Source organism: Balaenoptera physalus (genome assembly GCF_965194825.1).
Source record: "Balaenoptera physalus genome assembly, chromosome: 1".
Taxonomy (NCBI): Eukaryota; Metazoa; Chordata; class Mammalia; order Artiodactyla; family Balaenopteridae; genus Balaenoptera; species Balaenoptera physalus.
In genome coordinates this window covers 17925419-18069597 of record NC_138882.1, presented here as the reverse complement: position 1 = coordinate 18069597, position 144179 = coordinate 17925419, and the positions used below count along the sequence as shown (strand labels likewise).

At 42.0% G+C, this 144179-nt stretch overlaps 1 protein-coding gene and 1 long non-coding RNA gene across 4 annotated transcripts; one reads left to right on the top strand and one right to left on the bottom strand.

Moving 5' to 3' along the window:
- Positions 1-46349: 46349 nt before the first annotated feature.
- Positions 46350-131043, bottom strand: TGFB2 (transforming growth factor beta 2). Of its 3 annotated transcripts, none has more exons than XM_082427361.1 (8): positions 129289-131043; positions 114740-114823; positions 77843-78006; positions 55702-55834; positions 55468-55578; positions 53764-53826; positions 52246-52399; positions 46350-49184 (listed from the first exon to the last, which is right to left on the bottom strand). In XM_082427361.1, exons 1-8 carry the CDS (start codon positions 129632-129634, stop codon positions 49160-49162), a joined length of 1080 nt encoding a protein of 359 aa, XP_082283487.1. In that variant the 5' UTR covers positions 129635-131043; the 3' UTR covers positions 46350-49159. The 3 variants fall into 3 exon arrangements, with proteins under 3 accessions (XP_082283487.1, XP_082283485.1, XP_082283486.1); XM_082427359.1 differs by having other exon boundaries at positions 53764-53941; positions 129289-131041; XM_082427360.1 differs by lacking the exon at positions 114740-114823 and having other exon boundaries at positions 53764-53941; positions 129289-131038.
- Positions 131044-131261: 218 nt separating this feature from the next.
- On the top strand, positions 131262-143654 carry LOC309644702. Its single transcript, XR_014254564.1, has 2 exons — positions 131262-134762; positions 135259-143654. It is a non-coding gene; the product is annotated as an uncharacterized lncRNA (long non-coding RNA).
- Positions 143655-144179: the final 525 nt, after the last annotated feature.

Below are 144179 nucleotides of genomic sequence, written 5' to 3'. Positions count from 1 at the left end.
CCTTTATTTATTCAACAAATCTGAGGCCGTACTCTGTGCTAGGCACTTTTTTAGATACTAAAGAGACATGAGTGAACCAGATAGTTTCTGTTCTCCTGGAGCTACATTCTGGTGGAAGAGACAGAAGGCAATAAACAATAGAGATATGCTAGATGTCTAATAGAATATCAGAAAAACAAAGCAGGACATGGGGATAAAGACAGACAGTGGCTGGTACTGCAGAGAGCATGGTCAGGGAAAGTCTCTCTGATGGGCAGATGTGTGTAGAAGTGGTGCTTGAAGTCTAGGGGCTGGGGGAGATCACCCAGGAAGTATGTACAGTTTGAGAAGATAAGAGGTCCAAGGACTGAGCCCTGCAGTATTCCAACATTTTGAAGCTAATAGGTGAAGTTTCCAGCAAATACTGAGAAGCGGCGGCCAGTAGGGTAGGGGGAGCATGAGACAGTGATGTCAGGAAGCCAAGTTAGGGAGCGTTTCGAGAAAGAGAGTGAAACCAGCTGTGACAAATGCTGCTAACGCTTACATGCAAGAGGTCTAAGAGGTGCCCATCAGTTTGGGGGTGAGCATGTCCTTCGTGATTGACAAGAGCGTTTTCAGAAGAGGGAAGAAAACCTGACTGGTGAAACTTCAAGAGCTAATGAAGGAAGGAAAGGAAGACTGTGAGTGGAAAAACTCCTGCTGGGAATTTTGCTCTAAGGAAAAGAACTAGAACGGGTGGATAACAGATAGTGTGGCATAGAGGAATGATGTTTATTTCTTAAGTAAGAAGACATAACACAATATGATTTCATACTAATAGAAATAATATAGTAGAGAAGGAAAAATTGATGAAGTGAGGCAAAGAATAAATATACCATGTTTGAAATTGATATCCATCTGTAGAAGGGGCATTAGTACACTTTAGGTGTTCTTTATAATGTTGATCTCCACCTGGACAAGGTACATTAGGTACAATTTAGGTATCATTCCCATGTAACAGCTCAGTGAATGAAACATAGGAGCAGGATTAATATCCAACCAATACCTCCCAGTCCAAACATAGAAGTTGTCTGTGGTCACTATCTCTTCCGATTGTTAGATGCAATTCCAGTTGGTAAATATTTTGATGATCATCCTTACTCAGAATTCTTCATGAGAGTCATAACTTTTACACATAATCATTGTATACATAATCAAAATTTCCTAAGAATCTTTGCTGTTCTATAGACATCAACAGCAAAACCATAAAAAACGTATTAGATTCAGAACACTAGGCATAGCTTAGTGATGTTCTGATTCTTGGTTGCTTTTAGCTAAAACACATCCCTTTCTCACTCTACTACATTGTGGGTAGTCATTCAAAACGGCTGGGTGTGAGCATTTTTAGAAATCTTAGGTCACTCCAAGTAGGATGATATCTCATACCCAAACCGCTGTGTTTGTGGGTTTGCTTAACTAATCTCTGGGTGATGTAGGCGCAGAGCAAATAAGCTTTTGCCCATGAAAGGACTGACTGAGAGCCTGAACGTGCCTAGCCACAGTGAGGATTTCTGCAGAGTTCATGATATTGGACCTGCTGGAAGAGCAGCTGTCACTCGCTGCATTCCTGAGATGCGCAAATGCCTTTGGAGGAAAGGTAACTTGTTTGAAGGAAATTCCAGAATCATTTTCAAATTCCCAGGTCTAGAGACAAAAATCAAAAATTAATTAGACAGCATCCTCATAATCCTGTGAAGAGCACATAGGAATAATGCCAAACTTCCTTTAAGATGTTTTCCATTCAGCATTTTCTCATTTCATTTTATGCAACAGAACATATACAGATTTAGTGTAAGAAGGGGGGACATTGGAGTAGATCCCTGAGCTCTGTAAAGGCAGTCACCCTGACATTTGTGTATCCCACCAGATGGCACCAGGCAGGTGTTTGATGAATGGATGGATGAATGAATGAATGAATGAATGAGAAAACATACCTGAGGAATCATATGTGATCTCTCACACACTGATTCTGTGGTTTCTACCCCATGATTTATTCATCTTTCCCTTGTTTCTCAGACCTAAGTAATTGAAGTCCAATTTCTCAGGCCAGATTTAGTGAACAAAGCCTATAATTATATCTGAAATGTTTATAACCTACTACCAGAGATGTATTTGGGGTATTCTTATTGTGCTGCTGATTTTTTGTTTTGTTTCTTTTCCTTCTTTTTTAAAATAACAGATCTATACTTGCTTAGCCATCAGACCATTCATTCATTCAACACACTGCTGTGATCTAGACAAGTATCCTAAATGCAGGAGATACCAAGTGAAGGAAAGTGCCAGACATCTCTGAACACATGGACTGGAGAATGAGGCCATGACAAAGAATAGGGTTATTTTAGTAACAGTTCACTTCTTCATCACCACCCTCTTTGATGTCGCTAACATTCATCTTTGAATCATCCAGGTCAAGTCATTGTCTGAATCCTGACTCCTACTTGTTCAACCTTGGAAATATCTCCTCTGTGCTCATCAGCAAAAGAACTGACCAGTAGCTGTAGCATCATTGTACAACCCTCATGAGGGCAAGACCCAAGGCTCCTTCATTTTCTCCAGGCTTTACACTAAGACGATAACTGCATGCTGTCTTGGAAAGATTTCTGGTCCTGGTTGCTCATAAAGTCAGGACATCTCAAAAGTTCAATTTCCTTGAATATAAAATAAGGTCATTGGAGCTAATCCTCTTAAGATCTCTTCTAAGATCCAATGACTGGGATTATTTAATACTAAAGAAATGTTCATTACTCAGCTAGAAGGAATCTGGCACCTAAAAGTATATTCTGAAGGAAGTGTAGTTTAATAGTGAAATTTGACCTCTGAAGTACCCTGAAGAATCAGGGACAGGCTTTTAGATACAAATATCCACTTTAACACAATGACATAAATTTAAGAGCTCTTAAAGAGTAGCAACTAAATCAAAAGGAAGCTTGCACCCAATTTCCCAAGCCAGATACAAACAAGTACTTAAATCTGGTCAGAGACTTTTTGTTTTCATCTGATCTTCCTGTTCTGGGAAAGTCAAGGCAGAACGTTGTAGCCAATGAGGCCTGGACTCCTCAGAGCATAAAAACTTGCCCTCCTGGTCCTGCTCTAACAGAAAGGGCTGGTGACATCAGGCACCTCCCTGGCCCTCTTTTCTTCTCCATGAAATTAAAAGGTCAAACCCAGTGACTGCAAAAATCCCACACAATTCTATCGTAACATGGTTTCATGAAGCCTGTAACATTAACATGTCTATGTACTTCAGAAAATATCCTACTATTTCAGAAGTCCTATACGGCATCAGTTTAGCAACATTAGACACTCCATACCCAGAAACCTGTCATTCTAATCAGCCTAAATGACAACAAACTCATAGTTTCCTGTACTCAAGGAAAATAAGGAGGCACAGATCAATTCATTTGGTAATTAAGCACCTATGTATGCATGGAATTTGCTAGACACTATATGGGACACAGATAAATATATCACAGACTCCGTGCTCAGGAAACACGGGAGATATATACAAGATACACACAATTCATTCATTCCTTTACAATTCTTTGGGCCTAACAGTAACAGTGCCAGACACTTTCTGTTCCAGGCTAAAAAACTGAAACTGATTTTGACAGACAGTGTTGTGGATATGCATCAGAGCAAGGCATGCCTTTGAGGAAAATTGTTTGGCCTCTGCTATCACTATGGTGTAAGTCGGAAAAGACAGATAAGAGACAGAGATAAGAGGTTGTTGCCAGAGAATCCTTGAGGCATAAAGATGTTTGTTACATAATTATACTAAGTAGAAAGTAAGAAATCACTGCAAGGACTAATCATAGAGGTAGGTTGGAATATTCCATAATCATTCAAATACATTTGACAGTGAAACTGCTGTGTTTGACACTACAGTGGTAGATATATATCATTATAAATTTGTCCAAACCCATAGAATGTACGATACTAGCATTGAACCCCAATATAAACTATGGACTTCGTGTGATTATAATATGTCAAAGTAGGAGCATCAAATGTACCCAGTGTACCAGTCTGGCGGCAGATGTTGATAATAGGGGTGGCCGTGCATGTGTGGGTACAGGGGATCTACAGGAAACCTCTGTACCTTCGGCTCAGTTTTGATATGAACCTAAAACTGCTCTAAAAATAATAAAGTCTATTAAAAAATACATTTGCCAGGAGTTTGTAATAACTTGAGGAAAATGCTTATTTTATTAAGTTAAATGAAAAACGTTATAAGATAAAAAAAGATATAAGTATACATATATACCCATATATGTATGGATGGATATGAATATATGTATACCTCTAAAATACACATGGAACAGTAGCTAAAATAAAGCATATATCTACTTCTAATTAGGGACATTATAGGTGATATTCTTTCTGCTGTTCTCTTTATTTTCCATAATTTCTACAATGAGTATATAATGATATTATAATTAGCAAGAGATAATATTTTTCAAAGATGTTCAGGTAAGAGGTGATGGTGACTTGTGCTCTAGTATCAGCAATGGGAATGGAAAAGCAGGAACTCGGTGACATTATGTGGAAGATTCACTTTGGAATCCAAAGACTCTTCAACTTCTTTCTCCATTTTGACCAATAACATCGATCGTCTCTGACACCAAACCTTTCAAATTCCATATGTGAGGAGCTATGTAGAATCGTGTTCAAGAGCACCAGTCCTGGAGTCAGAGAGCTCGGGTTTGAGTTCTGTTCTGCCACTGACTAGCTTGGTGATCTTGGGCAAGCCGCTCTCTAAGCCTCAGTTTCCCCATCTTTAAAATGGAATTAATAATACCAAGTTCCTAAGACTGGTGAAAGGATTCAATGAGGTCATACATTTAACCATTTAGTGAACTGCTTTACACGTAGCAAGGACTCAGTAGAGGCTAATTACTATTTTTATGGTTATTATTTGTCTTGTCCGCCCTCTCAGTAAAGATCAAGAGGAAAGGGGAGCTAAGAAGTGAGTTTCCTCAGCCTCTGGATCTCTGGAGATACGGAGGCAGCAACAGGCACATGGAACCAGAAAAAAACACTCCCCGGCAGAGTTGCATTTATGGGCACACCCCACAACTGAAGCCTTTCCCCAACACAGATCCAATTACCCTCTTCTCTTCTTGGCCGGAGTCTTGACTGGACTTTGACTCTATCACGCCTCCTGAAACACGGTGATCGTGCTGCTGCCCACCTCACCAAACCATCCTTCTCCATTATAAACTAACTGTGATTTCCGTGTCCATATACATAGTACTGGCCCGCGACCCTTGGACCCTGTTACCACTCAGCCTGATTCCACAAGGTATTACTAGCATGTGTGATGCTTACCATGAAATGGCAGAGCTGCATCATTGCTTTAGAGAACTTCCAGAAGATGCCAAAAGGAAGCACAATGCCTTCCTCTTGGGACCATCTTGCGTGACAACATGTGCTTCAGGAATTAAAATAGCAGCTTTGTTTATTGTAGACTAAAAACTCGCCAAAAGGAAGTAGTGCCTTTGTACTGTGACTTTCTGTGACTTTTCTGGATCATGAAATGTTCTTCATAACTCATGACTACAAAACAGAGGCATTTCTGTGGTTAGTGTTGAAGAGTTATGCAGCTATCATCCAAAATATATTATTGACCTTCATTTTCCCTAAGGAGCAAGTCCACTACTTTTCATCTGCTGTTTCAAATTCTTCTCTTCCACTATCTTATCCGTCCACCCTTGCTCCTCTCCACGTTAACATATATTGTAGAGACAGAAATATCACATACCCTATCAAATAGGATATCAAATAAGAACATAAATTCATGGAAAAGTGTCTAAATAAACTCTCATATTTGTATATAAACCCATGTAGGCAAATATTCAGACTTCATATAGCTTTATGGCTAAATGCTGATTCTCTAAGTCAATAGATAAAGAAACTTATAGATAGAGAAAACAGAAAACCTATTGTTACTGTATCAATGGTACAGTAGCAGAGAGGCAGTTGTAGAGCCAAGAACAGAGTACAGGAGCCCTCTCTGCTTATTCTATTTAATTATATCTCCACATTATCCCTTTCAAAGCAAAGACAACACCCAACCTTTCTTGGAAATCATCACATTTTTCAGGCTATGTTTCTTTTGAAGTTGTTCGGAGACAATAACATCATTAAAATTTGAGGCAAGGGACAGACACAATGTCTATCTGGTTGCTATTAGTGTATTGGAGACGCCAAATGAAATGCTTCTTTCCATTTAGCAATGAGAGATGTTGATCAAACAATACCCAGCCAACCTCAAAATTGGATGTACCCAGACGACTGCACTCAAGCATTAGAATTTGAGGGTCTGTGGGTAAAACTTGACTAAGTGTGGTATTGACCTTAGGATAGCCATAGAGGACTTACTGTGCTAAGTAGCCCTACATATGTATGACAGAAAATTCGTACATTGTGTTTATGGCATGCTAGAGACAGCACTCCACATGACATTACCAAACTCAGGATCTAAAGCAACTTTGAGCCAATGCCCTAAAGCTTCAGAGTTCGTGGTCATCTTTTTATTTTATTTTTTATTTTTTAAAATTTTTATTGGAGGATAGTTGATTTACAATGTTGAGTTAGTTTCATATATACATACATATATTCACTCTCTTTTAGATTCCTTTCCCACATAGGCCATTACAGAGTATTGAGTAGAGTTCCCTGTGCTATGCAGTAGGTCCTTATTAGTTATCAGAGTTCGTGGTAATCTATTGAATAATTCATCTCACAGCCACTCTTGTGCTCCATTTTGTAAACTGGAGAATATACTCCAGGCACGAAAATATGGGAAAACATTCAGATATGAATTACTGAAATAACTACAAGGAAATCTCACTGCACACACACAAGTTATGTTGACATGGAAGAATATCTCCCCATCAGTCTGAGTAAACTATTACATAACAGCTAAGCTATAATAAAATCCTGATTCCAAATCAAATAAGTCTCCCAGACTTCTAAAATGAGTCACCAACAGCTTTATAAACATACAAAATACTTGACAAGGAAGTCTCTGATAATTTTTTAGTAATTATGTCTGCAAATTGTTCTTTGCTGACATCACCATCAGAAATGGTTTCCCATAAGTTTGCATTGCCTCTTCACATCTGTTCATCAATCATTAATGCTTTGAATATTTCTATCATTATTAGGTAATTCACAGGGTTTACAGGATTCCACAGCACTCTTCTTGGTGGAATTTTTAATTAGTGGAATCAGTATGATCAAAGCTGGTATAATCATGGTCTCATGTTCCTTGCAGTGTTTTTTAGGGCAGCTTCACAATATTGACATACTTTTATCCTAAGATCAGATTTCACAAACAAAGATGACACAGCTTCTAAACATCTCAAAAAAATGCAAGGAAGAAAGAAAAGGGCAGGGTTGGAGGGGGGTCACTGAATTGACATATTTTGTGTTAAAAGACATTTCAAAACACTGGCGTCATCTCTCTTTGTGTTGGACGTGAGATTTAAAGCTCTGCTCTGACATGTGATTCACAAACCAGCCCTGAGCCAAATATGAGTGTCAGATACTGGGTTCCGCATACTGTATTGTCTGGCAGTGAAAACAGGAGAGAATCAGAGCTATGAAAAACAACACTGCTGCTTTAGAATAAAGAAAAAGCAGTCACAGCCTGGGTACATGGATTTATCCTGGGAAGGAGGGCAACGTGGCAGAAAATTTCAGTCTAAGACCCAGGAAAGTACTTGGGAACAAGAGGACTCCTTGGTCTAAACTAGGCCATTATAATGGATGTGACCCAGAATAAACTAAGTCCTTGATCTCTCTGTAACTGTACTCATCCAGTGATAAACACTGGCTCCCTGGAAGCCTGAGAAAGTACAATATTTAGAGGAGTTCAAAATGTGTCTAAATGGAATTTGGATTTCTCCCTAGATGACCTGTGTGGCTGGCATGCCAGAAACTTGCCACTGGAATGCCACTGGAATGAAGATGGTTGAACAAGCAAAGGAATAAGCACAGTACTTCCTGTTGAAAACAAAATTGCTATCTTCATCAGGCCTGAAACCTTCAGTTTAATATTTAGAATAAACACATGGGAAAGATGTTTTCTATGGGAAAATGGAAGTTCTGAGGATAGGTTTTAGCTTAATACCAAAGAAAAGCTTTTTGTCATTAAAGTTATCCAACATAGTAATGGATTGACTAGCAAAGCAGTATTTCAGAACAAGAAGCGCTCCAGGAGAAGTTGCATGTAAGTGTCATATAAGTGATTCATTCATTAACTGATTCATTTATGGCACAGTATTTATGGAGTGTCCATGAAGCATAAAGTGCTGATAATGCAGAGATTAATAAGATGTAGCCCCTGGCATCCAGGAGTTCACAGAAGAGTGGGTGAGCCACTCCCCAAAACAGAAAATTAAAACACAATATAGTCAGTGATGAGCTGATAATATGGCCCTGCTTTGGACCACACATAGGACCTCACTTTAGAAGGAGCTGGACAAATATATATCCTTCCACTGGGCCTCTGATGGGTTGTTTTTCTGTGCTTCCAAACAAACAAACCTTTTGATCCATTGATCGTGTTACTGGGGAAAAAAAAAAAAAATGATGTCTAGAGGGAAGAGATATGGGAACATATGTATATGTATAACTGATTCACTTTGTTATAAAGCAGAAACTAACACACCATTGTAAAGCAATTATACTTCAATAAAGATGTTAAAAAAAAAAATGTTGCCTAGCCCTTTAATTTAAAGAGAAGCAACAAGTTGGAATAATAGGAGAAGAGTAGAACAAGCCGTGCTGCCAAAAAAAGTGAATCAGTAGGGGGAAAAGATAAAGGAAAAAGAAAGTAACATTAGCAGACCCTTGGAAATCCTGCTTTCTACGCAAAAAGCTTGTTCTCTCTCTTCCTCTGATCCAAGAAGTAAATATTTTCTCATCACTCTAATAACAAGATCCTTTTGACTTCAGAAACGTGCACTGATAGGAAAATTCACACACACACACACATACACACACACACACACTCACACATGCATACGAGCCTGTTTCAATAAGCTAACCGTAACAACGATTTAAAAATTGAGTCATGTAACCTATGCCAAGAATGTCTGAAACGAATTTTCAGATCTAAAGAATAGAAAAAATATTAACAGGAAAGAATTAATGCTGAAAAAGAATGAAGACCAACTACTTAATTTATACAAGATCCCTGGGATGAGGAAACCAAAAGATGAGAGCCATGAAGCATTGCCAATTATTTTGGAGAGCTATGAGGGACAGGAAAGGTGACAGAAGCCTGGAGAGAGAGAAATGTAGCTCTGCATCAGGCTCGCCGTGGGTTCGCTGAATTAAGCAAGAAGTATTAACTTATTTCCTGTTCTGACAGCTGAGAACTTGACTGTCTGGGAAGGACATTGGGCAAGGTGAATCATGATGTCCTGGTGGGGATGACGAAGAAATGTGGACTGAAATGACCAGTTAGTTGGTGACTTTATAACTGTTCAAATGACTGTGACATATATGGGGTGACTACGGACAGCACTTAGCCTGGGAGGATGATTCTCACAGCAAGCCATAAATGCCCGGTCCAAGTTAACGCATTTATCACCAAATTAAATGACAATGCTGATAGTCAGCTGATGCCATAATTAGGTAACATGAAGCTGAGAGGGATACCTGATTAGTTAGTTGCGAGAATTCTGTTCCAAAAGAAACTGGGTCGATCTGAAACGATGAGTCAACTAGCAAGGGCCATAATAACTCTAAATAGAAAATTCTGTACCTGATCTAAAAAAATCCAGTTTCAAAAATGGAGAAATGTGGTTTAAGAAGAGAAAACTTGAGCATAACCAGGGTTACATCATGATAATACTGTCACTACTGAAAGTCAATGTGAAATTTCAGTAGTATTCAAAGTAGGATTGAGACAGTAGAACCAGGACTAAGGGGAGAAATTGAAAATATGCAGACATCAGTGCAACACAAAGAAGAACTTTCTGATCCCTAGGTCTGTTAAAAAGTGTAATGGGTTTCTAGAGGAGGGTCAGAGGGTATTGAAGATAATTTTCCTTTGTGACTACATACATCTGTGCTGTTCAATACAGTAGCCACGAACGACATGTGACTATTGAGTACTTGAAGTGTGGCTAGTCCAAATTAAGATGTGCTTTAATTGTAAAATACCCTGAATTTTCAAGACTTGGTATGAAAAAAAAAATGAATGTAAAATATCTCATTAATAACTTTATAATGATTACATGTTGAAGGCATAATGTTTTGGACCTATTGAGTTAAAACAATGTTAAAATTAATTTCACCTGTTTCTTTTTACTGTTTTAGTGTGATCATTAGAAAATTTAAAATTACATATGTGGCTTTATTTTTAGCTCACAGTCTATTGCTAGCAGACAGCACTGATGTATTAACAGTGGCTGGACAACCACGTAGAGGGTGGAGGGAGTTTACACACTACATAAGGACTGGTCCCCATCTCTAAGTCCTTCAGACTCTGAATTTTATGCTGTAGGTTAAAGAACCACCAATAGAAACTGAAAAGTAGTTAAAACTTCACTGTTAAATTGCAAACGCTTTTTCTAGCAACAACCATTTGTTGACTTAAGAGTCCTGCTTAGGTTAAGACCATTTGTGGAAGAAGCTAAATGGCAGTGACTCATCACACAAGTGTCTTTGAATTCTTGGCATTTTCTAATGGGGCCATCACGTTGATCAACCATCATGTTGATAACTGTAGTCATAGAATCTTAGACTAACAAATCATGATCTTTTAAAATGGGCCTTTATAATCATCATAGTCAAGAATGTTCTAATTTTTATTTCCTACAGCATCTTATAGATAGGATGTTTAGGAGTTTAAGTACATAAATGAAATAAAGAACTTCAGAAAAGAGCAAAACAACTCAGGCTGGAGTCTTTACTCTGTGCATTAAAGAAAAGTGAGGGCAGTGAGTACAATCTATATTCATAAACTGCTGTATAATGGGTGCTTTTTGCGTTTCAAGCTTGAACTCTTTGTCTCCTTAACTAGACTATTATGACTTTGAAATCTGTATGCAAGTCCCTTCTATGAAGTGTGAGCTTTGTACAAGAGATCTGGGAGGCACTAGCTAGATGCTTGCTGCATGTAGAGATTACAGTAAGCTCACTATCTTGGAGAGACTAGTTCATTTTCAGACAGGAGTGGAATTTCCCGATAAGCCCAGGAAGCAATATAGAAACTGATTTGATTTCAGATCAGTATACATTCTAACTGCCAACTTCCTCCTTCCAGAATCAATAAGCCCTTCAAGGAGTTTTGAATCTAGCCAAGGAACTCATCATCATGGATTACAGGATATTAGAGCTGGAAGAGCTGACCCTGAAACCTACAACTCCTGACTCCAGTCCTGACTTCTTAAAGTTCACCTGTATCTTACTACCTAGGCATCATGTATGATTGTAAGGCCTTAGCATTTTAAGGTAGGAGAGTAGTGCTGGTTAGTTTCAGTGATAAACCTAGACTTGAAATGCTCTGCTCTTCAGTGACCTTAATCACTGATGATCTAAAAATTCTGACAAAATTTTAGGATCCCAAAGCTCTGCAGAGACTGCTTATGTAATTGCTATTCATCTTGTTTTATAGGTACTTGGCTTAATAGGAAGCTAACGATGGGCATTTAAAAGTCAAATGACAAGAGTCATTAAGAATAACCAAGAAGGATGATGTAAAGGCATCTCCATTTCAGGCTGGAGAGAGCACAGGAATTTTCTACCTCCTGGATCATAGATAAAAATAGCTGCTGTCTACTGGTGCCAGGTACTTTACATGATTCTCTCATTGACTCCTCACGGCCACTATATGAGATGGGTGCCATGTTATTCCATGTAATGCGTGAGGAATCCAAGGCAAGGAGAGGTTTTGTTACTTGTCAGATGTTACAGTCGGTCATGGGGGCTGGCACCACGTCCTACAGCTGACCTGATACCCAAGCCTGCTGTCTGTGCTGACTGGGGTTAGAGACTGCCCCTCCCACCAAGGAGCTGAGATCATCTCAGATGAGCCCCTGCTTGGATCTTAGTAAACTGTAAAGAGTTGTTTCCGCTGAGAGCACAGGAACGAGGGAAGGGGAGCTGTCAAGACACAGCTTGGACCCTCGGGGAACGCTATGCCTAGAAAGTCCTCAATGATAGAAGATCTTGCTCCGAAGAATCGCAGAGACCTCATGGCTCTAGCCCTCACTCAGTAAGGCAACTTAAAACAAACAGACAATCAACCTAAAATTAAGGCTAAGAAATATTAGCAGCACAATATCAGTAACGGTTTATACCCTAAACCCCAAAGGAAAGAGCTGAACCAATATCTCATTTTTCCCATTGAAATTTGTCTCTTCTGTACCCTTAATCATTACATTGCTCCAGTGGAACCTTGTACAGATTAAAACCCCTTATGGACTTGCTACCCTTGTTTTCTGATCCAAATTCAGCCATAAAACAATGGACTCTGGTCACAATCAGAGGGAAACAAAAATGCCTGTAAACTCATTACCAATAAACTATCAAGTCCTTATCCTGTAACAATGTTGGGTCAGAAATGTTATCTTTGGGTAAGAGAAACCAAGCAAAACACGATGGAGGCATTTCTCTCAGAGACCAGCAGGAAGTATTCCAGGAAGGTGGGATGACCCCTCGTGGTGTAAACAGGATGAAGGAGGACAGAGGAAGAAGACAGGGCAAACACTGAGTCCTCTCAGAAGAAAGTTTGAGAAAGAATGTGACATAGCTAAAGGGACCAAAGAACAACAGGAGCTGGGCTAAGGAAAGGTCAGGAGCAGAGAATCTCAGCCGTGCACTTCCCCTCGCTTCAATATCTGACCACATGTAGAAGTAAACAACAGCTGGGAAAGAAGGGAAAGAAAAAAAAGAAGAGACACATTATTCAGGTGCTATGAAGTGTGAGGGCAAGTCGGATACGCAGGAAAGTGGCATCTGATGTCAACGAGAGGACAGCACGTCAGTGGGAAGCCCTTCAAGCAAGAGGACAGCCAAGTGTCATGTTAGAAAACATCTGTAGACAGTTACAAAGCCAAAAGGATGTTGACTATTTTGTGTGGAACCCAGTTGTAGGCACCACGATGGGAAAAGTGCCAGGAAAAGAAGCAGAAGGGAAGGAAGGAAAGTCCAGGAGGATAAATGGCAGAAAGGCTGAATGATCAGATGGTAGGAAGCAAAGAAAACATACACCCTGACTTTGAAGAGTTTATCTTTGCCCAGCCTTCATGACCTGGCTTATGGGCAACCAGCGGATAACTGGAGTTGTAAGAAATGCGAAGTTGTCTCCCATGGCTAAATCAGCCATTGGTTGAAAAGAGAGAAGGTGAGAGTGTGTGTTAGTCCACTCAAATTCATCTTCAGCAGTAAAATATTAACGCAAATCACAGGGTCTAGAAGAGGACAATTTGGATAAGAATAGAAACTTGCTTGAAAAGCAGGGCAGTCAATGACAAGTACAATGCAAGTGACAGATATTAATTATCTAATTCAACTGAGTTAAATGTTGTGTTTGCCCTCACCATTAAGGAAGAGCAATCGACCAATGAAGCCAGTTGGTAAAAAAAAGTACAACTTGGAAAAAGAAAACAACATATTTAATACTGTGTAAAAGGGAATGGCCTCATTAAGTGTGCATCAAAATGATGCATAATCAGTACCGTTATTATTTATTAATAACAGTGGTATGGAACCCAATTTCACAGTGGCTGAGGTCAGCCTCAAATGGGTGACTCACACACATGGCTGATCTACATAAATAGCATGTGCTAAGATTACCATCTGGTATAACAATCTACATCACAAGACTCCACATTTCCTGTTACCCAGGGTAAGTAAATTTCAAGCATGAGGGAAAATTTTAGCAAGTTTCTCCAAGTACCTTTACTGAGAGACTAATGTGGCTTACACAGGGAGGAGGGGAAGGGAAATTATGAGGTAAAGGTTATTCTCTCTTTCATCTGCCCCCAACTTCCCCTTCCCAGGAGAAGAGAGACGCCACCTTTGCTCTTCTGGCTCCTATCATTTAGAAAATCAAATTTGCCTAATTAATCTCTAACAAAGGCACTCCAGACATACCTTGAGACAAATATTTGAAATGTTAAAAACGGGCAGTGCATATTTGAAAAATCTTTTTCCCTTCCTTTCTTTTCCTATTCTTTTTTCTTTTTTTTTTCTTTTTTCTTGAATGAAGATATTAACGTGTATCATGGACCTGTGCAAGGGAAGCTGTAGCCCCCAAAGATGACTTTGGTATTTTGTATTTCCGATAAAGATATCCACATCTGAAATTGTGCTCAGATGAAACAAATTTTGATTCATTTTAAAGATTTTCCTACTCGTAAAGATGTTATTACTGCTATAGCTAGAACTGCGTTGTTTTCTATCAGAGGCAAGTGAAGAAGCTCCTACTTTCACACCTACACACATGATGCCTCCTGGTGCATTATTATAATACCCATCTCTTTTTCTGAGAACCACCCCCAGGGTCTACCAGTCACAGAAGCCCTCAGAGGGACTTTTAGAGCTTGGGATAAGCCAGCATCTCTACTCCTGGTTTGATTCTTCAGATTCTCTTTTATTATTTAATTTTCTTTTTTTTTTCTTCAAATTTTCACAAATTTGGAACTTTGCAATTCAGATTATAAAATTCAGATTATAATTCATCTCGGTAACAGAATTCTCTCCCTCGCTTTTTGCCATCTGTAAGAGACATTGTGTTATACAAATTAAAAGTATAAACAGAGATTTAATATAACCGTGAGGAAAAGCAAACAAATAGTTTACAGCAACCTTTGCTTGAGAACAAGGACTATGCTTGTTATCAATAATAGAAATCCCTTTGCACAATACTTTATAGCAGGGATCAACAAGCTTTTTCTGTGCAAATCAGATAGTAAATATTTTAAGCCTTTGTGGGCCAAGAGGCAAAAGAGAGGATATTATGCTGGTATTTATATAACCAAAGAGAAGACAAATTTCCATAAAATCTTTATTGATGAAATTCAAAATGTAATAATAATAATTGGGTGCAATTCTATTGTAATACAGACCTACTAACAAGAAAAAAGGAATTCTTGGGTGTGGAGAGTGGTAACATTTTTCATAGCTGGGGTTCACAGTTAGCGGTCCCTATTAACAAATTGATACACACATTCATTGACACCATTCTTTGCTCACTGGCTCTGCAGAAACAGGCAACAGACTGAATCCGACCTATAGTGTGCCAACCTCAGCTTGTATTCTTGGGTGCTTTTCAAGCAAAGTGCTCTCACATCTACTATCGCATTTGTGCTTCAAAATAATTCTATGAGAAATCTAGTTTGGTACATTATCCCCATATTATGGATGAAGTTCCCAAAACTTCCACAAGTAAAGTGGCTTCCTGAGGGAATACAGCTGGTAAATGCTGGAACCAGGACTTAAGCTTGTACCTCCTAACCTCTTACACATTCCAATTTAAGGCATATGCTAATTCTTTGCTTCCTCTGATTTACCAAGGAAAATAGTCAAATTAAACTCTAATAATATTCCAAGATAACATTGATATTACCCAAAAGATTTTTGTAATTCCATTTTTGAGGTGTCTATCAGAATATCTTCAATGGTGGTCCATCTCTTTCCTTAGACAATAGATTTGGCTTTTGCGAAGAGCCCCAAATCATTTGATGCCAAGTCTCATAACATGAGCTCCATTCGAGACACAAAGTTTGGATATAATGTAATGAGACTTTTTCTCTGGATTGACCTCATAAAGCCAATTCTGAAGATAATGTCCAAGCAGAAACACCTACCTCTGCCTGAAAAAAGCAAAGGAATCTTCATTGGGTAAATGAATAGCCTCCCAGTTGACCAATCTTCATACAATTTTAGAATTAGAAGAGACTTTTGTGATAATTTTTTCTAATTTTTCTTATTTACAGAAGATGAAGAAGGAAACAGACTCAGAAAGATTTATTTGAAGAATAGCATTTATTTGAATTGTAAAATCTAATATTTGGTTTTAAAACCCCTCTCTCAGAAGTAATGACAGTTGAATGAATTTCTCTCCAGTATACATCTTATAAATAAAACTAGATATTACAGTTTAGTGACATTAAACTAGCAAGAATAAGATATCTACCCTAAAATGACTTGGAGTTTTGGCCTTTTTAGGTCAAGTTACTGGTTCAGATAACTTCTCAAAATCTCTGCCAGTCCTCAAACCCCATAATACTATGGAAAATTATATTGAGTCAAAGTCAAGTTTTGTAGGTAGTAGTAACCATTAATTGAATACTTCCTGTATGCCTTGCAGAGTACTGAGCTCTTGGCTCATATAATCTTCACAACACTCCTATATCGTAGTTAGTATTATTCCCATTTTATAGATGAAGAAATTTGCTTAGAGAGATTTGCCTACTATTGTATTTATAGCTAGAGAAAGATATTGGATTCTAACGTAATCAGTTAGTTGGGGCTCAATCAGAAAAGCAAAATCACCAGGAGCCGTATATACTTGACCTTACATGATTATAGGAACTGACTGAACCGTTTACATACAGTTGGGCCTGAAGTCAGGGGCAGGCTTTCAGGAAAGAAAAGATGGACATGGAGTAAGGGAGAGCAAGGCCAAACTACATCCATGAGAATAAGCTGGAATCTATTCAGAGGAACTGGAGCCAATGCTAGCCTCTCACTGCCTCCAAGACTCCAACTCCAATGATGCATATAACCTGCACAAGAGCCGGTGCATTTTGCCACAAAACTGCATGCAAACCTGTCAGGTTCTCACTTCCAGCTTAATGAAACCATTGCTATATCCACTCTCTTGGGGACTAAGACCTCTAGACCAGCAGAGCAGGGACGGGTAGCAAAAATTCCACTAGTTTATCACTAAGGATGATAATAAGAGAAACCATTTGCATTTCCACCTCTTTGATTCCTAGAATGTAAATCCTACCTATGGGAGAGAGAGTACCATGTATTACTCACTGATTTAGAGAAGATAATGCATCTTGGAGGCTATTCCTTCAGTCTTCCATGCTGTGTACATCCGGTTGGCACTGAAACCAGTCTCAAAAGGTCATTCTACTCTTACTATCAGGCCACCTTCTTCAGAGTGGTAGGGAACCTAGTAAGACCAGTGAGTTACATGAGTGTGAGCCCACTGCTGCACTTAATTTCTTGTGAAATGAGGTCTTCTGTCAAAAACAATGTCGTATGGTGATCATGGCATCTGTAAGTCTGTAGAAGGTAGTATTGGCAGAAGCACTGAAGGAAGTTAAGGTAAATCTACTTCTAGAGTAAACATCTATTCCAATGAGAACAAAGTGCTGGTGCTGTCCCTGAAGTGATAGAATTGGCCCAATGGAATCAACCTGCCACCAGGTGCCTGGTTAAGCCCATCAGGGAGTGGTGCCATATTGGGAGCTAATTGTCATTCTCTGCTGTTGGTAGGGCATATCTTCAGCAGTGGCTGAAGCCAAATCAGCCTTAGTGAAGAGGAGTTTGTGTTGTTGAGCCCATTCATAACCTCCATCCATACTTCTCTGCCCACTTTGTTCATAGAGCCAACTGGGCAAGGATAGGGGTATCCACTGGTATCCATAAGACAGGCTATTTGTACACCCGATAATTGAGCCTTTTCTGTTTAGGTTGCCCTTTGATGCATATTCACAGAGGTCCACCCACAATCAGAGGATGCCTGATTGACACTCTTGGAGATAATGATCTGTGACCAGTAACTTCCCAAGACCTCTTTGTCACTAATTTTCCAATTGAGCTCCTTCCAAGTTCCTGACCATCTAGGCAAACCAATAGCCACAGCCCATGAATTGTTGTATAACCATATCTCTTACCTTCTCTCTTTCTAAGCAAGTGTACTTGAACAACCAAGTACACTGCTAGAAGTTCTTTCCCTTACCACTGCCTTTAGGGCCACCCCAGAGTAGGGCTATAGGGGTAGCACCAGCATATTGCCAAAAACTATCCATAAACCAGACCTAAATGATTCCTTCCTCAGTCAACTGATAATAGGGAACCCCCATGGGACTATATGTTTGTTCGAGAAGGAAAAAGGCATATAGCAGAAAGATGTCCCATGAGCATCAGTACATTTGCACATGCATCTTACATTTGCCTTCAGGACCTGCTTTAACCTAATCTCATTTATACTGCTTCCATCTAACAATGGAATGCTTCCATGCACAATCAACGTTATGACCCAAATATGTGTGTCTCCGTAACCCATGACCTTAACTACTATATGTACTGCTGTTGGAGTTCATAACAAACAAGAACCATTATATTTGGTACAGAAAGAAACGTCAGGTAACGATCGTTATTTACAACATCACCACAGACATTTATTATGTTAACACTGATGATTTCCGATATAAAGCAGATATAATGGAAGAGCTAAACCCAAGCAACCCTGAGAAAATGATAATGGAGGATGCCTGATTTACACTCCTGGAGATAATGATCTGTGACCAGTAACTATACAGGAGAAAAGATCTCCAAAATTATATATAATTTAAATCTTAAATATCTTTTTAAGTAAATAGGTGCTTCTCAAACTTTTTCTGTTAATGATGCATTCCCATTGCAAAGGAACAAAGAATCCAACCTCTTCTTAACTCTTTAGTTTTCTTCTCAGGCTTTCTAAAATACAACATTATACAAACTACGGTAATTACTCAAAAATATAACATTTTTCCACCATCAACCTTAAAATATTTTGCATCATATTTTGACAAATGTAATCAACCATACCTATCTGATATGCTTGATTGCCCTTTTAAGAGGTTCTAATTTGATTCAGACCGATCTGATTCCTGAATCTCTGAAGAAGGAGAAAGTAAAAGCAAAGAGAAGCATTTCCTTTGTAAAGCATGAGGGAAAAGAAGAACTTATCTGAGGAAACAGAGTGCAAACAGGACATTGTAAAAGCACAGTTTTGATGTTAACGTTACTACTTCACCCATCATGGACCAAAGGAAGATTCCATATAAGCTAAAACATGGCGCACCTATGAATAAAGGGATGTTAGGTATGTCGACATTTCACAAAGATGGAGTGATTTTCTTCCAAAGAGCTCTCCATGTATTGCATTTACAGAGATTACAATATGAAAAGTAGAATGAGACACCCTTAGAAATTTGAGCAAGGATTTTCCTTCTAGTCTCTGGGTGACTTTGACTCTCCAGGCTTCACAATGGTGGCTGAGGCCAGCAACTCTTAGCACGACTACTTTGCTTTTGGCACCCTGGGAATTCTCTAGTTTTTCCTGGGGTCATTGTCCCACCCTGGTAACTCTTTGACATAAACGAGCAATGAAGTTGCAAATGCAGTCATTGTCAAGGCTTTAAAAAATAAGGGAAGTGGTGACAAGGATAATCCAAGAACTACAGTTACTGTCAAATGCAAGGATAATCTAAGAATTGCAGTTAAGCCAAAGAGCATTAATGCTTGGCTTTGGAACTGATCGTGAAATTTAGGAAGCCTTCTTGTTGAACTCTAACAAATACTAAAATGAGTCTATGCCCTGGGGATATCCACCAACTCCTAGTTCTGGGAGGCCGGCCTGCACTTAACATTTTTCTTCAGTTGAGATCCAAAGTGGACAGTCCACACAGATTAATGGAGAATTGATTTTAAACGCTGGGTGATGAGGAATGCCAGTGGGGTAAGGAGAGGGAAAAAGAGATGGGGCAAGAAGGAGACATAAAGCACATATAGGCAGGTGCACGGTGCCTCCGATCAGATCTGTAATTCTATCCCCCATACTGAAGAAGATGCTTACAACAGTCATGGGTCACAACACAAGCTCCTTTATTCCCACGGCAAATAGCATTTGAAAATGATGCTTCGTGCAATTAAGGTTTGTTGGGAACTTCTTTTTTTCTTTTCACATATGGCAATATTTATCTTCAAAGTTTTCCTCTTTGGCTCACAAGCTCCTTTGTGAAGCAGCTGGTCTTGTGTAGCCTAATTGTGAGATGATATGTTGTGTGATTCAGTAGCATTGTTTATTTGTACAGTGGTTTGGTGGAATTTATAAACTGCATAATATTGTTCTAGACTGTTTTCTTTTTATTAAGAAGCCACATTTTCTCCAGCATTCATGACCGGGTCTGTAATTAGGTGGAGCGTTCAAGATATTTTCATCCCAACTTCCTCTGTTAATTAATGACATTAAACCAGAAACTCTTGCATTTAAATGAAAAGATGGGAGCAGAACATGGAAAGAGAACTCAAGTGATGAATCAAGTTGAAATCCATCTTTGTTTTGCATACAAGAGCTTGTTAACAATTACTCAGATGTAACTAATACAAGCTGTAAGTTGTGTCTAATTAGTCCTAGCTGTTCTCAGGAAAATCAAGACAAATCACGGAGTCTTTTAGAAAAGCTCCCTTTTGCTATTCTTTGTCTGTCCCTGAGAAACCCTCAGTAAATTGTCCCAGTGACTTGTCACACGTTCTTTAATGATGAAATATTTCCAGTACTGCCAGGCCTATAAAAAGTTCTAAGAGCAATTTTACTTTCCCATCTCGTTTCCTTCATTAAAAAGAAGCTGCATGTGGGTTTGTCTGTTTGTTTGTTTGTTTTTCCAATAAGAATATTTCTAAATAAAGTATGAATGGAATTTTCAAGGGACTTTGGAAGTGAAAAAAGGATAATTCCAGGATCTGACATGGGCTGTGAAACCTGACAATGGTAAGATATGTTCAAGCTGAACAGAAAGGCTTGAGGCAGAATAGGGTGTCACAGGGGAAAACGGGGTTAGATGATCAGTCAAGCAGTTTCCAACATGGCATTGCTTTGGTAAATGAGTCACAGACCAGAGTCTGGCCCTTTGCCTTGTCAGTCCTATAACTGGAATTAATCGAGAATCTCAGATGTAGTCAGAATCTTGAGGAGAGATTCACACACTAAGTTCACAAGAGAGTAATGTGTAAAGGCAAAGGTCAATTTACCAATTTCTTATGGGGGAGATCTATGTCAGGGTGCTGAATGCTTGCCCCTCCCATCTAAGACATCCCTTTCCATGTACTGAGTAGCCAGGAAGATGGGTTATTCATCTGAATGTTGCTTGGTTGGCGTGGAACTGAAACCCATGGGTGGGGAATGCCTTGAGGATCATGTCATCTAAGCAAAGATAAGGTTCAATGAAATTCCCATCATCTCACAGGGAACAACACTCTACAGAGATCTATGTGTCCCAAATGCGGTCACTTCAGTCCACTCAATAAGACTTAACATAAATCATTAATTCTTTTGCCCCTTTTCTTCTGTGCTGCATGTCTTTAAAGGTATTAAGATTGTTAACCAGTTATTGAATGGCTGTTTCTGTGGATGCCAGAAGATACGCTGTCCACTTCCATTATATGCTTACTTAATTTCTTTGAATCTCTAAGAGCATCCTTTTTTACCCCACCGCTAAGTTTCTTGGGGAACCCTTGCTTTCACTCCAATGTATCATCTTCAAACTTCAGGATTCAATCGTTCACGGAAGATATATTTATTTATCAGGAGCGTACTGAATAAAAGCTAAGTCCAGAGTGTTAAGTTGGGTACAGTTGAAGGCACAAAAAGAAGAGGAGATAAACCCTGCCATCGGGGAAACCTCAAATCCAATTAGGGAGATAAGCTATAGATAAATTCAGAAGAGCAACGCCATGCAGAACACAGCTTAGTACCAAACACACAGCGGAGTTCAAAGAAGGGAGAAAATAGGATGGTCCAGAGAAAGTTTAATGGAAGAAGTGGAATTGCGGAGGAAAATACATAAATTCCATCCTAGGTTAAGACGGGCTTTCTCAGTCTAGGCACTAATGACATTGTTGTGGAGGCCTTTTCCATGCATTGTAGGGCGCCCAGCAGCATCCGTGGCCTCTATCCAACACACCAGTAATGTCCCCCTCTAAATGTGACAACCAAAGAAATCTCCAGACATTGTCATATATCCCCTGCGGGGAGGCGGGGCAAAATCACCCCTGTTGGAACCCCTGGGTAGCCAGTCATCTAAGTGAATTATTCAATTGACCCTTAGAGATGGGGGACCAGTGCCCAGGAGAGAAGTTAGGGCTAAAGGTTCAGAGCGGAGAGCTAGCATCACAAAGATGTGAATCTATAATATCGGGGAGGCAGGAAGAGTGGGGAGAATCTAAGAGAAGAGGTGGGCCTGAGACTGGATCGAGCATAAAACACAACAGGAGTTAGGAAATTTACTTTTTGCACTTAAACTGATGTTTTGAAAACGCTTAAAACGTTCCTGCCATTATTCTGAATTGGTGAGTTTTTTTTTTTTTTTTGATATACGATTCTCCTTCGAAAAGACTCCAGGACTTCCCTGGTGGTGCAGTGGTTAAGAATTCACCTGGCAATGCAGGGGACACGGGTTCGAGCCCTGGTCCGGGAAGGTCCCACATGCCGCGGAGCAACTAAGCCCGTGCGCCACAACTACTGAGCCTGCGCTCTAGAGCCCCACGAGCCACAACTACTGAGCCCGCGTGCCACAGCTACTGAAGCCTGCGCACCTAGAGCCCGTGCTCCTCAAGAAGAGAAGCCACCGCAGGGAGAAGCCCAGGTACCGCAGCAGAGTAGACCGCAACTAGAGAAAGCCTGCACGCAGCAACGCAGACCCAACACAGCCAAAAATAAATATATAAAATAAATAAGTTTATTAAAAATAAAAAGAAAAGACCCCATATAAAGGGAGAGGTTGGCTACGTACAACTAATTATCTCAGAAGACATCTAAATACCCTATAGGAACAAATATGATTATAGGCCTGACACCAGAACAAGATGTTTTTCAGGGCAGAGAGCTCCCTTTTTACTATATACGACTTTGCTTGAGAACTTGGCACCTAAACTGAGTGCCAAAATATATAATTAGGACAGAACACATTTCAAAATGACACTCAGCATAAACAATGTCATCACAATCCATCCTATAATCTCTTTCCAGGGCACTTTTTTCCAGGGCTGCACATGAGCAGAAGTCTTCAGCATCATGAATAACCACTAGTTTTCCCAAAATGCCTGATGTCACAAGCCAACTTGGAGTAAGAAATTGTTATCTCGGACCAATTTGTGACTTTGCTGGGGACCCTGGAGGGGAATCAAGGAAAGACCCACTGGCAAAGGGGCATGTGATACTCTAGTAGACCCGCCAATATTCCATGTCGCTTTCAGCAGGTTCATTGTCTCCCGGGTTCATTTCGTAATCATTCTAGCAGGAAGTAAGAAGGCCCAGTGAGTCATGCAGAAATACATCCTTAAAAAAAAAAAAGAAATATCCAACTTGTTCAGATGTACACCGTTTTAAAATTGTGCTTGTTTTGAATTCACCAAAAAGCAGGTACTGTGGGGAAATACGGTTGGGTGTTGGGCAGAAGGGATCCATTAGCCTAGAAGGTGGTGAACAGGAGAATAAAGGGACATGGGAGAGAGCAGTCCCTTCAGAGAGGAACCTGGGATCTACCAGAGACCTTTACCAGCCTCGATGAGTTCGTTTCAATTCTTTTTATTTCACTCTTCGCCTGGACTCCAGCGCGTCAGGAGCAGCGGTGCAGAAACAATGCTGATTCAGAAAGGCTGTTTGCCAGAAACAGAAAGACGGAAAGGATGCAGTGTGGAGAGGGCAACCTGGACATGGCAAAGCCTGTTATCCCTGCACGCAGGGGAAATCATCAGAATCTCCTGAATCAAAAAAATCAGAGTGGAAAGCAGCCTTAAAAAAAAAAAAATTTTTTTTTTTTTTTGAAGGGCTGACTTTCCTCTGATATCCAGAGTTTTCTGGTTAGGCTTCAACTGGAAATGCCACAGTGGGGTGATGGGGAGGAGGGCAGGGGAACTGTTCTCACACAATTCCTCTTTCCCCTCCACTCTCAGATAAAACCGTTTCGAGGCAATGATTCTCTTAAGCTATACGCAAATGTTAAGGATAATTTTTATTTTGTCAAAATGCATTCATTCGTCTCTTCCTTTGAATCCTCTCCTTGCCCAGCCATTGCTATGAGTTTCCTTTCAAAAAAAGAAGAAATCACTCACGTTATGACATACACTAGAATAGCTCCAAGTCCTATTCTTAGATTGATATATAAGGAATTTACTCACCACTCCCTTCAGGATTAAGGAGCATTAACCTTTGGAACACAGTCTCCATATGCATGTCAGGGTATTTTTAAGAATGGGAAAACCCAGGATACAGATAAACAACAAGGGTTCCAAAGGGGATTATTTTTAGACCTGAGATTCCGAAGTATATAAAGCTACAGATACCAAAATGGTTCTCATCCTAGTGGACGTGCCCCTCCCATCACCTCCACAGACCACTGTCCCCTTGCTCTGTTGCATTTGTGCGCGCGCACACACACACACACACACACACACACACACACACACACGAGCACACACACACACCTCAGACCCCTTCATAAAATCCTACTGCCACAATCCCTAATTTTGATCATAACCCAAACCATGATGAGGAGTAGAAATATTTAACTGTTTGCTGCAGATAAAAGACCATTCTTGCTGAGGCTTCCCCCTCAAAACTGTAATTAAAAAAATGCCTGGGTTGTGGTAAGTGTGTCTATAAGCATTTGAATATTAGTGATTTCTCCAAACCACTCTTGAACTCTGTGGCTGTCATGGGAAAATGCTGTGGATGTTACCCTTCTTGCAGTTACTACCAACCACCAGTCTCTGAAAAATGGAAAAGGATGAAAAAAAGCCTCCTCACATGATACAGCATATCGAATCTGCAATGGAAAAGAGAGTAATAACACTTGAGAGTTTACCACACTTGGGCTGATCTAGAGCAGTCTTTTGGGGTTCCGCACAGGGCATGCAGAATTGCACGCTTATTCCCGAGCTGTGACTCTATCTGAAATATGGAGTACCCTTGAACGGATCTTTGGTTTTCCACTAATCCAGAACACGTGGCATCCCCTAAAGGACGAGTGGGATCTGAGGGTAATGGAACTGTTTGCTCTTATCCTTTTGGAAAGAGCAGCAGCCGTATGGTTCTCGCACCTGGAGAGAATCAATTTCTCTAGCTGGTTTTACCCAAATTGTCTGAGTCTGTCTATGTTCCAGAGGAGTATCATTACGCTAATGATTTGTAAACTCTTAGTCAACAGATACAATGTCTGAGATTTGTTTCAAAATAATCCAGTGACAGGAAGAGGGAAATGAGAAGAGATGTAGATAAAACAGAGCTGAATAAAGGGTACAGGAGGGGGTTTATTCTACTATTCTTGCTAGTTTTGTGCGTGTTTGACATTTTCTATAATAAAAAGCTTTTTAAAGTTTTATGCAGTCATTCATTTATTTTCCATCTCAACTCTTTGCGTGACTCTTTCAAAAAAAGCACAGTTTCCCAGTTTAATTCACACAGTTAAAGCATACATTCGGTAACCTAGTTGGGGGGGGGCATTATAAAACAATGTAAACAATAAGACAGTGAGGGCCCCAAATCCTGATTTCACTACTTACTAACAGAGAGACTTCAGGGAAAATGTCCTAACGTCCCTGAACTCCGTAATTTTACTTTTAAAATTGAGGGCAATAATACCTACTTTATCAGAATTGTTGTGAAGTTCAAAAAAGTTAATATATCCAAAAGGGTCCTGACACTATAGGTGATTAATACATGTTAGTTTTATTTTTCAACAAAACCACTGATGGACTATCAAATGCTGAGTTTATTTCAAACTCCAAAGAAATAGGCCAAGTATTCGTTTAGGCATGTATTCGACCTACATATACCAAGCAACTTTTGTGTGATTTGAACTGTGCTGGGCACAGTACAGAATTAATACATGATCATTGCTTTAGAGGATTCTGTAGCCTAGTGGTAGGCAAAGGTATAAATTTCTATCACCAGTTGGGGAAAAGCCACAACAGGGGTATCTATGCAGAACTCTTGGAACCCTGGACAGGACACTAAGGACTCAGCCCAGAAGGGGTCATGGAGTGGTTAATCAAGCACTCAAATAGGGCATGCTACTGACCACTAAGCCCTGTTCCCCGGCCTCCCAGGGAATCCATCCAAGCTCCCAGCCAATCCATTGCCTCTCCTGGCGATATCCTAGGTAACCAACCGACAGCCACGGAAACGGAGCATACACAGTGGAAGGAAACCAGAACAAATAACCTCTGGCATTTCCACTCATTTCAGGACAGTCCATCTGAATTGTTAATAAACAGAGAACCGAACTGCTGGAAGGAATAGAGCAGATTGGAGGGTCCAGCTTGTGGGACTGGGACGAGGGTTTGATAGTGGGAGATATAATGGGAACACGAGTATTTGAGAGGTTGTGAGGGGTCAGTGGTGGAGCCCCAAGGCCATCAGAAGGCAGTCTCACACGCAGGCTTTGCCTTTGGTCAGGGGACAAAGAAGACTTGAAAACTGAAAAAGAGAGAAATAGCTGGGGTGGTGGTGCATAGAAAGTGGCAATGTCCAAATAACTTGCCCCCTCCTATTTTCTATTGGCACTATAAATACCATTCTAAAATGTTACCGTAACTTAATGAGTCTCTTTTAGGAAGCGTTGGGTAGTGAGTCATCTCAAAACTATGCATGAGGCTGAACACCCTGCTGGGATTCTGTGAAGCTTCTCAACTGGCAATTACTGGGTCTGGTTTGGAATCCCATTTCTGTGGCGAGGAAGGAGCTGAGCTACGTACAGACAAGGTCACCTTGGCTGCCAAGGTCTCAGCAACTACATTTATTCCCATCTTGCCCGGGGGACTTCCAGGAGAAGGGGAGCTCATCAGAAAGCTGGATGGCAGGGATGTGCTTTTAAAGGAGAAGGTGGGGCTAATTTTAATGAATAAAATGTTTTCAGAACAAGACCCTTTGCAGATGACAGGAAATAGACAAAAGGGAAATAGACTGAAAGCTCAAAGCAAGGGACTCAGGGCGACTGGACCAAATCTCTTGGGTCCCCTTTCCTCTGGGGTCAGTGCTGCCGGGCTGGCCGAGCCGCCATTTTGGCCACCTGCCTAAGGACACCCCACAGATGTCCCTTTAGGCCCGGTCCCCTCCGTCTCATGGCTCTTCAGAAAGTCAGCAGCCAAAACCAAGGCCCACATCAGACAACAATCCTAGCAAAATCGTTGCATTACCTTATCAAGTGAGGGCCTGAGTTTGTATTTCATCCTCACCGAACTCTGTAAAGTAGGCAACGTTTACTAGCGTTGTTGTTAATATTATTTAATGATTTTGCCTTTTGAATAAAAATTATTTGTACCATAGTAATACATGTTTACTACATGATGATTATAAGGCAAAAATAAAAAATAACTCAGAGAAATAAGAACTATGATCCACCCCTTGGACATAAGAACTGCTAGCATTTGGATACATTTCTCTGCTGAATTACATGGAGCTTAAAGGAAGAGACTTGGAGAGAGTTGTCTGCTTTTATATTAGTTCCTCCATTTGAGACCTATATGACTTTCTTTTTATTGAAGTATAGTTGCTGTATAATATTATATAAATTACAGGTGTACAATATAGTGATTCACAATTTTTAAAGGCTATACACTATTTATAGTTATTGTAAAATATTGGCTATATTCCCCATGTTGTACAATATGTCCTTGTAGTTTATTTTATACCTAATAGTTTGTACCTCTTAACCCCCTACCCCTGTATTGCCCCTCCCCCCTTCCCTCTCCCCACGGGTAACCACTAGTTTGTTCTCTAGATCTGTGAGTCTGATCTTTTTTTGTTATATTCACTAGTTTTTGTATTTTTAAAATCCCACATATAAGTGATATCAAACAGTATTTGTCTTTCTCTGTCTGACTTATTTCACTTAGCATAATGCCCTCCAAGTCCATCCACATTGCTGCAAATGGCAAAATTTCATTCTTTTTTATGGCTGAGTAGTATTCCATTTTATACACATACCGCATCTTCTTTATCCGTTCATCTGTGGACGGACACTTAGGTTGCTTCCATATTTGGCTATTGTGAATAATGCTGCTATGAACCTTGGGATGCGTGTATCTTCGAATTAGTGTTTTTGGTTTTTTTTTGAATATATACCCAGGAGTGGAATTGCTGGGTCACACAGTGACCTATGTGACTTTGGCCAATCGATTTAACCTCACATCAACCCACGTGCCTTATCTGGAAGATGTGGACTATAACAAAACCAATCTCATGATTGGTCAGGGGACAAAGAACCAATCTCATGAGGTCATTGTAAAAACAAATCTTCAGAAAGGATGTGTCACAGCAAAAAGAGAGATAACAGAGGGATCTCAGCAGCAGAGAGCAGGAGAGCACAAGGAGGGGGAATTATACCTGGCAACTTAAGCTAAGGAAGCTCCTATGATTGATTATAAAATTTAGCTCTGAGTTCACTGGCAGCCAGAATAAAAATGGTCATTGATACATTGTATTCTCTCGCAACCTCATGAAAGAAAGCTTCCTATTACATCAGGAAAGACATATTCTATTAGCAGTTGACTCTAAGAGGAATTATCGTATGGTCTTTTCTATACGGGACTATAAAGAACATATTAGGGGCTATATTTTGAATATTTTCTAAAAACACAGATATTTCTCAGGCAACCACCTCTCCTCTTCTCGTGAGGCTCTCCAATTGCATGATCATTTGCTTTTAAAACTGGATAATATTTGTAAAAACAAACATAAATCACCCCACATACAACAGATTGCCCTTAATTTAGTAGCTTCTACTTGCTCTATCTTAATTCCATGTGGCTTAATGTCGTATTTCACTTTACAGCTATAGATAATTCCTACTTACACTCTTTCTTGATAGAGATGTGAAAGAACAAAATTCAACCAAGTAAATGTTAAAGATCTTAATTGGCCTTATGCAGTGATTCATAAATCATACAGCATCCAATTGGGCAGCAGATAGAAAGGAGCTCGGAAGAGTTGTACAATTTGAGAGGGTTTTATAAACCACAGTGAGCAGGAACAAGGAAGTTATTTTGGGCAGAAGCAGACTGGTTACTGAAAGGTTACTTTCCTCATATGGAGTGAAGGGAAATCTTGGCGCTCTGTCAGGTAACTTGTGCTGAGCAAGCAAACACTGATGGGTTGACCTACACCTTCATATACTGGGAGAGCTGAGTATAGAAACTTAGCTAAGTTTTAGTTTGTTGACGTGGAGCTTAGCATGAGAGATTTCATCTTGAGCCCAGTAGAGATAGTACATGAATTCATTCTCCTTGAGAAGAAAACATGAATTAAAAGTAAGTGCCAGCATAGTATGTTGATTATGGTATCAAAAAACAATATGTTTTTACAAAGCTTGAGAAAATGAATGAGAAAGACAAGATGGTACCGAGTTTATTAAACATACTTGAGAATCATTGAAAGCTCCTCATAAGCTGTTTACATACCTCAAACTGACAACAGCTAAAAAGAGCTCTTCTGTGTCTTATCTATTCATCCTTGTCTCCCAAAGTCTCTATTACATAGCACTTTCTTTATCCTAGAATCAGTGCTCTTTGACCTCTTGAAAACATTAATATTGCATTTATTTATTTATTTATTTATGGCTGTGTTGGGTCTTCGTTTCTGTGTGAGGGCTTTCTCTAGTTGTGGCAAGCGGGGGCCACTCTTCATCGCGGTGCGCGGGCCTCTCACTATTGCAGCCTCTCTTGTTGCGGAGCACAGGCTCCAGACGTGCAGGCTCAGTAGTTGTGGCTCACAGGCCCAGTTGCTCCGCGGCATGTGGGATCTTCCCAGACCAGGGCTCGAACCCGTGTCCCCTGCATTGGCAGGCAGATTCTCAACCACTGCGCCACCAGGGAAGCCCTAATATTGCATTTTTAAGTGATTTCTCATATTTCGATTTTCTATGAACTCAGATGGCTCAATTAATACATTCCTACAATTTAAAGCAGCATGATTAACCATAAAAATAGGTCAGTGATCAGAACCAGTCCCCTAGAGCTGTAGACATTTCCAAAACCAACAGGCGTCCTTTTTGAACAGCTAGTTTATTTTGCAAAAGATCGCAGAAACCTCAAGATAGCATTTTCTTTGTGTGAAAGAAAGATTTGAGTAAGAGTTGACAAGATTTGTATTTAGGAATTGACGTCACAACTTTACCAAGAGTGACGTTGGTTTACTTCATCATTTGTGCACTTCCCAGCTTTTCTGATGGTGATCGGTGGTCCTGGGGTGGGGAAGGAGATTCTTTTCATACCACCTGCAGTGTACCTCCATGGGGTGAGGGCCACTTTCAGGCTGACTGTGACGGCATCGGAGATGACCAAGTGTAAAACTACTCTACTCATCTGAAAGGGTCACGGAGCTTTGCATGTCTCAGGTGGGACATGTCCAAGCATTGCCTATCACTTTAGCAATATCCCCCTAACTATCCCCAACACACCTAGCCTTGGGGATATTTAGGCAGGAGAAAGGGTGAAATAGCAGAAAAGCCCAGCATACAAACTGAGGAAGAAATTTCTGCTCTAAGGTTCCATGGCTGACTCCAACTGGTTTCCTTTATTGGTAAAGTTTTTCTTTGTGGGTTTTCCTTCTGGTCTACTGAGGGCTTGACCAATAGCCCATGGAATGTGTCAGCTCTAATTGCCTGTGTGGATTGGCACAAGTCATGCTTCAAAATTGGAATGTTGTCACATATAGTCCTCCGAAGGGATAAATGTGGCCTGGAAAATGTTTCACCCAAACATTCATTAAAAGCAATTGCATTCTGCTATGGTGAGGAGCAGACAACCTTCACAGAACCGCTGAGCCAATTCCCAGGATGCCGAAGGGGCTCAACACATGTCAGGGCAGTGCTACCTCACCCGGCCCCTACAGAACAGATTTCCTCCTCCCTCCAAGGACAGGGACGACGACCAGTTGCTCCCGGGGGGATACCCTGGCACTGGAGTCAGGGCAGCTTTCCAAAAGAAGTGGGTAATTGGAGAGTTGTGAAGACAGACAGGGGATCTACAGACCTGGGCTCGCTTTGGGGGTGAGCCTCCTAATTGATGATCTCTTTACACGAGTGTTGCCTGATGGGCAGCTAATAGCTGTCAAGCGAGCCTCGTTGGAACAGGTTTGAAGAAAGCAAGGAAGCGGTCTTCGAGGGAGTTTTGCCATGAAGAAAGATGCCATGAGGTAAGGACATAATGTGATTAGGGAGACAAAGAAAGGACACCAAAATCTTGAGCACCTATTATGTGCCAGGCCCCGTGAGTTGGCATTTTTATCAATTTTATCTCAGGACTCTTAAGGTCAAGCACTCACATTCTCCTGCAGGGTCTGCTTTCTTTAGAAATAAATTGTGTCAACCTGGTTCCTGTGAACCAGTTAAGTAGTAAATATTGGGTCACACAGACAAATCATTTCTTTGCTTCTCCACTCCATTTCCCTCTGCACCTGGCAGACAGGTGCTAGCAGAGGAAAACAGAGGCTTGAACCAAATACTATAATATAGTTGGGAAAGCATTCATTATATGCCAGAAGTCCAGATAATGTTCCTCTTGCCTCAGAAACAATCCTCATTAAAGGCACATAGGCAGACACCAAAGCATTGTTGGAAAACAAAACAAAACACAAACCAAAAACTAGTTATGTTAGCTACCTATGATGAATCAACTAGTTGACTGATTTAATTTTTGGAAAAATTAGCAAAACTGAGTTGCACTTTTTATCATGAGAGATTGAGTTGATTGGAGACCAATAGCAAAGCCGGAACTCTGTATCAGTTGGGGAGACCCAATCAAGAGCTGCCATCAAGGAAGGACTCTCTACCAGAGACACTCTCAAGAAAGTTCCCATAGAAAAACTCAGGCCCACAGGAAATGTCTAGTTGAGGTGATGGATCACAGACCGCCCCACTTGCCAAACTTCCATTTCAACCTCCTGCAGCACCATCATGTGAAGAAACAATTCTCCTTTTTGTCCTGGGAAATGACAAACTGTGGTCTTCTAAACATTTCACGTTTGATATTTGACATTTTCCCGAGACCCAACCCTATCCTCACCACGCAATGGACTGGAGATAAAGATGCTTCTTTTTTTTAGAGACAGGCAACACTGCTTTTGGAGAGCTAGACAGAACCACAAGCATCTCCTAACAGAGAATGGAGCCGAGACAATCAGATCCCTGGAGACGTGAGTGGGAATCAATTACCACATGACATTATCAATACTCATCTTCTGACTGATAGCTTTTCAAATAGTTATAGTGTCTGGAAACTCTCTCATTGAACTGGTCCTATTTTTATGAACATTTTCTCATAAGTTTATACCCATTTGTTTAGGCAGTACTGTTGATGATTGAACAATGCAGGAGTTAAGGGCGTCAACTCTCCCCACAACTGAAAATCCCCGTATAATATATATGGTTGATATATAAAATAAACAACCAACCAGGACTGTATAGCACTGGGAACTATAGTCACTATTTTGTAATAACCTGTAAGGGAAAAGAATCTGAAAAAGAATAGATATATATGTGTGTATAACTGAATCACTTTACTGTACACCTGAAACTAACAAAACATTGTAAATTAACTGTACTTCGATAAAACAAACAAAAAACTTTACATTTGGCCCTCCCCTATCCATGGATTCAGCCGACAGCAAATCGAATGGTACTGTAGTATTTACTAGTGAAAAAAAATCCACGTATAAGCCCCTGTTGTTCAAGGGTCAACTGTAATTGACAAATGCTAGCTTGGGACTGCATCAGATTTCCTTAGAAGAGATTTCCTTTTTTTGCTACAAAATCCCCTTGTCATCTCAAAAATGACCCGATTTAGTAGGCCTGGGAAGGAGATAGGAATCTCTAATTTTTAAATCCCTCCAGATGACTCTGCTGTGTACCCCGGTTTGGGACCACTGAGGGTAGACAGAGAGCCCATCCATAAGAGAATGTGAACTTTTCTCCACCCTGCAACTGTAGACTTTTTGAAATGTTTCACAAAGGAGACTGGGTAACAGAGTTTGGTCTAAATTGGCCCAAATCTTTCTCTATTATTGGCAGAAATATCTAGCCATTAGCTGATGGGTGAAGCCCACTTTTTATACAATTTATTATTTCCTTTAACTTCCCCAGGGATAATTATTCATTCTCCTTTGCACTTCTGATTTAAACTGTCAAGGGTTAAATTGTGTTCCTCCCAAAAGAAATATCGGAGTCTTAACTCCCAGAACCTCAGAATGTGACCTTATTTGGAGACAGGGTTTTTACATCAGTAATTAAGTTAAAATGAAGCAATTAGGGTGGGCCCTAATCCAATATGACTGGTATCCTTGTTAAAAGGGGAAGTTTGGATGCAGAGATAGACATATCTCTGAGGAAAGATGATGTGAGGAAGCACAGGGAGAAGACAGCCATCCATAAACAAAAGAGAGAGGCCTGGAATAGATTCTTCCATTGCAATCTTCAGAAAGAACCAACCCTGCGGACACCTTGACTTTGAACTTCTAGCCTCCAGAACTGTGAGACAATAAATTTACGTTGTGACGCCACCCAGTTTGTGATGCTTTGCTTCAGCAGCCCTACTAAACTGATACATAAACATTAGTCAGTATTTAGTGGTCCAGCCTCCATCTACCTTCCTAATAAACCTGCCTTTTCCCCTGTGTAATGATGTTTCCCCAGTGTAAGCAGCCGTGCTGGAAGGATAACTTCCTGTTGCTGCACCCACCATGGAAGCCAAGGGAACCAGATTCCGCCTCTATAAACCCATGTTCTAAGCATAGGAATTGGCACATGACCTAAGCTCAGACAACTGGATGCTTTCTTCTGGAACTTTCCATCTTGAGTGAGGGAGGCACAGATGGAGGAAGCATCAGGCCATTCTCACAGCCTCCACAGCAGCGGTGGTGGCTGGCTCAGCAGTGCCCCAATGGCAATTCCTGCAATAGGAGGTTTGTTCCTCCTCCCTGTCTCTGGTCCCTCCAGGGTTTCCTTGATCCCCGCTAATCCTCAAGTCTGGTCTCCCTGAATCCTATTGATTCTGTGAGCGTCATATAAATGTATCAATAGACAATCTTTTTTTTTTTAATTTTTTTAAAAATTGTATTATTTATTTAGTTAGTTTTGGCCGTGTTGGGTCCTCGTTGCTGCGCACGGGCTTTCTCCAGCTGAGGTGAGCAGGGGCTACTCTTTGTTGTGGTGCGTGGGCTTCTCACTGTCATGGCTTCTCTTGTTGCGGAGCCCAGGCTCTAGGCATGCAGGCTTCAGTAGTTGTGACACGCGGGCTCAGTAGTTGTGGCTCGTGGTCTCTAGAGCGCAGGCTCAGTAGTTGGGTGCACAGGCTGAGTTGCTCCGCGGCATGTGGGATGTTCCCAGACCAGGGCTTGAACACGTGCCTCCTGCATTGGCAGGCGGATTCTTAACCACTGCGCCACCAGGGAAGTCTTAGACAATCTTTTTTGACCTACAATAAACCAATTTCATATGGTCTGACCTAATAATTTTACTAGACTTATTTTCTGTTGTTTGTTACTAAGAACCTTGGTACATTTCCAATGTGCTTCACACATGTATTATTATAACCCATTAGTATCATTTCCATGTGTTTGTCTTCTCAAAACCACAATATTCCCAATACCTGTAGAGTGCCTATCACATCACGGGTGCTCAATAAATATTTGATAAATTCATTGCTTTTGACTTCCAGATTGTATTTTACATATTTATATATCTGGCTCTTTCAGAAGACTGTGAAAACTTTGTGGCCAGAGACTGTGGATTTCTTATCTCTGCATCTCCAGAAATTTATGCAGGTCCTTGTAATATTAAAAGTTGCTGAGTGACTGAACACACAAAGTTATTTTTTGAGAGAAAGGAGTCCATGCAGACCATCTAATTAAATTTTCTTATTTCACAGGGGCTCTTAGTTTAATTAGTAAAAGTCATGCAGTTAACTTCTTAATTACAAAGTCAAAAATAACCATGGTTTCAGTTATCATTGCTGTATAACCAATCACCCCAAATCAGTGACTTAAAATAGCAATAATTATTCTTACTATTATGGTTCTGGGCATTAATTGGACTTAGCTAAGAAATTCTCCTTTTTTTAAGTTTATTTATTTATTTATTTATTTTGGCTGTGCCAGGATGTGGGATCTAGTTCCCTGACCAGGGATCGAACCCGGTCGATCCCTTACCCACTGGACCACCAGGGAAGTCCCTTACCTAAGCAATTCTTGCTTGAGGTTCTTTGTGAAGAATGTCAGTGGCTGCAACTAGGGCCCTTTGATGCCTTCTTAATCCACAAGTTGGACAGTTGATATATTGACTGTCAGCTGGGATCTTGGCTGAGGCTGTTGGCCAGAAACTTTTAATGTGGTCTCTCCATGTTGCTTGGGTTTCCTCACAGCATGGCAGCTGGTTTCCAAGAACAAGTATCCCAAGAGAACAAGGCAAAAGCTCTGCCTTTTGTGACCTATCCTTGGATATCAAATAACAGCACTCCCACTGTAGTCCCAAACCCAGGCAGATCCAAGGGGACAAGACATAGACCCCACAAGTAATGGAAGGAGTATAAGTTTCATGCTGTAAGATGGGCGTGTGGGATGGGATACACTGTGGCAGTCACTTTTGAAAAATATTATATAATTTGCCAGAGTCCGCCCTCTGACTACAATAGATCATATCCTTCCCACATGCCACATGCACTTAACTCCTCCTTCCAAACCTCAATGTCCCATGCCATAAACTCAAAGTCCAGGATCTTGTCATCTGAATAAGATCTAGATATCGTGAGGCTTAGGTGAAATTCCTCAGGTGCACCACCCCAAGTACTGCTTCCCTTGATCTGGAGACAAATGAACTAAGTGTTTGCCCCTTCCATATGCCCAATATGGAACAGAAAGAATGTTTTATTTCCTCAAAGAAAATAAGAGTTTCACAAGTAAATAAGAAAGCGGAGGTTGGAGGCAACTTGATTAGGGTTTAGAAGATGAGAAGGGGACCAAAGTCCCATAACCTTGATCATGTTTGAGGAACATCCATGTCCCAGTTCCCTAGACAGCAAGCCTCATAGGGCAGTCGAACATGGGACCTGAGCTGTGGAAAACAATGAGTGAAGGAGGTGTTTGAAAGGATGAACCTAAGGCAGCTTCAGAGAGCTTTATGAACTCAGCTAAAATCAAGAAAAACAGGCAAGAGTACCCAACCTCGCTGAGAAAGGCTCAGAAGTGAGAGGCTCAATCAACCAGAGGAGACATGGGCATTAGGATGAGGCGAACGTAAAGCACATCTTCCTGACAAGAGGGCGGCTACAGCAAGTCCTCCGACATTAATAGCACATGAAGCAAGCACACATGGTGTGTTGGCCATGACATCAATCCTCACCGTCCCCCGGCCCTGTCCTGCAACATAGGAAGGCTAACTCTTGCATGTCACGACTCCTAGGCTCCCATCTCACCTGGCTTCCCACTGGGTTTACCCAGTGAAGACCTGGGCTGAACACTGAGGACAACAGGAAGAAAGAAACTTGGGAACTTCTCTCTTTCTTCGCCTCAGGCAACATTTCCAGCAAAGGTCATGTGTCCTTCAAGGTGCCAGCTCCCTACAGACAGGGCCCCTCTGACACCAGCCCCTGGGCTCTGGAAACAACTGCTTCTTCTCTCCTCCCTCTGGCTTGGGTGTGGTTACCAGCTCCTTGTTGTTACTAATCTTAGGGTTGCCTTGAAGTCCTCTATTTGGTTTCTCAGCCCTTCCATCACCTGGGTAACCAGTTCTGTACATAAAATTCCTGTTTCAAACACTAGTGGTTTTTATTTTCCTGCTTAGACCCCATCTGATATGAAGCAAAGCCCAAGATTTGACCCCCAAGGCCAGTGAAGAGAGAAAAGTACCACAGGCCAAATATATACCTCCTTGACTACTGTATGTAAAATAGATAACTAATAAGGACCTACTGTATTGCACAGGGAACTCTTCTCAATACTCTGTAATGACCTATATGGGAAAAGAATTTTTAAAAGTGTGGATATATGTATACATACAACTGATTCACTTTGCTGTACAGCAGAAGCTAACACAACATTTTAAATCAACTATACTCAAATAAAAATTAATATATATATATATATATATATACACATGTAAATATATATATACCTCCTTGTAGTCCCCATAGGGTAAGGAAGACTCTCCTAGGGCCCACATGCTACCCAAGCAACAGAGAAAAGGAAAAGGAGTGGGCAGAACAAATCCAAAACTGACTGAGCGGTTAGCCAAAAGAGACAGCTTTTAAACTGAAGTGACATAGTTATCTTGGCTTGGCAGGCTTAATTGTTCTGCTACCCAAATGAAACTAGAGGTTCAGAAGTTAAGTGGATTCAGTCATAGAAACATAAAAGTCCTTTCTGCATATCGAAATACCCAGTGTTAAAATGCCTATCCACCATGTGAAGGGTTTTAAATTTGTCTTCTATGCAATGGGAATGCTCTGAAGGGATTCACACAGGGACTGACATATTTATCATTGCTGGAGAAAGGTTCTCTTGCTAAACTGCGGAGATGTTATTGGAGGGAACAAGGTAAGAGGGAGAGAGATCTGTTAGTCTTTTCAGAACAGCCTAAATTTAGGAGTCCAGAAGTGACCTTCCTTAAATGTTTGAGCAATATCTGGTTGATATTGCTCGTTAAAGTTGAGGAGGACAACTTTATATACCCTCCAATAGAGTTTCCTATTGTCACCAGAAGTCAAGTTCAGCTTCTCCTCACTTGAAAACCAATACTTGAGAGACAGTGTTGATTGGAAAGGAAAGGATGCCTTATTCAGGAGGCTGGCAACCTGGGGAGAAGCCAGACCCGTGTCCAAAAGCCAACTCCGAAGATTCTGCTTGACCATGGACGTTTTTGAAGGGAGAATCATTTGGGGAGGGGGTCTGTTATCTTCCACTGTGTGCAGATTTTCTCTTGATTGGCCGGTAGTGAGGTAAGAGGGTGGTGTTCCAGGAATCATGTGTTCAGCCTGAAGTTACCATCCTCCCCCCATTCCTCACCCCCCGGGGTGGAGGAGGGCCTTAGTTCCTGCAGAAGAACTCAAATATATTGTTATGCATATCCCTTGAGGAGGAACCAGGACCCTGCCCCAAGGCTGCACTATGATTTCTTGACTGCTCCACCTTTGTTTCTGCATCCCCTCTCTTCCCTGATAAGCAGCTGTTTGAATCCGCCCTTTGGAACCCAGGTAAGGTCAAGGAGGCTGAACGAAGCCCATTTCCTGCAAACAAGAAACGGGGGACCCAGAAAAGATTTGTACCTGGGAGAGCCCCACAGGGTCCTGCTCTGTTTCACTAGAAGCCTACTCTCTCCAGAGACCTAAGATTCCTAAGCACACTGAGGGTGAAATGACCTTCCAATATATGCAGTCATGATTGGAGCCTTAGAATAGACACAAATTAATGCAGAACTTGCTTTAAGAGACTCTCAGGTTGAGGTGATGAGTGCTTTTGGAGATATCCTCACTTCTGCTACTGTGTTACTTCAGAAACCCATTACAGTTACTCACACTACATTTCTGCAAATGTGTTCATCATGGTTTACTGTCTTGTGAAATACTTGATAACTACCAAATGCTGCAGAAGTTTTGATCTAGATCAGAGTTTTTTAATCTCCGCAGCACTGACATTTTTTGGCTAGATAATTCTTTACAGAAGGAGACTGTCCTGTGCATTGTGGGATGTTTAGCTGCATCCCCGGCCTCTACCTCCTAGATGCCAACAGCACTTCCTGAGCTGTGACAACCAGAAACGTCTCCAGACTTTGTCAAATATGTCCCACAGGGGAAGAGGGATGAGGCAAAATAGCTCCTGGTTCAGAATTGTTGGTTTAGATGGAACAAGTTAGCCATGGGAGATAAACCAAGATACACACACTTAGTAAGTTGTAGTGATGATTTTGTTGATGATGATATTGCTAGCAACAAAACGAAGGATAAGTATAATTGGGTCCACTGTTTCTTTCACTCTAAACTGTGAGCCCCTGGGGTGCAGAACTAGTTACTGTTCACTGGTAAGAAGGATTATAGGTGGTGGAATATGCATCTGAAGCCCTCTTTGCTGAGCCTCCACTTGCAGAAGCAACATGGTTCCGGTCTTTCTCCATCATGAAGAGCAGTTCAACAATTCCTTTGTGTGAACTTCAGAGTTGGTCTCTCTCTCGCAAGGGGGCTATAGACCAGCCACCTCTCGGATTGGCAAACGAAAGGCTTTGCTCTAGTGGAGAAAGTATTGGGGGAAGCAGGGCTTCTTCCTTTTCCATTACCTCTAAAATCAGCCAAAGAAGTGCCTGCTGATTCTGCCTCCACCAGTGATGGTCAACCAAGTCTCAGCGCCCACAGCAAGGAAGGTGCAGCGAAAGAATGGGTTACAGCATCTTCTTTAGGGTTTCACTGGGGTGAAATCCCCCCCACACCCACCCAGAGCATCACTTCCCGAAGGCAGAGACTGAGGCTGTTTTGTTCACTTTTGTGAACCTAGAACCTAAAACCTGAAACAAAATCTGTTACATAGGATATGTTCAGTAATTATTTGTTGAATGAATTATAGTGGAGAGATGTTTTATGCTCACAGGTGCAATCATAGAAAAACACACGAGGGCATCCGATCAATCAGAAAAAAGGAATTTACAAAGGACTTTGTAGATCACTTAATCTAACCCTTTTGTTTTATTGAAGGAGACACTGAAAATGATTTCTCTGCGTCCCAGATAGTGTCAGTGGCAGAGTTGGGACTATAATCCCATCTCATGCCTTTCTTTGATTTTTGCCATGAGCTGAGCTGTATAGTAGGGGCTGAGAATACAAGATAAACGAGGATGGGTAGAGAATAGGAAACATAGGATTGGGATAGCTCACGGTTCTGAGGGAGACCCCTGGGGGTCGATGTGACCATCCTAAACACCCATCACGGTGGGGCAGGGACAGAGCACAAAGAACCACTTCTTCCAGTCACATCATTTATGCAACCAGCTCCTTGGTTTTCCAAGATGCCTGTTGAAAGACAATGGCACAGTGGGACTCTTCCTTTGAATCTTTTGCTTGAGCTTAAGCCGGTTGACCAGTTGTTTTATATTTCTCACTATATTTGTTTAGTTGCTTTGGTGTTTTATGCAAACATCATGCTCTTGACTCAGTGGGCGATGCACATAAAGTTGGTGCTCAGAATAACCCACTCCCTTTCCTGTCCCCCTCCTTGTGTCCCCTCCCCACTTCCCCTTCCATTGTGTCCTGAGTGTTCATTGGTCTCACTGTTCTAAATCCTGGAACAAGAGGAAATAATAAAAATTGATCCTAGCACCCTTGGTTGGAATTGTTTCCTGCACTACACCCCTGAGGATATTAAAATAAAAATTTTAAAAATCTATCTATCTACCTATCTATCTCATCTCTTCGGGTAAAATTCTACAGGAATAATTCCTTATGGTTGACTGTACTCAGGGGTTTGCCAGACGTCCCTGGACCTCCTCTAGGTCGCCATGCCACCTTCTCTCTGTGTTTCACCTTTGTAGGAATCTGAATGTAGCCAGTGGCTTTTGGGGACACCAGGATGTGAGCAAGGGGAAGATGTACACGTATGGTGATGTGAAATCTGATATTTCATGAAATGAAAAACGACCACTTGATTGAAAGTTCTCCTCAGTTTTCTGTACTGTTTAACTTAATTTTGTTTCAAAGGAAGAAATTAATGTTACACCCATGTTTGAGGACAAGCCAAGCTACATGACTTCACATTGCCTTCAGAGCTGGATGGGATTGCATAAGTTCTTTACTTGTTTGCTCCCAACATCCTGAGATTGGGGATTTTCTATATGAATCAGAATGGAGATTTGGGCCTGAGGAGAGTGTTTCCATCTCTAGAGTTGGCTAGACCTTTCTGATGTCACCTGAGTCATACATCTGTGTTCTTTCAGTTGGGTTGGCATCTACGGGAGATAAAATCCCACTTTGGGGGAAAAGCCTGAGAGATTGTACTGGGCCTTTTTGGGGACCACTAATTTCTTGCTTTGCTGTTTAATTATGTCTCTTCTCTTAGGCTGAATGATTTTCCTAGTTTTGATCACAGAGCACTGTCTCCCTCAGTACATTCTGTTCTTTTTACTAGGTCTCTGCCCAATTACAGGAATACACTCATCTCTTCTCCAAATAGCCTTTACTTGCTGAAATAAAGAAACCAACTACAAAGTGTTTCAGGGAAATAAAGACAAAATCACAATCATCACAACTGGGGAGGAGGGGCAGGGGACCAGAGAAATACTTTCCTTTAAAAAAAGTAATTGAAAAGCATTCTTTCTGCAACTTCAGGTGAAGTTATTCATATTTACTGACACAATTGCCTAATATTTATATTAACAATGTCTCCAGTCTCATAGGGTGTTTCAAAAGAGGTATAAAAATAACATCGCCTCTACTGCCTCTGACTCTGAATGTTAGAAAAACCAAGGTCATTTTTTCCTTTGTTCAGCACATAAGATGTGATTTAGAAGATTATCAATAAAGAGATGGGCTATAGTTTTTGCTAGAATTACAAGCTGACCATCTGATAGTAACAAAGGTATGTGTTAGCTTAAGCCCAGAGGCCAGTTTGCAGTGAAGCTCTTTTTTTTTTTTTTTATTGATTGATTTCAAGTGGCACTAATATTACTGGGGTCCTATGCTATTCAACTCCAATCCACATTACATAGAAATTCAGAAAGGCTCTAGGTTTCCGGGTTGGGAGAAAGTGGGGCTTTATTTTATTTATTTATTTATGTATTTATTTATGGCTGTGTTGGGTCTTCGTTTCTGTGCGAGGGCTTTCTCTAGTTGCGGCAAGCGGGGGCCACTCTTCATCGCGGTGCGCGGGCCTCTCACTATCGCGGCCTCTTTTGTTGCGGAGCACAGGCTCCAGACGCGCAGGCTCAGTAATTGTGGCTCACGGGCCCAGTTGCTCCGCGGCACGTGGAATCTTCCCAGACCAGGGCTCGAACCCGTGTCCCCTGCATTAGCAGGCAGATTCTCAACCACTGCGCCACCAGGGAAGCCCTGCAGTAAAGCTCTTAAAGCTCAAAATATCCCACCTTCTCACTTTTATGGGCCCTCTCTAAGGCTCTGAATCTAATTTTGTATTTGTAATTTTGATTCTTTAAAACAAAAAACAAAACCTCCCTTATATAAGCTTCCGGAACACAAAGCCTGGATCCACCCTTCTAAGACCTGTTAGTAAAGAGAGCACAGCTTATTTACAGATAGAAAAGCAGTGTCTTCTCAGGACCAGTGACTTGAAAGAGCACAGTGAGTATTCTGGCTTTTTTCCCCCCTTCAACACAGTAGAAAATGTTGTCACAGGTGCGTAAATGAAGATTTCTATGGACTGAAAAGATTTGTACGATAGTCCAGCTACCCTAGAAATAGGTTGTACTGTCTCAGTAGTGCTTTGCTGGTAAGTAACCATAAATTTTATCAAGAGCTTTGCCAGTGGAGCTTGTAGAATGTATGTATTTTCATTACCACATCTGTCAATCAGCTCCAACTGTTAGGATGAACCCTAAAGAATTGGCAACTTTCAACAAATCACGACCTACAAGAACAATTTCGTAGAGTTTGACTCAATATTGTTCAATCATAGGTTAATTACAAAAACAAAAGCTGGTAATACAAACAAAACAAAACAAAAGCTGGAATCTAGGACTTCCTGCAGGGGGCGGGCTAAGGGAATAGTTTAGCCCTTAAAGAGAACTGCTTTCGTATTCTACACCAGAGCTGTCTAACAGAAGTAGAAAGAACTTCTGGCTCCACATGTAAGGAGCTTAGGAGTCACCACTCTGTCCTAACAACTAGTAACAAGCTGAAAAGACTGGAAAAATATCAACAAATCTTCCTGGATCCACAGAGAGGGGAGGACACAAGGCAAACCACTGTCCCCAAGGTTGAAGAGACGGATGGGTAAATAGAGGTCATCACCACTTATCAGAGCAGGGACTTATAAGCAGAAACTGCTGTGTGTGATATGATTTACATAAAATTCAAGAACAAATTAATATATTATTTGTGAATACATACATATTAAAATATAAGCAATAGATATAAAGATAAAATCCAACTTCAAGATGGTCATCTGCACATGTAGTTTTGTAACTTACTTTTTTCACTCAACATCATATTTTTGAGATGTATATATGTTGATACATTTAAATCTAATTCATTTTCTTTTAATTACTAGACAACATTTCATTGTATGAATGGACTATGCTTTATCCATCACATTATTGATAGACAAAAAAAAAGAAAGAAACCACTGCAGGAACTAGTGCCGGGACAGGAAAAGCTGAATGGTAATTTACGAATTGCTGGAGGCTCAGTGTGAACACCTCTGAGAGTTAAAAACTCTGGGGGACCCACCCATAGCCTCCTCCCAACCCCTACATACACACACAATATTGTGAGATTCACCTCCAGGAGATCCACCAGATTCCCACAGTAAATACCAGAGAAAAATCTAGGACTTTCTGCAGGGGGTGGGGCAAAGGAATCATTCTGCAATACACCAGAGCATTCTGTTCTTATCAAGCCCTCTGGGGAAACCAGTTAAGCAGAGGCCAACCTGCTGGAGTATTATCAGAGACTAACGAACTGCTGACCTTGAGGAAGGGAAATATCCAACTCTGCAACATACTAGCCATCCTGCCCCAGCTAAGGAGGGAGAAGAAATCTGAGCACCGCCTGTGAATGTCACAATCCAGAGGCCCAGGTTCACTGGAAGACTGAGACCTTATCATAGACCTATAGACTGCTTCCCCTCCCACTTCACCACCATGTTTCTAAGGCCTATTCGCAGCAGTTCCTTTTACCCAGAACATCATGTCCAGCTATAAGAAAAACTTACAAGGCATACCAATAGGCAAAAAACACAATTTGAAAGGACAGAGCAAGCACCAGAACCACACATGGCAGGGATGTTGGAATTACCAGACCTGGAATTGAAAACAACTGTGATTAATATGCTAAGGGTTCTAATAGACAAAGTAGACAGCACACAAGAATAGATGGGCAATGTAATCAGAGAGATGGGGAAATTCTAAGAAAGTACTGAAAAAACAATTCTAGAGAAATAGAATAGGGTAGGAATACGAGCCCCATATGTACTTTTTTAAAAATTAATTAATTAATTAATTAATTTATTTATTTTTGGCTGTGTTGGGTCTTCGTTTCTGTGCGAGGGCTTTCTCCAGTTGTGGCAAGCGGGGGCCACTCTTCATCGCGGTGCGCGGGCCTCTCACTATCGTGGCCTCTCTTGTTGCGGAGCACAGGCTCCAGACGCGCAGGCTCAGTAGTTGTGGCTCACGGGCCTAGTTGCTCCGCGGCATGTGGGATCTTCCCAGACCAGGGCTCGAACCCGTGTCCCCTGCATTGGCAGGCAGATTCTCAACCACTGCGCCACCAGGGAAGCCCCCCATATGTACTTTTAAATTTTCTAGTAATTGTATTAAAAGAGTAAAAAAGAAACAGGTGAAATAATTTCAATAATATACTTTATTTAATCCCATATATTCAAAATAGTATTATTTAGACACGTAATCAATATAAAAAAGTAATGAGACATTAGATATTCTTTCTCTTTTGTACTAAGTCTTCAAAATATGGTTTGGATATTACACCTTGGAATGTCTCAGTTCAGATTCGCCATATTTCAGTGGCGTGAAGGCCACACGTGGCAAGTAGCTAGCGTACTGAACAATGAAGTTCTCGACCTTCCTCTTACAAACTGGGTGATCTTGGACATGTAATTTAACCATTCCGAGTCTGCTCATTTCCCTGTAAAATGGAGTTCTATCAAGAAAGCCTACATCGTAGGGTGACATGTGAGGTTAAGTAGGATAACAGAGAACAGTAGCTGGTGGTTGCTCAACAAACGGGGGGTGGGGGATGTCTCAGTATCATCATCTTAGAAAATGGGACCGTCAACTAACCGCCTTGTCTCCGTTACGTTGAATTTCATCGGTGGGCTGGAAGCAAAGCTTCACCTGAACATTTCCCTATGATTTTAAACAGTTTCTGGTCAGTCATGTAACCAGAAAGTTAAGAAACAGAGTGACAGAATATTCTCAGGAATAACTGATGGCCTGATTCATTGATGAGATTAGGGTCTGGAGGTTACACATTCCATGTCAAGAGGAAGGGGCGTGGCCCCTGGTTACAGCCTGAATAGACGTTAAAGAGCTGTTAAGACTACGATTTACTGACCATCATCTACAGGCCAAACACCAAAGTACTTTTCCTAGGTCCATTTACTTAACAATAGCAAGGGCACAAAAACAAACACACAAAGCCCCATAAAGCAGGTAAATCTCATCCTTATTTTAAAGATAAGGAAACGGAGGCTCAGAGTGGCTGACAAATTTACCAAGTTGATACAGCTCTTAGGTGACTCTTTTCATGACCCTGTGATATCCTCTTATTCTCACACTTCAAATAAAGGTGATGGGGGCTGGGGTGATAGGCCTGGTACTGGCCCTCTGCAGAGAAGCACGAACGAATTGTTTTCAAGTGAAACACTTCCTCTGTCTATAAAAGATGAGTATAAAAGATGAAACACAGAGTGTAGAAAAGGGAACCGTTTTCTGTTCTACCTAGACGTTTGAATGGACGGTTTGTTTCTAGGTGATGTTTAGACAACAGGCACAAACTCGTTCTTTCATTAGATAAAGCAGGACAGCCAGATGGAGCCACAACGACTTTTTTTATTACTTTGATTTATTGAGAGACTGGCAACTCACTTGCAAAGTCTGGTTTTGCAGGGAACAGCCAAGGAAGTTTGCGGGAAAAGGGGTTTTTTGGTGCAGCGGTAGGGGAGAAATAGAGAAGTAGCTGCTCTCAAAGACCAATCCCAAAAAGCACGTGGCTCTTGTTATATCTGGCTGGCTCAGCAACTATCCAAGTTATGGGGCTACAGGGGATACTGTCTAGACCAGTCCTTTTGGCCCTGGGGTTGGCAGAACGTAGGATCAGAAAGCCAAAGCATGGTCCAAACATCTCTCTGCATTTCTTTTCTGGTAGACAGTCAAGCTGGATGGAAACTAAATCTCCAACAATTACCAAATAGCAATAAACAAGGGAATAAAAAGACTGCACAGGGCTTTCTTCAGGCCTTGATAGATACATCCTGGCTCTTGAACTCTAAAGCATGACATCTCTGGACTGAATCTCTCTAAGGAAAAAAAAAAAAAAAGCACAATCTTAAAGCTGGTATGACTTTTCTAGCTTGAGATCATGCTCCCTGAATCAGAAGTGTTCTCTGGTCTCCAGGATGATACCAGGACAGGAAAAACACATTGACATATAATTGAAATAATTTATTTACCACTAGAGCACCACAAAAACAGACATACATTGTGTTAAAATACAGCGTAATCAGTCATCAAAATACAAAACAGCTATTCTTATGTTCCATTTAAAAAAAAAAAAAAATCATGCCAACCATAAAATCGTATTGCTGTTTATCACAGAGAAACTGCAGGCCAACCCCACCCCCCACATACTAACATTTTCCCCACTCCCTCCCATCTCCCTCCCCTCTCATAGCAATATTTACTTATGGGAAATAAAGGCCTTATAGAACCCCCAAACTAAAAAAAAAAAAAAAAAAAAAAAAAGATTCAAGAGATCTTAAAATAGAGCATTTAAAATATTATCAGTGCATTCATGAGGAAAGACAAAATAATACAAAACAAAATGTCATTCTATCTGAGAGGAAAATACCTGCAGAAATAAAAGTGATTTACATAGAATGGATAGAAAAGTGGAAGAGAAAAAAAAAAAAAAAAATCAACACACTCCAATCTGGGATTGGGTTACATCCAACCCAAGGGTTGTTTGGTATTGTGGCATCCTATCTCTTGCTTTTCCAGTTTTCAAACAAATCCAATTTGTCATTTTAATAATGGTCAGGAAACTCCAAAAAAGAAGAACACTATATCAAACAAACAACTTCACTCTGGATTCACACGCCATTGTGCTGCTCTTCAGGTAAAACTGCAAATATTCCATTGACTTACTATTAATTGTTATCCTAAAGCTAAATAAGAGACAACTGACAGACTGACATATCCTACAAACCCTGACATAAGGTTACCTCCTCTGCAAAAATGTGGCAAATCATGTATTTCAGCAAGGTAAACTCTAACCTCTGATTTGATAACTCTCATTCAGAGGAAAGAAAGGATTTTTTGATCATGGGAGAATTTGCCTAGCGCCTTTTCAACCTTCAAAGAACATCTATAAAAACCTTAACTTCAGTGAAATAAACTAAATGACTTAGGTTGACCTGGGCTTTTTTTCTCGCTTAAAAAAAAAAAAAAAAATCAACTAAAATGTAAATCTTTCCATTTCTCCCTGAACACTAAAAGGTCGATTAAAGAAAAAGCTGTTTCCTATGAACTGTCTGCTCTTTTATAACAGTAGAATTCCGTGAAAATACTGATTAAACCAAGTTAGAGAAACCTTTCTTAACCCAGTCACCAAGATTCTGAGTTCCAGTCAGATCCTTAAGCCCTTGCTAAAACTAAAACATTTCACCTCAATTATCTATGTATCTATAATCCCCAATTTCCCTAAAATAGAAGATTGTTAATGTCTGAATTGATTAGTAATGATGCTTAGAAAAGGAAGGAAAACTACGTCTTTTTATAAAAGAAAAAAAAAAGGACAAGTGGACTCAGGTAGCTTATGTCATAATAATGGACAATGCAAAAGCACAGGTGGAACAAATACTATCAAACATGTATTTGTAGTGCAAGTCAAAATACAGGGGCTTTACTCAAAAGTACTGGCCAGATAAAGGAAACACACAATTCTGAACGATCATTAAAAAGCGCCCAAATTTAAGTCCAATCTAAATCAGAGTTGACATGATTACAGAACATTAAAAATATGGTAAAAATTTATACATTACACATAAAGTAGTTAATGTTTTGATTTCATCGTTTGCAAAAGAGATCTGCAGATGTGTTTCCAATTATACTGGCTTCTATACCCATCTATTGTAGTAATATAGGTATGGTTACATACACCGAAATGAAGGAAAAATCTAGAGCATAGCTATACAGCAATACTTTAAGGTCTGAAGTTTGACCAGTACATATCAAAACATTTCAACATTTCACTGGTTGACTAAACTGACAAAGAACCATTTACAATTAAAAAGGAAAAAAAAAAATCTTACAGACTTATTCTGACCGAAAGTTTCCTTTATTAACAGGCTTTTCAGTTTTGAACCTTACAAGAAGCTTCCTCCGGCAGTTGGTAGAGAGCATGTGTTTGCAGGGTCTTTTCTTCATGCAGACTTGCTCGGTCATATAATATGTCACTTGCATTTTTCATCCCGTTAATATGACCTCTCTTTTTTGCTGGCTCGTTTGAGTTCAAGTTCCTTAAGCCATCCATGAGTTTCTGGCAAAGTATTTGGTCTCCACTTTATACACCTGTTTTATTTTCCAAGGGCAATGAAATGTTCATTATATAGTAACACACAATAAATAACTCACTGTTAACTCTAAGAGTAAGAATGGGAAGGATGCCTATTGCATAGCAATACAGAAAAATCAAGTGAGGCGTGGGATAAAAACGTATGTACAGCAACTCCACTTAACGGGATTTTCCTGTTTTTTTTTTTTCTTTCACATAATTAACACTAACAAATTCTTCCAGTGTTTATTTTTTTTTCTCAAGAAAAAAAGGTTTTGCTTCTTGTCTCTCTCACTTACAGAGTAGGTAAAATATAGAATAAAGCCTTCAACTTTTTTTTTGTTTGTTTCAGATGCCAGTTTTAACAAACAGAACACAAACTTCCGAAGTGTTTGAACTAGTACCGCTTTTTCAAATTTTTTTTAAACACTGATGAAGCAAGGCTCTCTCGTGTTTTCCTGTTACAAACATTGCCTTTGTCACCATCATCATCATCATCATCATCATCATCATCACTGTGTGATTATCGTCTTGTCACTTTTCCAAGAATCTTAGCTGCATTTGCAAGACTTTACGATCATATTAGAAAGCTGTTCAATCTTGGGTGTTTTGCCGATGTAGTAGAGAATGGTGAGTGGTTCTAAATCCTGGGACACGCAGCAAGGGGAAGCAGATGCTTCTGGATTTATGGTATTATATAAGCTGAGAACCTGAAAGGACACAGGAGAAGAAAGAAAACATAGGAAAAGACCAAAAACACCAGGCAATTATTTTTTAATAGAACCATCGCACATGGTTATCTTATCAGTCACAGCACTGAGTAGGCAATTTAGATTATTTGGGGCTTACACTTTCCTTTACTTATTCTCCAATTATAGTCAAATGGGTAGGCGTCCTGAGGAATCCCTGAATTCACCATTTTCCTACAGAATCCTTTTCTCATACATTGTAAACAAATAATTCTGTAAAAGTCAGATTAGGCAAAATTGCTCATTCAACAGATTTTCCAGTTTTTCCAAGGAGTCTTTACTTTGATCACTGCTTTGCTGCCCATACTTCCCAGGCCCTCAGAAAACTTGGTCCAAATACCAAACTTGGTATTTCGCCTTGTGTCTACACATCTTTGTAACTGAAGTTGTTTCGTGAGTAGTTTCAATCCCCACCTAGATGAAGAGTTCCCTTGAGGTCAGGGACTCTACACACCTCTTTTTTTTAACCTTATAGCCCTAGTGAGTCTTCTCTGGACAAAACCAAAACAAGACTCACATGCTAGGTGAAGAAATGAATACATGGATAAACAGGAGAATAACATTTTTTTATTAAAACTCTCATCAGAGCTTTAATCTACCCTTAGGTAGAGCAAAAGACATCTGTCTGCAATGTGAAATCTTCCTAGGCTAAGTGTCTTCTCAGGCCAATTTAATGTCACCTAAATTTTCATTTAAAATAAAAAAAGATCAAAGTCTTTTCATTTTTCATTGCTTCGTAAATACGATCATGCTAAGAACGACCTCGGAAGTAATCTATATTCTTAATTATTCACTTTGTTACATTTTTCTTAAAATAATAATAATAATCAACCCTCCATTTAGCTTTCCAGGTGGTAAATGGTAGTGGCTAAGTTGGAGGAGTGAATAGGCAGTCTTAGAATGAAAAGAAAGTTCTATGGTTAGTGCTATACCTTTAACCCCATCCTATATCAAAGGGGTATGTGACTTCTACCAACGGAAGTATGGCGCTTCCCCAGTGATGATAAAGAGACATTTCCAAGGATGCCGTTAATGTGTTAATCAAACGGCGAGTGACCTTTTCCTCGAGATGCACTGCAATGTTTTCAGCCTAAGACAGAAGATCTGTTCAGCACAGCAACACTGACTACTTTATTAAGCTACCTCTGGCTTTTTGGGTAACTGTCCAAACCACATATTTGTGATCATGACAGTGATTCTTCCTCTCTCCTTGAAAAACAAGCATGGTCTCAGCCTTCACACACTCCCTCTGTGTATCAGGGAGGAGAATTAAGTTTCTACTTGGCAACTGGGTCCTGCCCACATTACAGCTACTGTTGCCACAGCCCAGCTGAAGCAGCCTGGCCAGAGAGCTCAGACCAAGGGACAGGCATGAGCAAGCGTCCCTCACGTGGCCAAGCACGTGGTCAGCCCAGAGAGCCCGAATCTCCAGGGGTGTCCGGAAAACAGCTGAAGGAAGGGGAGGCGTATTTGTCAATTGAAAGTGTAGCATATGTAAGCGTTTATCAATAAATAGACTTCACACTCCACCAACACGAGATTTTTTCAGCTGAATTCAAGAGGAATTTTAGAATACAGATTATCTAAAATAATTGATATCCCCCAAACTCTTGAGTTCAGCTGAACGCATTATGTGACCTTTTTGGCAGGAGATTCATTTTCCTATCCTGCAGTGAAGGCAATTTTTCTAATGTTTCTTTAATAAGGAGATTTACAGAGGCATAACCGCGATGTGTAGTCACATTTCAGGAATTAAACTCTACGACGAAGTGAACGAAGGCCTGGCTATAAAACAAGGAGGCCTGCGTTCCAAGCTCTGGTTTGTCACCAGCTGTTTGCTCTTGGGCAAGTCATCTGCTTGATCTAGACTTCAATTTCTTTAAAAAAATGAAGGGTTTGAAGAAGAGAGCCTATTATTTTTTTGTATTTTATTTTATTATTATTTCATTTTATTCTATATTTTTATTGAAGTATAGTTGATTTACAATGTTGTGTTAGTTTCAGGTGTACAGCAAAGTGATTCAGTTATGTGTGTGTGTGTGTGTATATATATATATATTCTTTTTCAGATTCTTTTCCCTTATACGTTGTTACAAAATATTGAGTATAGTTCTCTGTGCTATACAGTAGGTCCTTGTTGTTTATTTATTTTATATATAGTACTACAGGATGGGACAAGATAACTTATGAAGTCCTTTCCATCTCTAAAAATCCTACACGACTAGGCACCAGGAAGAAGCATTTGGACAAATATCATTATTACATAGAAAAAGTCTTTGCTAATCTGGGCTGGGAACCAATCTAGGACCTGCCTTCTGAATTAGCCTTCATTCCTCATTGAAGTAACTTAACAAAATATTCAGATTCTCATTTACTTTGGGTTATATTCAAAAAGACTGGGAGATACTGATTTTCAAATCACTGTTCCATATATCATCTTTATGTTCTTCACGTCCACTCTCAAGTTGGACATTATTATTTCAAAAATAATTTTTAATACAGACATTCCTTTTTACTGATAAGAAAACTGAGGTTCAGAGAAGTTAAATGATTTTATAACTGCCATACACTAGTGAATCACTCTGCCAAAGCATCTACTGAAGTCCTCTATGTTCTTTCAAATATGACAGTCCCTGATGGAGGTGATAACGGATCCTTTTTTTAGCTGGAGACCTGGGTCCCTGCACATCTTAACAGCACATGACACTGAGTGATATATTGACCCTACCTATTTATGCTTACAGCTGTTAAGAATATAAAACAAAGAAAAAATTAAACTGTCCTCAAGTTGCTTGTAATCTAATTGGGAAGGCCAGACCTACTGTCCAAACTCATCAGTGTTACTTTCTGAGTTCACCTACAGCTTACATTTTTTTCTCATCATTCCAAAGGGTGTCTCCAGCACCCATTTACGTGTGATGACCAAAGGGCACCAGGCTATTTAGAATTCATGTGGAAATACTATCAGCAGGTACATATTAGCAGCACAAGAATAGAAGAGACAAGTGAGGCCCGTACTTACCCTACTGTGCTGAGTGTCTGAGCTCCACAGATACGGGCACGCTCCAGCACAGAAGTTGGCATTGTACCCTTTAGGCTCATGTATCCATTTCCACCCAAGATCCCTCTTGAAATCAATGTAAAGTGGGCGTAGGCAACAATTATCCTGCACATTTCTGATAAAAGAAAAAGCAATGGAGATTTTAAAGCTGATTTCACCCCAATCCCCCCGCCCCTCATCCCAAACCAGGAAAATGACTCGTTCATTTATTCAACAAATATGTATGAGCAAATACCACGGGCCAGGTTTTAATGGTTGAACTGCAATCTCAAGACACTGTCATGATGAGGTGTGATGGTGATTCGCTGGACTCCCTTGCGAGTTCTATGCCCCAACTCGTTTATCTGGGACCTCAAAAATCAAACCCTTCCCTTGAATGATGAGATATAAGCAGAGATATGGCAGATGGAGACCAAGCCCCTTCCAACCTACAGTGCACAGTTTTGCCATCCAGCCTCTATTGCCTTTTCAAATGCAAAATGGATGAAGTACAATAGCTATTTACAGAGAACAATCTAAGGCATTTTCCTTTGAGAAGAAATCCTTTCTTTCATTTCCTGTTCCTGGATCTAGGAATGAACCAGGGATCAAGAAACACGGAGTCTTGCTTAGAGCAACCATTGGATCTGGCAACCAAAAAACACCCTTTTTCTTGTGAACTCAGACACTTTGAGCACTTTATCAGTGAGGACCCCTCACCACCCCACAGCTCCTACCATGCTTGCTAAGAAACCACAGAAAAGGGGAACTCCCCGGTGGTCCAGTGGTTAGGACTCCGCGCTCCCAATGCAGGGGGCACGGGTTCAATCCCTGGTCAGGGAACTAAGATCCCCGCAAGCCACTAAGGCCCCTGCAAGCTGCACCTGTGGCACGGCCAAAAGAAAAAAGAAAAAGAAAAAAATACAGAAGAACATTCACGCTTTCCCTCCATGAATTCATGTGGAAATGGGAGATACATTTATGTTACCCCCCCTTCTCATATTCTCTAGTAAAAGGCACGACAAATAGCATCCTTCTTCTGTCTCTCTCACCACTGTTACTGTGAAGAAGGTTTGACCATGGGTACCTTGCAGGGACAGTGAAGGCTTCTACAGGTGGTGAGTCTCCCCAGTTAGGGACCCCCATCCTGCACCTCAAAGAAACCTAACTTTGCTCTGGGGAGCAGACAGCTCCTTTTCTTCTTCAGCCTCAAAGTGCTTCGGAGGGATCTGGGGAAAAAGTTCAGGGGGCTAGTTTTCTCCCTTCACAGTAGATTCATTGCTAAAGAACTGATGAATACAGCATAGAAATAACTGTTTAAACCTCCGGAAAGGATGATGTTACGAAATACTATGGCTCTACTTTTCTAGTCCTGGTTTTACGCAATGAGTTGCAGTTCAAGTTCATTTTTAGTAAAAAAAAAAAAAAAAGGGGGGGGCATAGGCAGTACAAAAGTTAAACAAACACAGTTACTTTTTGTTTTCTTTTTATTTCCTTTACCTAAAGCAATAGGCTGCATCCAAAGCACGCTTCTTCCGCCGGTTGGACTGTTGTGACTCAAGTCTGTAGGAGGGTAACAACATTAGCAGGAGATGTGGGGTCTTCCCACTGTTTTTTTTCCTAGTGGACTTTATTGTTTTCTGATCACCACTGGTATATGTGGAGGTGCCATCAATACCTTGAAAAAATGCATTCGGGTAATAAACATTTAGCTTCACCTTCATCAAATAGAATCAGCCATATCTTTTTTTTTTTTTCCTTTGTCTATTGTCACAAATAGCAGTGATGACCACATAGCAGCAGCAGCTGGCTCACTCCCCGCGGCAACGGATAGGACTAGTGCAGGTGACAAGGAACACGGCTAAACGGGGCTCTTGTCAGAAGGCAGTTCCGTGTCCAAGGCAGGGCCTGTTGGTTATGAAAGTCACTACAGAAGAAGTCTTTGACCTCTGGTCCAAGGGCAATCTCGACTATTTGTTTTAGTCAGTCCTCAGTGTGGGCTGTGCTCAACCCCTCAACGACTGATGACATGGCCATAGGACGTGTCACCCGCTGGTCCCCTCTCTTCCTAGGACTGCTCAAGTCAAAGACTTCCCTGATGAACCTAAACTGACACTTACACTAAACTGCAGTGAATGAGGTTCAAGTGAAACAGAAGTCACCCACCCTTACCTAATGCTATTTTGGGAAGCTGTGAAGAAAGGGTTTTTTCATTGATTTTATGACATCCTCCACGCCTTCCTGATTCCATCTGAGATGGAGAGACTCGAGCTCCCCAAAGCGCACTCAGGAGACTGCCAGCTTAAGCATTTAATCTCCATACTCTCGAGAATCATGACTAGGTTAGAGACTGAAATAAACCTCTAGACCGCTGGGAGGATTTTTCCATGAGCAAGGCCCACTGGAGCATTCTGCCAATGGATGGAGGTCCCAGGTGGGGTGAGTTAGGAAAGGGCCATTAGCTCCCTAACCTGGTGGTGTTGGGCCAGTGCTGCACCCGCAATTGATCCAGACTCCCCCCTCACCTCTCATCCTCCAACGACTTGTTATCTAACGTAAGACATGACTTGAACCCTTGGCATCTCCTCATCCTCTTTGACTTTTGGCTAATTCACTAAAAGGTGAGCAAGACTAGGGGGGCAACTAAAACCTTGTTATGTGTTTATTGTGAAAGTCTGATAAGGAAGCCACTTGGAATATTGGGCACCAGCTAGAACAGGGGGTGTGTTCTGGTACAGGTCAGGTTAGTTACAGAGGCTGTGGTGGGAGAGGACATCCTCTGTGAGATATAGTGGTGGCTTCCCGACGACGTTGGGTTTTGGGGGGATAATCAATGGATGTCCTTGAATGCATGTGACCTTCTTCTTCTATAATATTAGCATAGATGGAATGTTGGTTTGCTCAAGTGAAGAATAAAGGGCTTAACAGGCTATTTAAGAGTCTGGAAGGTTGGTAAGTCTGTCAGTTAGTACTGCCAAGTCATCACGGGGCATCGAGCAGAGTATACTGGGAAGGAATCCCTTTCTTCCAATCCTTTCTGCCTTCATATATCTTTCCCCAACCATATCTTTGCCCAAACAAATGAAACTCCCCGGGCCTCACCCAGCAATCTCATTTTCACATGCAAACTGACCTCATCCCCCCAGGAGATTATCAACAGAGGCCCTTCCCTCCCCCCACCTCATACGCCCAAGTTTCAGTTACCTGCAAATCGCGCTTCTAGTTCTTCACTTTTGTTGGGGATGATGTAATTATTCGATGGTACAAAGGTGCAGCAGGGACAGTGTAAACTTATTTTAAATCCCAGATTCCTGTCTGGAAAACATTAAGTCAAGGAGGTCATTTGTCTATGCATCTACTACCCCTCAATCTGCAATCGACTTGCAATAACTTAGGGTCACTGAACATCGAAGGAGGAGAACAGAGGGCGGTGGTCACCTTTATGGTGGAGCCATTCGTGAACAGCATCAGTGACATCGAAGGAGAGCCATTCGCCTTCCGCTCTGGTTTTCACGACTTTGCTGTCGATGTAGCGCTGGGTTGGAGATGTTAAATCTTTGGATTTGAGAATCTAGAGGAGGAAAGGGCAAGTGAAAAAAGCTTAGCTGGCATACTGACAGCATGACTAAACCCAAACCATTAACAGTATTCCAGTTCATTATCTAAATTTAGTCCCACTCCAGTCCCTCCATGTACTGTCATCTCACTAGCATGTCCACATGCGTAAAAACATAACACCAGGCCATTTGCCATGAAAAACAGAGCTACTAAATCAGCTGTGTGTTATGATAAAGGTGACAGGAACCATAAAGCCAAGTGTCTCGAAGAAAGTGACAGTAATTATTTTCCTCTGCTGACATAAGCTTTGCAAGATTTCAGCCATAAATTCTACGCTATTAAGTTAACGGTTTTGTTGTCCTGCTTCCCTGCTTACTTCATTTGGGGAGCTGGGATGTGGGGAGGGGCTGGAGGATGGGTCCAGGTCAGAGGATCCAGGCTCACCCTCAGAAGGCTCTGAATTATAAATCTTCTTCTAATAGAGAGAGAAAGGTCCTAACCTTGGTTCCTAGATCCACCGCCATTAAAATATGTGGCACGCCTCAGCTTTTGAGGTAGGTCTCTAGCTGGGATTTTTACCCTCCCTGTGACTTGTTTCGATTTATAAAGATATTCCATATCCCACAGACGAAGAACAAATTTGGGCAGGAGCAGTCTGGCACAGTGTGGAGGGAGAGTTTGAAAGGAAATCAGCCTGAACGCTGAGAATTTAGAAGGATGCATTTATTTCAAATAAGTTAAGAGTAACTGCAGTATGTTCTTAGGTTTCTATAGGAAGTGAACATTTTAGGTTGTTTTTTTTTTTTTAATTCTCTCTGTCTTTAAATGATACTGTTTTATGAACCCGTCAAACCACGACCCTAAGTCTCCAAGAACTATATTAAATCCCTACCCAAACCTGTATCCTGCCTTTCCTCAGTACTTATGGGCTCAAGCCCTGTTGTTTTATACTTCCTTTCCTGAGATTGAGTCTAACCGTTCTGTGGTCATTTCATATATACATGTTTGGTCTCTCCAACAAGTTCATAAACTCTCCCAAGGCAGGGATCATGTCTTCAATTTGATATCATTTCAAAGCACAGCACTCGATTTAATCAATGTCTATTAAATGACTACCTGCGTAACTAGAAGACTGATTTATTCTCCTTTAAACCTTGTAAAAAAAAAAAAAGCATAATCTTCCTGCTGATTTTACAACGCACTTTCCTTCCATGTGTGCACATCATTTGTTTCAAGTAGTTTGACAACAAACGCTTCCTGGAACATCTGGCATTATAGTGGACTCTTTTTTTTTTTTCTTCTGGATTGAGTAAGTATAGAAAAGGGGAAAAAAAATCATACAACTGGACTTCAGGTGCCCTCATGAATTTTAGACCAACCCTACCCTACAAACCTGCCCCTAAGGTCCAGCAAAGCCCACGAGGGAAGACAGTCTAGAGGCAATCATGATGCTACCATAGGCAAGAGATGCCCTTTGTGAATCAATGCCTTAAGGGCTGGGCACATGAGCTCTGAGCTTGGAGCATACTATTGCATTTAATTTAGTCCTGAAAACATTCTTGTCAGGTAGGTGAAGGAAAGTGAGACTCAGAGAGGTTAAGTAACTTGCCCAAAGCTTCACAGTGAATGAGTGATTTAAAGCAACCCCAGGTCATTTTTCCTCCTTCAATGCTGGACTTTTGAAGACCAAAAGAGCCGTGGGAGTCAGGGCTGGATCATGGTCCACCCCACCCCTGCCCAGACGCCAGAGAACACTCAACGATAGAGGCAAACATCTCTAATAAGCTTATAGTAAATGTTGGTACAAGATGAAAATATCCCACGTGGAACACATACACAGTTAATGCTGATAAAAACCTATAATTTTCCAGATATCACCTAACAGCGGTCAATCCTCTGGAAATGAGACCTTGCCTTGAAAACACTCCTAGTTGGGCAACTAAGACACCCCTTTATCCAATTCAGAATAAACAGTAAAATTCACCTAACACAGGATAACAATGGTGAAACAATAGTTGAGAAGAAGTTTCAGGCATTTCCATCTGCCTCGTTGGCTAAAGACTAGGAACATTCCCCAAACTCACTTTTCTGTCTTTAAATTTCTTCCCCTAGATGACTTTCTATAATGATGCATTATTTCATAATGCTTTGTGTATTTATTTGCTTTGCTCCCAATTAGCATGGTGTATATCTTATTCATCTTCATATCCCTAACACACAGACACACTGTCTAGAATGAAACATTGCTTTCATTGTTGAATTAATTACATATGATAAATATATATCTATATCATATATCAAATATCTGCAATATCTATGATATACATGTGTATATATCTCATATCTTAAGACACCATATATACGCACACGCCTATATACATGTATGTATACACATGTATGTGTATACACCATCTCACTAAAAACACAGAACTTTATTTTTAAAGTCGTGACCACATTGACCAAGTGGGCAGCAAAAAACACACACTGGCAAATCTATGGAAATTTTTCATCTCATACAGAAGAAGTAAATCTAGATTATCTGGCTTTAAAAGCAGATGAAGGGGGAGCAAAGAGATTCTGAATTTTTTTTCTTTTTAAATCTCCTTAGAAGATAAGTGCTTCCTCAGCCACAGAACACTGGTAGGTTCTGACACTGGACAACTTCATACTCTCACACCGGTGAAAGGTCCTCCATATCTTTTTACTAGTTCAAGAACAGGCCAGTTGAAACCACCCAAGAAAGATAGCTAGTGAGCTACATAATTCTGAAACAGAGAAGTGACTTTGGTCTTGTGGGTTTGTTGTCTTGAACTTTATGGCCAAGTAGTTCTTAAACCCACTTGTTGCAATTTAACTCCATTCTTTCTTATCCAGCCCTCAGTGGAAACAGGAAACAGCTGCTTTCCATCACTCATAGAATATCCCTCATATTCTTGGAGACTGTTATTAAGTCCCCCTCAGCATGCTCAGTCTCCCTCTCTAAGCTAAATAAACCCAGTTCCTTTAGCCCATATTTAGAGGGGCAATTTCCCAAACCTTTAATCATTTGGGTCGCCAACGAGGATGGACGCTGCTGTATAAAAGTTCTCCTCCTACAGCTTGGTGACTTCATTTCGGAACTGGCTAGAAAACCTTCTAATCACATCCCAAAGTCTTGAATCTTAACCTGAAAGGTATTTTCTTTCTAAGAACAGGCACGATCTCCCTATTCTTTGTTTATCTTCCATTTATCACCCACGCCAAGTGAAGCTGTAAGGGAAGGAAATTAACCTACGGCTGTTATCGATTAGAACTTTATTAAATCCAAGAGTTGATACAAAAATGACCACCTTGGTCAACTTCTCATTCTATTTTAGCCTTTGCTGTGTGCCTTTCTGCAGTCTCCCAACAACAAGTGTATTGAATGTTAACAGTCCTGGATGTGCAGCTGTTTTGTTTTGTTTTTTTCTAGAGCCACAGTCATTTCTAAATTCCTTTATACATCTTATCATGACAAAGGTAATTTAATTGAATGGTAAAAGCTCTCTTAACTGGCCTGCATTTGACTGGACAGATTAACCAATATTCTCCATTTGTTCTGTAATAGGTATTGGCTGATGCCCATAGCACCCTAGGGTTTATTGCCAGAAAGCTACTCTCTAGTATGTTCCAAGGACTTCTGGTCTTAGCAGTTGAGTTGCATGCTTAGCAAGTATCAATTGTATATGTTTCTAAACCTGTTTATGATAGTTGGACTTGATATTGTATTTTTTTGACCACGCAGCATGCGGGATCTTAGTTCCCCGACCAGGGATCGGACCCGCGCCCCCCGCATTGGAAGTGCGGAGTCTTAACCACTGGACCACCAGGGAATCCATGATATTGTAATTATACAAGTTAAGTAGATGGTCTAGAAACTGATGAAATATAGGACCAAACGTGAAGAGAGCTGTTGCTTCTGTGAGAACCAAGCTGAATGCCTTAGAAAGTCTTCATAAAGACAAATTGCTTAAAAAAAATTTTTTTTGGAAAAACAGTTTGGTGGGTCCTCTGAAAAGGTAAACATGAAATTACCATATGATCTAGCAATTCTACTGCTAGGTATATACCCAAAAGAATTGAAAATAGGGACTCAAACAGATACTTGTACACCAATGTTCATAGCAGCATTAATCACAATAGTTGAATGATGAAAACAATCCAAGTATCCATCAACAGATATATGGATAAACGAAATGGAGTATATACATACAATAGAATATTATGCAGCCATGAAAAGTAATGAAATGCTGACATATTACAGCATGGATGAATCTTGAAAACTTTATGCCAAGTAAAATAAGCCAGACACAAAAGGACAAATATTGTACGATTTCACTTACATGAGATAACTAGAATAGGCAAATTCATGAAGGTATAAAGTAGAATTAGAGGTTCCCAGGGGCTGGGGGTAGTGGGAATGGGGAGTTATTTTTTATGGGCACAGAGTTTCCGTTTAGGATAATGAAAAATTTCTGGAAATGGATAGCAGTGATGGTTGTACAACACTGTAAATTTACTTGATGCCTCTGAATAGTATACTTTAAAAAATGGTTAAGGTAAATTTTATGTTATGTATATTTTACCACAATATATTTTTTTTTCTAATTTTAGATGTGGGAGGGACAACTATCAAAGAAGGAAATAATATGTTAAAAATCTAGAAGGATCCTGCACTCGGTTTGCTTAGCAATTGTCCTGAAACGTCTCTCTCTTCTTCAAAGAAACTAAAAACTAGAAAGTATTGATGATGTACTATGGATGTGGTTTAGGCAAAAAATAAGACATGGATTGGCAATAGGCAGAGCCACAGTCAATGAAAAGTCCTCGGTATTTTATAAAAAACTCAGCATTTAAATTGTGTTTGTGTGTGTGTGTTGTACACATATATACACATACATATGTTTTAAATTAAAATATAAAGTTTGCCCCCCAACTCATGTTTTTATAATTCCCTGCTTTAACTGGCTTTTTTGTCTTTAAATAACAGAACAACAACTGTTCCTGATTGAATTAGAAGAGAGCTTCTAGTATATTAAAAATGAGATTTAGCTGTCTCTTGCTTAGCTACCACCCACAGCCATGCTTGAATGGTACCTTCATTACGTTATTGATATATACACATTATCTGTAATATGTGTAAAATACCCACATATCGCCTTTGGCAAAGCTCTCAGTTCTTCCCTGAATTACAAAACTCCCTACACAAAAGGATCCATTCATCTCTCTGCCACTGGAAACCAGCCAGTCAGGGAGTGGAGAGAGGCAAAAGTCACTGATGTTACCCAATAGTTTAGGGCCAAAAGGAAGAAAAAAAAAAAAGAAACAGAACTCTAGATGCAAAATTATAGCCAGAGGAGAGCTTAGTCTTAAAGGAATAATGCTATAAATCAACTCAGGATTTGGCTCAGACCTTGTGAAAGACACCTCTTCCATTCCTATGAGACATCGCAAAAAGGTATAAGAAAGCATTGGGGATTCGATTTTACTTTCCATATTCAGACATCAACAGATCTATAGAAGGACCCAGGGGCCCATTCAACCAGACTTCTAATGGAAAGAGAAATTTAACAATAGGGCTGGAGAGAAAAACTGACACCAGGTTAACAAGTGTGGGCGCATCTTGTTCCTTTTAAATGTTTTTAATGTACTTAATGTTTAAATATATTTCAGTGTTTAAAATGTTTGCCGTGGTGTGCACGGAGTGATGAGGAAGTGCTGAATTAAACGTTCACTCCGCTGGCTCTGAGCACCATTCTCTTAGATCTGCCTCATCTCACGCACTAACGTCCGTGTCATGAAACACTGGTGTGAGAGAGGCCCTTAGGGGCCGTCTCTCCAACCCAAAACAATTTATCCTCTAACATCTGTGGCTTTATCTGAAAACCTCTCACGACAGTGAACTTGCTACTTGTCGAGAAAGATCATCCCACTTTGGGCCAACTGGTAGGCTGAAATTTTTCTTTATCTTGGATTTAAACTTTCCATCAACTCGTTTTAGTTAATAATAGTACCATTGCCTCATCTTCACACAATGATGTTAGCTTTTCAAAAATGTGAAACATTTTCACATTTTTCAGTCTTCACAAAACCTTGTGAGGTAGACATCCTAGCCCTTATTATCTGAATACTACAACAGGAGGAGAAGCCTGAAGGACTTACCTGGGTTACCAAAGCCCTGTAGGAAAAGCCTGGAAACATCTTGCCCTGTTCATACCAGTTGAGGGGGCTTTTGAACATTGTACGTATTTTGCTCTCTGGAACAAGATGAAAAATTCTCTTTCTTCTCTATGTCAGTCCCCCATCACAGGAGATGGCTTCCCCCAACTTCTTCCTTCAAGACAAGGTTTGTGGTGCTTTCCACCCTTGTCAAGCCCCTTTTCAATGTCCCTCTTAAAATCAGTTCCTCAACAAATTCTAGGTACAGTCTAGCGGAATATGGCGAATACACAGAATATGCCAAATGGGGACGGGGGAGCCTCATGCTTCCCTTGTTCTGGTCACTATTTTTAATGCAAACTATTTATTTTTGGCAGGAGCCACATCACACCATTGATTCCAAACTTTTTGTAAAATAAAACCTTTGTTCTTACACAAATCATTAAGTCAGATTTTCCACCCCAAGTCCTTTCTTGGGAAGGACATGGACTAAAGACAAAGAAATGAAGGAAGGCAAAGAGAGAAGGAAGGTTGGTTTTTCTCACCAGTGGTTCTCCAACTTTAGCCTGCATTAGACACATCTGGAGGGCTTACTGAAACATCTATAGAGTTTCTGATTTAATAGGGGTGAGGCTGGGGCCCAAGAATTTGCATTTCTAACATGTTCCTAGGTGATGCACAAGCTGCTGGTCCAAGGGCCACTAGGAGAACTACTGTTCTAGTCTATATTGACGCAATTCATTTTTGAACCTAAATGGAAATTCCACATATATCTCCGTTAACTTTGAACTTCTTATCTGAGCTGGGTTTTTAGCATTTTAGAATCTCTCTGAACCTTGTTTGCTCTTCAACATCTAAACTATCCTCACCATACTACCAGCCACTGTGCATGCAATGTCTTCATCAGCTTGACGATAACAGTATTAAACTGTATAGAGCCAAAGCCATAACCTGGTGCTGTATCCATAGTTACTTCTTTTCTGGTTGGCCTTGTTTTCTTTAGTCAACACCCTGTCTTGTGTTGTATACAGCAGAACAAAGTAGAACTTCACTAGTGTACGTAAGGTGTGAGGCCCAGTTTAAGCCAGAGTCCTGCCCATCTTTGCCGATCCATTCCATACCCTCTGTGGTTCCTCAGGTTTCTTTGAAGAACCCATGGCGCTTGCCAAGTGACTTTGGAAATCATTAGTGTAGGGAAAAGGCTCATAGGCTTTGAAGTCAGGCAAACATAAACCATCACTTCCTTAGTATGATAATCTCTAGGTCCATCCATGTTGCTGCAAATGGCATTATTTCATTCTTTTTTACTGCTGAGTAGTATTCCATTGTATATATGTACCACATCTTCTTTATCCATTCATCTGTCAGTGTTAACTTAGGTTGCTTCCGTGTCTTGGCTATTGTAAATAGTGCCGCTATGAACACTGAGGTGCATGTATCTTTTCCAATTAGAGTTTTCTCCATATATATGCCCAGGAGTGGGACTGCAGGATCATATGGTAGCTCTATTTTTAGTTTTTTAAGGAACCTCCATACTGTTCTCCATAGTGGCTGTACCAATTTACATTCCCACCAACAGTGTAGGAGGGTTCCCTTTTCTCTACACCCTCTCCAGCATTTGTTATTTGTAGACTTCTTAATGATGGCCATTCTGACTGCTGTGAGGTGATACCTCACTGTAGTTCTGATTTGCATTTCTCTAATAATTAGGGGTGTTGAGCATCTTTGCATGTGCACATGCCTGTCTTCTTAGGACACTGACCACATAGGATTAGAGGCCTACCTTACTCCAGTGTAACCTCATGTTAATTTAACTAATTACATCTGCAACGAGCCTGTTTCCAAATAAGGTCACGTTATGGGATGCTGAAGGTCAGGACATCCACATATCTTTTTTGAAGGGACACAATTCAACCTATAACAGTAGGTGTTCATGCATTTCTGTGGGTTGTGTATGTTCTGATGCTTGATCTGACGGGGAAGTTCTTCAAAGCAAAAAACACTCCTTTCTTGTTCTTCCACAGAGTTTTTTCCACCGTAGTTTACACAGTCCATCCTTGGTAAATTCTTATTGACTAACAGACTTCATTAGAAGGACATATATGATCAAGTGACATACAAGCCCCTGAACAATCAGTCATTTATAGTGATAGAAACTACTTCTCAGAATTTTACACATACACATGGACATACACCTCACAGAGACTTCATAGATAAACAGACAGACAGACATCTATATCTGTATATCCATATCTGTATCTATCTATCTATGATGACAAAGAATCACCTGACAATGTAAACAATTTTATACATATTTTACCCTTTCTACTTAACATATTTTGTTGTGGGAATGAAAATGACGAGAAAAAGCAAGAAAGTAGAATTTCCAAGTACTGGAAAGTGGGGTCTTAGAATCAGAACTGGGTAAACAGCTTCTCTTCCACTGAGGCATAAACCCAGCCCTTTGTCCCTGTTTAATTGCAGTCTCCTTGAACAGCGCTGGGTCACCTTGGCGTGTCTAACAAACTGACACACTGCATGATTATCCTTCGGAAAGTGGCCGTGGCTCCTTTGTGACTGCATCCCTCTAAGAGGTCGTAAGGAATGCATACTTCCCAAGAGCTTCACAAAAGCCTGCATAGCACACACCTATGGAATACACACCAGCTTCAAAAGAAAGACTCACGTTAAAAATACAGTCTCTTTGGAGCTGAGATATCTACATTATTATGTCCCGATATTAACTCTTCCTTGTTACAGTACAATGTAATGCACATTGGTATGTTTCTGTATTACACAGATCCATGTGCAGTAAAAGTAGGGCATACAGAGGTCTTTAATGACCTTTATGGAAATGACACCACCAAGCTACATGCACACACTTACACACATACACACACACATACACACATATACACACACATACATACACACATACACACATCCTCACACACACACACACAGGAAAGCCTCTCCTCTGTGATGAAAACACCTCATAATTCCCTATTTTTTCCTTCACTTTTTTCATTCTCCACACACGGGCCTCTGTGCTGACTGCACATGTGCATAAACAAGCAAATGCATCTCTACGGGTCTGAGGGATGAAGGAGTCCTTTGTGTAAACGGAAGTCTCTGTGATGCTGCGGCTCGACCTCATTCACAAAAGCATCAGATATAAATCACACAGCAGAGAAAACGATTCAGCCAGACACAAGTCACATCCGCACAGACAAGGAAAGAGGCATGTGCCATACAACAGTCAATGATGGAATCTGATGAGAAATGAAGTCATGACCACAGGTCAAGTCAGTCCTTGGGACCAAACCACACAGCTCAGTCCTAAGGATGTTAATAATTACCCAGTTGTTTCCTACCACGGGGGGAATGAGTGTCCCCAACAAAACTTCGAGCTGCCATATCTTCTGATTTTCTCATTTGATATCCCCTTCCAATTCTGCTCTGACTAAACACAGACACACACATACTTCGGGAACACACTTCCACCCCCCTTTTCCTTCTTCCTGACTCCCAACAATCCATATGACCTGTACTGTAATTCAAGTCCCTGCTTACCTTCAGCTGAGCCCTTTAATTTAGAGGGTGTGATTCTAAAGTAATGAGTCTAAAAAAATAAAGAGCGTGGTTTTTCTACCGTGTTTACGGGTTATCCAAGAGCATCAGTTTCATTACTGTATTATATATATATGTATTTTTCCTACATGGTTATTATTCACTTAACCAGAAGTAGCTCTGACTAAGTAACAGAAAATGGGTAGCTATCAACATTTCTTTCTTCATTAATAGCTACAGAGGTATCTTTAGAACAAATCTAGCAGAATTTCCAAATCCAAATAATTGATGTTTCTCAAGAGTCCCCTGATGATGGTACACGCTTATTTCCACAATGTTCCTTGTACTTAACTCTTTTTTAAAACATTTTTATTGGAGTATAGTTGATTTATAATGTTGTGTTAGTTGCAGGTGTACAACAAAGTGATGCAGTCATAAATGTATATAATCCTTGTACTTAAATCTTATTTTGAAATGTTTCTTCAATGTATTCAAAGACATTTATTGAACATCATCTATGCACCAGGTGCTGTTCTGGGAGATTATCTCTAGAGGTGGAGACAAGACCATAAACAAGATGAAGATGGAGAAGATCAAGTATAGCATGTGACAAGAGTATGGAGGAGAAACGTGGAGAACAGGGACGGGAAGCTTTGGGAAGAGGGACCCTGAGATGTCAGATGTCAGGCTGGCTAGGAAGGTCTCTGAGCAGGTGACATTCTAGGAAAGATCTGAAGGAATGAAGAGAGGGAGGCTTTTGGAGAATGGTGAAGAGCACCGCAGGCAGAGGGAATAGCAGCCGCAGGCTTTAGGAGGGTGTGAGCCCAGGGTGAGGAACAGCAAAGAGGCCAGGATGGGGGAGCCCCCTGAGCGGGGGAAGTCACGGCTGGGGGGACGAGTTAGCAATAGGCCAGGGAAAGCCTCAGAAGGCACAAGAAGGCCTTCAGCTCCTACGCGGAGTGAGGTAAGAAGCCACGACGGGGCTCTGACCAGGGGATTTGGATCGGATCAACCTCTCGGCAGAGATTGCCCTCACTGCTGTGTTGCAAACAGCCTCGAAGGTGGCCAGGGTGCAAACAGCGAGACGAGGCCACTGCAAAAGCCCAAGCAAGAGACAAGAACCCCTGGGACCAGGGTAGTAGCAGCAGAGATGTGAGAAGTGGTTGGATTTCGGTTCCATCTTTTAAAAACTGCCATTAAATAGGAAAATCAACTTAATTACTTTTTATGTTCCTCTTATTTAGAACTTTGGCAGTTTTAAAAAAACCAATAGTACCTTTCAAAAAAATCCAGATTTGTCCCCGTTGGAGGAATTCTCAATTATATATTTGTAGGCTGTGAACACAGTTCTAGAACCCAAAGTTCCCCCAAAATATTCTGATTACTGTTGCTATCAGGAAATAAACACATATCCTCCCTTGGAACAACTTTTGCCCTGGTGGAGTTATAGAAAAGTCGACAGACATTTACGAGATGGAAATAAAACTATTGAAATCAATCCAGGAAGCAGGTATCAAGCCTAATCGTGTGGTGGTGAGGCAGGGAGAGGTAGTTATGTGGCCGGGGATGAGGTAAAAAGACATCCCCACTGGGGTCAGTCACTCTGTAATGGTTTCTTCAAAAAGAAAAGCAAGGCACATCACAGCCCCCAACTCATCACAGCTGCCCTTGGAGTTTTTATAAAGCAAACACCCAGAATGCTAACACCATAGCTCTTTCCATAATCCTGCTCTCAGATGACACCTCATCCAATCAGAGATGAATGGCATCATCCAACCAGAGGTGACTGACATCATCATGGAGTAGTTTTACAACCACAAACCCACTCTAGGGGAAGTATAAACCATGTTCTAGATGACCAGCAAAACCCTGGTGAAAATAATCCACTCCTGACGCAGCCAACGTGCCAGACACTTTACAGCTGTGTTCTCCTCACAGCAACTCATTAGACAAGAACTGTCAACCTCCAGTGGATGAAGAAAATCTCAGGCTCAGAGAGATGAGTGACTTGTAAGACCAGAAAGCTACTAAATAAAAAAGGTGAAAGGTGAACCCAGGACTGACCGGCTGCAATGTTCCTCTTGTTTCCTCCCCAGAGCTACTCACCAGCAATTGAATGAGACCACCACACACAGAGTGAGTTGAAAATATTATCTAAGGAAGTCCTGAAGCTAACTTCTGGGGCAGCCACTGCAAACCCAGGACCCACAGCACTAGGGGCTAAGGTGAGTTTTCATTACTAAGAGATTTGGAGCAGGTCGTAAATTTAAGAGATTGTTTCTGATAAAAGTTCAAAGTCAATGCTTTGGGAACAATAATAATAATAATAATAGTAACCATTGAGTCGACTAATATTGTGCTAGGAGTTTCCATGCATTCTCTCCATGCCTTACAAAATGCTTGCCAAGTAGGTGCTTTTATCCACATTTTACTGATACAGAAATCATCTCGGTGATGTGACTTCCTCAGACTCCCCAAGGGGGAAAGCCACACCTGGAACTCACACTAGCCCAACTCCAAAGCCTGGGCTCCTCCTACCAGTAGGGCAAAGCAGTCAACAGCATGGCCTTTGGGGCCAGACTGCCTGCGTTAGAATCCTGGCTCTGCCTCTTCCAAGCTGTGTGGCCTGGGCAAGTTTCTCAACCTCTCTGTGCCTCAGTTTCCTCATTTGTAAAATGAAGATAATAATAGTAACCACCTCATAAGGTTATTATAAGGATTAAATGAATCAATCTTTATAACGCACTTAAAATAGTGCCCAGCAGACAGTAAGCACGGCATGGGTTAGCGATAATTCTCAACACGGCTACTGAGCCACACTACGCAAAAGAACAGAGAATTATTAGTTTCCGTTGCACGATTACTAACATTTCTTTGAATACAGTGGGGAAGGACTACTGTTCACACCATTGTTGGGGTCCTGTCTGCTCACAGGGTTCATAGGCTTCGGGTAACGTCATAACCTAATGCAAATGATAACCATCCAATTTCCTTACGAGGCGAGCATGTCATTCGATCAGTTTGCAAAAACCTGAGATATTAATAGCCTTGTACAAACAAAGTGTTTATTATACCTCACGGCTTTTTTTAAAGTGGGTTACTATACCTCGTGTGTCTCCAACGTGGCGCCAGAGTTAGGATCAGTATTAAGGGGATTGTACGTTGTAAAATTCTGGACAACAGGAGCACAGTATAAATTTTTTTTTTTCAGTAGCACTTTTTGCAAGTCAAATTTAACAGACAGTAGGGTTTCTTGGCTGACCTCTTTATATCTTACACACCCTTGGGCAATATGAGAAATGAAAGCTGAACTCTGTGTGTGTGCACGCGTGCACGTGTACAATGGCACATATACGCATGTGCATGCGCATCTGTTTGGGATTAGGAAAAGGTTAATTTTCATTAACCCCACTAGTGCTGTGGTCCTTGCAATAACAGGAACCTCACCCTTCATTTTGCAGCTTTAGAGTCCCTTAAAAAGCAGGCCAGGGCTTCCCTGGTGGTGTAGTGGTTAAGAATCCGCCTGCCAATGCAGGGGACACGGGTTCGAGCCCTGGTCCGGGAAGATCCCACATGCCGCGGAGCAATGAAGCCCGTGAGCCACAACTACTGAGCCCGCGTGCCACAACTACTGAATCCCATGCGTCTAGAGCCCGTGCTCCGCAACAAGAGAAGCCGCCGCAATGAGAAGCCCACGTACCTCAACAAAGAGTAGCCCCCGCTCGCCGCAACTAGAGAAAGCTGCGCACAGCAACAGAGACCCAGTGTAGCCAAAAATAAATAAATAAATAAATAAATAATAAATAAAAAGCAGGCCAAGGCCATCTACCTTGAATTATCACTGTAAAGCCTTAGGGGTGTGCATCGTTTAAAATCTTTCGCGGAGATGAGATACAATGTCCATTAAAAGTAGCTGGGGATTCGCTCCTCCCCACTAAAATCTTTGTTTACTTATTTTGCTCCGTAAACATCAATTCACTCTTTCACCCTCAAATCTGAAAAATCATTTCATATGGACTATACAGCTTGAAGCCAAAGATAAATGGATATAAATGACTTAGGATTTAGCCGCTGTTTTTTATAACCTTGCAAGGGATCTCTAAAGATGAGATTTCATCACATTTGACAAACCCATTACTGTACAAATGCAAATCCAACTAGGCATTAAAATCCAAGGATTGGGAATTCCCTGGTGGTCCAGTGGTTAGGACTCCGCACTTGCACAGCAGGGGCACGGGTTTGATCCCTGGTTGGGGAACTAAGATCCTGCATGCTGCACAGCGCAGCCAAAATAAATAAATACATCAATCAATCAATCAATCAATCCCAAGGATTAAAGAAAGAGGTCAGAAAAAGCAGGAGGACAGATTTTATTTTACTTTTGTTCATCACAGGTCTGACAGAGTATTCTGTAGAGGGGGGAGTTCCTTTGTTAAGGCACAGGTGACTTCAACTGAAGCTGGACATCCTACCTCTACAAAAATAAACACCACCATTGCCCCTCTTAAGGCCATGGTCAGGAAATCTAAGGTGCCTTGGAAATCCACCAAGCTTGTTTCATCCCAGCACCTTTATCTTCTACTGATTAATAGGGAACTACCAGCAGACTGTATTCTACCAAGATCTGACACCAACATTTGTGGCCTCACACCAGCCCCATGTGAGAAGGTGACATTTTTCTCCCGATGTATGATGTATGAACCCAGTATATTGCATTGCCTCCCAGGGAGTTCTTTTGCATGGTTTTTTCAGTGGTCTCAAGCTAATAAATTAATCTAATGATAACCTGGCAACTGCCTTTGGCAGGTAATTCTGTAGAGAGCTCTTCCTCTTGGAGGAATCAAAGACTTAGAAGTCAAAATCTAAGAGATGACGAGGAAGGAAGGGAACTAACCTAGGTTGACTGCCAACTCTCCATCCGACAGTTATATACACTGTTTTATTTCACCCTTACAATAAACAGCAAGTGAATTGGAACTATTAAAAAAAAAAAACTTGGATCACAACGCCCATACCAGTGAACACTACACCATGCTGTCTCATTAAGGGTGACTAGTGAATGAGTGAATAAAAGAAAATGCTGTGCATAGTAATTAACCAAACCTGCTCCTATCTCAATCTGATGCATTCAGGTATTCCTGCTATAAATATTGTTGGGCTCAAAGAAATCTCTTGAGTCAGGCACATGGTGTATTGGAATTATCTGCCTGTCCACCCAAGGAGTCCAAACAAGATGGCAGACTGCCCCCAAATTCTCACAGCTCCCTTTCTGGAAGGAATGAGTTCTGAGGCATTCCTCTGGATTCTCCAAATTTTGTTCTAGGAGTCCCTCGGGTATACCTCTATTAGTGGAAAGACGGTACTGTTGAGACACCATTTACACGTCTGTTCCTCCACCAGACCCTGAGCAACTGGAAGGCAGAGTCTGAGTCTGATTTATCTCTAGATGGCTGGCACCAGTTCTGGTGCCAACACTAGGAGGAGCTCACTTGGAGTTTGCTCACTACGACTCCATACAGTGGGTTAGCGTGGCAGATTAAAGATGGCTGCAACTTCTTTGACACTCCTCCCATCAAGAGTTGGGGTCTATTTCCTTTCCCTTTGAATCTGGGCTGGGCTGTAGGTCATTTGATGAATAGAATAAGGTGAAAACGATGCTCTGCTAGTTCTGGGCCTTGTTTTTAAGCAGACTGGCAGCTTCTGCCTTGGACACTTGGCCCCTTGAGCCTCATGTAAAAAGCCTGACTACTCTTCTGGGAAGACTGCATGGATACATCCTGAAACCATTTAGAGAGGAGGAGGCGCTCAGTCATCCCATCCAAGCTCCAAGCTTACGAGCAAACTCATCACAGATCCTCCAGACCAGACCAGCTGCTACCTGAATAGCATCAAGTGACCCCAGTCAAAGTCACATGGAGCAGAACAGCCCAGCCAAGTCTTGCCCAAGCTTCTGACCCTCAAAAATCGATAAAATAATTGATATTTGAGGCGATGAAATTTGGGGGCAGTTTGTTATACAGTGACTAGATCATCGAAACATTACAAAGGTACAAATCTTATTATCCTAGAGGTGGTAAAGTTTTAAATGAACAGTGAAGAGATCCATAGACAGAGAAAACAAATTTTTGGTTACCAAAGGGGAAAGGGAGGGGGGGAGGAATAAATCAGGAGTTTGGGATTAACACATACACATTACTATATATAAAATAGATAACCAACAAGGACCTACTGTATAGCACAGGGAACTATACTTGATATTTTGTAATAAGCTATAAGGGAAAAGAGTCTGAAAAAGTATATATATATATATATATATATATATATAAAGTATATATATATATATATATATATATAAAGTATATATATATATATATAAAGTATATATATATATATATAAAGTATATTATATATAAAATATATATATATATAAAAAGTATATATATATATATATAAAACTGAATCACTTTGCTGTACACCAGAAACTAACACAACATTGTAAATCAACTATACTTCAATTAAAAAAAAAAAAAGAAATGGGAAATAAGTGTGAAAAGGGCGTAAGTTGGTGACAGGAAGCTAGACATAGCTGGGATTTCCAAGGCCCTCTGAGGTCAGCACCCCTAAACATAAGTATTTTTTGGTGGTCTCACGTGGCCACGAGGTCATGGGCACCCTTACATAAGTTATTAATTTCTTGGTGCTTCATTTCTTTGCTTGTGAAATTGGGGACTTAGCCCCCTCCAAGATGGCAGATACCCTTGCTCTTGTTGGTGATATTCAATTGAAGAAGATTCCCCTCTCCTATTTTTTTTCCCTCTCATAACTCTGGGCATGATTTTAATCATAAATACAAGCACAACTTAATCAGAGAAAGATGTATTCCATTCTCCAAATGGGCTGAGAGCTCTACTAAATATTAGTAGGTTCAGAAGCATTCCCAGAGCACTGGAGCTTTATCGGAGCATATTTCAATAAAGGCTGCCTTTGTCATAAATCTCTAAAAATATAGTAAGGGTCACTCCTATTTGGAAAAATGTTCGGTTTTCCTCTTTTTTGCCCTCTTTCCCTTCATATCAGAAGGCTTTATCCCTTTTGTATTCCCTCCGATACTGGTGTACATCTGAAGTCATACTATGATCACACCAGTATACGCTCTTTAGAGCCTGTTAACAGAAGTCAGAGGTAGCAGGAGGACAGTGTGGTTTTATATTACCACCATTCATCACAGCTCTGACAGACTATTCTGTAGAGGGGAGAAGAGTGAGAGTCGCCTTGCCAAACTAAACATGATTTCCACAGAAGCTCGGGTATCCTGACTCTCCCAGGCAGGGAGAAATCAACAGATGCACAGCCCTGGACAAAACTAACTGTGAACTCACTCCCGGAAATGCTATCTTAGGTCTTTCTAGCCTGGGATTCGGACTCTAGAAAGAGGACCCATATACATTTTATGGGACAGAATGACCCCCAAAACTTGGGATATGCCTTAAATCTGTAATTCCCAATGGAGAATGGAGAATGATTATATCTGAATCATGAGGAGAGCTTTTCGAAACCACGTCTGTCCAGAGGCAAATCTTTTCCTCTCCAGGGAGAATCAGACTCTCCAGGAAAGGGACTGTGGACAGGCCTTGTAGAAGCTCCCCCAGGGCATTTAGAGGTGCGGAAGAACCTCCTGCACCCACGTGTGAGCTCACGCGCGTGTGCACGCACACACACACACACACTCCTCCTGCTTAAAATCGATGTCCTGAGGAATCCTAATAAATCATCCATACAATCATCTAAACACCCTGAAAACCTAGGCCTAGTCATCCTATCTCTCTTCCTCTAGGAAGTAGATTGTCAACCATGTGTCCAGTAATAAGGTAGTCAAAGGGAATCTAGCAACTTCAGAGGCTTTGTTCTTCTGAATAGTTGAGCTCTCCACATAGCTACAGAGCTGCCCATTTAAGCACTGAGTATTTTATTTTTCAAAATAACATTTCAGCAATTTTGCATAGAAAACTCTCTAGTACTTTACGGCACGTGTTCAGTTACCTGAATATAGTTAAGCCTCACCTGCATAACTGAAAGCCGTTATTGTAAGCATCCATTTCTGTCCTGGGACTTGAAGAGGGAGTTTATCACTGAAGGCCACAAAGACTTCCAAATGCATGGAAGGCAAGTGGCAAGTTGGAGAAGAACAAGCCAAAAATGGGACTCCAAATAAAAAGGCCACAAGCAGATGTCAGAATCCAGATAGGGTGCCACAGAGATAAAGATTGGGTTAACTACAAACAGGATAAGATTTAGGAGAATTGTCCATACAGGCACTGCATTCTATGACTTGATCTTCTGGGCTGGCATCACTGGGGTGCACAGGCAAACATCTCAAGTCTAAAGGGTCATCTCCTCCTGTCAGAGTGCCTTCCCCCAGCACTCCTTCTGATCCAGTGCTTCGAATTTCTTGTGGTCCCAGAGAGGACCAAAGGCTGCCCTTCCGGTGAGTCAGCTGTGTGTGTGCGCTGTGCCTTCCGTGAGGGTGCTCAGGGACCTCTCTGACTTACTACCTGGACTTTGGCTGTGTTTCAGGAGGTTAGATTGCCGCATAGCTGAGCTCCAGATAGATAAGGAGATGTTATTCTTCCTTATTTTCCTCTAAAACTACCTCCTTCCTGGATCCCGTGTTCAGTGTCACTGAACAAGCCCGAGGTCACGTTCTCCAGACGATGAGCTTCTGTTTGGGGCTTGTGTCATGGGGTGGCCAGTGCTGCAATAACCTCTGGGAAGGTACACGTCCACTGAGGACTCACAGAGGTCCTCTAAATTACCAGCCTCCAGGGACAGATCCCCTCCCGGAGATGGGATGGCCTCTGGGAGGAAGACCAACCATCAGTAACCCGCTATCAGAGGCCACTCCTCGGAGCAAGGTCAGGAGCCAAAGAATAACGGTGATTTAGCAGCTTACGTTACAGGCAACAAAACCTAACAGACCTTGCCTTCAATTAACTGAAGTCGCGTAATTGAAACAGGGCCAGAGAGAACAATCTATCTGCACAGAGAGGCATGTACGAGAGACTTAATTGAAAAAGAAGAAAAAAGAGGACAGGGAATCATGTTTTTGTTTTTATTTTTCAAATCACCTTGCAATATCTCTGGCTACCTTTGATCAAGCTGCTTTTTCAGAGAACTCAGTCTTTGCTTTCCCTCCTAATACCACTCCACCCTCTGGCCGGCCTAGTTTCTCTTATTTTTCTTCTATTCCGGCTGATATTGAGGCAAAGAGGTAGGGAAGGATTTGCTACAAACAGCAAATGTGGTGAGGAGTGAGTGCTTGAGAATCAGAGCTGGACCTGTATCCCAGCCCCGCCTCCTCCTAGCTATGTGACCCTGGCCAAGTGACTTAATTTCTCTGTGACTCAGCATCTTTCTCTGTAAAAAGGAGAAAGAATCCAGTAGTAGAAAGAATATTTGAAATGAGTGAAGGTGGTCTAAAGGTACGAACTTCCACTTGTAAGATGAATAAGTTCTGGGGATGTAATGTACAATATGGTGACGATAGTTTGTAATAGTGTATTAAATATTTGAAATAAGAGAGTAAATCTTAAAAGTTCTTACACAAAGGGAAAAAAAATGTGACTATGTGAAGTGGTACATGTTAACTAAACTTATTGTGGTGATCATTTTGCAATATATACATATATCAAAACCTTATTCAAGGTTGTACACCTTGAACTAATACAATGTTATACGTCTGTTATATGTCAATAAATGAAAAAAAAAAGATACCTCATCATGCAAACTTCACAGGAGAGCTGTGTATACAAATGGAGGCAATACTTATAAAGGGCTTAGCAGAGGGGCTGGTACACAGAAAGTCGACCCTGTCTGATACTCTTAGAACGCGCATTAAGATTTTAAGGTCTCCACGGAGAGGTCCCTGAGGAACTAAGCAAGAACTACTTTTCATGAACACACATGTAAACTGGTACTTGAAAACTGTTTTAACAACTTCAAACTCATTCTCTGAGATTCCAGGTACAATGCTTATTTGTGTGGGAATTTTTCCATTTTCCCAATAAATGCAAAGAAAAGTCTTATCCAGATTACCAAAATTTCCAAATGTTTACAATCCAGGACAATTAGAGGTCTCCACATGCAGATGTCAATTCCTTTCATTCCCTCAAGTAAGCACGCTTTTTAGTCATATTGTCTCACATGCCTCCTCCTTAACATTGGGGTTCTTGGGTCTGTTCTTATTCAGTCTCCCTCTACATATGTTCCCTGGAGGGCAACACTCCGCCCTAGTCTCTCCTCACCTCCTGGCACTGAGTACCATCTCTTTGGTACCCTCAACAGGCCCCTTCAAAGGAGACCCTGTTTTGGTACAAGTGGCTCCTTCTGTCAAGAATGACCATCCCTCATCCTGTTTTAACAGATGCTTCTTGAGGCCCCACCCAAACGTCAAGTCCCTGGTGAAATCTTTCCAACTCTGCCCTCTACAGACACTGTTCATATGACACTATGACATATTCACTATGACCTGATCTGCCTCCCTTGCCCAACTCAGGGCTTTCAGAGCAGTGCTTTCATGTGTATCAGATCCCCTAAAGATCTTGATAAAAATCTAGATTCTGATCTATATTCTGTGCATTCTGATTTGGTAAGTCTGGGCTGGGGCCTGAGATTCTGCATTTCTCCCAGCTCCTAGGTAATGCTGATGCTACTGCCCGATAACCCACGTGAGTAATAAGCTGTTAAGAACATCTCTCACATCTCAGTAACTTGGTATCATCATCATCATATCATCACCATCATTATTACCCTAACCATCATCATCATCATATCATCACCATCATCATCATCATCATCATATCATCACCATCATCATCATCATCATCATCATCATCATATCATCATCATCATCACCAGCATCATCATCATCATCATCATATCATCATCACATCATCATCATCATATCATCACCATCATCATCATCATCATCATATCATCACCATCATCATCATCATCATATCATCACCATCATCATCATCATCATCATCATCATATCACCACCATCATCCTCATCACCATCATCATCATCATCATATCATCATCATCACCAGCATCATCATCATCATCATCATCATATCATCATCACATCATCATCATCATATCACCATCATCATCATATCACCACATCATCATCATCATATCACCATCATCATCATATCATCATCACATCATCATCAGCATATCATCACCATCATCATATCATCATCACATCATCATCAGCATATCATCATCATCATCATATCATCATCACATCATCATCATCATATCACCATCATCATCATATCATCATCACATCATCATCATCATATCATCACATCATCATCATCGTATCATCACCATCATCATCATCAGCATCACCATCACCATCATCACATCATCATCATCATATCATCACCATCATCATCATCACCATCACCATCACCATCATCTTCATATCATCACATCATCATCATCATCATCATCATCATCATCATATCATCACCATCGTCATCACATCATCATCATCACCACCACCATCATCATCATCATCACCATCACCATCACCATCATCATCATCATCATATCATCACCATCATCATCATCATCACCACCATCATCATCTTTTGACGCAGCTGCCTAGCAACTGTACTTAGGGAGATGAGATGTCAGGGCTGCCTGAACTCGTGGTGGACAGTGGTGACCAGAGGATGTGCATCTGGTGTGGGATGGACTAGAAAGTGCGGGTAGAATCAGAGAGGAAAAGGAGGCAGGATGAGGTTAGTGAAGAGACAGGAGGTAGCAAAGAGAGGAAGAAAAGAGAGTGAAAAAGATAGAGAGAGAGACAACAGGAAGGAAGTGACGAGGGAAGAAAAGGAGAAAGGGATGGCCATCGAATGAGAAAAGAAAGGTAGCTGACTTCCCTCCTTGGGATGGGACTGGTCCTACATCATCTGACTTTACAGAGTAGGGGGTGGACTTCTGGACTTGAGACCTCCCGAGGGTGGGCACTCTAGCCATTCATGCCCAGAGCTTCCCCCCTTCACTCTAAATGTTCTGCCTTCCTGAGCAAGTGAGGAATGAACTGTCACTGTGAGAGAAATAATAAATGAGGGTCTATGTCATGATGATGAGTGTAGAAAACGGCGTATCTCAGTTCAGAAAATCTCAGTCTGTAGGAAGTCCTTTATCCTAAGACTTCAAACTGATTGTCCATTCAAACAACCCAAACAAAAGTTACCTGATACAGTTCGATCCGTTGTTCAGGCACTCTGGCTTTCGGGTTCTGTAAACGAAAGACTCTGAACTCTGCCTTCACCAAATTGGAAGCATTCTTCTCCATGGCGGAGACGTCAAATCGGACAATTCTGAAGTAGGGTCTGTAGAAAGTGGGCGGGATGGCATCTGTAAAAAGTTAGGGCAATCATTCAAAATGATAAAAATCCATTGTTCTCTCACAAAAGACCACGCAGCATGAGATAGTCTAAGAAACCATACGGGAAATATCTACAGAATGATTTCGTTTCCAATGGCCAATTTAATATCATTAACAATTGAACCAGAAAAAAAAAATATAAACATCTGCATTTGGTTACAGGAGCAACCGATTAATAGGGATTAACAAACCACTTCCAACTCCATTTGAGGCTATAAAGTTAACCCTCTCCTTTGAAAGCTGACAGAGTGGTGGAAAACCCTAGATGGTTATAAATTGGAACACGTTCATGACAGTGGATGCCTGGAGAGAGCCGTCGGGCTTGCGTACACTTTCATCAGTTGTGCCAGGAAAAGAGCTCCTAATGGCAAGCAGTTTGCCCATGTATTTTTTTTCCTTGAAATTCTGGCACTCAAACACTCTGTTCTCTCCAGCTTCATGGACTGCATCTTTTTTGGCTTTGATAATTTGGTCTTTCACACACATAGGACCAAATACACCCTCTAGACAAGTTAGGGTGAGGACATTTGAATAAAAATACACAGATACTGGCTATACCAGTCCAGTCTTAAAATTCTTTATTCGGCATAAATGTCCATTGGTGGGAGGGAATCCTAGCTAATGAAGAGAAAAAAAAAATCAACACAAACGCCTTCTGTTCTGAGCCATGAAAAATACAGAGATGCAGAAAGCCCACAGCAATTTCAAGTTCATGGGCTGCTAGAATTTTGCTGTTATTTTGTAGTAACCTGTCATTGCCTTTGAATATGCAACTTGAGGTTACCCCCAAACCAAAGCAAGTCCAAATTCTATCCCCATACTTCATATACAACACCGATTTATTAAGCACCTACACTGGGCAGGCCACCTGTTACAGGTACGTTCCTACAGTATAGGTAGAATAGGTATATTTCTACAATACTCTTCCAAAATCTCCTGCAAACTTACTTTCATTATTCTGGAATGTTCCATCCAACTCTGGTGGCTCCATGATTTTCTACCCCCTCCTCAATTGTGTCACTTCATTGCAACATAACCATTCATTTTTTTATGGCTTCTTACAAATGTTTTTATTACTTCATTATTATGTTTGCTTATTTTGTTTTCCCCATGAAATTTTAAGAATCTTGAGGACTAACCATATTTTCCAGGTCTTTCTTTTTCCCCATCTACCTAGGACAGGGTTCTGCACACATGGAGTTCACCAAATATCCACTGTTTACGAAGTTGGTCATCAACAGGAGTCTTGAAAGACTCAGGCATCTGGCTATTGGCAATACTAGCTTCTTATTAAATAAATGAACCATCCTGGTGATCTTAAAATAGAAATAAATACCTTTTGTGATTTCCTGGGAAATCCATGCCCTGACAATTACACTGGAAAAAAAAAAAAATGCTAGGAACACACCAACATTTCCTCATCTTAAGAGCTCTGAACTTTTTTCCCTCGTAGAGGCTTTTCCCCATCCCTTTCCCATGTCCTGTGCCTGCTGGAAAGCAGCTCATGGGGAAGTGGTGAATTTCAAACCATGCTCTGCTCCATGACTGCTTCACAAAGGACTGTGTGAATTGAGGCTTTGTAGCTCAGAAGCCTCAGAAACAAAAACAAACAAGCAAGCAAACAAAACCCCCCAAATCTAAAGCACCCACGTTTCAGAGAAAAGAAGGTATTCATGCGGACACGGGGATGGCCCGCTGCATCACTACCGTGAAATACTTGGTGGACAGTTTCAGGCAGACAAACATTCACCCAGCCAGAAAGGTTTGGGGAGCCCCCTAGCTTAGCAATTTGCAAAGGTAGCTGCAGGAACAAACTGACCTTTCTCTCCGCTGGAACGTGCCCAGCCCAGGTGATTGGACAGGCTTGTCCCATCCTGATCAGCTCAGCTGAAAACAGTCTGGGGGCCCAGGTAGAGAGGCCTGGGGAGGGCTGGGGCCAGGCCTCCTGGCTTCACACACTCTCTAGTTTGGCCAGAACCTTCCACAGGCCTAGTGGCTGCATTCAAGTTCGCATGGCCCCCCCATTAGACAGCAGAAGCTTCAAACATGCTTTGAAAGAGCATCCTGAAAGCGCAAAGCTGCTTCAGTGCATTTCCTGTCATTAGCAAGAGTAAACATCTCATTGGTTTTCTCCCTCTTATTGGAACCCCCTTCAGGCCTGTGTTACTTCCACAGACACCCATCATTCACACCCGCCAACCCCAACCTTATCCTTCCATCAAGTTTGTAAATAAGTGCTCTTGAGATTTATTTTTATTCTCTTGTGTGTTTATTAAACTTTGAACAATTTTTTTCCCTTTCTGGTCCTCTGCCCATAAACACACTTTCTTTTTATGGCCGCTTTGGACCAGGAGGTCAATTTTGTTTCTCCTTCTTCTAAGCAAATCATCCAATGATCCTGTCCTAGGCTTTCGAGCTTTGAAGGGGTGTTTGCAAATATTTACAGGAATCGCTTGATAGTTAAGTACGTTGCTCTGCTCTGCTCCCTATACCCTGGCAAACAGCCCTCCTCCCCTCTGGCCATTATAACCATTTTGGCTGTTTCAACTGCCTGATAATACAAATCCACAGTTTTGGTTCTTGCTTTATAAGTCGAAGCAGTTAACACAGGAGGTGAAATGGCAGCTGAACATTCCCCATCAGCGCGTCAGCTTTGGTCTTGTGACCACAGTGAAGGGACCAGGCCAGCAGGACACAGCAGCTTTTCCCACACCCCTGCTCCAGCACCCGAGAGTGGGAGCTCATTGGATAAAGACTGGTAACTAAAGAACTGACTACCACTTCTAAGGGTCAGCCCCAGCTGTCCCTGGCTGCCCTCTGCTACGGGTCACCAGTCCCCTGCCTGGCTGAGGAACTTGAGCGACTTGCCAAATATCCTTACATTTGGGGGAAAAAAATAAAAATCACAGCAAAGTGCTGGGGCCTAGCCTGTGACCCTGTGCTTACCTCATAAAGGCTTTTGGACGCCTGGTGCAAAGAGCTCAGCGTGGCCCCTCTACACCCAGCCTGGATGCTGAGGCTTGTTTCCTGGGCTCGGGGTGGCTGGGTAGGTAGTTAACGGCTTGGGCAGTCCTAATGCACCCATCTAGCCTTGGAGGGATGTAGCTTTTTTCTCCACCTTCTCCAAGAACTCATTTCCCCCTTTGGAATGGGACATCTCTCTAAAGGCCTCTGGAATTGCGATCCAGTTCCTACCCCACTGCCAGGTAGTCGGGGACTTGTGTTTGACCTTTGCCAACTTGCCCACGCTCACGCTAGTTGGCGCTCTCCCCTCGATGTCTGACCCACTTTTTTCGGTCCGATCAGATGCACCTTCCTCTAGCCCTGTGGATTTCAGACCACCGGGCTTGCTCTGCTCCTCCCCTCCCCTGCCGCCCTCTGTCCCCTGTGCCTTCCTCTCGTGGAAAAGCTTGCACATGGGAGATTCCAGAATGCCATCCAGTGAGTGGTATTCCTCTCCCCTCAACCCTGGCCACACATCCCTGTTAAATCCCACTTGGGGGAACAGACAGAGGAAAAAAAGAAAAGGAGGAAATCTAGCTACTGATTTACAAAGTAATCATATACAGGATGCTTAAACCTGTGATAGCATAGGAACACAAGCTACTTTTATAAGCATTCTAGGTTGACTTGTCGTCTCTTCCAAATTATTGATTAGCTCATTTGTAAATCATCTTCTCCTTGTGTTAGCACCCTGCGGTCAGGAATCTTCACTTAGAGTTCTTTGGTTCCCCATGGCCATGGGATGGCTTCATGGGCATGTGACCAGGGTGGTGGCACCGGGTCCCAAGCTCAGAAAAGCCTCACACTGGAGTTTGATGCTCTGTGGTCACCATCTTGAGACCCTTAATCATTTCACCTTTGAATTTAGGCTTCGTACGTGAAGTCTGATGGGACAACGGAGCACGTGCTGGGGCGTGGGGCCTCACTCATGTGCTGGGCCACCCTCCCGTCACCTCCAGGCCTCCCCGGGATTGGCGCTCAGCCCCCTGCCCCTCGCCCCCAGGAGAGCCGGCATCAGGCGCCCACACCTGAACATCTCCGGGCAGGGCATGGGGGTGGCTGTTTCAGCTGAGGCTGGCAGCATATTCAGAGGCAGCCCAGTGGGAGAAAGTAGCTAGTCCTTCCACAGTCACATACAGTTATAGGATCTGAATGCAGTGGGACCTTTAAGGCCATTTGAATTTTAACCCCAAATCAAAAAGTCCTAGCTATGGGGCAACAGGGACATCAGTGGGCTTTTCTGAGGCTGTTTCCTCATCTATATAAGGAAGTAAATAATTTCCTAGCTCATATGTATTGACTCAGGTTGTCAGTTCACACAAGCGAGCAGACAGAACATTCAAGCACTGGGTCTCACACAAATTTCCCCTCAAGAACGTCCCTTCCTATCCCCCTTTCCATCCTGCAACAAAGATGCTAAATGGTTCTTGGGCCTTCCTTGAATGTCCCACCGAGAGAGAACACTCTCTTACCACCTAACTTAATTAGTAGAGAAGGGGCAGAAGCAGCTAAGTGTCCTGGGACAGTTTATAAATGACTCTGAACCAAAACCAAAGAAAGGTCTTACAGCATCACCAATACGTGAGAAGCTCTGACAGAAAGTGTAGATTTGGAGCCTGAAAGAAATACCCCAAGGATGTCCAGAGCTCAGCCTTTAGGGAGGCAAGGCTTCGACCATCTATCCTGAATCTGGTAGCAGGTTGAGCTAGATGGCCACCCAGCTCACTTGCAGCTCTGCCATTCCATCATTCTCATTTTGATATTCTCCACGGATGGAGCCTCCAAAAAGTATTTTTTCTCCCCTAAATTTTACATTAGATGACTGTCCCTCACCACCTGCTTTAGAGTCACATGGGGGCTTATGAATATGCTTATTACCTGCCTCTATCCCAGATCTACTGTGTGAATCCCAGGTGATTCTGTTTTACATCCAAATTTGATAACATCTGCCCTAGACAATGTCTAGCCATAATGAACTTGGCCCAGGCTTCTCTTCCCTTCAGTGTTATGAACTGGTTAGGGGTGAATAAAATATGTCTATCCCACCATCCCCACCCTAAAAAGAATGGCCTGGTCTCACTGCAGCCTCAGAATTTACTTCACAATCCCCTCCCATTTTCTGATAGTTTTATATGCTTCATGTCTGCTAAGAAGGTGTTTTTAATCCCCATTTCACAGATTCAGAAATCAAGAGCAAGGAGAGTGAAATAACTCCTGGCTAAGGGCAAGGTGAAGCTGGCCTGTCAATCAAAAGCTCTGGCTTTTCACCACAATATCCTGCCTTCCGTGCAAAAGAGTCCCCTGAGTCGACGACATGAATCCCACCCCAGGCAGAAAGACCAACTCCCTCACTGGAGCACTGTTGCAAAAACGGGCACAAAGAAGTAGCTCCTGCATAACTAGAGATCTGTTTGACCTTGCAGTAAAGCTCCAGAAACTTTAATGCAAGGCCCAGTATTTTCACTGATACTCCTTAAAAGAATGGCTCTGGTTTGGAGATCCGGGGCTTGTTCAGGCGGAAGTTCCCCCCAAGAGGCACTTTGCTAATACTAGGACTGCCCAGGACCTTTTGGACGCCCGTCCAAGATGTGCCTGGTGCCTCTATCCTCAGTAGCATTCACTGGCTCTCATCCCCAAGCTCCTCAAACAAACAGAACAAACTCTTCATTCCCCTTTCCAGAAATGACTGCACTTTCCCTACAGCTCTGCAGTAATTGGCGTGGACTTTTGACAGTGCTTAACGGGTGTAGCGGCCCCTCATTCCTGACATCCCCAGCTTTGAGGGAAGTAGTTTGGGGTTCATTAGACATTCCCCAGAGAGCAGCAAGACAAGCAACCCGCCACATGATTGGAGGGCAAGAAATGAGCTGCTATTTGTATGTGCGCAGACGCAGCCAACAAGAAACCAAGACAATTGTGTTTGGGGGTTTCCTCAAATTTGTCTTGGCACACGGGAGATAGATTGGATTTCACTACCCCATCCCAAACACTGCTGACATTCAAGTCACAGCAATTTAACACAAAGTGACTGAGGAATAAACAGCGAGCCCATCACCAGTGGTTTCTGATGTTCTCCCCGGCCATCCCTCCTATTAAATGTAACCCAGCACTGGAGCATCTGTGATGGAAAGTGGGTGTCTCCGAGCAGGGGACAGACCTAATGTGCTGCTGGCGGTTGGGAGTCACTGTGTCAGCATCAGCTTATGTGACTTGGCCTTCATCTAGCTGCTATCTGAGACTGTGCACGCTGTCAGCAGGACCGTTTTGGCCCCTTCTTACACAAAACCAAAAAAGAAAAAGTAAATTCACAGTGATGCTGGCCCACAGTGGTTGGTTTTCTTCAACTATGACAGACACGGTGTTTCTAGTGTCTACTCCAAAGTTGCCATCACCTTCATAAAAACCCCACTTATGTGGAGACACCTATTTTGTTTTGATTCTCCTACGTTTCTCATCGTGCTCAGGACTGTGTATGGAGAGGGCACCCGGACCCACTTTTGCGGGCAGGTGGACCACGAATGGGACATATTCCTTTGGAATGACGTCGCAGTGGGAGGCTGTCCTCTTGGTTGGAGTAGGTGATTGAAGCCACTCTTCTCTGCCATTGTCTCATTCTTTAAAGCACATACAACTCTCTTGGTTTTTTTTTTTTTTTCCTCTCTCTCTCCTTATTTTCTCTCCTTCCTTTGTTCCATTTTCTTTCTCTCTTTTCTTACTTCTCTTCAATCTGTGCTTCTTTTTCTCTAAAAAAAAGCAGAGGGGTGGGGGGGGGGAACTTCCCTGGTGGCACAGTGGTTAAGAATCCGCCTGCCAATGCAGGGGACACGGGTTCGAGCCCTGGTCTGGGAAGATCCCACATGCCGCAGAGCAACTAAGCCCGTGCACCACAACTGCTGAGCCTGCGCTCTACAGCCCGCGAGCCACAACTACTGAGCCTTCGAGCCACAACTACTGAGCCCATGAGCCACAACTACTGAAGCCTGCGCACGTAGAGCCCGTGCTCCACAACAAGAGAAGCCACCACAATGAGAAGCCCGCGCACCACAAGGAAGAGTAGCCCCTGCTCGCCACAACTAGAGAAAGCCCGCACGCAGCAACAAAGATCCAACACAGCCAAAAATAAATAAATTAAATAAATAAGTTTTTTTTACATGTTAAAAAAAAGGGGGCAGGGGCAAAATCGCCATGAGTTTGGTCCACTAATGGCCTTTAAAGAGGCCAATGACCTCATGACATACTTATCCACACAGCTATTCTAGAACCCAGCAATGGCTCCCAACAAGGTCAACAGAAAGAAGGCAATATGCATCGATTCCGCTAACAACAAGTTAAACTTGGAAATGTAGGATCTCGCCCTTAATCTCTTAATGGATGAGAAGCACCCTTTATTTTTAATCTCTTTCTACAGATTGAGAAACGAGTAAAATCTTGCCAGACTTACACCAAACATTGCCAAAATAAAGATGAAAATGTACCCTCTCGGAAATTCTTGCTCACTGCTGCAGAGAGCCTTCTTAGCCCAGAACAGACAAATTTCAACATTCCCCTTTCCAGAAACTACTGCATGTTCCCTGCAGCTCCATGATGATTGGTGTGGACTGTTTGACATGCTTAATGGGTGTAGTGGCTCCTTGTTAGCCTGAAAATCTTTCTAAAATTATAGCAGTGATGCACATAATGGTGATTGCGTGTCTTGTACCGGGAGCTCGTCTCTGTGTTGTCTGTAAGCTTGTCTCTGTGTTGTCTGTAAGCTTCTTGCTTGTGGCCTAACTTCTTTGTCAGGCAATCGCCTAATTACTTTGAGGCACTGTGCTGCTTTCCTGCTCTGCCCTGGAGCTAAACTAATAAGCAACAGGGCACACCCTGCTAGGATTGCAAGCTATTTACCAACTTCACCAAGTGGGACAGGCTATTATTGCTAATGTATTAAATTTATGACTTGGGAGTGAGTAAATGTGAAGAGGAAGAGATGGTCTGGATTATCTAGTTTGAAAAGGAAAGCAAATACAGCTAATCTTCATTCTCTCTGAAACTTTTCATTGCACTGAGAAATGAGAACACATAAAGGGTTTGCCTGGCACCTATTATGTGCTCTCTCAGTGTTACTGGTATCGAATTCCTCTTACTGCAGTTTTCTCTACAAGACAAGACAAGACAGTCTCTCCCAGAACTCCTTCATTGACGGAGAACTCAAACTTAGGCAGATGACCTACTGCAGTCTCTGACAGCTCCAACTGTACAGAGTTCTTCCCCATCTTGGGCTGAGATCTGCTTACCTACAAGGTCTGCCCGCTGGGTCTGGTTCTGCCACACAAGATGATTTACCCCCTTTCCACTTGACCCTACTCAGAAATTGTGAAGCCAAATCTCACGTCTCCCTGCCCCCATCTCTTTTCTTTTCTAAGCAAACAAACATTCCTATTTCCTTCTCTTGTTTTTCGTGAGAGCCTTTTACCTTCATGGATGGTATCCTCTTTGCTCCAATTTTAAAATCAGACCCTTAAATCTGAACATAATTCTCAAGGCAGAATAGAGTAGAACTATCACCTTCCTCATTGTGGAACTTATACTTTTATTAATACATCCCAATTGTGAATGATTCTCATTCATTTTCATTCTCTCTCTCCCTCCTGACTGCCCCCACAACACACATTCTCTCTCTCTTTTTACCTTTGTACTCGTATCATATTTTCTATGTTTTGAATGCATAATAAATGAGAAGTCTTCGGTCTTTTCCACACAACCTGTTTTACAGATGTCATTATCTTATGTTTTATATCCTGAGGCTTTTTTGTGTGCAAATTTTACAATATACCCCTATCCAATATGTACTTATTTGATTTGACTCCTCATTTCAAATATGCTGAGATGGATTTGATGTCTGATTTGGTGAACCTGAGCATTCATTTGTTAAATAACATTGCAGAGGACAGAGTCTTAAAATCAGAAATGTTCTTTATGCTGAATGCCAGTCCTGAACCTCAGCTAGAAAGATGGTAGGGAGTAAGAATTGCTTGAAAGGAATGTTTAGTTATCAGATAGCTTTATTAGCATTTCAGTAGATGGTCATTCAGTACCTTAAAAAGAATACTAGAGTTTCAAAAGATGGTGCTTTCTTAGGGTTAGTAGATGTGTTCATTAAGGGTGTGGTCTCTTCCTCCATCCTGTTTGTACTGGCAACACAGCTATGGGCAATTAAGATATGGGAACATACAGGAATTATAGGAATCCAGATGAACTGTGGCATGACCGAGTTCTGGAATGGAGCCACAGGTGTTATGCTTGTTTTAAGAATTCATGTTCATTTGGGTGCTAAGCTGCTTTCTGTTCAAGGTGGGGACACCACTTGCGAGAGGAGAAAAAACAGTCTTTAAAGTAACAATCCCCACAGCAAAACTAGACCACGGCTAAGTACTTTGAAATGTTTGAGTGTATCTTATTTTTATTTAATTATCTGAGAGCAAGCCCTACCCTTTAGTTTCAATCTCATGACTTTGGTGTATAACATGTACAAATTTTCCTCTGCTCTTAGGGCCACTGGGAGAGAAAACTGACTAAATGGTAGCAGCCAGGACATCCAAAGAGTGAGTCCAACTGGTCCCAAGTTACTTTACACCCCAGCAAAGGAAGAAGGCACTGTCATTTTTGAAAATGGAAGGAGAATTCTTAAGAAAAAAAAAAAAAAGAGTTTCTCCTCTTTGGGGAAGCTTCAGCTCTGTCTTACAGCTCTCTCTCTCTCTACTATCTTTTGAAGGCTTCAGGAGCCTTAGTGGCAGAGGTCAAAACTCAGGTGCTTTCTGAAGCTTTCCCCACTCTCTCTTCTCACTGGCGGTTGTGTAGATGGCACAGGACAAATGCCTTTATTTAGTTACAAGCCAATGGCTCTCCTACGCTTCTTAAAAAGCATTTACTAAGTCCCCTTTAAAGAAGAGCTCTTTGAATAAGCCAGTACTTCTTAAATATGTTAGGGTGAAAGCAAATAGAACTCCCAGGGCACCATAGTGATATATACACACATGCATAACCAGAATAAAAAAAGCAGCAAACTAAGGTAGAGAGATGGAACCTTTCTACAACACCAGTGTGGGGTTTACCCGCATGTACTCGGGGAATACTGCAGGTATGCCCTAAAATCAGGGGAATAACTTTCACCAGGTTGGGGTGCATCTGTTATGTCCTTGACACACCATATTCCATTTCTTGTCATATTACATTTGTTTCCTTAGACTATTTTTAAAGCCTAGACAACACATCAGAAAGATTTCCCCATGTCAGAAAAGTGGGAAAATAGTCAGTTCCATAATCTCATCTGAATAAATTAATTGAGCTTTTGTGTGTGCAAGGGAAGGAAGGTTACCAATGAAGAACACTGTACAACAGAGCATCCATGAGACACGGTCTTGAGGACAGCTGCTGCCAGAGGAGGTTTGACAAGGGAAACTCGGTAACTCCTCTCAATTCCTTTCAAGGGCTCTTAGACACCCCAAGAATTCTCCTTAGCAGGGAGCAAGCCCTGTGGCTGCCGGGCTATTGCACCAGACTGGAGATCCCTGAGAGCCAGGAAGAGATCTGCGCACGTCTATTTCACCCATCAGAGAGCTCCTTTTTAGACCCTCCTGACCAGGCCACCCATTGGACCGACACTTGTAGGAGCGACCCTGGGAACACTGGCTCTGTACTGGAGAGAGAAGCCTTTGTAAGTCTCACAAGTACAGGGGCTGAATCATTCATCTTCTCTGTCTCCAAGGCCTCCTAGTACATAGTAAGTGCTCAGTAACTATCACAAAGGCGAAGAAGATTAATTCTTTTCTCAAACAGCTAAATCATATGAGGACCAGTGTAAATCACAAGCCCTGACATCTTCCTAGGATTTTAATGCCTCACAATGTACTTTCACATACATTACTTCATCTGAGCCTGGTAACTCCTAGGTAGTGTTATCTCCATTCTACTGTTGAGGAAACCATAGTTCAGAAGCCAAATGGTTTTATTTAAATGAGTCTGGGGACTTCTTAGTGCTAACCTCTGACACCAGGCTCGGGACCTGCCCTTCCTGTAAGATATAAAGCAGCTGACAGAGCAAGCAGCACAATCTCTTAGACTGTGCATTCTCAAGTGAAGCCTGGGAAGACCAATTCTGAGACCTTCGTAGTATTCTGACTTGAAGAGATACAGCAACGCTAAAATAAACACTCTGTCTTTTCCACTGGCTCTGATGCTCTGGTGAGAGCGCTTTTCACTGTTACTGTGAATAGCTATTCTAGTGCCAAGGGCAGAAGCATCTTCCTCTAAATGCCCAGCAGCCTCAGAAGGGTGGCGCTTAGAAGGGACCAAGATGGAGAAGTGATTTATGCTCAGGCAGCTACCTTGGGGATCATGACATTCAGTGACCTTCCCTGGAACTGGTACTTTGGGAATGACGCCAAGAGAGATTCAAGAGAGAAGGAGGGAGCAGATTCCCCCATGTTTCAGCGGGAGATTAAGATGTCTTCAGGCCATCTGTTTCTTCCACGTTGGGTAAGGGGGAGACTGGACCACAGGCAGCCACAGCAGTGGGCATAAGAAAGACTCAGAGGGACTTCCCTGGCAGTCAAGGGGTTAGGACTCCAGGTTTCCACTGCAGCGGGCATGGGTTCGATCCCTGGTCGGGGAACTAAGATCCCCTAAGCCGCGTGGCTCAGTCAAAAATAAAAATTACAAAAGCAATAAAAAAAAAAAAAAAAAGAAGAAGAAGAAAGACTCAGAGATGTTTTTTGACCATCAGCCTCAATGACAAAATCACTTTTTGGTGTATAAAGCGAGTCCACAATTGCCCAGAAGTTTACTGAACTTTTAAAATTTTCCCTCTGGATGTAGGGGATCAGCTGTGACCTCCCCTCCCTCAAGATGGCTTCACAGAAGTCATTCTGCCTTGAACAGGCAATCAGTGCAGCCCAAACACAGATGGACTTTTACAAATGCCAGCTGACCCCTTTGCTTCCTTTTTTTTGAAACCAACTGATTATACATTAATTACTCCTTGTTCATTGTAAGAAGGAAGCTGAGGGGCTCTCAGAGGCAAATATGTGTTCTCCGTAGCTCTACTATAATCATACACATGTCTAAGCTCATGTCCATGGCTCTGTGGGTGCCTGGGATCCTCCACTACAGCTTCTAATCTTGCAGAGGACAGAAACATGGCCTTGCTCTTGGTGGGCCTCCAGGGCTGCTTTGTTTCCATGAAGGGTAACACCGATGGGGAGAATGACGGGGGTTGGTGGTGCACATACAGACACACGAACTTCACAGCACGTTCAGTAACATAAAATATCCCAGAGAAGGATCCCAGAATCCTAAAAGCATTTTACGAGTCTAATATATAGAGACACAGCACAGAGTCAGTCCTTTTTCCCCAGCCTTCAATCAAACCAGCTTTTCTCACAAGTCTAGTGTGAATGAAGGGAAGTGAAAAGTGCAAGTGGCAACAGGTCTTGGGTGGTAGCCATTTGGACTGTGGAGGGATTTAAAATGTACCATATGGATCTATTTCTGCTTTGCAAATAAGTTCATCTGTACCACTTTTCCAGATTCCACATATAAGTGATACAATACGATGTTGGTCTTTCTCTTTCTGACTTACTTCACTCTGTATGACAAGCTTTAGGTCCATCTACATCTCTGCAAATGACTCAATTTCGTTCCTTTTTATGGCTGAGTAATAGTCCATTGTATACATGTACCACATCTTCTTTATCCATTCCTCTGTTGATGGACATTTAGGTTGCTTCCATGTCCTGGCTACTATAAATAGTGCTGCAATGAACATCGGGGTGCATGCATCCTTTTGAATTATGGTTATCTCCGGATATACGCCCAGGAGTGGGATTGCTGGGTCATATGGTAATTCTATTTTTAGTTTTTTAAGGAACCTCCATAATGTTCTCCACAGTGGCTGCACCAACTTACATTCCCACCAACAGTGTAGGAGGGTTCCCTTTTCTCCACACCCTCTCCAGCATTTATTGTTTGTAGATTTTTTGATGATGGCCATTCTGACCAGCGTGAGGTGATACCTCACTGTAGTTTTGATTTGCAAAAGGAGAAGGTATTTGTATCTGTATAACTGATTCACTTTGCTATAGAGCACAAACTGATACAACATTGTAAAGCAACTATACTCTAATAAAAAAAATTAGAAGATTAAAAGGCAAAAAATAAAAAGTAAAATAAAATGCACAATATGGGAGGGGCTTTTCAGATGTGAGCCTGAAGAGGGCAGGGCGGTATGATCTCTTGGTACATCTCACTATGGGGCAGCAGCAACCTCCCCAGGACTCAGTTTCCTCGTGTCTAGGAGAATGTTGGGCTTGGACTAGACTCTAAGGCTGGGAGAGTCACTGGCTACTCTTGAGGTTACGGGGATTCAAGATTAAAAAGCTTGGCCTGCCCTTTCTAGCAACACAGACACCGTGGTACAAAGCAAGCCCACTTTTATTCTCAGCCATCCTTTTCTCTCTCGTAAACTCTAACCTGTGAAAAGTCTTGACAATTTTCAAATAAAGAGACAACATCAAGACGTATCTTGCTTTGCCCCCTGTGACCCCAACCTACATTTCTAGCTTCATGGGCACGTCACCATCTCTGCTGCCGTGTCCCCTCCCCCCGACACCCGCCACAGTGGACTCTCCCCGAAGCCCTAAATGCATCATATGACTTCCAATCTCCAAACATGCCAAGTGCTGACATACCACCACGCCCATGCCACGTGAATCCTTCACCTAGAAACTGCTTCTTTACATTTGGCAAATTCTACTCATTCTTGAAGGTCCAGCCCAGTTTCCCCTCTTATCAGAAGAATTTCCAGCTCTTCCAGGGCAGAAGCAATCTCTCCCTTCTTTGGGCCGGACAACACTTAGCCTATAGTGTCTGATAGCTCTCTCTTTAGATGTTTACCTGACAGATGACAGCATGAGAGCAAGGACTCAGATTCATTTACCTTTAATGTGTGATAATACCACCTCTTGCCTCTGAGAATCGCTACAAGGGTTAGCTAAGGCAATGACTATGAACACAGTGAGTGCTCAAGAAATGTAAGCTTATATTACTAACAGACCACGGACAGTAAAAGACGAAAGGCTGCACCCTACTCTCAGAGCCCCATGCCAGGAAGACTCTCCTAACCAGGAACAAAGAAAAGGTCACATATGTCCAAACAGCAGCGGTAGCTGAAACCCTGTGGATGGCAGGAATTTTCTCTGCCTTTAAGAGAATGCTATTTGCAGCAACATGAATAGACCTAGAGATTATCATACTAAGTGAAGTAAACCAGACAGAGACAAACATCGTATGATATCCCTTATATGTGGAATCTAAAAAAAATGATACAAATGAAATTATTTACAAAACAGAAACAGACTCACAGACTTCGAACACAAACTTATGGTTACCAAAGGGGAAAGGTGGTCAGAGAGGGGTAAATTAGGAGTTCGGGATTAACATATGCACACTAACTGTATATAAATTAGATAATCAACAAGGACCTACTGTAGAGCACAGGGAACTTTCCATCCAGCGGGTGGAAAGTTCCAGAAGAACAGCCAAAGCTCAGTAAATGATGAGCCTTCTAAGTGTCAGAACCATACACAAAAGGAGTCAGGAACTTCCCTGGCAACAGCCAGAATCTTAGGACAAGATTCAAGGAGAGATAACAGAACCAGATGACCTTGGAAATGTGAACACGCTGACAATGTGTGACACTGTGCTGAGGCTTATTAGACAAGTCTGGTTCTAGCCCTTTGAATCTTCAACTTTCCTCAGAGAGGAAAGATGGGGAAGGAACCAGATAGCACTGAGGGTTCAGAGGCTGAGCTTCCGAAAAGCCTCATTGAGGTTTTGAAGGCGAGATATGAGGTCTATGTGTCTGCTCCTTCTCCTCGGCTCGTTGTAAGTCAAGCATGCGTTTTGTGTGTGATTTTCTAGCTCTTGATCCAATATTGTCTGTTGCAGCTAAGCGAGGAGACTGGTCTTCGTCTTGACATGTGGTTGTGCTAGAACCCTTCTGTAAAAAACTCCCAAATCTCACGGTTAAAGGGATGAAGGGTTTACACACAGGACTATCACTTCTTGGTAAGAATTCCCGTTTACCTCTGAAGCTGTGTTGTCTTGAACCTCTCTGTGCCTTGGGAGCTGGTGACCACTTTACAGGGCTCTGGTCAGGCTCAAATATGATGATGTATGTGAACGGGCTTTGTTAAATGCAAAGTGATTCATAAGTGCAAGGTGGCATGACTGTATTTACACTTATTCTTTTTTAATATCTTTTAAAATTGAAGTATAATTGACCTACAATTTTATATTAGTTGCAGGTGTACAACATAGTGATTCAACATTTTTATACATTGCAAAATAATCACCACGATAAGTCTCATTACCACCTGTCACCACACAAAGTTATAATATAATTGACAATATTCCCTATGCTGTAAAATTATATCCCATGACTTATTTATTTTATAACTGGTAGTCTGTACCTCTTGGTCTTCCTCACCTATTTCACTCATCTCCCCACCCTTCTCCCCCCTGGCAACCACCTGTTTGTTCTCTGAATCTATGAGTCAGTTTCTGTTTTGTTGTTTGCTCATTTGTTTTGTTTTTTAGTGAAATCATATGGTATTTGTCTTTGTCTGACTTATTTCACTTAGCATAATACGCTCTAGGTCCATCCATGTCGTCACAAATGGCAAGATTTCATTCTTTTGATGGCTGAGTAACATCCCATTGCATATATGCCACATCATCTTTTTCTGTTCGTCTGTCAATAAACAACTAGGTTGCCTCCTTCTCTTGGCTATGGTGAATAATGCTGCAATAAACATAGGGGTGCATATATTTTTTCAAATTAATGTCTTTGTTTTCTTCAGCTAAATACCCAGAAGTGAAGTTGCTGGATTATACAGTAGTTTTATTTTTAATTTTTTGAGGAATCTCCATACTGTTTTCTATACTGACTGCACCAATTTACATTCCCACCACCAGTGCACGAGGGTTCCCTTTTCTCCACATCCTCGTCGAAACTTGTCATTTGCTGTCTTTTTGATGACAGCCATTCTGACACTGTCACTGTAGAAGAATGTACTAGCCACGCTTCCCCAGAGGTCCCTCAAAGACAACAGGCATTTGCTGACACAAGCGCATCTAATCCCCCGGAAACAACTTTTGAGGTTATCTCCGACTTTGCAGATAAGGACACTGAGGCTCAGAGTTAGTAATCAGAAAACACTGGTAAGTGGATGATCAAACCCAAACCCTGACTCCCAACAGGTGTTCTTCCCACTCATCACATCGCCTCAGACTTGGGAAGGGTCCACTCAGATTACAGTGCACAGAACTGAGCCACTCTCGGGGGACTGTGAGATCACGGTGTCATCAGTCCTATGAGCCATACCCGCCCGGGACCTCGACATGCACATGGGCAGCCTCCGAAGCACCTGTAGCCAACTCTCATCTGTTTCCCTGGCTTCCCTGAACCCCCTACAGGTCATCCTCCAAGCTGAGTTTCAACCAACAGATCTGAGTTTTGCCTTCTTCCCTTTGTGACCAGACCCTAGGCGTGTGAAGGACTGTCCACGGCCCCGAGCTTAAGGAAGAATGAGGTGAAGCAAATGCATGGTAAATCCACGGCCTGGGAAGTATGCCTCTCAATATGTGATATGCCAATAATAACAGCAGCAACTCAGAGTCCTACCTGCATTATCTCATTTAAGCCTCACAAAGACTCGACAAGGTAGACACTCTTTTCATTCCCATTTTGCAGACGAGGAGACTGAGGCTTAGGAGGATTACATAATTTATCTAAGGTCACATAGCCAGTAAGTGGTGGTGCCAGAGTGAAAGTGACTTATCAATACAATGGACTACTTTTAGTACTTAACTTCATAACATAAGATAAACCCATTTATACACAATCATGTTTATAACACATAGTAGAGTATTTAACATACTTGCTTTTCTCAGCTTGGCAAATAGACCACACACCTGCTAATGCCTTTTCCATGTCAAGTTGTCCTGACTCTATTCCAACATACATAGCAATTTAAATTATCTACGTGAAAAAGATGATAACTTCTAACCCTATAAAATAATAAATGACAATACACTGTCACTAAAAATAAGACACATACCCAATGCATTCAAAACACGTATGCTACGTAATTCCTTTTTTTTTTTTTTTTTTCATTTTTTAAAACTAAAAATAGAATTACCATATGACCCAGCAATCCCACTACTGGGCATATACCCAGAGAAAACCGTAATTCAAAAAGACACATGCACCCGAATGTTCATTGCAGCACTATTTACAATAGCCAGGTCATGGAAGCAACCTAAATGCCCATCAACAGACGAATGGATAAAGAAGATGTGGTACATATATACAATGGAATATTACTCAGCCATAAAAAGGAACGAAATTGAGTCATTTGTTGAGACGTGGATGGATCTAGAGACTGTCATACAGAGTGAAGTAAGTCAGAAAGAGAAAAACAAATATCATATATTAATGCATGTATGTGGAACCTAGAAAAATGATACAGATGAGCCAGTTTGCAGGGCAGAAGTTGAGACACAGATGTAGAGAATGGACATATGGACACCAAGGGGGGAAAACTGCGGTGAGGTGGGGATGGTGGTGTGCTGAATTGGGCGATTGGGATTGGCATGTATACACTGATATGTATAAAATTGATGCCTAATAAGTACCTGCAGTATAAAAAAACAAACAAAACAACTAATACTAAACTTTCATTGGGTTATTTGTATGGAAATATGTTAATATAAATGTTTCAGACATTACATGAAATTCCTAAAAATCTTATATTTGTATTTGTATGGAAATATGTATGGAAATATGTTAATATAAACGTTTCAGACATTACATGAAATTTCTAAAAATCTTATATTTGTATTTGTATGGAAATATGTATGGAAATATGTTAATATAAATGTTTCAGACATTACATGAAATTTCTAAAAATCTTATATGTTCTGGTATAATGTTATAAGTCATAATCCTAGTTATTACTTTAAAATGTATATCTCAGAAATAACTAATTTTCTTGTCAACTGCATTATTATGAACTTTCATCAAATCTTTTACCGTGGTCATTTTTAAGTCTTTTGTCATTTACAGACAGTTCTGGGTGTACTCTGATGATTTTGCAAATATGTTCCTATAAAAGGGTTTCATCTTCAAGAAATTCATGGAAAAGACTCTGACAAGTACAGGTTTCTGGTAACTGACTGTACTGCTGAACTGAATGAATAAGCATTTTCAGAACTCTGATGAAAAACTGATGAACTCATAAAAGTGCTAACAAAAGATCAAGATGAAAAAAAACAATTAATTACATGGGACTGAGTGAACTGATGAGGATGAGTATAATTTTTGTGACTTTCTGTCTGAATTAAAAAAAAAAAAAATCCCACAAGGACTCAGAGGCAAAGAATATACAAATCAATTTTCACTGCAAAGTAAAGGAGCTGTTACAGTGGAGGATTACTGGACTGAATGTCAATATTATGACATAGTATGAGTGTGTTTCATGTTTGGTAATTGCAATCATTGTTGCTTTTGTTGTGGTCATCCATGTACAATGCTTGGTGTCAGTCTATTTATCTCTTGTAAAAATAAAATACAGTGTGTGTGTGTGAAAAAAAAAAAAAAAAAATGAATCAAGATGTTCTGGAGGAGGAGGGGGGGAAAAAAACCCTGTGAATTACTTTCTATTATTTAAATAAACCTTAAATAAACTTTCCCTATATCTCATCTCTACAGAACGGTCACCCCACCACAAAATCGCCATGCATGACAAACTGTGAGGCCAAAATGAAGGAAAGGGTGGAGGAAAGACATTCTTGTGTCATTTCACAATTTTTGGGAGGCTCCAGAATGTGGTACTTTTTGGTCAGTGTGTGTTTACGCTCTACCTTTTTAGGTTGGGAAATCCAAAGGCAACATTTCTTACTTGAAAATGTGTTTCATGGAAAGTTCTTCAGAAGTTTGTGGTTAATCTTGTTGCAACTTCTAACTCCTTGAAACCTTGAAACCTGACTCATAGGACATATCACCAAATCTGGCGAATCCTCTGACAGGTAGCTGTGTTAAAATTCTTTGGTAAAAACTACCCGACATCATGGTTAAAGGGATAAACCGTTTATGCAAGGGCTGCCACTTCTTAGTAAGAATTCCTACCTCCTCTAAAGCCAATAGGAGCATGTGTGACACTGAAAGCCTGTGACTCCCTCCCTACCCCCATGTCACTTGCTTTCCCATCAAACAGAAAAGGGACCTCTAAAGGGCAAAAGAGCAATCCTGTTACTGCATTTCAAAATGTTCTTGTGTTTTTCTTAATGTAGATTCATATTTACAATAGATGATACACTTTTTTAAAAAGGCACATGCTTTCCCGCCTTGCAGTTTCAACTTTCCTAAAAGATCACTTACAAATCCTAGGAGGATTATACAGCCACAGAACAGCAGTTCGATATCCTGTCTAAATGTGGGTGCATTTGTGCTGCTAGGCTTCCCGTTAAACCCTCTGTTTAGATCATAAATCCAGCTCCGCAGCTCTCCTGTAATATCCCAGGGTAGAATCCCCAAGTTTAAGGCTCTATCACATAGTTTTCTTTCCTCCTGACTGGGAATTGCCTTTCCTTTTGCATTTTATTTCTCCTTGAAACTTTTCCTAACCATGTAGTGTTTGATTAAAAAACCCAGTTAGGGGAGGGGGAAGGGTAAGCTGGGATGAAGTGAGAGAGTGGCATGGACATATATACACTACCAAATGTAAAATAGATAGCTAGTGGGAAGCAGCCACATAGCACAAAGAGATCAGCTCGGTGCTTTGTGACCACCTAGAGGGGTGGGATAGGGAGGGTGGGAGGGAGGGAGATGCAAGAGGGAAGAGATATGGGAACACATGTGTATGTATAACTGATTCACTTTGTTATAAAGCAGAAACTAACACACCACTGTAAAGCAATTATACTCCAATAAAGATGTTAAAAAAAAAAAAAACCAGTTATTTCCAAGAAGACTCTAAAAACAATTTACAGTAGGCTTGTGTCATATGACAACCTCCTCACCCCCATAAATATTTATTTGCAAAAACTGAGATGAAGGATCAAGAGAGAAAGAGCACATCATAGCTCCATATACCACCAGAGCTTGGAAAGGAAAGCCCGTTAAAGACCTGTGCTCCTGAGGAAACTAGAGATGGTATTTGAAGATGATCTTAGCATTATATTGGGAGCAGGAGTTGGGAACTTTCATCCTCCTTTTCTTAATCCTGACTCCTTTGCCTAAACACTGGCTGTTTCACTGCAGGCAAGTTACTCCACTCTCTTCTGCTTCAAGATTGTGTCGAAGGTGTATTTTTGTCAAAACTCATCAAGTTGCGCACTTAAGATCTGTGCATTTTGCTGTATGTAAACAGTACTTCCATTAAGAATGCGGGGCTTCCCTGGTGGCGCAGTGGTTGAGAATCCGCCTGCCAATGCAGGGGACGCGGGTTCGAGCCCTGGTCTGGGAAGATCCCACATGCCACGGAGCAGCTGGGCCCGTGAGCCACAACTACTGAGCCTGCGCGTCTGGAGCCTGTGCTCCGCAACAAGAGAGGCCGCGACAGTGAGAGGCCCGCGCACCGCGATGAAGAGTAGCCCCCGCTTGCCACAACTAGAGAAAGCCCTCGCACAGAAACGAAGACCCAACACAGCCATAAATAAATAAATAAATAAAATTTAAAAAAAGAATGGGGAGTGCTTGCTTCGGCAGCACATATACTAAAATTGGAATATGATACAGAGAAGACTAGCGTGGTCCCTGTGCAAGGATGACACGCAAATTCGTGAAGCATTCCGTATTTTTGGGTGGGAGAGGGTTGGATTAGGAGTTTGGGATTAGTAGACGCAAACTATTATACATGAAATGGATAAACAACAAGGTCCTACTGTATAGCACAGGGAACTAAATTCAGTATCCTATAATAAACCATAATGGAAAAGAATATGAAAACGAATATATATGTATAACTGAATCACTTTGCTGTACACCAGAGACTAACACAACGTTGTATATCAACTATACTTCAATTAAAAAAAAAAAAAGGAATGGGGGGGAAAGAAATTAGAAGGATGAAAATGCATATAAATATTTTAAAAATAATATCATTATGTAAGGTCCTACGAAGAAATACTAGAGGCAAGAAGGAAGAGATATGCGAACATATGTATATGTATAACTGATTCACTTTGTTATAAAGCAGAAACTAACACACCATTGTAAAGCAATTATACTCCAATAAAGATGTTAAAAGAAAAAAAAAAAGAAATACTAGTCCCAGGCAGTTGTACAAAGGAATCTCACTAGACTTTTAAGAAACATATCATTCCAATCTATGCAAACTATCCCAGAGAAGGAAATGGGGAGATACCCCAACTCACTTACACAGGCAGTATAACCTTGATACCAAAACCAAATCAGAAAAGGGAATGTATAGACCAAATCCACTCATGGAACAAAACACACTCAACAAAATAGTAGCATAACCAAGGTCTGTTGTATTCATACCCCCCCCCAAATAAGAAATTGAAATGATGGAAAATCATCCTTTGGATTCAGTTCCTGTGACCAAATGTCCAACACAGGACACAGTGGCACTGTGAAGCCAGCAGAGAAAAACTCTGAACTTCCGCCGAGAAAAGAACCTGCCTACCTACTTCAATGTAGAAGTGAAACCAAGGCCTTAAAACTAGTCCCTTCATCGGTTTCACGAGAGCCGGCGCCTCGGTGAATCAGGGGCCCGGCCCCGAGTCTGGACGCGGATCTTGGAGCAACTTTCTCTATGCTGGGCTGACTGTTCTTCCACTGACAACACTCACCAAAGAGCTTCATTTCACACCTTTGCTTTTATAATTTTCCACCTTCGGCTAAAAATACTGCTTTTGGGGTGAGATTCAACCGAAGCATCATCCCCCAAAGCAAAGGGAGTAGTAGCGAATAAGGGCTCTTGCAAGGTGCCCCCGGCAAGCTGGCTCTTCCGTTTCTATCTCCAGCCTCATTGGAAGACAGCCCTGAGCCCTTCGGGTGCGGCCAGGGGGCTGCTTCCAATGCTCTGGCTTCATTTTCACACGAACGCTCCGCCAAAACAAGAAAAAGAACAAAATTACAGCTGTGTCGAGGGTCCCGGTGGCAGCCCCCATCCGGGAAGGGCAGAAAGAACTAGAGGCAGTTTTCACCATCTCCTTTCCCTGACCTTGGGGATCCTGTCACTATTTACTCGTCGGATGAAGTGATGATGAAAGTGAAGTATGGTTCATTACACATGTACTGATCTGGCAACCGCTGATCTCTTCGACTTGAAAATAATTCTCACCTGCTCCAGCCTACGACTGCCCCACTGTGTGTGCGTGGACACACACACAATAACAATATGTCATTTACTAGCTCTGCTTATTGACACGCAGGGCTCAGTACAGACTGTCTGGAACTCGGCCTCCAGGCCCTTCTCAAAATTTAGGAACCCCACAGAGAGCTGTCCTTGTCCAGAGTTTCAGGATGGGGTTTTGTTTGTAATCTTGGCACTGGCGCCTGATGAAGAAGACATCGTGCTGTAACACGTGGAGATTTAAGGTTTGGGACTCAGCAGACCCAGATTCTGCTTTGGCTTTGCCACGTAAAAGCTGGCCCTGGGCACATCTCTTAACCTTTCTAGTCCTCAGTTTCCTCATCTGTAAAATGTGAGGAACACCTTCCTGGCAAGGAGGTTGGGAGGGTCAGAGGAAATGAGAATCAAGAGAGGCTACAGGGAACGATTCAGCCCCACGTGGCCACCATCACCCTTTGCTCTAAACCAGCTTTACTAAAGTAAAAGTAAAGATAGACCTTGGAACAGAGCTAGCTATGTGGCAATCCAGTTAATTCTCGAAACCGCACTTTGCCCGTCTCTAAAATGGGGGACAAGACAGCATCTATCGCCTAGAGATGTGAGGATAAACTAGGACTGTGAAAGCAAAAGCACTCAGCGCTGTGAGTTTGATGGGTACCCCAACGGCGTAGCTTCTGTTATTTTTTCCTAGAGTCCCAGTTGCCAGCAAAAGGCAGACCTCTGTTCATCTGCCCAGCTCCCTTGGTCATTCAGGGATGCCTCTGCACACGGACCTCCCTTCCCAGCAGCCGCAGACTCCCCTACTCAGGGCAGCTCTGCTCTCCATCTCCAGATGAAGCGAAAATCTGGTAAATATTACACTTACAAGGTAACAGGTCTGGAATGCTCGGCATCCCAGGCGGAGCACAGTTGCTTTTTGGCAGCCAGACACATATAGGCTGCAGCCCAGGGCCAAGCTACATTTGGCTGCTTTGTGCAATTCAAATAAAGATATTAAAAGTCCTCCAACTCTCTAAACGTGTGTACTGTTTGCTCATCAAAGGGGTTCGTTTAAGAAAGTCACCTGAAGGGAACCTGGCGTGTTGGCTGCTCTTTTCAGTTTAGACCCGAAGGAACACTGCGTGTATACGTACCGCATAGGTTTCTCATACGTAAATGGTTTCTATATTTTACGCCAGGTGGACTCTACTTCCAGAGTGCACTGCCTTTCCCCAAACAAACAGGCCTAAGCAGTTTGCATTCTGGAGTTATGCCCTTAACCATTACACCACGTTGCTGCTTCTGTGTCACGTGATCAGCTCAAACTTCAATTCATGGGAGCGAGTCATGATGACAGTGGCAAATATGGGAGGTGGGGTGCCTTGGCTCTTCCACCTATTAGCTATTGATCTTGGGAGTGATTTAATCTATCTCTGTGCCTTGGTTTCCTCCTATGGGAAATGGAAAAAAATAATAATGCCTATCCACTATTGCCAGGATCAAATGAGTCAATATCCCTAAATGCTTAGGAGGGTACCTGGGGTAGAAGAAGCACTACATCAGTGTAAGTAATAAATGTTTTTATTATAAATATTATTCTTGTCGCTGTTGTCATTGTTGTTATGGACCAAACACCAAGTGTGAATAAAAGAAACTAGATACAGGTCCTTAGCAAAGGGTAACTGGTTCCCCCAGTAAGTAAAATGAGTGTAGTTAGACATATTTAGGTCTACCTTTCTCTCTATTAACTAGAAGCAAGTAGTGGAAAGTGGTAAAATTAGATTATATCACAGCCAGTGACTTAAACTTTGGCCTTCACTGATTCAGAGGTCAGGACTGAACTTCCCTCGGTTAAGAACACAAAAAGGACACCGTTTTCAACTGGCTTCATCTCACTCTCCAAATATCTAACCTCAGAGCTTTTAAATAAAACCTCCACCCAAATGGCAACTTTGAGAAAAAATATCAAAGCAGACTTTGAGCGGGAACAAAGAAAAGGGCACCATTTTCCTAAGAATAAAGAAAACGGAGCACATTCTCTTGGTTTGCTTTGACAATTAAAGGTGATCGGGAGGCCCGATTTCCCCTGTGGGTGATGGAAGGTCAAGGACTTCCGGGATGACAGCTCGAGTCTGCTGGCAGACACCCTTCTTGCTTCGCTGGCCTGGGAATGCACTGCTCCAGCAGGTAACGAACGGCCAAGTCCAAACAGCAAGCCGGCGACAGCTGTCTCTGTCCTTTGCACACCTGTCTGGCTCCCACCCTCCTTTCCTCCCCTCCCCTCTGCATTCACAACCCCTGCTGCTGCCTCAGGCCCCTTGTGTGTAACAGCAAGAAGGAAAAAACACTACAAGATACAGAAGGAATTAAAACGAAGGAGGTGATGGCCAGGGTGGGCCTCAAGATTCACTTTACAGAGGATACAGGAGGAGGCCAGTTGTATCAGTAAGAGAAAGGACAAGATTTCTTACTCAGTAAGGCCTTCTGGGACCTCAGGCCACATCCTCTGGAGATATCTATTCTGTGTACCCATGACCCTGGGCAGAGTTCCTCTCTGGCCACAGTCACCCAAGGCACAGGACAGGACGGGGCTCCCCGGGGGTCAGGAGTGGGGCAAGCTAGACAACACGAGGGGCAGGCAAGCGGCACAAGAGTGGGCCTTTCTGTTCTTTGTACTTGAAGAGGCGTAAGCCTCTCTCAATACAGAGTCTATGGGGGGCGGGGGAGGGAGCAGTAGACTGAAAGAATCACAGTACTGATTGGGGGTGGGGTTGGTCGGCAGGGATGTCCTTGTGGTTAACCACATTTTACTGGGCTTTTTTATTGATTGCAGTTGTATTGAAAGAGACATGACTCAGACATACCATATCGGAAGCCACGTAAAGCACTGGGCTCTAATGGAATTTCAATGTATGAAAACGTCAAGAACTGTACTCTGAAATGTGAAAAGCTTTGCTGTCAACACAGACATCCCTTGCTTCTGTCCTTTAACAGCTGAAGGAGATGCTGACTTTCCTATTTCCCTTTTCATACCGAGGCTCTGGCTATTCACTGCTCAGGTACACATATCATTCTATGTACGATAGGGATCGATGTTTTAAAAAGCTGGCTTCGTTACCCAGTCACCTTGTCTTTGTGTTACCATTGGCCTTGGCTTGTAAATATCATTCAGCAACTTTTTAATGGTTCTGCTTTGTGTGGGGCAGTGGGTGTATCAATTTGTCTTCACAAATAGGCTATAAGCTGCTTGAGGGCAGGGATAATATAAGGATAACAATAAAAAGAAGAAGAAGAATGACAAAAGTAACACTACAAGTTTTGAGGGGCATGCCATCTGTCACATAGGCACCATGATTGTCCCATTTTGGTGGAAGCTAAAAAACCGAGGCTTAAAGAGGGCGTGTGCCCTGTCCAATGTTACATAACTAGAAATAGGGCGCCTCCACTTACACCTACGTTATGTGATCCCAGGGCCTTCCTCTGGGCTGTCTGTGCTGCCTCTTCTGGGGGGATCCACCCCTACTCTCCTCATTTTTATCCACCCGTGTGATTCAGGCAGCAAGCCCCTGAGGCAGTACGTGCTCAGTGAATATTTACTGAATTAAATTGAATAAAACAGTATTTTCCACATCATTGTTTTCAGGGACGATCCAGGAAGGGATTAAAGTGAAATAACAAGGGAGAGAGAGGTACCACTTAGTTGTAGAAATAGTTACTAACACACAGAGTTCTTTTAGGCAGGTTCTGAAAGTTTTGAGCCGTCCTGATAAGACAAAGAATATCATTCTGCCTTATTTCCTTGTACCAATGTTTAACTGATATCTTCAGTATTATTTTCCTCTGACAGAAACTGGTACCACTTTAAATTTTTTCTTAGGCTTTAAAAAAATATATCACTTGCTTTTCTCAATGTATAACTCGATATTAAAAACATGGGTTGGAATTTCTGGTTTTCCTATAGTTCTCAGAATACAAAAGCAAGAAAGAGTCTTCACTGATCACCTTGAAATAAGTGAATGAATGAATGAATGAATAAAAAATATATTCATTCCCTACCACATGCAAGGCATTTTTATGTGTTAATTTCTTTTTTTTTTTAAAGTACCATTAACAAGCGTATTTTTAAAAATCAATTCTCATTTTAGAGAAAAGAAAAATGAGGTTCAGAGAGGGTAACTGGCTTGCCCAATATTTCACAGTCAGCATTTTACCCAGGATTCTCCTTTATGCAAAACCTGTGTTTTCTTTCTATTATATCACAGACTAAGTGTCACCCTCAAGAGTCATCTTTGGCTCATGTATGAGTCACTTTCTTGGCTTATCAGTGGTAGGCTGGGATCAAAAAACCAAAGGTTGACATCCTCACAAAGTTGAAAGGAAGGGACCACCGTCTGTTATAACAAAGCAAAAGAAACAGAGAGGCCCATTATATGAACTCGTCTGTCTAGACAGATGACTAAACAGGGGTCCCCCCAGGGTTAGACTTAAATTTCCTCTGTTCAGCCTGTTGGATATTTAGCAAAAAAAAAAAAAAAAGTGCTTAAAGGCTGTAGTACTAATCCAAGCCCTCCTACACTACCCAGAGAGTAGTTTAAAAGTTGTTTCAGTGCAGCCTGCATGTGTTAAAGTTTCAAGCAGAAACTGGATTGAAACAAGAAGAACCCTAAAAATACTTGTGCTGTCCGGCTGGGGACTCAAGAACACAGGCCCAACTGTCCCACTATAACTCCAGGGACAGCAGTTCGAACTCACAGAGGGAGCAAGGGTTGATCCAGGTGTCCCCGCGGGACCATCCCCAACAAGAATGCATCAAATATAGGCTTGGCTTTCATATGGGCTGGCAAGTAGCTTCACTCCTGTTCTTTCTGTGCCCCCGGGGACTCTGAATTTTTCCTAACTTATAACATGAAAAATGCTACTGACAGTAAAGAAGAAGTCAGTATCCCTTCAACCAGGATGAGAGATATAAATAGAGGTTGGTGATAATAAGATGTTTTTAATCCTATTGATATTGCTTTGCTTAGAGTACAAACACTTCCCCCAGGTAGGAATTAGGAGCTGGCTAACAGACCAAGTGGCCCCATGGAGAAACTGGGAGCAGACCAGTGGACTAAGGCATCGCTCATTTCCCAAGAAGTCCTTAGCAATATGCAAGGTGCTATTTCTCTTATGGTCCATATTTGCAAACTTCACTCACTCCCACATTTAACAAATATTTATTGGCTGCCTTGATCTGCAACATTCCTTCATATGTATGGGGATACATATGAAGGCCTGGAACTGGAGAGGGAATTTCTAGGGCCTTGGCCTGGAACTATTCTGAACTTTTAATAGGCATTAAAGGATTAATGCAGTAGTCTGAGCAAGAACTCAGATTTACTAGCCAAAAAAAAAAAAAAAAAAAAAACCAAAAAACAGTTGTTCCTATCTAGGGAGAAAAAAAAAAGAAAAACACCAGGATTCTACACTGCACGGTCCAGTGATTATCCGTGTGGACCAGAGAATCACATAAGGATGCACCATATTTCATACACGTTCATATAAGAAGCAACCATTTCCGTTCTTGAAACAGGCAACCCAGAGAATAAAGATGAGCTAAACTCAGAAGCCACTGCCTAATTCCAACACCTGTGTTCAAGCCCTTGGGTTTGAATTTCCATAGGTTTTTAGGAGAGAAATACTGGATTTAAAAGAAAAAAAAAAGCATCCAAACATATCTTTTTTCCTTTTTCAGAAAAGAATGATCTCTTTAAAATACAGATACATATTATTCTCACTCAGTGAATTCTCCTTTTCTGACACCTCATCCCCTCGCCCCAAATATTCTTGTGTATATACTTAAGTTTATCGTCTTAGGGGAGCGATTAGTTGGAGCTTTGGAACCAGACAGACCAAGTTCAAGTTCTGGCTCTGCCACTTATTAGCTGTGTGACTATGGGGAAATTACATGATGTCTGTAAGTCTCGGTTTCCTTATCTGTAAAACTGAGAATAACAGTAGTGTTTATCCTATAGGGCTAATAGAGAAAGATTAGTGCATTGCCGAACGTAAGTATTCAATAACTAATGGCTATCGGTATCATTATTATTCATCTTATTATTACTAACGCCAAAATCCACCCTTTTTATCTATCAATACCCGCAGGCAGGTATATGCCTTTTCTTCATGCAGAAGTTCGCTCATATTAGAACATGGATAGCTAGACAGAAAATCATAGTAGTAAAAGTTATGTAAACCCCCAAAACAGAGGTTCTCAGACCTGGCTGCACATTAGAATGCCCTGGGAAGCTTTTTAAAACTAAAGATGCCAGATCCCACCCCAGACCAACTGACTCAGAATTTCTGGAGGTGGACCTCAGCCTGAATGTATGTTAAATATCTCCCAGGTGATTCTCATGCCCAGTGAGGTTGAGAATCCCAGCACTAGAACACCCAAGTAGAGACCACAGCCCTGAAGGTCAACGCTTCCAATAAAGGATCTGAGTGCTTTGATTTCTGAAGCCCAAGTTCAAGTCTTTGCCATGGTCCCAGCATACCTGTGGGTGAGCTGGTCTTCATGCTTCCCCTGTTTAGTTTCTGAAAACCAGTCTGCTCTCTCCCTAACAATAACACTTGAGTAAACCATCCCTGAAGCCACAGTGGCCGCAGTTCCCGCAGGGAGCTGCCCTCCCGCTCTCCTGCCTACACACAATGGACGAGGTAAGTAGCAGCGTTGAGAAAACAAGCAACGCAGACCAGGAAAACAGAGAAGCAACCCCTGCCGTGCCTGCGAACACAGACGACTCAGCTCCGCTTCAGAGCAAAGATACAATCCAACTGAAGATTAGAAAAATGTGGTCTGACCGTTTGGATTTCACAAGGATCCAAAACCAATTTTAAAGTCCAGTCGGTGGACAAAGTTCACATTCAGCAAAACAGCTCCAGTGGTTGCATCATCCACACAACAGGGCAATTCAGAAATACAGATGTCAAGCCAGGGCAAAACAATGCTTTCCTTTTTTTCTGCTCTTTCCCACCGCTGACCCCAAGAGCAGGATGGAAAAGCTCAGCATCTGCTGCTACTAAGAATAGGCTGCGGAGATGACGATGAACTTGAAAGCACGGAGTTACCCAGCATGCTCAGGGGGCGCTCAGAGGGTATCGATGGCTGCCCCTGGGTTCAGAGTGGTACAGAAGATGCCTCAAGCCAGGCGGAGTCATTCTCCGGTTTTCTCACTGGACACAGCAAGAAGGAGCCTGAATCTAAGGCATCGACCCGATAGGTCACTGTCAGGAGACTAAGGTTCAGGTTAGACAGAATTCTAGAGAACCACATGGTACACGATGTTTAAATCAATTGGCGTGGAACTCACACAAGAGAGATAAGAAACGGGAAAGTCATGGTCCCTCTAGCAAACAGTTAAGCATCTTCAAACTTATAGTCTCATGGAAACTTAGCCTGGATCCTTACTGTGAAGAACATTTACCAGATATTGCTGGGCATGTGAGGACCACAGTGGCAACCTGAGACCCTAAGGCTAAGGGATCCGAGTACATGCTTTGGAGGTAAGCCTGAGCTTCCCTGACATACATAAATTTCGCATAACACATCAGGACTTGCTTCCTAAACCTAGTACTACCAACTGTGCCTCTGACACCAAAAAAACTTGTCTCGGTTGGAGGAACAAGTCATACATAAAAATGGAGGAGAAGGACATTGATGTCTGTCTTATAAAGCCAACCTACTAATTATTCAGTAAATATCCATTATAAAGCTCCTCATAATTCAACAGATAAAGCGATAGTGTGGCTCCAGCCAAGCCATACCCACAACATAGACAGTTTTTAACATGGGTGAAATCTTTGTCTTTCCCCAACTCCTCCACCTACACTGTGGTAGACCATACCATTTTGGTCCAAATGTGGTCTGTCCCTCTCCCCTGGGCCCACGGCCACATGGACCCTTTCTTGTGTCTCTTCCTGTCCTACTGAAATCAGGCTTGGCCAATGGAATGGGGTGGGGATAACTGCCACATCTCCTGAGGTCCAGCCAGGAGGTCAGCATGCCCGGGTTAGATGCTGCTCCCTCAGCCTGTGGCCTGCAATGAAGATGTCATAGAGCAGACCTACAGCCAACCCACAAATCCACAGTATATGAGTGAGGGATCAATCGTTGTGATATGCCTTTGAGATGAAGAAGAAAAGCTCTAGTGACTTTCAGCTTGTAAAATACTGTTATATTCCAGAGTCCCATTACACAACAGCACATCGTGGTGTAATGGATTTTATACACCATGGGTCCATTGTGTCTCCTGAATGTAACAGTTTTGAATAACAAATACTTGATATAATGATCTTGCCCTGTTCTCCAGCCTCAGTATTTCACAGCGGGTCTCCTGTAGGAATACATCCAATTTCTCAAAGACTACACTAAGTTCTTCTGCTGTCTCATGATTCATCAAGACGGTAGACATGCGAGCTCACAGAGGAAGTAAACGACATGAAAGGGCAAATCTTCTCCTTCCAGAAAACTGAAGCAGCTTCCTAGGGCTACTGGATGACTGCCAAACGATCATCCCAAAGGCCATCTTTTCAAGCAGCAAATACCACTTCCCCAAGAAGCCTTCCTTGACCTCTCTCAAGCAAGTTCAGCAATTCTTCTGCCCTCTCAGACCCTCACTAATGATCAACCACATGGTGTTAGCTTCTCGGTTTGGTTTGGTTGGTTGGCCTGCCTGAGCTCCTCAGTAAGGTGTAGTTCTCCTGAAGTCGGGGGCTATGCTCTATTCCTCCATCCAATGGCGACTTCACCCAGTACCTGCATGCAACTATAGACTCGGTAGACATGTCTTATACAGATGGATGAAGGAGTCAAATCGACATCCCAGTGTAAAGTCTTGCTGTTGAAGACTTAAAAATTAGAATTCAAAGTCTCATCCAAGAGAAATGCTTTTTGACTGATAAGGGACATAGTCTTACAAATTCCCTGGCTTATGACCTCATTTCAAAGTTTAGGCAAAGGCATAAGGCACAGCTGGACAGGTCCAAAGACCCTTCCAAGCCCAACTTTTCACTTCACACAGGGAGAGATAGTTTGTCATTCTCCGAGGCCAACCGCGGTCACCTATGAGTTTAGTGCCTTGTGTCCCTGGTCACTGAATCAAGGGTGGCCGTGACTAGGCAGTACAGCAAGTACAGCCTCCAACAGCTGCCATTCTACACTTGTCAGCACAAGATGGGAGACCCAAGAGGCTATTTTCATACACAGAAGGGGGTAAAGATAGCTTCTTTCCCGAAAGGAAGGGGGTGGGTTGCCAATAACTCAAGAGTATTCATTTAAAACAATAAAAAATTAAAAAAAAAAACAACCAAAAACCATATTCTACATACAGAAACCACTTGTAGCCTGCCTATCACATTATCTGCTAAAGAAAGAACTCAGCACAAGGGAGGTCTGGTTGAAGTTCTTGGTGCAGCTTCACCACAACATAGACAGTTTTTAACATGGGTGAAATATTTGTCTTTCCCCAACAGAAATGCAGCTGTGAAGTGCCTTTCCCATGCATTGCCAAGTCCAACTCACTGGGCTTCGTACTCCTCCTTGGTCACCTATTCTCAATTGCACTATTCTCAATTTAACCACAGGAACCCCTGGGCTAGAACCACCCTTCTCCCCATTTTATGCAGAGGAAAAGCCCCAGGCTTTACAGTGGCCTCCAAGGCCCTACCTGACCCATCATTAACTCTCTAATCTCATCTCCTAGGATACTTTTGATCATCCTTGAGTGTGGAAGGAACGGTACCCACTGCTCCCTCTGCCAGAAATGCTCTTCTCCACATTGTCTCAGGCTGTCCTACGCCCTCCTTCAAGTCTCTGCTTCCATGTCACCCTCTCAATGAGCCCTTCCACGCCCAGCCTACTTCAAATCGCAACTCACCTCCCCATTCCCCCAACGCTGCTTTTCTCCCCTATCGCATTGATCAAATTCTACAATTCTTATCTCGTCTTTTGAACTAATTGTCTATCTTCTTTCTCCAAAATGTGAAGCTCTCCCAGGGCAAAGTTTTCTGCTGTTTTATTCACTGATGACATCACTAGTGCCTAGATGGAGGCCTATTACATAGCGTACAATGAACACTGTGGAGTGAAAGGCAGTATCGTAAGAATGCCTTGTCTTTACCTCTGTCTTCCGACGATCTCTGCATGCATTTGCCGTTTATCTTAAAACCTGATCTATATTTGTAGTGCATGTAGAGACCTTTTAATGGAAGGCTGGCTGGGAAGTAGAATGAATATGACCAGTCATTCTTTTCCTACTTCAATAGAAAAATGCTTTTTTCCCATTGTTTAAGTCTGCAAAGTGACAAGAGTTCTTATAATATTAATATTTTAAACTTCATGTTTTCTAGTGGTTACTAAGCGTGACCAGTAATAATCCTAGGGTGGCTATAAAGTAACCACTGTAGTTAGTGCCTCTTCCTCTGGTGTTGGCTGACTGTTACATTTACCCTTCACCACACAGCAAACAACCTACTTCTCAAACTGGTAGAAATGAGAAATCACTTGGGGCAGAAGGACACTTTCTGGGCATGTTTATAAAAAAAAGAATAATAATTTTTTTTTTGGTTTAGTGATACAGACCATGTAGAAGAACTGGCTGTTTCTTTAGTTGGATGGTCAAAAACACTACATAATATCCACACTGTATGGCTGGAATCAAAATACTGGATGGTTCCAAAACAACATCAAAATAACAGGAGGTCTAGGGTTGCACAAAGAAAATACCAAGTAATTTATCATTAACTTTTTCTTTTTAATATCTGGGTCAGATTTTCACCTGCTCGAATACCTCTGGTTGAAAAAAAAAAAAAACCCACTATTTGGAAAGAGAAAACTGCAGTTACTTGTGGCTGAGTTTGGCTGAGAGAGTAGAGTTTACATTCCATTGTTGGCGAGATCCTTACCCCGTGGAATGTCTCAGAACAGGATTCAGGCCACGAAGAGGTCAGCAGTGCTTTGACCAAACACTACCTCAGCGAATTAAACATTATACATTGACTCAGACATTATAAATTATGCATCACTTACACATTATACATTAGTTTCGAAACTCCCCTTCCCAATCCACACTTGAATGGAGGCGTTCACGCCCGTACATAACATCCCAACTAGGCGTCCACCCGCCGTGTGATCACTTGCTTGCACATTCAGGGCCTCCTCTGTGGTGAATGGTGAGCAGGGGTTGTGTGTGAGAAGTGTAATTAGCCACAGGTCCACCTTGATATCTGCATGCGTTTGGGGACATGGAGAGCACAGGGTGAAAACTCAGCCACGCTGTGGATTCAGGGTCTCACACTTGCAGGACCAGCTGATCAAACAGAGGCCCCACTGGATCTGCATCCTTCAAGCTGAAGGACTTCGAGTAAACAGACCAGCAGAATGAGAGCATCCTCATCTTAGTGAGGCCGGGCTCACCTGTGCTGCCTCTTAAAGGTACAGACTCTTCAGCTCCACCCACCCCAGTGATTCTGACTCCGCAGGCCTGAGATAGGTCAGGGAATCTGCTTTTGATGGCCCTTCGGGACATACACATGCAGGCCACACTTTGAGAAGCCCATCTTTAAATCTGAAACAAGCTGACAAAACGCATCGCGCTCAGTAAATACTTGAAGAACGAAGCTGAATTTCCCTTCATGACTTCTAACCCATTTCTTCATAGAGAGACCGTCTCGACTGCTTATCTTCTGGATTCTTCTATCGCAGGAGAAAAACCTTCAGGCAGGCTCACCTCATCTTAACCTACCTTTTTGGGGAGAGCGAACTTAAAGGGAGAAAACTTACGCAGCGGCCACATGGGCTGTGAGGAGCAGGGACTGTTTCTTCCTCCAGGGGATTTGATGTAAAGCTGATGAAGCAGCAGCGCCAGTCCAGGCATGGGTGTCAGGACACATAGTGATAACTACACCCAGGTTAGAGACGGAGGGAGGAAAGCCAGAGGCGCCACGGGCCACACTCCCTGCGGCCACTCCCAACATCTCCTTGGAATGGAGAGGCGGTTCACACAAGGTGACAGGGACGGCCCTCGAGCCCTTGGCACGAGCCAGGCTCCACTTAACGAGTGTTCAGAATCACAGTCAGCATGGAGAAATTCACCCTGACCCTGGACGCCTGCCCCTTGGCATCCGCTCACTTACATTTTTACTCAATTACTATTTCTAAGAACAGAGACAAAAAAAAAAAAAAAAAAAAAAATGCAGAGCCCCACCGCTCAGCAGTCTTGAATGGAAGGTCTGGAAGGGTCCACAGGGTTTCCTCCCAGGAGGGAAGCTGGGTGGGGAGGGAGAGGCTCCCACCGTAGGGAATCTGTGCGTCTCTCTCCCCCATCCTGGCCACACCCTCCGAGACACTCCTGATTTTCCCAGACTCAGGAGGGGCAGGGTGGGTTTCCAGTGTTTTTTCACCAAAGAAAGAGGGAAGCTTTCAGCGATTAAATGACCGAAAATAACCCCGAGGGAGAAGGCGTGTCTGAGGCCAAAAGCTAGGGTAGGCCTCTACACTTGTTTCCTATGGGAAGAAAACATGAAAAGGAAATGAATCCAAAGTGGTAGGTAAGAGAATTATAAAATGAATGGGATGGGATTCCAAAGGGAAAGCAAAAGGAAGGGCAAAAAAATTAAAAATAAAATAAAAAAAGTTTGGGGTCTGTGTGGTAGAGGGCACCAGGGCCAGACCTGAATTCAGATTTTGGCTCTGCCCCTTTTGCTAGCTCAATGACCAAGGACAAGGTATTCACCTCTCCAAGCCACAGTTTCCTGTGGGGAAAAATGGGGATGTCACACTCGCCCTCCCCACCTGCCCACCCAGGATGACGTGCCTTAAATACCAGGGACGTAGTGGGGAGTCAACAAATGTTTTCCTTCTCTCATCCCTTTCCCTTGTCTTTTCCAAAAAGCTGGTGAGACCAAAAAAAAAAAAAAAAAAAAAAAAAAAAAATCAGACAATTAACTCCTTGGTTTAGACAGTGAAATAAAATACACATTTAGAGATGGAAAACCAAATATAATCTGCCTCAAAAAAGGGAACTTTAAAAGCATGGATCAAGCCATTCACTCTTTATTCACATGGCAGCTTCTAGCCACTCTGAGGTCTTCTGTACTAAAATAAATGTATATTCTCAATAGAATCAGTTTTTGTGTTTCTTTCTTTTTTTTTTTTAGGAAAGCCCAGCTTAGGCCACTGTAAATAAACTATTTCATTTCTTGATTCCTTGATTCCTAAGAAGCAAGGTTAGGCAATGGTAAAGTCCACAGTAGGATAACCCAGTGAGTCAGACATCTACTGGGGTAATAAAAACATTTCTCTTGTCCTTATTTGGGACCTCCACCTGCATTTAGAATCAATATAATCCACGCTTCGTCAGGGCCTCAAAAGTGCAGCGGGAACCAATGCCAGGGTGGTGAGTCCATTTCCTCCCTTTCTGAATGGATCAGGGTACAACCTGGGCCAGAGTTCTTGAGTGTCAGGATCATCTAAGACCTATTCTTTGCTGTGGTCTCATGGCCCAGCATACAATAAAAGATGGCACTCAATCAAAACTGGCTAAATTTATTAATGTTCCAAATCAGAAAGGGGTGAGACCTCCGGCTTCGGTGGCCCCCAAACTAACACGTGGCCCTAGCTCCGGGGAGTCTGCACTTGTTCTGAGGGTCAGGGCGAAGTGGCAAGATCCCAGGTTCAGTCAACTGAAGCCTTGACCATGACCACCGCATTCTCTCATGCAACCCATTAATGGCAACATAAAGGTCACAATGATCAGCATATGTTTCCCACAGGCCTCCCTCTAGAACTTCAAAGGAGAGAAAATCTCCTTCTTCCCTTTCAGTTCAGTACCAGAAACATTCATTGAGCCACTGCTATGTGCCAGAAACAAGAACATAGATTCAAATAAGACACCAAAAAAGGACCCTTGACATTCTGGCCATACCATTCAACCCTCCAGAGAGTATCCACCCAGGGGGTCAAGAGATCAATCTGTCCAATCACTCGGTAACCCCTGGATCACACACATCTCATAGACCCACAATCCATTCTTCCCCATACTTGCAATCAAGTCATCATATCACTTCAAAGCATTCATGAGTCTTTCTCATAGAAACTCTGACTATAAAACTGGGGGCACCTGTGTGACTGTCCAGCTACAAGGCTGCACTTCGGAATTCTATTTTGCCTCTGACAAGCTCCCCCCAGGAGGCAAACACTACAGATGGGCCAGCTATCACTACGGCAAATGAGGTATATAAAGCAGACGAGTGTACTCACCAAGGTACCCACAGAGCACCTGGGGCTGTCTGGAGCACAAGCTGCCCACTGAGCCAGAGGGTGTTGTAACAACTGGGCAGACAGCTAGGAGTTTTAAAAAGTACAGTCATTAGCTATTTTACTGAGGAGAAGCCTTGTACAGCGCTATACAAAGATTCAACGCAGAAGAGGGACTCAATGAACGTACTTATCATTCCCCCAGAAATAGAAGGTCCCCCCTACTCAGGGCCAGGGGACTAGGCAGGAGGGATCTCTGGGGGATTGTGGATTCTCGCCCCAGATCTTTTGGCATCCCTTAACCAGCAGTCAGGCTCCTGAATCCAGCGTTCCCTTTAACACATTCTAGTGTTAGAATAGCAATATACAATTTATATACTGAAATGGTAAAAATATATACTTTGACTTACATTAAAGATGAATAAGAAAGGCCTTGACCTCTTTGACAAAAGACAGACTCCTTATTAAGAGTAAAACTCTGATTTTTGTTTGGTTGGCCTCGATTTCAGTTTTCTTAAAACCACCTGTCATCATTTCTAACCCGCACATGAAAACTTCTCCAGTGATCAAAAATTCAAGTGTATATTGCTTTGGGGCTGCTTAGCTGCAGTTTAAAAATCTACGGCTCCTTGGAATGCATTAAAATATCTTCCATGATAGTTTTGACATCCTGAAATTCTGAACTTTGCTTTTTTTAAAGTAAAGGTAGCAACTAGATCTTGTATATTGCCCACCATATTCTTGCAAACGAAAATACACCAAAAAATACCTCCAACTAAAAACACTGCTGAGTGTTCAAAGGCTATCCTATCTGTGATAGAGTCGATAATAAATATCAGATTTTTGCATGAGAAGATGTAGATGGACACCCTGCTCTGTCATTAGTTTCCTGGGAATCTCTGGACAAGCGCCTTGATGCACCCAAGCCTCTGCTGCTATAAAATGAAACTGACATCATGCTATCCCTGAGGGTTTTTGAAAGACTGAAGTGAGATATTTAAAAGAAACTGAGAAATAAAAGGTGCTCAAGGGATGTAATAATATTAGTTATCTAACTCATTTGATAAACTCCTGACGGCCTTCTAGGTCTGCATGAATATACTTAAAATCCATGCACCTTCCATTCACCTAGGGCATGTCTTCTAGAAGTAGCATGGCCACTATTTATACCTGACTTGAAAACTTCTTTGGACAAAAGACAAAAAGGTCTTGTGGATTCCCTCCCACCCCATACGCACCTCACTCCCTTTTTTTTTTTTTTTTTTTTTTTTGCCAGATTTGTACTTTTATCTCTCAATTTTAAAACAGATAAGGAAGACTTTTTCCATGCCCTGTAGCTTACCATCTCCAACATTCAGCCCACTAACAAGATCCCAGGGACCTATAGTCACACTTGTGTGGATTCCACCTTCCAGTCAAAACCCTCTTTAATTGAGATGTGGGACCTGCATGGCCTGAATGGCCTGGAAGACGAAGGCCCAACACCCAGGTCTTGGTAACACGCTGCTATCATGTTGCCACCATATGCTGTTACCAGCTGACATCTGCTCACACATGTTCTCACCAATAAGCAACCATGTTGTTTATTTTTAGAGCCCTTTCCACAGCCTCACAGAGAGAAAGTTCCCTCCCATTACCCGTCAGCAAAGACAGGAAGCTACAGACTGGGTATAAACTGTTTGTCACAAGATCAGCAAGGCACACAACGTCTTCTCATTCAGATCTGACCTCTAAAAAGAGATGCTGAAAGTTATCTTCAATAAAAATCTCAAGGAACGGAACCAGAGACAGGCAGGGTACGCAAAAAGCATCGCTTGGTTAGCAATGCTTTCTCTTCAGACTAGGGACCTGTGCATTTCTTGGGGGGATTTCACTCCTTTTCCTGGGAAACAGCACCTTCTTCAGGCCAGTGGGTGTTGTGGTGCCAAAGAAGGATGCTTCTATTACCGGAATCCATATCCCTGAAATCGCCCCAGGTCACTGGGGTCAAACGAAGTCTGTGGGGAAACAAGGCAAGCTAACTGTCATCATTTGTCGTTTCCAACTTGCAGTCCTCAAGTATGCACCTTTGGTTTACTCTCTCTCCGCCATCAAGCTACAGCATTAAAATGCTTTCTTTCCTCCCCTTCCTTTTTCTGTTTGTTTGTTTGGTTGGTTGGTTGGTTTTTAAGCAGGGCCAAAGAACAGGCTGCTCTGGTGCTGATCCAGTGCCTCTGAAGTTAAGCCCGTGAACTGGGTGGAGAGATAAATGATGCGAATAGGGATGATTTAGGCCAAAGAAAGTAACTGTTAGTTTTCGTAAAAATCAACTTTCAACATCTATGTGTTTGAAGTGGCACTGTGGTATGCATAAACTTTTTCAGATCAGTAAGGTTTGGCGTCCATGTGAAATGCTTTTTAAAAGATGAAACCCTATGAAAAATCTGAGACATGAATAGTCCTAGAGAAATAAAAATGTTTAGAATTACCTGGGCACTCAGTCATGAATAATGGGGTACTCGTATGGCTCACATAAGTCAAAAGAGAAAAACAGTCCTGGAATTAAAATTTTGCATGGGGCATTTACAAAATAACTAAGAAACAATGAAGCTAATTATAAAAGGGTTGGGACTCATTTTTGCCTGTGATGACACAGCTAAGAAATAAAGCAACAAAACCCAAATACACAGTGTTTCCAGAGTGAGTTTCTGAACTACCTGCTTGGGAATCACCTGGCCTTCTTGTCAAGAGGCAGTTATCTGGAGCTCCCCTCAAAACTACGGGATAATAATCTTGGGAATTCCCTGGCGGTCCAGTGGTTAGGACTCCGCGCTCTCACTGCCGAGGGCCCGGGTTCAATCCCTGGTCGGGGAACTAAGGTCCCACAAGCAGCACAGCGCGGCCAAGCAAAACAAAACAAACAAACAAAAACTACTGAATAATAATCTGGATGGAGGGTAGCAGGCAAAGGTTTGGGAATCTGCACATAGCACTCCAGGTGATTCTTTTGCTTGGTAAAATTCAGGAAGCACTGGTGTAGGCTTTTGTGACTTAGAGGTTAGAAAGGCCTTTTACAAAAAGCTCATTTGACCTCAACACAACCCAACCAGGTGGATCACAGAGAAACCTTTCTCTCCTAAGAGCTGTCTGTTCTGAGTAACGGTTTTATGTAGCGTGAAAGCGTCTCTCAGTCAGAGAGAAAGCCATTCTTAACGCAATGATATCTTAAGCAGAATTAAATGTCGTTAAAAATGCTGCAGTAAACTCCACATCAAATTAGCCCTCCCCCTCAATCCCTCCCCAGCCCTCCACCCAAACATCCTCCAAGCAAACATCTCTCCGATAACAGCAATTCTGGAAGTGGGTACTGTCATTTCCTCCCAGCAGTAGACGACAGTGAGTTTCTACTCCACTTAGAGAATCCCCAGTAAATGTTACTGAGAAAGTGCAAACCGCTGAGCCCCAGTGTTTAATGACTCGGGGTCAGCTTGGCTCAAGACCCTCTTTCTAGAATCCTGGTACAATTGCCAAAGAATGAATGAAATTAGACATGACCTTATACACAGAGTTTCATTATTGATGGTGATGTTTTCTGACAGTGGAATTCTTCTGAAATATTTCTCTCTACAAGACAAACCAGCACCTGCCACCTAATTCCATGGAGGAGAAAAGCAAAAGTTGAGTAGGTGAAACAACGGCCGCTTAGGAGTGGGTTCACAGATGTGACCAGTGAACTCTACTAACACACTTAACAACCTAAGGCTTGATACTCCAGGGAGGTACAAATGAATGACTAAGTTACTATTCAGATCAAAATGACTGTGTAATAGACATATCTAAGGGTGAGAACTGCTGCCTTAGAACCTGAGGTGACAGCCATAACTAATTCTCCTTTGGTTCTGCCCGGCTACTTCCGGGTAAAAGCTCTTACCTCTGTTTCTCTCTCCTTAACTTCCAGAGCCCCAGATGCTAAGGTGTGAACTTGGATGTAGAAACACTTCCCCAACAGAAAACCCTGACAGACCTCCAAGTGGGCAGTTCCTTTACCAAATCACCCATCTTCTACAAAGAAATGTCCTCAGTCTGTGATTTTCCTCTTTTTTTCTCCTTCTAAAGTCGAATCAGAATAAGTCATCCACCTTCCCCGCCCCCCTTTGCCAGCCCCCTTTTTGGCCTGTCTCAGCCAGCAACTGAGTTATAGGAGTTTATTATAAAGCAAGAAGAAACAACTTCAATGGCATGGTCATTAAGTTGTCAAAGCAGAGTGAAAATGAGATTAAGTCAATGGATAGGGAAATAAATGACCCTATAAGAATAAAACCCCCCAGTGGAAGGAATGACAAAGTGACTGCTACGTGTGGTCTAGAGAGAATAATCCCTGATGAATTTGATCTAAGAAGTGCTGAATTCCCAATACTGAAGTGACTCCAAAACTTAAAAATTACCTTTCCCAGAAAATTCCCATTTATGGGCAGTAATATATTTTAGCGCTCTTAAAATGCATTAAAAAATATGGTCTTCTCTTTTAGATAGTGCTTCCCCTGAGATCTGCAAAGACCAGTGGACTTCTGATCGTTTCAATGTCTTTCTCAAAACCGAACTGTGCATTCTCGTTCACAAGCTGAAGTAACAAATAAGGATTCTTACAACAGCCTAAAGTTATGAATGAGCAGTTATTTGTGAACTAGCTTGTCAAGACAGATGTGGTATTTGTCAGTGTGGTGTGGGTTAGATAGCAAAAGCCAAAGGGACGGAGCGCCAAGGTCAAAGTCACAACATTTTTCTTTTTCTTCCTTGAGACTGAAAAGATGCTACAGCACTTCCTGAAACAAACATCTCCAAAAAAGCAGCCTTACTCTCCAACAGCTGCCCCATGACTCTCCTTTCAGAAACACCACGTCTCTCCCTCAGGAACGTCCTGCTTCCTAATTACTGACACGGAGGCCGCGAGGAAGGCCCGAAGGGAGAGTGGCAGTCTCTCTGTGGACAGAGATGTGTGCAACACGCCAGTGTGAGAGCAAACAGCTGCCTGGGGAGGTTGGAAATGCATTTGAACTATTTTCAGAAGGTCTGGGCTTTGTAACATCCAGAAAGCATTTTCCATTTGCTTTAAGTTCCTCAAGTTGTTGTGATTAAAGGAACATCTAAGCCCCACATTTTTGACTTATCAGGCAGAACCAAATCCAAGGGCTCATTTTTGAGAATGAAGGGATGGGGGCTGGTCCACACAGAAGAGCTTTCTGGGCACCAGCAGGCTTTCCCTCCTTCTAACAAGACGCTAAATCCAGTAAACTCGATTCCTCTTGGACGGCAACGTCTTCTCATACCAACGAAATGGTTTTACTCGGTAGCCCCAGGAAAGCCAGAATGCTACCCCACGCGGAGAGCATTTTGCCCTGCTAGCAGCTACCCTGGGCCGAGGACGGCCTCTCCTCTCTGACATCACCTCCTAAGTGTTCATTTCCTCCTCAAACCCTTTGTGGTGACTTCTCACCACCCTCTCCCCTTCCTCCCGCCCATTCTCCTCTGGGAGACTTCTACCCCCCAATGGCATTTTGCTGCTAGAAGTCTGTTTTTAAATGAGTCGCCTGACAGCGAAGAAACTGCTGTGGCTGGTGCCAGGTCATGGAGATGCAGGGAGGTCCAAACGTCCTGGCTTCCTTCTCCACAGAGCCTCTCCCCAGGGGAGCGGGTGAGACAGGGGGCCTGGGAGGAGGGGCCGCGTCAGCCCAGAGGCACGTTGCCCACAAGTCCCTTCTGCGTGTTCGCCTTTTCTGAGCAATACCCTCCCCCCCTTCCTTTGTTGGATTTCAGCCTCTAAGGCCCAGAAAGATAAAGAGGTGAGTGCTATGTGACTCATACGTGTACTCAGAGAGAGCCGTTAAAATAATTTTCAACATTTTTTCCCTAGAAATGTAACGTCCCTTTGAAACAACTGGTAACATCTTGAGATGTCAAAACAAAACAAAAAAAAAATCAAAACCGGATATTAACGCACTGAGCATACACAGCAAGACACTCCAGCCGGGAGGAATCCGTGATGCGGACCGCCTGCTTCTGGTGCCAGAGGTGGCGATTACCAGTCGGAGGCTCTTAAAGTTTACTAAATAGAAACGTTTTCTGAGGGCAGATATCATGCTCCCACTTAATTTTATTTTCGATGTGCTTCTAGGCAGCACTCTGCTACATGCACGGGGACCGCTATTCTCCCAATCCACAAACATTTATGTGACTTCACTGATTTTGCATAGTTTTCATATTTTCATACTTCTAAAATCCCGATGCCCTCTTAGGATCAATGACACGTTACAATTAATTGGCAGTGATATTTCTTTTTAAGTGGCATATAAAATAATGGTGCACTGTAAAATCAGCAGCGTTTGAGATTCAGTGAATGATAGCTGCCGCGTAAAGCAAGCCTATTAAGTGCCAGAATCAGCTGCGCTTGGCCTTTCTTTGCATGTCACCATCCATCCTCTACAACCCTAGGGGGCAGATATCATCTTCTTCATCGTTACAAGTGAACAAACTGAGATCAGCTTAAGTGCAGGGGCTTCCGCCTGGTCACCAAGCCAGTGATGGCAGAGCTAAGATCTGAATTCAGCAGGAAGCAACTTAAATGTCAACGAGGCAGATTTAATAACTTGCACTGAGACAGCCAAGTTGCTAATCCAAACAAGACAACATTTTAACAACTGCCATTGGCCTGGGGTAGGACTTCTTGTCTTTGATGTTCCCTCTTCCCTTTCAGCCTCTGAGATTCCTCTGGTGCAATTCCCTTTTATTTATTCTCTTTCTTTTACTTCTTGGGGCTGTCTGGCTCTCAAGTCTGTGCTCACTGTACAACACCGTCCTGCCTTCCTCAATAAATTAATTTTCTGCGAGAGACAAGACGAATCACCTATCAATCAAATTTATAAACATTTTGTGAAGAAAATGGTTGCAGTTCAAGATCAAGACCAGGAGACTTGAGAAATCACAATTTTTGTATCAACCAAGTGCAGAGATAAAAGTGGAAGACTGTGTTGGAGGCAAGAAGAGAGACCCAGGGTGGTAGGAAAGGCTTCAGAAGTAGATTTCCTTCTGGAGGGAAAGAATGCAGAGCTTCTATGAATGTAATCCCTGCCAGGTGAGGAGAGTCACCACCCTTTCAGGGAGGGACTGTATCATTTTGCAAGAGGGCAGGAAAAGTCATCCTCTCCATTTCCTGGTCTCTATTTGGGGCCTCTATTACTTGTGGTACCTAAAAGTCTGACTTCCAGGAAGACATCGCTGATAGAAATAGTTATAGCCATGTCCTCATGTGTCACAGGGAAAATACCAGTCTGGACCGTATAGGGTCACTTTTGAGTGTGAAATAAGTGCATGCATGTAAAATATTTAAAACTATGCTTGGCACGTAGTATGTACCCGATGAGCGTTAGCTTGCTTTCATCATCATCATTATCACCATCATTTTCATTTTTATCTGCAAAACTGGAAACAGGAAATGAATGGTTCTGAGAAGCCTGTGTTGCCTTCAGCACGGGGACAAGATCCATCAAGAACATTGTCCCCAGTAACGGAGGTGAGTAGATTTCTGTCTCTCCGTATCTCCTGGTCCTAATGCTTTGAACTCTTGATCCTTCTTCTGGTAACTCAATCTTATTCTCTAAAGGGAAACGCTCATTCCTTTATTAAGCATTGACTGAGCAACAACAATGTGTTGTAAGAACAGAGATAAGTCAGAGTGGGTTCCTGTTCTGAGGCAGTTTACAAACCGATGAAGAAGACAGGTCAGGACACAGCTAGATTTTACCTACAGCAAAAGAAAAGAGGCTGAGATAGAGATGAATGTTAGTCTTGTGAGAGTGCAGAGGAAGAGCCACTTAAATAGGACAAAGAACATCAATGAAGGTTTCATAAGGAGATGGTACTAACTAAACCTCGAAGGACATTTAAAGGTGTTAAAAGATGGATCTCTAAGTGGAAGAAATGACATAAACAAAGGGCTGGAGGCACAGAAAATAAAGGGCCCATTTGGGTAAAGGCAAAGAGGGTGATCTGGCTGGAGTGTAGTTTTCTTGGGGGGATTTAGTTGGGGGGCTGCTGAGCAAGGAGGAGGGGCCTGACCCTGAAAGGTCTTGGATATTATCTAAGACATCTGAGATCTTACCTACGAAGCCTAAATTCTCAAGGCCTCCCTATATGAGGATTAGATAGTGCTGGGCATGCTGGATTACCAGCCCTGCCAGTCTCTGTTCCCAGCCCCTTAGCTGGCAAAGGTCACCTAAGGACCAATCCGAGTGAGCCAGGGAAACAGACCCACTGAGTGGAACTTACTAAGAAATGAATGAGATGTTGGTCCCGAGACATCCCGGGCTGGTGGGAGTGGTCCCCAGAGCATCCCTTCTAATCATACTGGAATATCTCTAAAATATCTCCTTTTAATATCTCATAATCAATGGCACATTATAGTCAATGGTCAGTGATATTTCTTTCTTTGTGGCACATAAAATAACAGTGCACCTTAAAATCAATGGTGTCTGAGAATCAATGGTTAACAGCTGGCATGCAAAGCAGGTCTACTAAGTGCCAGAAGCAGAGCTCAGGACTTCTTTACACAGGTCATGGTCAGTCCTTTGCAACCCTAGGAAGCCAGCATCTTCTTCATCTTTACAAGTGAAGAAACGGAGCCATGGTTGAATGAAGTTCTCCACCCTACACAAAGATATTCCAGAAGAGAGAAGGACAAGGAGGCAATTTAGAGCCTGTGGGGAAGAGGTCAAGGGGGAGGGCTGATGCAGAGTCAAGGCCACCAAGCCAATCCGGAAGCAAGGTGGTGGTCACAGTTCAGTGTAGTTCTAACCTATCGGAGGCTAGAAAAGAGACAAAGCCAGTGACAACCACCAAAACCCACTTGTGACTGCAGCATGAGGCGAATTTCTCCCAAACACAGGATGGAAACAAGCTTTTCAGTCTAAACAAACCCATCAGAGAATCCCTAGCATGTGATTAAATTGAAACTACCTGGAGAACACTGAATTCCTAGGTTAAAAAGTATCTTTGTTTAAAGACTATTAAAAACCCAAAGCACACCATATGGTTTCAAAATGACAATGGAAACGTTTGTTTATCTCGGCCAGAGGCACATTTCATCAAGCTGTTCAGAATCTGCAAAGTGGATCCACCCTTCGGCAGTCAGTCGGGCTGCCTAAGGAGAGCAAGCACATCTGGCAAATCCACATCCTCTCTCCAGGATCCCTCAGGACCGGAAATGCTACATCAAGAGAGCTGACAGGGCTGTTTCCAGAGCTCTTCCCTGCAGGCTCTTTGCTCCTGGCTCACCTTAATACTGAACCTGTAAAGGGCTGGGGGTGGCGGCGGGGAGGGAGGAGTCCCCCCAGAATCCCACCTCGGTGGTCGGCTTGTACGTCTCTCCCAGGGCCAGGCTCTTCCACTCTATTTTCCCTACCCTTCTAAAGATGCAGCTTGAAGTGTGTTGTAATCTCTGGGCAAAGGCCTAGGAGTCGTGACCTCCTTTGTTCTAACCCAGATTTGATATGGGATCAACAGTGAGTCATTAGCCCTTTTCTCACATCTCAGTTTCCTCTAGGAAACAGGATCTGTCATTCTTCCATATCTTTTTCTATGAAAGATGCTGTGACTGGGTTACATCAGCATCTCTTCACCAGGGAGAAGGCATCGTTCAAAAAAGTGCAGCTCCTTGAGTAGACCCCAGGGGTCGCTGTGGAGACACAGAAGGCTCCCGGAGCCTCTGCCAAGTCAGCTGGTCCCCATCTACCCCTCCAGCTTCACAAAGCCCAGCCTCCATCCAGTGGGGACTCCTCAGGAGAGGAGACTGGCCTCCCTTGGCAACAAAGACGGCCCAACTGCTTCAGTTATAACCAGTATATCTCTTTGAGGAGCTTTCCTAGACTTTGAAAAGTAAAAGAAAGAAAAGAGAGAAAATCCTGGAAGAGAACGTAGCCTAAAGTTAAATGAGACCACAATTAGGCACTAGAGTTAGTACAAGCAATGATGCAATACAAGTGGGGGAATTAAAGTTGGGTCTGCTGTGTGTTAATAACTCAATCAATGGGGAAGTCTAGGGAAGGGGTTCAAATCTGTCTCTCTCTCTGTCCCTTTTTCTCACACATCCACAGAGAACCCCTCTCTGTCTCTCTCTCTCTCTCTGTCTCTCTCTCTCTCTGTCTCTCTCTTTCTCACACATCCACAGAGAATCTGAAAAATAAAATCCCTATCACTTTGCTGTGTACCTGAAACTAACACAATATTGTAAATCAACTATAGTTCAATTTAAGAAACAGAAAAAAAAAAAAATCCCTGAACATCAAGCAAAAATAGTACTATGTTCCAGCAACTGCTAATATTTTCCTTCATCGGGCAATTGGCTGATAGTCCAGCAATGTGTACACAGAAAGATATATCCATGAATAGAATGTTAAGTTGCATGCCCCCCAAACCATAGTGCGATTGATATTCTCTCTATCTTCCTCAATTTCACTTGGAAAATTACAGGGGAAATAGAAAAAGAGATTGCTTGGTATTAAATGTTTAGCATTTATGTGAAACAATTACAAAGGAAACCTCACCGTAATGTCTCAGGCTGTATATTTTAGTTTATCTAATTCAATATGATAGAATAAACCAACATGATTATTTACTTTCTTCCATTGCCGAGCTTGGAGATTCCACTCTTCCTTAACATGAGCTGCTTATTTTCCTTGCAAGGAAAATCCACAATAATCCCTCACTTCTTTTTTTCTCTGTCCTGACTAACATCACATTGCTGCTGACTGAAGTTACAGATGGGTGGAGCGACACCCTTACTTAGGCTAAATGAATGGGAACTTTTGATGCCTCTAATTTAGGCCCTTTAAGATCATAATAATAAAGTATACACCATACCAAAGAGTCAAATTCATAGTCCCACTTGCTTAAGAAAACTTTCTGATTATCTTTCTATTCCATGTTAATGTCCTTTTGATGATAAAGATGTTTTACTTTCAGATTATTACTCTGGAAACGGTACTACTAGCAGAATTCAGCAACTGCAAATAAATCCCAGGGTTACTGGCTTTCTCCACGTGGGGATTACCGACATTTGGAGCTGGATAATTCTTTGATGTATGGGGGTGGCGGTGGAAAAGGGACCTTTCCTGTGCATTCTAGAATGCTGAGCAACATCCCTGGCCCCCTGGCCCTTCCACTCCCAGTCATGACAACCCAGAAAGTCTCCAGACATTGCCAAATGTTCCCTGAGGGTGTGGGCGGGGGAAGGGACAAAATCACCACAGTTAGAACCACAACACGTGCCTGATCTGTTACATGGAAAAGAGAGGGGAAAGAAAGAAAATAAACCTTTTTGTCTCTTCCTTTTTTTTTTTTTTTTTTGACTGTCGAAGGGTCTACATATTTTAATTGTTAATCATTTGGATTCTTACTCTGTTATGTGGAATCACTCTTTCTAAATTTCTAAAGCCCTGTACAGTGTCTTTTGAATAGATGTGCTTGAAGTTCAAGTGGATTGTCAAAAGGACGAGAAGTCCACTAATTCCCACTGGGTAAAGTATGGGTAAACCTTAGCATAACTCCACTTTGAGCCTTAAACTAACAGCATGTGAAAAGATCAATACGAATAAATTCAAAACTAATCAGATCCCTTCTTCAAATGTTGACACAGTATTATTTATATCCCATAAATACCTTCTTGACTAAAATTCATCCTAGGAGATTGGCACCTGGCCAGTTCTATTCATATTTACTGTATTTATATAGTATGCTGGGCCAAGGATAATATTTAAGACAAAATATGCCTGAAGGCATATACAATATCTCATATTTTTACTTTTAAAACTCCGCATTGCTAAAAACATTTCGTCTGAACTGTATAAAATGTCCTGCAAAGGGCTACCAACAATCTGTAATGATATATAGCTCGTTGAGTATGATTAGAACATATTTGTAATATTTGAGCTGAAGTCACTCCCTGAAAGCTAATAAGTTGGTGGTAAAAAATGAACCAGTGATCTTTCCCATGCCTTCATCTCTGGGGCTTATGACCCGCTGCGGATTCCCTTCAAGAAATGACAGGCACACTTCCTCCCCACCATCACTTCAGGGAGGATCGAGTTAAAAGTTAGGCGGAAAGGTCCTAAAGAGGGAAAGCTGGTATGTAAGCCAATGCTGTCCTTTCAGTTTGCCCTTTAAAAATATGGTGGAGTGATTTTTTTTTTTTCTTTTCTTCCTTTTTTTTGGAAGGGTTCACTATATTCCAGTATAACTAGAAAGTACTGGAAAATCAGTTAACCTACTTTCTATAAAATTATCCACAGTCCTAGCACAGTAGTATCAAATCTGCTATTAATAAGGCTTTCTGCTCCTAAACTTCCTTTAAGGCTTTAAGAAGCCTGTACTCTTTGTAGGAAGACTGATAGTTTATATTTTACCCTGCACTGATCGGAGGCTTTCATTTCTTTGGTAGCTGGGAGAGGAAGCAGAGGGAATCCACACACCCACCTGAGATGCCAACCTCTGAAACCCTAATAATTTGAGAATTTTTTCCGATTTGGTGATGATGATAATCTTGCGTGGGATCACCTCAGTTCTTTAGACTGAAGAGTGCTTGAAAGGACAAAGAATGAACACCCTCTTGGATAATTTGCTCTCTCCACACCTATCTCATGAAGGGATCAGACCTCCTCCTCTCTGTTATGAAAGTGCCAGCAATTCATGAGAGCTGTTGCAGGTAAACATCGAAGGCTTGGCTTGTTCTGGTTCTACATAACATAACTGCCCCGCCTGCCCAAATTCCAGGAGAATGGTTGCACGTGCTAGAGAAAGCAAACTGACTCAACTCCCTGTTGGGTCTCAATGATTTTGGACTAATTACAATGAACTTTCTTTCCTAATTATCTCCTTGGCTCCACCCCAGGTAGAAAGCTTTCCTTCACTCCCCGGGGGGGAATCACCAGGGTGGAGTGTATTTATCACCACCGTTGTGGATGGTGATGTAATTACAATAATAAAATCATCCCGCTTGCCAGGATCTCCTGCTTCAGCTCTGCTCTTCAACAAGAAGAGATGATGCTGCAGCAAAACAGAGGTCGCCAGGAAGCCTGGGGTTGGATACTTCAGCTGACAATCTGAGACCATCAAATACAAGGCATGGCAAGTCCCGGAACTACGACTTGTCAAACTAAATATAAATATTCAAAAAGAAAAGCACCACCCTGCAATTAGAACCTCTAGGATAAAATTACCAAGATGGCCATATTATCTCTGTAGGCAAGACACAGAGACGTTGTGAAGGCAGCCAGGGAGTATATAGGGCATGGAAAGGGGAGGAGAGAGATGGGCAACCAATGAAAAGTGTACGACTTGGGATTTGGAATAGGCAAATGTTGGAGCTCTTTTTTTTTTCTTTTTCTTCTTCCTGGTATTTAACCCTCTCAGGCATCAATATATGCTTCTTCTTCTTTTCTTTTTTTTAAAGAACTTGGAAATCATTCTAAGCTAACTGCCCTCTTCCCTTCCCCTCAAAGAACTCTTAACAATAAATCATTCACTCCCGTTGCTACTGTATGCCAGCTGGTTTTGAGGACACTGCCCTCAGAGAAGCCAGTTTAAAAAAAAAAAAAAATCGGCTGTCTTCTACGCTGAGATTTAGGAATGCAACGAAGTGACTGCAGGAAGCCTATGAAAGGGCAGGGAACACCGGGCTCAAGAGTGAGAAAGATAAACGATAAACGCATAAGAAAAAGGATCTGCTACACCGGCGATTTTAAGAAGGCAGGTTTGAGTGAATTCTGAAAAAAATAACGTGAAGGAAAAACCCTTTTAAACGTAGTCAGCAACGAAGCTGTCCTTTCTACCATTCCAGGTGAAATCAAAAGGGGACGTGGTTACAAGATCTCGCCTTGGGGGGAATGTAAACACCTCGCCGAGGCAGTAGATTCAAGAATTGAGGGGTTGGAGGTAGGTTTTTGGAGGGGTCTCCAGATCGGGTTTCGTCTTGGCGATGCTGACATTTTTCGGGGAGTTAGAGACAATAGGGAAGGCTTGGGGAATCAGCTGATAGGTCGGCACGGAAAGGGGCGCCTTCCGGAGAGGCTAGTTTTGAGCCACTTTTTTTTTTTTTTTTAACCCCTCGTGCACCAGTTCGGCGGGCTTCAGGCCAATCGGAGCAAAGAAAACAAACCCACCAAGGTTTCCCGGTTTAACGCGGCCCCAGGGAGCGCCTCCAAGTTTGACAGAGGAGGGCTGACTCCTAGCCGGTGGCCGAGTCGAGAATTCCAGGGAAGAGAAAAAAAGAGAAAAACGCCTTATAAAAGACGGGGGCGTTGGGGGAAGGGAGAAATGGAGAAAATTAAAAGTCGCAAGTCCACGTTTTAAAGCCTAACGTCCTCAAGCACACAACTGGCAAGGAGGTGGGTGGGACGGAGGACAGGAGCAGGGGAAGGAGCGAGCTGGGACCCGGAGAGGGCAGGGCGATCCCTGGAGTGGCTGCGGTTCTGGAAGCCTCGGGCAGCGCTAAGCCCCGGGGAGTGGAAGCGGGGAGCGGTACTTACTTTCCGAGGGGAAGAAGGGCGGCATGTCTATTTTGTAAACCTCCTTGGCGTAGTACTCCTCGTCGCTCCGCTCGCGCTCGCAGGCGGCCGCCCTCCGGCTCGCCTTCTCCTGGAGCAAGTCCCTTGTGCTGTTGTAGATGGAAATCACCTCCGGGGGGACCTCCTCGGGTTCGGGGTAGTCTTCTGGGGGGCTGGTGAGTTTCAGCTTGCTCAGGATCTGTCCGCGGATCGCCTCGATCCTCTTGCGCATGAACTGGTCCATGTCGAGCGTGCTGCAGGTAGACAGGCTGAGCGCGACCGTGACCAGATGCAGAAGCAGAAAAGCGCTCAGCACACAGTAGTGCATTTTTTTTTAAGGTGGAAAAAAATTGTTTTTAAAAAGTAAAAAAGTAAGAAAAATAAAAAGAAACCAACAACTCTCAAAGTACAGATCAGGTAGATTTTTTTTTTTTAATGCGAAACTTTTGCAAACAATCGGGAGTCAATGTCCGAGAGAAAAAGCTATCTTGCTTGAATTCCTTTAAAAAGAAAAGGCAAGTCGTTCCCCAAGTGGAAATATTAATACACGACGGACAAGGGGGAAGCTTCACTTGGGGGAGTCAGCAGAAGTTTTCGTGGAGCGACGAGATGGGGGGGGGGAAAAAAAGAGACGAGTGGCTATTAGGCAGAAATAAATTGAGGAGGAGGAAACGGAGTTCAGTGTGTCAGTTTCGGGTGCGGAGTGGCGGATCCGAACTCGGCTCCTCCGGCCAAAAGGGAAGAGATGAAAAGGTCCCGGGGCTGGCAGCGGGCGCGCCGGCGGGAGGGGCGCGGGCAGCGCTGTCAGGGGGGCGGCCGAGGCCGGCCGGCTCCAATTTATATATTTAAAGAAGGAGCGGCGCGGCCCTGCCTTCCACTACGGCGCTGAGAGCAGGAGCAGCAGCAGCTCCGGAGCGGAGGAGCGCACACGTGTGTGAGTGTGTGTGTGAGTGTGCGCGCGCGCGCCCGTGTGCGCGCGCTGGGAGCGAGCCCGGCCCGCGGCGGGGAGGCGGGAGCGCTTCGCGCTGCGCCCGGGGCTCGGCCGGGTCCGGCGGGGGCCGCGGAGGCCGCGGAGGGAGGCGGCGAGGATCCTGCTCCCGGAGCTGCGCGCGGGGGCCGACACCCCGGCCGGCGCGCCGACCCGCCCGGTCACTCCACGTTGCCGCCGCCGCCGCCGCTGGCGAACGCGTCCGGCCTCCAGCTCCCTCCTTCCGCTCCTCCTTCTCCTCTCGCTCCAAACGCCAACCCGGCAACAGACGAGCGGCGGCCGCCGCCGTGGCTTTCGCCCCCCGCGGACCGCAGCGGCAGCCCCGGGACGCGCCGACAGGGGAGTTTTATTCCTAGGGGGTTACGAAGGGGTTCCCTTGGACTCCCACCCTTGCCCACCCACTCCTGGTTTCTCTCCCACTTGGGCTTTCTCGCTGAGGGTAGTAGGCACTTGGCAGCCTGCAGTAGATCCTCTCCTTTCTCCTTTCTGCGGCCAGGCAGCCCCTCGGTTTGCCCCCGAATGGCTCCCTAGACCGTTATCCTAGGTTCTCCATCCCTCTCGCCAGGCCTCCTTCACTTGCGCTCTCGCTCTTCCCTGTGTGTCTCTCTCTCTGCCTCCCTCTCGGTCTCTCTGTATCTCTCCGGCTGCCTCTGCCTGCCTTTCTCTCCCTCCCTCTCTCTCTCTCTCTCTGGTCGGGAGCTTCTGGAGCTCCCCTCGGAGCGTACCTTCTGCTGCCAGCAGATAACATCACGATCCTGCCTGGGAGGAGAGATTTATAAGTTCTCTCTGAACCACGTGTTTGCCTTCAACAAAGTGACGTGCTAGGATTACAGTCAGAAGTCCTCTCGTTTACTTAGACCACGAGCTCTCCCTGAACCGTTGAGGGGGTGTGGAAATGAGGACGGCTGTGGGGAAGGGAGGGAGGAGGTGGAGTGTGCGCCCTGACAACAGTGATTTATGGTATTTACTTTATATAGTCATTTTGGACCCGTCTGGTGAAGGACATGCGATCAAGCCTCCCATTTTTACTTCGCGTGGCTCGCTCACAGCCTCCCAGATGGGATCACTTGCTCTAGAATGGAAGTCTTCCCTCCTGTATTGTACACACACACACACACACACTCTCTCTCTCTCTCTCTCTCTCTCTCTCTTATGCAAATGAGCATCAAACAGTTGACTCTGGGCCAGGCCAGCCCTGAGATAGGTCATCCAAGCTCCACCTCCTAGCTTTTTAGTGGAATCATTTTCTGAGATTCCAGAGCACCGTGCTGGTACCTCTCTCCTAAAGCTTATTTTATTATGGTTTGTTGTTTACAGCCTAGTTCTGCATTTGACTGTGAACGGCTGAAAACAGAGCTCTCTCTTTTGCACCTGGAGAATGAATTATATTTATTCTACTATTTGAATGAATGGCTATCTTAATTTGCTGCCTAAGCCACTTCTTGACATGGCTTTCTCTTCACCTTCTTCCCCAGCTAGACTTTAGCAATCAACTTCATTCCTTCCACAGGATATATCCAGGAAGCTGGGATTTTAAGTGTTTGATGTCGCTGTTATACACTACTCATAACTTGACATTTTCTATTTCAACCTAGTCCAAATTAGATAAATACAAAAATAATTCTTGCCCCTGTTCACTTTTCCATTTTTCTTTTCTTTTACCTTTAGTTACTCAAAGTCAACATTTTCATTTCATCATGACGGTAGCCATACCGACTAGACAGATGATTTAAACTGGAAACTCTGTTGAGTTTTCCCCCAAACTCAAAGCCACTATATCATTCCCTAGTTCAGATGTTCCTTTTATTATAGAAAGGTCACAAGGAACTTTCTCTAACTTTTGGAATTTACACTTTCCATGTGTATGGGGCCTATATCATTAGTAAATAGAGGGGTGGATAGTTACAATAACAGTAGCTAACACATATTACACTTAGTAATGTGAGGCAGATCGACAGATGTATCTATATATATGGTCATTTAATCTTCACAACATTCTAAAGTAGGTATTATTATTATTATCATCTCTATTTTGCAGATGAGGAGACTGCGGTACAGAGAGGTTAAGTACCTTGTTCAAGACCATAGTAAGAGGCAGAGCTGGTTTTTAAAATCAGAATGTACTGTCTATGTTCTTATCCACTACGTATTTCTAAGAAGCACTGGTACCAGAATATGTCTGACAAACAGGGATTGTGTGGTGAAGTTAAGTTTGAGAGATACTGGGTACTCTCTTGCCTTCTTACAGATTCACAGTTTCCATCATGTTAAAGGCTCTGAGAATCTTACAGAAAATACAACTGTTTAACTCTTTTAACCCAGCATATCCTGAACTCCCTTGAACATGGGATTTTTTTCCTATGAAAACACATCAGAAAACTCTGGAATAAAGGAATTGTTCCAACCAACTTCTGAATAATTCTGAAAATTATGTGTAAATCAGCATTAGCATGTTCCTTTCCTGGAGGTCAATTTCAAATTGAAGCAACTTGAAAGCAGTTAAGACAACCAGCTACAACTCCAATAGCCAAAGCAAAATATACTCAAGAGGTGCTGCTATGGGGCTAGTAGTTTCACCAAGTTGTCATCCCTTTTGAGTTGAGTTTGAGAACTGCACTAATCTAGCTATACACAAAGGGGAGAAGTGACTGTTGCTACACGTGGGGCAATTATAGGACACAGAGCAGGAGCTACTGAGTGAAGATGCGGCTTTGGAAGGTGGCTGGTTACCTTAGGCACCGTGCTCCGCCAAGGACACAGGCTCAGCCTCCCCTCACATTAGGGAGACTACCTTCTAGATATAAACACAAACGTACCTGAGGTTAAGTGGGTTCAGATTAGAGTGTGGATAAAGCAGCAAAAGTCCATCTCCATCACTGCTAGGAAAGCAATCTAAGCCATAAATCCTTCTGACAACACCCTTCCCAACATAAACACACACACTTTTGTCCATGGTATTTAGTTTGATGAACACGTACTGCTTACTTTACAACCCCTCAGACTCCTGGCCTGTTCAGAAGAGGCTACTTTTAATTTCCCCAAAGCCCAGGAAGCGAGGACAGGGGAGGGGATGGTAAACTCTTCTGGTGTGGCTGAGGAGAGTGACTTGAGTGTAGCAGGAGAGGAGGCGCCCCTTTCTACCTCTCAGGTGAGCAATCCTTTGAAGATGCAACAGGTAAGACTTCAGGAGCTGTCCCCCTGGTTTACCAAAGCCATATGGTAAAAGGGGATTTCACCCACACAGACCATCCTGATTACCTCGAAGAGGCAGGTGAGCACAGTGGTAAAAGGAGCAGGTTCCAGACTCAAGTTTTCTTGGGTTCAAATATCCATCGCTTTCTGGTTTTGTGATCCTGGCTAAGTTACTCAGACACTTGTGTTAGTTTCTTCATCTATGAAATGGGGATAACGCATAGTACCAACAAGTTAAGATTATTGTGAGGATTAAATGACACAAGGTACCAAGAGAGTTTCTAACACAACCTGGCACTTAATATATGCCCATTAAATGTTAGCGACCATTCTTGTATACTCTCACTTCTTCATTTCTGTCAGCTCTTTCTCCAATATAAACAGAATGAAAAAGCCAGGGAAGATGCTAATTAGAATTTGTTTCATGGTTATGCCTCCTAGAAGTTTCTATAAGTTCATGCTCATTGTTATTTTAAACATTATGGTATTTATCCCCTACTAATTGTAGGAAGAAAGGACAAGAAAATACACTTTTGGTGAATAGAACTCTAAATGATTATCAAAATCCAGTTAAGTCCAAATTCCAGTTTAACACCCTAAAATGGAATTCTTTGTTTTCCAGATCAGTGGGAGAGGGTACAGCTGTTTCCATGGCTAGCCTTTCTCTGCTCATTAATGGGTATATTCACTTAACTAATGTGCAAGTCCTACAAGAGCCTGAACAAATCCTTGATACCAAAACAACTACTCATCCCTGTCCCAGAGTTTTACCCCTAAGGATCACAGACAAGAGTTTATAATGTAATAGGACCTTCCTAAGTCTAGTGAAAGAAAAACTTCATTTGTAACAATTTTGAAAGCTTTCCACAATGGTTTCAAGCCTCAAAAACCAGGAGGTGGGGAAAAGAAATATACAGAGCTACTGTAATTGATTACATTTTACTCTCAATAGTTCCACTTGATAAACGCAAAGTAACCCTTTAATGTGAAAATATACCAAAAGCCTTTTAAGTTCTTACTTGTAATTTTATCTTTGATACCACAATTCAAAAACAATGTTTGGTCCATAGCACTTTTTGTCTCATGTTCTGTACGCATTTTTATGCAAGTTTCTGCTCTCAGAATAATGAAATGAAAACGTTTAGTGATTTCCACAAGAAAAATCATCCAAATATTGTTTCCATTCTGTATCTATAGGTTTATCCAAGAAAGAAGTGATAAAGGACAAAGGATGGCACACTGGCAGGGAGGAAAAGGCTGAAAGAGAAGATCACAGGTGGTGAAAGATAAAGGGATGAACTCAGGAGACAGGGAAAAGCAGACGTATCAGTAGGTTGTGAGGTTTTAAAGTGATAAACTCCTCACACTTTGATGATACACTGTGGGAACACTGATCTTACCCTTTGGAATTGCGATTAGTTGATGGATTACTGCTGGTGGCTTTGGGGCCCTTCCACCTCTATATTTTCAGCTCCATGAGATTTCCAACAGGGGGCAACCTCCGGAGGCCTGGATACTGTCACTGCCTACTGAAATCAGCCAGAGATTCTGGTTTCTTACCCCGGTGAAATTCAGCCACTAAAATAGCACTTGGTGACTGATATAAATAAAGAGCATTTAGTGATTGATATAAATAAATGAACATTATGGGGACAGCTGTCTTACACTAAAATATGGAGACATGCTTGATAAAATGCTAATGCTGATCAAAAGAAGCCAGCAGCAGAGTTTTCCTTAGTTTTTAGGGCAGGGTTTGACACTTGCCTTTACAGAATCTCTGCTCCTACTTCACTGACCCCACCAGCCCAGCAGTCCCCAGACACTTCACAAAGCAAGAGACTGGAATTAGGTTGCTGGGGAGAAAGGGAGACAGAGAAGTATGAACAAAGTAAAAATTCAAAGATGAGGAAGGAAAAGAAAATGCAAACGATAAGAGAAAAACATAATGATGTTATAATTAAAATGAGTATGACAACATAAAGTGGAATTTTTATCTTTTTAAGATATATAGTCTTTAAATGAATTTGTCATCATTTCAGTGGGCTTCATAGATTGTGGAAAATTCTGAATGTGTAAATTTCCATGAGCAAAGTTACCAACCTCTATTTCAAACAACCTTGCCTTTCTGCTGCCTCAGTTATCCTGCAATTAAGAAATGAAAATAAAACAAAAACCAACAGGCAATAGCAATTGCAGATAAAAAGAAAACCTGGATGTAGTTTTTTTTAATGTTAGAAGGAAAAACTAGTAAATACGTATTTTAAAAAGCAAAGTGTAAGTATACTTTTAATATGTATTTTAGAAAGCAAAGCTATATCGGTAGTTATGATTTGTAAAAGTGGAGGCTGAGGGCCACAAACTTTTCCTGATGTTTGTTTCAAGTCTTAGAAAAGAAAGTTAGTTCTTACATCTAGGGCGACCATATAATTAATCACACAAACCTGAGCACTTTCAAGAGTGAAGAGGATGCTTTTCATCAATACACAGGACACCAGGGGTAAACCAGGACTGTCCCAGACTGTCACCCTAAAATGAAGCCACTTTCCAATCGGAATCTGTAACAATGCATCAATTAACTTTTCACCTTTTCTCGGTTCAGTATGATATATGTTGCGTATTTCCAAGCCTTTTTTTTCTTTGCCTATGCTACGGATTCTAATAATCACTATCAGAGCTATAATTTGAAAATACTTGTACGATTTTTAGCATTTATATAAACATGCACCACCCCCAAAATGAAGCTCCTGAGAGGTGCCTGGTCAAGATTCTTCTGAGCTCCATGAAAGCCCATCTCCCACACAGACAGGAAGAAGAGGATGAAGATGAAAATGACTGGGGATTAACAAGTATTTCATGTATTCTGGGTACAGCCAAATTCATTTTTAAATTTTGGAAAGTGAACAATAGATAAAAGAATCTGAAAGGTAAAAATAAAGTGTCCTCTTCCCGTTTTAGTGTACAGAAAGAACAGAATGTTTCTGTCATTTGCTGCTTCCAGGTCACCTAATACTGACTTTTTACATGTTGATCTTTCCTGTTTAGTAAACAGTGAAGGCTGCAACAAAACCAGGGACACCTGGGAAGTTAACATCACCTACATTTCTGGTTTCCTTTTAGATTATTTCAGTTATCTCTATGTGTCTTTTCAAGTACAAAGGCAGTATTTTTACAGTCAATATCAAATGGCAAGCTGTTTACCATAAACCAAAGAAATAAATCCATAAATGGGCGTGTGCTATGACCCAAAGAGACTTCAGCAATACACAAAAATGATTTTGGCTACCTGGTTATTAGAGATAAGCTTTTGTTTTTTAAGAGGTCTTTGTTAATTAAGTTACTTAAGGTCACTAGACAACAGATTGTTGCAAGGTCAATCTGGTTATTTGACCAGTTATAACGGTTAAATGGAATCGATACCCCGGTTGTACTGATTGTTCAGAAACTAGTCCCTCGCCTGGTGTGAGGGCTGGAGGGGAATCGTTTAATTCAATGATAGCCTAAATCGTGCCACCTAGAGGAGAAAAGTGGTATGTCCTACAGCTTCCTATTTGGAGAAAACTAACATACTCAATTTCCCTGGGTATTTTCATCACAGCCTATTAAACAATGATACAGTGTCATCTGGCTGTAAATTTCTTTTTAACTGTAATTAACTTTCACCTCAAGAATATTTTCCATTGACTTTTTTTTTCCCCCAGAGGAAAAATAAAGTGTTAGTTACTTGTTATCTCCTAGCCAATAACATTCTAAACTAAAATCTAGTCTTCATTTTTACAAAGCATAATTTGAATATCTAAATTCTTAATAGCAAAAATGTCAGCACTTACACTTTTATGAGTCATCTAATGTCATTAAGTAACAACCAGAGCTATGGGCAAGATATTGTATCTTCGTATAAAAGGAGCTAGTCATGTTCCAATAGACAGAACTACTGGACACTACTCCAGTACTTAGTAGTAGTTCCATTTCTGCAGCATCAAGATAATTAAATTGCAAAGTTTTAATTATCAGACATACTCAAACAAGATCTATAATAAATTCTCCAACAGTACACTGTATAATAAACTGACAGTAGCAACCAAAATAAAGCCTGAGCTGACAAGCTACCTTTAAATTGCTAGTGCCAGGAAAATGTTCACCTTTTGATACGTGCCGTCTTCCCCTACCTTCCACTGGCCATAGGTTCGTGTCATGAGTAAATGAGACTAAAAAATGTAATATGCCTATTTATTTTTCCCAGAGCAAAGTACAATTTCTAGAATCTCATTTTCTATAAGACCATAATAATTTCTAGAATGTCACTTGCTATACAACATTAGTATCATCTACAATGTGAGGAATCACTGTTGTGTTTAACAGCTTTATGACTGGAGCTTGGACTCAACTGTATTAATAATTGTGAACTTGGGCAAGTTATTGAACCTATTGCCTGTTTCCTCAACTATATGTTGGGGACAATAACAGCACCTACTTCACAGGGTCATAGGAAGACTGACTGGATGAGTTAAGGGCATTATAAACTGTTAAATACTATCTGGCACACAATAATTACTGTATAAATGTTTGCTGTTCTTATGACTTGCTCTGGTCCAACTTATACTTGACTGGTTGACGGGCCGACCTTCATGCAGTCATCAATTGCACCTCTCCATGTCAACCCCTTGGAGTGTTCTATTAAGACAGTATTTAGAGTTTTGGTTCTGGAACAGCTCAAGTAGACAGTAAATATATTTAAATTTCTCATTAAAGGTCAGGATCTTGGTACTCAGTGTGAACTCGACTTTTCAGGCCGTCAAAAATTATTTTTTTAAAAAAAGAATGTATTATGTTCTTCTATTCATCTAATGAATTTTTGGCATTTGAAAATTTTACTTATGCTATAATTTTTTAATCTTAACGTTTTCAGTCTACATGCAATTCTTGACACGTGATTTCACCAGTCTTCACGCCATCATGTTAAATGGTAGCACAAAAGTGGAAGTATCACAGTTGACGTCTGTGTGTGTCCTCAAGTCACTGAACTTGTAGGTTGCCTAGAATTTGTTGTTATTAAAAATAATGCTATTATACTGTTCACACAGCATTTTCTGTAATTAAGATCTTTTCCTGAGGAGGGTTTCTAGAAGTAGAATTACTGGGTGAACACAAATTTTACTATCTGCCAGACTTTAAACTTTTGTGGGAGGAGCTCATTACCTAGAAGAGGAACGTTTATGATTAAAGAGATCAGAAATGAATAACAAATCTACATGCACAGCATCTAAACCTCCAAATACATAATACTGTTTCCTGAGACCCTCCCTACTACATAGCAGGCACTGTGCTAGACAGACACTGTGCACGCATTATTCCAATCCCTCCAATACACACAAACATATCCCTGTGCCTGAGGTACATGCTAGCCTCAAAAAGTTTTAAGACATTTTTGCAACGACACATGGCTTAATATGAGTCCAAACTGAACTCTGAACTCAGTTCTGATTCCAAAATTTTGCCTTCTGTCATCTAACAACGAATACTGATATTTCTAAAAATATTCCATGTAAATATAACTTCATTTATCATTAAAAAGTGTACTTGGGAGTCCTCCTAAGGACCAAAATATGGCAGCTGTGTCATGCAATAGATATTGCTATCATTCCTACCATTTGTAGAGAAGGATAATGTCACCTTGAACCTTTCGGACTCTGAGCTTTTACTATTTATAATACACTTAAGAGATCCCAGTGTTATTGTACAAAGACAAATATCATGTAGAAACAGCCCTGATGCTGTGCTTGGTACTACTCAGTATTTCAGGGTAACTGCTGTGTCTGGCCGCCTGGCTGATGTTTGGAGAGCTGATGTCAATCCCTTATTTATGTCCATCCCACGGGAGGGGATCCATTTTTACCGAAGACTGAAGTCTGGCTCTGCGAGCACGCAGAGGCAACTGTCTAGAAGCCTCAGGGTGAATCAACAGCTGCGAGGCCACCCACGCAAAGGACACGGCTCTCAGCTGTCTCTCCATTCAGAGCCCCAGTTGGTCTTGACCCCACACAAATTTGGTGTTGCTGCTCTGATGTTTATGCACCGATTGCATTAAAGATGCAGGGCAATGATTCTGGGGTTAGAGAAACTGTCCTTTATACAAATGTGGTTTGACACCTCATCGCTTTAAACTGGCTGGACTAATAATGCTCATGGTGCGCTTTGTTTTCCGGGTGTTTTTGCCCAAATCTGCAACCTCCATTTGCTCTGGCAGGATGTCGAGTGTGTGCTGGGACAGATCGGAGCCCCTGGATACCTCAGGAGCCCTGCCACTCAAGGCGCTTCCTCAGGAAACCTCCTAAACAAGGAGACTCCCGACAGAAGTCCCCAGCGCTGGAATTCACTGGCTTAGATGGCACCTGCTGTCTGCTGCTCTGACAGTTCTCAGCATGTCCCTTTCGTGCATCACAAACCTATTGTTTCACAGTACAGCACTGAGACTTAAAGTTTATAGTGTGTTCATTCTGAAAGCTGCAGGTGATACTACTAAAAAAGCAAATGCTATGTGTCATACACAGTGGCCTAACATGTAAGGACAATAGTTATACCTCAGGAAATAATTATAAAGCAACGTAATATAGCTTTTTAAAAATACAAATAGTGAAAAAGACATCAACCATAATTTAGTCAATAAAAATCACACCAGTATTTGTATATACTTAAATTGTATCAGTAAGTGTTTACGGAACAATTCAAGATAGACTTATGATCCCAAAATTTACTGGTATTTTATTAGACTAAATATACGCTCTGTGACTTTATTCTCTTCATAGGTAGACAGACCACCACTAGCCATGTGCAGCTTTTAAAACTTGAAGTAATTAAGTAAAATGAAAACTCCAGCTTCTCTGTATCCCTAGCCACACTGCAGATGCCCCACAGCCACTTGTGCTACCATACTGGACAGTGGAGATGTATTTCCATCATCACAGGAAGTCCTACCGGACAGTAGTGATGTAGAGACCAAAATTATAAGGAATCAGGCCCACTTCTCTAACATATACCCTTGTTTAACTACTCGAATGAAGAAAACCAAAGAGCATTTGCCAGAAAGTTAAATATATACTCCTGCTATGGTGGAGGGGTGGGTGAATGAGGTGAGCAATGTTGGACCAGATGTTGCTAACAAAGCAAAATGAAACATATTTTGTGACTCTGAGGACAACTCTTCTGAATACAAAAGTTTCATCACACACCTAGATAAATAGCCCTAAATCATAACTCCCTGAAAGTATGCTCAGTAGACCAGATGAAAAATACTAATGTGGTTCTAAGCTAGAAAACATCCTTTAGAGAATCTAAAATTGTTTAAGAATTGTTGGACTATATCTTCAAACTACAAAATTCTGATTAGATTTATTACAACTCTTAGTATTTTGCTAACCACCAATCACTACTCTAAATGTCCTGTCACCTATCTCAGACACCATTTTACTTCCAAATCTGTTCACTGGTCCTCCTGATTGATATATTTAATCAAGTTCAGAAAAGCTCACACAGAGAAAAAATTTATCAGGAGGCCTACCTTTGCTGCAATAGACAGTAAGATTCATCTATCCAGCTGGCCAATATTCAGACTCCTGCTTTCTTGGGGAAGGAATGAGAGAGATTTTTGTAGGCACGGAGGAGTTCTCTCTCCTTTTTCCAAAATTTGTTCTAACTGCCAATTCACCTCAAATAGTCTTCGTACTCATAATATCTGCAGGGCTCAAGAGACTCACTACCTATCACAGATATACCGAGCGGAGACAAACATCAGTCATGTTGATCCTAATAGATAAATTTAAGGAAGGAGTAGTATGAACTCTGCTTCCTTCAACTGAAAACCGTTTCCAAGTAAAAATGAACTTAACATCGACAGAGTACCGACAAATTAACCTCTTCACACCCCTAGACAAGCTACATTATTCTAGAACTCCTGTTACTGTACAATTACTGTACAATTCTGTTACAATAGTTTTTTAATGTACAACTTAGATTCCACTATAATAGTTTTTTAAAAGGTTATCTTTTAACAAACATTTTTTAAGTCATGGCAGATAACTGATTTATTTCAAGTTATTACTGTTAATCCAAATTGCCACACAATCCAAATCATACAGTGGGCACGTACTGCAGGAAGTCGATTTTAAAAAGGAACAGGAGATTTGACTTTTTGATTTTTACAGGAGTAAAATTACCCCTTATTTTGCCATAAACAATACCACTCAAATGATTCTAGTACAGTTCCTGGAACAGGTGCTCAATTAATGCCAGATAAATGCTTCACTTAACTTTCTAATTCTAGTACGAAATTTAAGTCAAGAATCAATGGTAGGGCTTCCCTGGTGGCGCAGTAGTTAAGAATCTGCCTGCCAATGCAGGGGACACGGGTTCAAGCCCTGGTCCAGGAAGATCCCACATGCCGCGGAGCAACTAAGCCTGTGCGTCACAACTACTGAGCCTGCGCTCTAGAGCCCGCAAGCCACAACTACTGAGCCCACGTGCCACAACTACTGAAGCCTGCGCGCCTAGAGCCCCTGCTCCGCAACAAGAGAAGCCATGACAATGAGAAGCCCGCGCACCACAACAATGAGTAGCCCCGGCTCGCCGCAACTAGAGAAAGCCCGCGCACAGCAACAAAGACCCAACGCAGCCAAAAATTAAAAAACAAATAAATAATTTATTGAAAAAAAAGAATCAATGGTAATTAAAGTTATTTCACATCTAAGTTAAAAATGTACCATTTGCTATTTTATGCATTGCTGTGGACTGAATTTTTGATCCCCCGCCTTCCACAATTCAGAGGTAGAAGCTCTATTCCTAATATGGTAATATTGGAGGTGGAGCCCTGTAGGAGGTAAGCAGGTCATGAGGCCCTTATAAAAGAGACACTGAGAAAGACGACCTCTCTCTCCCGCAAGCAGACACAGCAAGAAGTCAGTTGTCTACACACCAGGAAGAGGGTGCTCATCAGACATCAGATCTGCCAGCACCTTGATCTTGGACTTCCCAGCCTCCAGAGCCGTGAGAATAAAATGTTTGTTGTTTTTCCCACCCAGTCTATGGTATCTGGTACAGTGTCCTGGACTAAGACACACACACACACACACACACACACACACACACACACGTGCACACTTCCTTAAGAAATTACAAATGTTAAAAAGTATCTACTGATTTTTCAAATGTATGTTTTAAAAGTGAAATACACGTGGCACAAATATATCACTATACTAAGTGCAATAATGGTACTCTGTGATCATTAAAAGAAACTGAAAAAATAAAACTTCCATCCCATTTCACTTATGATTCTTTTATATTATATAATTTTATATTAATATAGTTTTGATATATATTAAAATTAATATAATTAATATAATTTTATATTAATAAACATCTATAATAAAATAAGTAAATCCGTATAGGGAAGAAACAAGTTATCCAAAAGATGTAATATCAACTTACTTATTTGACCTCCTCCTATCTCTTCTAAATATTTATGCTCTATGATGAGTTCTTTATAGGCATTCTCTCAGGCCTTACAATTCCTTACAAGGTCCTCAGTTTGTCCACGTTTCTGTTCACACTTCAGCCTTAGGACTTCTCTGCTGTTACATGTTAACTGGGACATCTTTAGGTGTCTAGAAGCTCAATTAAATGGCTTTATGGTTAAGGACTGCATTTACACGTCCTGAAGACCAGCACGGGAGGGAGGATTAGTTTAGTTGGCAGCCACTGAATATTAAGTATGTTCGTTCATATGTGCAAAACACAGTGACTGAAAAGCCTTAAGAGGTTTTCCAAAATTTAAACTTTCCCTTTCACCCACTTATTCATATTATAAAAGACAAAATATTTTAAAGGATTGGACTTACCCTCAAATAAATCTTCCAGAACTTCCTATGGAGTCATTTCAGGTTCTAAGTACTGAAAGCGAGCCTTTGAATTAGTCCATCCAAAGCGTTTCCAGGATATATTTTTCAATGAGTAGAATAATACTTAATCTATGTAGAAGTCTAGGTAACTTGAAAATAAATTCAGTATTCTAAGTTAAAGTACTAAACTACTGTAATGATTCTAAGTTATTGTCAGTCTATAACAGGTATTAATTTTGTGAGATTTCAACGCCTAAAAGCAAAACATAAGCAATACTAAACTATGCTAATACTGAGAACATTCATCCTAGCCATCTGAATATCCAGATAAGGGAATAAGATAATACCTAGGTACTGGTTACCTGGTTACTATTTTCCATTGTTCTTTTTAAACAAACAAAAATAAAATCTTTTTATTACTCTATTACCCTAAATAGCTACCAAAAATAAAACCCAAATATTGTTATATTTAGATAACTACAGGGGGGAGAGGTATAGTAATGCTGTTCTTTCTCTTTTCCCTCCTTAAAGAACTCAAAGACAATATCAGAAGTTAGGTGCAGAATTATTTATCTGATTGATGTCAGAATTTAAATGTTGTAGGGGGACTTCCCAGGTGGTGCAGTGGTTAAGAATCCACCTGCCAATGCAGGGGACACAGGTTCAAGCCCTGGTGCGGGAAGATCCCACATGCCGCAGAACAACTAAGCCCGTGTGCCACAACTATTGAGCCTGCGCTCTAGAGCCCGTGAGCCACAACTACTGAGCCCACGAGCCACAACTGCTGAAGCCTGCACGCCTACAGT

Excerpts from the sequence above, each read along its gene's own strand:
- TGFB2 (XM_082427359.1), bottom strand. The coding sequence starts at position 129,634 with ATGCACTACTGTGTGCTGAGCGCTTTTCTGCTTCTGCATCTGGTCACG. Across the intron at positions 78,007-114,739 it reads GGTGCTCTGTGGGTACCTTG|ATGCCATCCCGCCCACTTTC; the intron begins GTGAGTACACTC and ends AACTTTTTACAG. Across the intron at positions 52,400-53,763 it reads GATGCAGCCTATTGCTTTAG|AAATGTGCAGGATAATTGTT; the intron begins GTAAAGGAAATA and ends TTCTTTTATCAG.